The following is a 119,373-nucleotide window of genomic DNA, read 5'->3' on the forward strand; positions in this document are numbered from 1 at the left end:
TCAGCTTTGACAAAGAAATAAAAATGATCAACTGGAGTAAACCTCCAACAGGCTGGAGTGGATGGGGCAGCTGCAGGGAATCCAGGGAAGGCAGGTGCAGGTGGACTACTGAGGGATGAGATGGCGTGGTGGGAGGGGGGATTCCTAGCAAATATAGGAACAGCAAGCAACATCATAGCAGAGCTGCGGGCACTTTTGAAGGGAGAGAGGCTATAGTAAGATTATAATCGAAATGGATTCACTTGCAGCTTTACATCTAGTGGAGCAAAATCCTACTGCAAGCCCCCATACAAATTTGATCTAGAGGATCAGGGAAATGAAGGCACGAAACTGGGAATGCAAGATGGTCCACACTTGGCGAGAGGGCAATGTTTGTGCAGACTATCTAGCGAAGGAAAGTTTAAAGACAAGTGCTGGAGTCACTTGGATCGAAAGTCCCTGGCAGAACTTGGCAACATTCCTGGCAGCAGACATCATGGGAGTCAGTACCTCCAGACTAGTTTCCATGTAATAGGCCACGGCCTTCCAAAGTACCAAAAAAAAAAAAAAGTGAAATAGCTTTTCAACCAGCTAATTAGAATGGCCATTCGGTTTTCTTCTGATTGATAGTCTATGATTTGCAGAAATTTACTCTGGGTCAACAGGGATTATGCACTAATAAACTGTACTACCAGTAATACCTACTACTTTGTTGCGTATTGTCTGGCTTTGATTTTGTTGAGATGTGCAGCATGCTTTGGAGCTGATACTCTTATCGCCAGTTGCAGTATGATGTAAGGAAAGAGTAGATAGCTCTTATGTAGAGATTCCCAAGATTCTACCCTCCGGAGTTGCAGGTGTTCTTGGATCCTTTCATATTACTAGACTTTTCCGGATTATTGTCAACACAATCGGCAGGTCGTGGACGCCAGATCCTGCATGCTTTTTATAGAGTTCGCTAGAGTCATATCAGCAGAATTTTTTCTTGTTCATATGAACAGATTTACTAGTGAAATTTTAGTAGCATTCGCTGAGAAATCAAGGAGGACTCCACCTCTCCTTTGCACCATTTATTAGAAGATCATTTTCTTATGGATTATTGGGAGAGACGTTTCCAGAACATGCAATCATTTCCGGTATTTTTATGAGCTTCTATAAGCTGTACTTGTGGATAAAACAAGAAATCGAGTATAATTGCTGTGCTTAATGTTTAAGAATTTACTTTTCTTTCATTGTTGATTATGAACTTCACCCTACAATAGGAGTTAGAAATCCAGGCCATGGTGCTTCATGATCATAATTCAATTTCAACAAATTGGACAAAATGAGGGCTCACGTAGGGCCGTAAACTAACTGAGCCCTTAACAAATAGTTCTAACCTGATTCATTAAGAGCGCTCGATTTTCATTGAACTCGAGCTCGAATTTGAATGGAAATTAGGATTCATTTATAGTATCGGTTCAGGTTCGAACTTGTAGATATTTGGTTGATTAAGGCTCAATTTGATTCAAAAAATTTTTAACATTTTTATTTAAAGTATTTGTTAGTATTTCATATAAACATATATACTTATTATTTTATTATATAGATATTATATATGCATTGGTGATGATTTAATATTAAAAATGAAGAGTTAAATAAATTTTCAAACTCGACTCATCAAATATTAAATCGAATCGAGCTCAAATTTTAAATTTTGAATTCGTATAGAATTCGAGTTCATACTTGAATTTGAGTCAAAAATTTCGAATCAAGCTCGAATCGTAAAAAGTTAGATTCAATTCGTTCACGCCATAGTTCCCTGCTGCCATTCTGGGTTAGCAAGCCATATTCTGCGTCATGGCAGTAGTAGTTGAAATTTACGATAATTTGACATTTCTCCTCGTCATTATCATCTTTAAGTTGCCAATAGCTCCTTAGAATTGATCTAGTGACAAACAAATTTGACTAGGTTCTTTTTCCTGCATCTTTTTTGTTCAAAATTGAGTCAGTCACTTGAAATCATCTTTCTAATGATTTTCTTGCTTCATTCTGCAATGGTGATTCCCGGTGCTTGGATCTTTCCGTGTTGCTTTTGTTGGCTCCTACATTTTGTGAGATTGCTGACTCCTTGTTGTTTATGTTTGTTGCTATAGTAAGAAGCCTGTGCTTCTGACATTGTTCCGTGATTTTTGAGACTGAAGTGGGATGGGCCAAAGTAGATGCTATGGGGTCTATTGAGTCCAATCCAGTTATTTTTGGTATTAGACTCAGAGTGAATCCCTGATAATTGCCAGATCTGTTTCTATGTATGTTCATGGTTCCTTAGTTAATTTGTGTTAGGCTATTGTATTAGTGGTCACTATGCTATCATTTTTTTCTTGGTACTTTTCCCTTCTGGACTTTAATTCACGGGATTGTTTGCTAAGTCATGGCAAACTAGAATGTTATATTGATCTTCTGAAAGGTGACATTTTTTTTTAGGCATTCTGATGGAAGGTGAACCTCATTCCTTTTTTCAACTGATATCTTTGAATTTTTTTCCCTCGTCCCGGGAAATTTTTTTTTTTTTTTTTTGGGTAGAAGAAGGTGCCAACATGTTCTTGCTTAATATTGCATTAAGTGGTGCGATCCATGTTTGAGTTTGCGTGTGCAAAATTGTGAATTCAATGGTTTGTTGATAAGCACTAATTCATTGATCTCCAAGGAAAAAAAGGTCAATGATATGGATAGAATTTGAAACTTTTATTCGGACAATGCTTAAGAATGCGCAGTCTAAAAATATAGACATGGCCTAGGATTGGTTCGACCGTGAGCTTCCCCACTATGTTTTTGTTTTCTTTCTTTATTTGCTAATCAATTTTATAAAGCCAAATTCACCAATTAAACAATTTCAGAAAAGGTTCAACTAGCTACCCTAATAATCAAAAGAATTATTTTCTCTAGGAAAAAATAGAAATGACCTTAAAATTAGCTAAGCAGCAAAGGCTGCATGTATTTTCTCACAAAGAAATTAAAAAAAAAAAAAATTGAAGGAGAACAATCTCTTCCAATTAAAAAGATTGTTTAGTCTCGAGTCAACTGAGACAACAAATTACCTTTTCATAGAGCTAACTAATTCAATCTAAGTAATTTTATCAACCAAAAAAAAAAAAAAAATCTCAAATTCAATCACCCAGCTTTTAAAGAAGAAGCCCCACTACACTAAAAACGTTTCAATAAAGGAGCGTACCTTCAACGACAATCGAACTTGAATCAAACTTTAATGACCTCAATTCCAACATAGAATTAAACCATTATCGCGTTGGATATCTTGTGCAAGGTGCGATTGTTTCATCAATTGAAGAGCAACATCCAAAAAGGAAAAAGAAAAAAGGAAAACCAACATCCACACCAAAAAGAAATGATTTCGCAAAGAAACTGAGATAGGTTAATAAAAGAGCCAGGCTGCGTTAAGTCCAAAACAAATTTTTTATAAGCCAGAATGAATCAATATGAACAATAATGGTACAAGTTTCAAACACAAGCATCACCAATTTATCCAGCAAATGAAACTCTGATATGATTAGACTTATTCATGTACAGACACACAGTTAAACATGTCATTAGATTCATTCCCTCAAGGATCAGCTTTGCCAGCTACTTCCTCATCATCACTGGAGGGATATTCATCTTCACTCAGCTCCTCATCACTAGATTTTTCTGCAGGTGCAGCACCAGCATCCTCTGGCTTGGCATATTTTTCACAGTACTCTAAAAGAATACGGTATGTCAACACCAGTTTTATAATATGAAAATTGGTGACAAAAAGTTATTGCAAAAGATATTGCTCATACACATATAAGCATTATTACCATTATTAGCATGTAAATAACCTCTCGCTTGCCAACGACGAGTATTTTAGTTCCATGGATATCAATTCCATCAGCAACTTATCAGAAGGCTTAGCTACCAACACATAATCGTCCATTAAAAATTTGCAGATTCTCAAATTCTTAAAGTCAAGCAAGACACAAGCGAAGGTCATGTAAGACCAGAGCAATTGATGACACAAGTCCACACAACAACAAAATGGCCCACTCCCGTGACATACGGAAAAAAAGAAAGAAGCAGAGGAGGAGTGAGAAGGCCTTCAAAACTTTAAAGCAGGCCTTTAAAGTGGTAAGACTTTGTTTGTTCACTAATAAAGATGCTCAGGTAAAAGTCAGTCACTGTTAATGCTCATAATGACATACCAATAGAACATAAATGGCCTTTGTCCCCTTCACATAAATGGCCTTTAAAGCGCCTCATTAGCGCCAATAATCTTCTGAAGTCTATAGCTTCTGAAATATAAGAAAGGCAAAAATGCACAAGAACAACAGAGATTCACAAGGATTTAAGTGAAGGGGCAATGGGGGCTATATCCAGTTCGTCCGATGGTTCATGTCCTTGACTAGTATAATGATGCTTCTCAATTATTCCACACACTAGATTTTCCAGAACATATCAGTTTCAGTCTATATTAATACCTGTCCCAACTCTTTTATTGTTTAGAAGATGCTTTCAGCCACAGTAACTTTCATTGACAAATAGCTCAATGATCAAGAATTCCCCGCACATTGTGGCAAAAGAAGTTTTGAGTATCATGTCTTTCATTAACTAAGCCTTTTCTTCCACCAACCAAGCATCTTCTTACTCTTAAGCCTGTCCTTATGAGGATATATTTTCTGCAACTAAGTACACATTAATCAATTTTTAATTGATAAGATTACACATGATCACAGCTGAAGGCGACACCTTAAGGAAGACTAAGATGGTGCATTTCATAATTTTCATAGGTTTTAGATGAATAATTAATACCTTTAACTCTTTGTTCGTAAGTATTTCGATCACGCATCATAAGAGCAGCAGCCTCTCCATTCAACGGGTCAGACGGGTTGGGATACAAAAGAAGTTGAGGAAGAAACACTTCAAAGACATTTACCAGATCTGCAAAGCAGGGGAAAATGTACTCGAAGTTGAAGAAATCCAAAACTTATTGTTCCACTTAGATACAGAAATAGAAATGTCTGACAGTTGCTGAAACAATGGAATGGTAAATGCAACAAAAAGACGCAACAAGTGCACTTACCGAACATGGGGCTCCATGTCTGATTGATAACATCTAAACAAACAGAGCCTGACCTGCATACAGAAGAGTAATGCAATGCAAGAAAGCACTTAAACCCATGCCTTTAAAAGCAAAGCAAAATCAAATTTATTGTAATGATGCCATGTAAGCATGTAAATTATGAGACAGTAACATCCTCAAGCTCACATTTCATCGACATTGGGATGGTAAATCTTGTTGACAAAACCGATTGAGGGGGATTTATATGGATAAGCATCAGGCAACTCCACCCTTATCCTCCACACACCTCCATGATAAGGACCTGCCACAAGAACCCACCAAGCCGCAGGAAGTAAAAGTGACATTAACCCCAAAAAAGAAAAAGAACATAGTACCATTTATTTAAGTCCACCCATAAGCAATCAACTAAAGAACCTTGTCCTCATTAAGAAAAATCAGTGAACAACTGTGCTGCATAGTCCCTCAAATTACGAGAGAGTTTAGGACAACAACAGCAACAAATAGTAATCTAAAACTACATTAAACATGAAAACAATCTTAATTAAGCTAAACGACTAACATTGAGCTAGACAACAAGAGGCCCATTAATTCAAATATACAGATTTTACTGAAATCAGGACATCTCAGCTAACATAAATTCCAAGATTGAGCCAATATATGAATGAATAGAAAGAACCAAGATAAAACAACAAAAAACCCAGAAAAATAATTGCAAACCCAGCTCAAATTTACAGTCCGATGCACTAAATAAGTGGGAAAAAATCAGTAAACAAGAAAAAGAAAAGGAAGGATTTTTACTGTCTTTAGGTCCATGGAATTCCACATAAAATTCTTGCATGCCATCATTGATCATCTCCACCTTGTAGTCACTCATCATCCTAGGAAACAAACAAAACCCATTAAAATCAATACAAGGCCGAAAAAGGAAAACCCCAGAAAAGTATGAAAAAGAAAATAAGTAAAAAGAAGAAAAAAACTTTTGATTGAATTACAGCTTCATTAAATCCATCTCCCTGCGCTTGCTTGGGGAAGACATGGTCGATTCTTTTTTCTTTTTTTCCTTTCTCCGCCGAAAGTTTGTTGTATTCTTTTTTTCTTAGGTTGGAGGTTTTGGGAATTGAAGCAGTGAGGGACTTGCGTGTGCTGTATATATAGGTAGGCCTGTGAAGTGTATATAAATGCGATAGCGAAGAAAAGAAAGAGAGAACGAATTAATAAATATTTTATTCTCAGGGGGCGGTTCAGACATCGAACAGGTAGCGAGTGAGCTACTCCAGCATTGTGCAGAGCCCATTTCACTTTTTTTTTTTTTCTTTTTTTACTGTTTTGCAGTTTCTTTCTCTCTTTTTTTTGGTATATAACGAATAATAATAGGGGATAGAGAAAACTTAGCCACAAAATTTTACACAGCCTAATAGATTAGTTTCTGATTTATTTTTTCACGCTAACACTGTACGACTTTGTTGATGCAAAAGGGCAGTAGAATTATGACTCGTAATCTCACTTATATTTAGAATACTTTTTTAAAAAAAAAATTTTTTTTATAGTATGTCTTCAGACGTTCTTGAGCAAATGAATCTTTGAACCATGCCTGTCGATTTTTTTTTTTTTTGTAAAAAACCCTTAATTATTTAGTTTTCAGGGTATCTTTTTCTATCGAAAAACTGATTAAAAGAAAACAGAGGAAAGGACTGGCTTTGTAAGTATAAGATGGTGTTAAAAGGTTCCTTTTTTTTTTTTTTCCATTTGAATTTATAAAGTTTTCTTTAATCATATTTGGACCTATTTAATTCTTGCAAACACTGAACCTCTGTCTTGAAGCCTATTTTGGGAACACCCGAAGTCAGTCTAATTGTTGTTTTGTTTACATTTCTTGGATGGTTGAGAGAAAAATAGCTTTTGATGATTGATAGAAATGATAAATGCTGAACAATGAATGGATCGTCTGAAGTGAATCTCCAAAAATCCATCCTTGGCAAAAATCGTTTTACTCTCTCTGAGGCTTAACATGCAACTTCCTTCACTCAATTGTGATCATCATCATTGGCACATTTTTATTGCCTGAACAAAATCTTTCTTTTGTATTTTTATCAGATAATAATGGGCTTGTTTGGAAGTGAAGTTTTTGGCCAAGTTTTTTAGCTACTAGTTTTTTAACAACTTTTGCTACAGGAACCCAAAAAACTTTGATAAGTTTTTCACTTACACACTTCAAAATAATACACAAAAAACTTTTCCTTCAACTTTTCTTCTTTTTCCTCCCCCACCCAACCGGCCACCACCTCCACCACCGCTTCCGGTGCCGGTAACTATTCCGGCCAACTTTTGCCGGCCTTCCTCTTTTTTTTTTTTTTTTTTTCTCTCCCTCCCTTCCTCCTTTGACCGATATGTTGGTTTCCAAAATTTCTTTTTTCTCTTTTTTTCTTTCTCCCTCCCCCCTCCCCTCTTTCCCTCTGCCTTTCCCCGCCACCTTGCCCGTCCCGCAGCTTGGGGAGAAGGAAAATTGCAAAAAAAAAAAAAAAATTACACTCGGCTGTTGCTGCTTATTCTGCCGGCAAGATAAGGAGAGGAGAGGGAGATAGAACATTGGAAAAAAAAAATCATTTCTGTTGCTGCAAAACTCATGTGCAAAACTCAGGTGGCGGCAGAGACAGAGGGAGAGGGAGGGGTGACGGGGAAGCTTTTGCAGGGGTAGGGGAGGGGGCGACGGGGTAGAGGGGGAAGGGGCAAAGGGGGTGGCGGGAGATGGCATTGGTGGAGTTACTGCTGGGGGTGGCGGAGGTAATGGGGAAGGGGAAGGGGGAAGGAAGAAGAAGAAGAGAGGAAAGAAAAGAAAAAGGAAAGAAAGAAAAAGAAAAAGAAAGAGAAAGAGAAAGAGAAAGACAGAGAAAAAAAAAAGGAAAAAAAAAAGTTTTTCACTCTACAAAAACTTCTACAAAACTTTTTACCTTACAAAAATTTCTATAAAATTTTTTCAAAAACTTCTACAGTGCACTACAGTAAAGTTTTAGACAAACTCCCAAAAAACCCAGGTTCCAAACAGGCCCAATAATTCCTTTTTAACACAAAAATACTTGGTGAATGCCAATTTAAAAACGTGCAAAAAAGTGTAATGGTAATAAGAATAATAGTAAGTCTTTGCAGCTAAAATTTTCTTGGTTGGCTTTTTCTTCTGGTGACAAAACATGTTTTGGGCTGCTTGTATACTTTTCCCATGCTGTGGTAGGCTGCCTTCCAAGGCTATGTCTTCAAATGTGTTTTGGTTACTTGAAGCAGCTAAAAATATTGACAAAGTTGGATTCTCATCAGGGTTAACCTTCTCACGAATATGAAGGTCCAATGTTGCATCATGTCAACATAAAAAACTTTCATTCTCCTTTTCCTTGTTGATTTTTCATCAGTGGAAGACTCCTATTACCACCACTAGCCATAATTACGTTTTGAACTCTTATAAGTTAACAGTTGTTCTCAATTTTTACTACCCTTTAACTTAACTTTAGGCGCATTGCACCGATTTCAAGAGTTATCTCAAATCACAACCAATTATTGTAGAGTAAAATGAAAATACAAATCCTAAGGATTGATGATGATGGCGTGCATATAGGCAGGCTCATGGATGTATATGTTTTTGGATACTCAGGGCTTGTTTGGATAGTCATTTTCTATCGAAAAATGGTCTTATTTTCCGTGAACACATTTCTCTATTACTTTTTTATCTCACATACATCAAATCGTTACAGTAATTTTCCAACAAAAAATCCATGGAAAATGCAATTCAAACACACTCTTAGTGTTCGAGATTTAAAATGAATTGATTGTTACCGATTGTTGGAAAGAAAAAAATGAATAGGTAACTTTATCTTAATTAAAATTTGCTTACAGAAAGTTGCTGTTCAATAATTTTCTCGTGACTTGCAATGCATTAAAGGTTTACTTACCTTTTTTTTTTAAAAAATTATTATCTGCTATATATTTTGTTTTTGCCTTTGTACTTCATCTAGAAGAGTGGACGATGAAGTGTTGGGCACTAGAGCAATGCATCATTGGTGCCAAATACATAGACATTGGTCTGCGTTTGCTAGCCACTATCATCGCCCCGTTTGCTAGGAAATGGTGTTCGAGCTATCTTTTTTTTTTTTTTTTTCAACAAACGTCAATATTGATTAGGTAAATCCAATTTACGTTTACCAAAAGTTATTGTTTGAAAATTTGCAACTACTTGAATGGCTTTTTATACCTTTGAGAAATCCATCGTTTCGCGTAATTTTACTGCATGTAGTGCAACTTCGATATATGATATGCAATAAATCGAGACGAGAAGTGTTTGTCTAGTGATCAAGATTGAAATTATAATTTCTAAATTCAAGTTTCACTTTATATGAATTATAGTGCTGTTGAGTTATAGTAATTTCTATCATTTGTGAGTTAATTGTTTAATCACCCCATATCTAAAGATGGAATGCTCAATTAGCCAAATTTACCGTGTGTGTTATTCTAAGTACAACAAGGGCCAATCATACACTGAAACATAAAGCGTCTCTAGAGCTGTTAATCGAGCCGATTCGAGCTCGAGTACATGATAATCGAGCTCGACTCAAACCTCTAATCGAGCTAGCTCGAGTTGACTTGATTAGTAATTCGAGCTTCATAAGTTAGTTCGAGATCGACTCAGTGTATTCGATCGAAAACTCAAGCTTCATAAGGAGGGAAGTCTAAAGAAACTGTGTATAAGAGATTAGTAAATATAAAAACATGACTAACTTAATTTTCAAAACTTGATGGAGAGGAGTTCATGATACAAAATTTTCAAACTTGTAGCCGCTAGACGGGAATCTCAATAAAAATTGACCCGCTAATAGAGCACAATTTAGTCTTCCAACAAAAATGGCAGGCAGGCAGGCAGCGGAGGAGAATCAAAATTCCTGTCATTTAAAAGTGTGGAAGGACGTGGAAGTGATTGGAAACCCCGAATTCCAAGCGCATTAAGCGAATAGTTATGTAGAAATTCTTCATCGCGTAATGGGATCGCTGAAAAAGATGCACCATTATCAGTCCACGTAATGCTATTGGTTTAACACCTACTCTACTTTTTAAATTCATTCTTGCTCTTTCCTGCCTACCAAAATGATAGCATCAGCAGCAAGATTAACTGGTTCAAATGTGGCCAAAAAAAAATGGAACAACACTCTAGGAATGGCTAGAGCTCAGATGCTTGAATGGCATTTTGCTTCTTTGATAGCCAACATTCATCACCGAAATGCATTATACAAATCAAAGTATGCCACAAAAAGATCCTCTGCCATAACCCCCTATATTGAGTAAATACTCCATTAAAATGTACGTCAGTGCCCGCCGGTTATCTACCCTCTCTTTAAGCCTCCTCCTCGAGAAAAACCCTTCAATGTCAAAGAAAAAGGGAATACAAGAACCAGCATTTTACATTTTCTTACTGCTTTTTTTTTTTGGCCTATTTGTGTTCAAGAATAGACCCTTTATCGTTATCTTACTGGACTCAGGAATGAGTCTCCTATGTCACCCTAAGATGCACTAATTCTCTGCTGTGTTTTGGAATTAACCATTTTCTCCATCAAATGCAGAAAGGGTACGCTGGTTGATTATGAAAACATATGCTTTAGACATTTGTTCATCATAATCACGTGCAAATTTTTATACCAACATACAGGGCCAGAGGTATGGTTGAAAATGATAGGAAATGGGAAGAGTTCAAAATGCAGGTGACACCGAATTTCCGTCCTAAAATGAAGCAAATATGCCACAGCTATAATTGTGACAATGTATCCAAACCGCCACCCCCCCAGCCCCCACAACACACACACACACACACACAGAAACCTGCTGAGACAGAAAGTCCACTACAAATGCATGTCTGAAGTTCGAAATTTCGGGTCTGAAAAAACTGACATTGTATTTACAAGCTAACCACTTGAATGGTGCAATTCTGAAAACAAGAAAACAGATATATCCTCTTCAAAACTTTGCTCGGAGCAAAGCCTCAGCATTCGGGGTCATCCTACTGATGATCTCCAGCTACTTCCTTCAAATTCCTTCTCATGTTTGCTTTCAGCAGTTGAAAATTGGGAAAAGCAATAAGTTGCCGACACCTATAACTACAGACAGGGAACTGAGTTGTATAAGCTGCACTAGAGAAAATTCTCAGTACATTAGTCTAATTCCGCACACTGCTTATTCTCAAAGCAGATTGGTAGTCTGGACTCTGGAACATAAATCGCTTTATAACCAAAACTATCTCCTATCAACCCACATTCTCTTTCGTCATCATCACTGTCGACATCCTTTGGAGTCACCCGATTTTGGTAACTCCTGCGCCTGACAAGGAAAACATTGAAGTAATAGCTAACCAACTTATCCCTTGTCGTTGAAGGAAAAATTCTGAAAGCATTGCTCCAAAACTTGTTTGTGGATGCACTATTCAACCTTATCATGTCCTTGAATTTCTTTTCATGTTCTGCTGTCCAAGAAAGTGAAACCTCCTCACCCATGTGATCAAATCTCCATTTATAGAACAACAACCCAAGTTCGCGCTTCAGTTTCAGCCTCTTTTCTGCTATGTGGAACCTAATGCACTCAACATTACCTGGAAATGGACAATCACATGCATTTGGTCTTCCCTTACCAATACGATCCAATCCAAAAACAGGTTCATCTTTAACATCTTCAGGAGGCCACATCTGTTTGCCTACCCACTTGGGATCACTTTCAACAATCACACCAGTCCACTCAGGGACTTCAGCTTGAAACTCAGGACCCACACAGACTTCTCTTTCAGGTGGGTCATCCATGGAGATATGATCTATTTTATTTCTGTCTGAATCTTCAACATTCAGAAGAAGTGATTCCTTGGCACTATATCCCTGTTCTGCCTTTTGAGGCACAGCAACTTTACAGTGAGGGGGTAAATTGCAACAGGAACACGACTGACACTTGGCTACAGGAAGCCTTTGACTGCATCTTGATTTCTCGACAGATTGGTGATTAAGGACATCTTCTTCATACATTGAAGGGTGCATCCTCAACTTTTTCTGTCAATTCATTCCGCAAATCATCCAATAAAAATACTGCCATATGTTTTTGAAATTGAATGATAAACAATGACCAAGCACAAATCACAGTACAAGTGTTACAGAGTTCAAACTGTACATGGACAAAACTTGCAAAACGTATCCAAACACTGATCATTGTTCATTTAACCAAGAAAAGCACTTTCAACTACTTGATGCTAGCCATTCACTCAGTTTAGTGCAGGCAACAACGGAAAGACAAAGTTTAATTGATCTCGCAGATTTCATGACCAGACATTCTGGAGAAGGACATGTATTCAAACGTCATACATGACTTTATTTTCTCTAGATATATTACTATTGAAACCTTAGTTTCCAATTTGTTCTAATTCAGTTCCTTCTAACTTATATCCTATGCTATTTCATGCATTCACAAACAACTTCCTTGAAAAGCCACACAACCGATCCAAAATTCACTTATTAAGCCACAAAAAGTCTGGACTCAATAGGACAGCTAATTCAGAAATTTGTAAACAGAATTCATAAACATAGAATTAGAAAGAACTAAAAGGCACCAAAAACTTTTATGCTTATATTTGGAGCCAGATGATAAGAGTAACTATCAACTTTAGGTTCCAACTTCTTTCTTGCATGTTCAATAGTCAGAGGTAGGATCCAATCATCCAACAGAAACAAGCTATCAGTTAAGCAGCAAATTCAATATTTTACCCCCAAAACAACCCCAACCAGCACAATTAACTTTGCTGAGCATTGTGATATAATCCACATGGTATCAAAACAAGCAGTATACATGCTAGGCCAATAAAACAAAAAGTCTAGCTCCCTTCTAAGTGTCATGGTAAATTATATCAAAACTCAAAGGATTATACAAATGAATTAATTATGTACACATGAATTCCATGTATAGACTGACATTGAAAGATTTCTAGCACACATCCTTTTTTAGGAGGTCCAAACCATGTCGAGTAAAATGAGCATTCACTGTTTCTCCGTGCTTCTTGAAGTTAACCTTATATTATAAATAGTCCAGTTTCAAAATTTTCACAAACAGTAGGAATGAAGTGTAAAATTGACTCTTATAGTGCAAGTGTTTCTGCATTACATTCTATTACATTATATCAAAAATACATAAAAGGATTACACAGCATTAACATCATTTTACCGGGATCCATAGTGCATCAATAGCCAATAATGGTTCAGATTGCACAAGTAAATATCAAAAACGTAAATCAGAGCATATGGCAACTTTACAATGCATGCAGTAGGGAGAAAATTTTGCATCAACCACATTACTGCCAATTTTCGATTACATAATTTACTAGGCATGTAAATTAGACTAAATCTGAAAGTTATCAAAAGCAATTACTCTGGTTCAAGCCTCTAATGACAGTGAAGAACAAAACCCAGCATCCGATTTGATTGTGTAAACCAAAGAACTGTTAAAACAGCTCACATATAATGTATCGGTTATGCTTTGTACATGAAATTAGCAATCAAATAGGCTGTAAATAAGACAAAAGCCTGGGGGCCAAGTGACATGTAACAAGTGTCTGAACCAAGCGATTAATTCAGATAAAATAAGTGACAAATACAATTACACGGGTTTCGTACCTGCTGGAAAGATGATTCTACTTTTAAATTGGCATCCCTTTTTATTAGTCGTGCTTCACGAGCCAACAGAGCCAGAAACCATGGCTCCCGGTTTCCATGGCGTTTCCACTTGGAGCACTCAGGCAATCTCCCAATACTAAGATCATCGGGATGTTTAGCTGTATTTTTCACCCAGCTAAGCATTGCTGACAATGATGAAGATTCTCGCTTCCTCTTCCGAGAATCTACAACTTTGTCAACAGCATTTCTGGTTGATAACATGACATTACCACTACGTTGCACATCAAAACCCTGCTCAGGAGTGTCCACTTTAGTGTCATGTAAATTAATGATGGCTTTCTCAATGACCTTCTCACCTGACAGACTGACATCATTCTCATTTTGGGAACAGGTTTTATTGTCGTCATCACAAGTTTTTTCTTTTGAAAATCCATTTACTTCTTTTATAACTTTTTGAATAACTTGCTTGGCTGATGATACCAAATCATTGTCACTGTCAAGGTAAAATTTTTCACCGCCGTCAACACATCCTTCACTGGAATCATGCACTTCATTAATGTTTGCACCGGATGAATAGTGTACTGATCTCTTACTACGATCAGTTGCATTTCGAGACTTATCAAACTTAGATTTAACACGCTTTACATCTTCCTTTTCAACTTTTCGCTGTACCTCCATCAAATCTGCACTACCTTTCCTCAACTCGTCTACCAACTCGTCCAAATTTTTAGCAAATCTATCCTCAATACTATCTGAATATCCCTGCCACAACCAGTGATCAAGCTCATTCAAATACTTAACATAAATCAATTTTACGGATGCAACCGCCCCAAAACCCAGCCCACATTCCTCAGCTACAAAACCCCACAAATTTTTCCTCGAAGTGGAATCATATCCACCTAATTTTCTGACAACCCAAAAAAGCTTAAACAAATCAACAAGCTCATCATTGGCGCACAACACAGGTAAAGGCCTAATACATTTATTAACACTTCTTTCCCTGAGAAAATTCACAAGAACGTCATTGAACAATCCCCTAAGCCTATTCTTGCATTCATCAAAACCACATTCCACTAAACTAAAATCATGATCAGAAGCAGACTCTTTTTTCCTTTCACAATCTTGAATAATTTTCACTTCACGTAAACCTGACTCATCCCTCAAATTTGACCATCCTTCCATTAACTTCAATCCTTTTTTTTTTGGGCTTAGTTTTCCAATGTTTGTTTCTGGGTTTTCTTTTGTTTTATCTCCAGAATCTATACCATATCAAGAAAAAATATACATATATATAAACAGAAAAACCAAATTAAAGGTGATAACTTTGATGTACCCAAAAAAAAAAAAAAAAAAAACCTCTGTTTTTTTTTTCTGAGTTGAGTTTTTACCTTGTAAGCGTTATTGAGAGAAGCCCACCTCAAGTTTTCCTTGACTAGAAATGGAGAAGACAAGAAGCGAGAAAATGAATGGGAATGGCGACAGGAACGAGAAATTAAATTAATCTAATGAAAATTAGAACGCTGGTCGAGTGAGGAATAGGAAAGAAGGTTGTTTTTGACAGCTCAGAAATGTTTTTGACATGGCCTCCAAAAAATATTTTGGAGTGGGCAAAAGAAGATGAGATATTTTTTTGAAGTTTGGTTTTGGGACCTATTTTTTTGGACAGCAACGATTAGGTTAATGGTTTCCTTTTTTTTTTTTTTGAAACAGCAATGGCTTTAATTCAGTTTATATGAGGGGAAAGTCCATCAGTTTATACAAAGAATTATAGGGTTATAAGGAAACCCTATTGTTTTTTTTTTAAGTCAACACAGGAAATATCTCTTTCAGACTAATCTCTCTGTGCTTGTGCATCCGCCCTCAAGATATACAAGATGATAGAAGGAATCGAACCCTGACTATGAGGATTCGAAAATTCCTTTAGAATTTTCTCCCATTTTTGAAAAATTAATTTATATTTCCTTTTATATTTATTTACTTTGACTATTTAACTATTTATTAATCATAAATTTCATGGTGATTTCATTAGTTGAGTCAAGAATTTTATTTTTACTTTTAAAGTTAGAGTAAGTTAGGGTTTTGGTACATTTTGGTAGTGTGATCGATTGGTGAGGTGTGTGCATTAAATTTGGTGGATAAGAGCAAGTATTGGGTAAGAAGAAGTGTGTGATTAAAAGTGCTAATAATAAGTTAGTGAATCAAAAGTTAAAACAAAAGTACAAGGGAATTAAGGGAAATAGACTTGAATCGACATGCGCCGTTTGTTACCGATTGAGTACATCGTTTAACCAATACTTTCTTACCCTAATCTCCTTATTTTTATTTCATTTAATTTTTCCAAAATTAATCCTTAAATCAGCCACTATTATTGACTAAGGAAAAGGAAAAGAAAGACAAAATAGTTGGGTGACACTTGTCAACCATCAAGCCAATTTTTGACCAAAACTTTCCTTTAGTCTTTATCTTGCAATTTCACAACACAAGCTTTTCATTTTCTCTTGTGAAGGAGAAAAAGAAGAGAGAAAAACTTTCAAATTTTCATCTTGATTTTCTTGCTTGATTTATGAAAAATCCAAAGACCAACCTTAATCCATACCAATTAATCTTGAGTTAAGTTTAGAAGGAAGCTTTTGGTGGAGTTACTTGAGGAAAAAGCTCTTGAGTTGCTTGTTATTTTGGGGTTTTGAGGTAAAATTTCTAGAAAATATCTCTTTTTATTTGTTTCTTGAGATTTATGCAAGATATGTTATGATTGAAGTTGAAGGAAGCAAGTTTATGGTAATTTCATGATTTTGTTAGGGTTTGATTAATTTTCAATTTAGACATATGTTGGTTATAGTTAGTTTTGTAATTAAAATAAGTACTCTATATATCCTATATTGTGAACTTGATTGAGGCTATCTTGTGGTGAAAGTGTAGCTTTGAAATAGTTGGAAGAAATTGGTAAATACAAAGGAAATGTTGCTGAAATTTTTCCCAAGGAGACTCTGAGCAGTTTTGAAAAATCTATCATATCTTGGTGTAAAAAAATTCAAATTAAACTCTGCTTATTGCATTTGAAACCAGATTTAGAGTACTTTCTACTGTAAAAATTTCAGAATTTTTCTCAATTCTTATGAATATCTGTGATTTTTTAAAATTGACTGAATTTTCATTCCTGTTCTGTCTTTCTACTGGATAAAGCAGCCATTTGAGATTGGATTTTGACTGACTTGTGGATAGAATCTTGTGAAGGTGTCTTCTGAGAAATGTTACTCTTTGAATTTGTTTTCCAACAGTACAAAGTTTAAAAATTTTGAATTTAAAAAAATTGAGATATGATTTTTCAAATAACATCGCGCAAAACTGAAAAAAACAGCCCTTAGTTTCTTAAAACTGTCCTTACTTTCATTTCCTACTTTAAGTTGGAGTTGTTAAACCATTTTGGGTTTGTTTATGATTGAAATGAGGAAATTCTTGGTTACTCATGTCCCTTAGAGCTAAATGTTTTCTTTTCACTCCAAAACCATATTTGCACCTTTGTACTAGTAGTTACTCGAATTTTTTTTGGTTCACCTAAATTTTGAATGGTTGAACCATAATTTTTCTCTTGATTATTCTTAGATTTGTCGGTGATCAAGGGCATAATCCGGAAAGAAAATTTTGATGTTATTTTAGTTAAACTGGTGAGTGTTCTTTGCATGTTGTGCTTCCAACAACTATGTGAAATGTTGTGAATGTTTGCTTAAATGTTAAATATTTTTCAATGATTGTTAAATAAATTTTCAATAGGCAAGTGTGTACTTTATCGCACTCGACTTAAGTGAATTTGAAAATTTCAATGATTAAATGATTGAATGTTACTTGTGCAAGAATATAAGTCTTTTGGCTGAAATTGACCCTTACCCTTCGTTGCCAGTTGACTTAAGCCAGAAGCGGATTCGATCGGGCGACTGGTGATCGTGGGACAATGTTTGGTATACTCGAGTATTACCACGAAATTTGGTAAAGAACTGACCAATGAATTCAATGCAATGATATTAATGAATGAATGACAAGATCAATGAAGGAGTTTTCACTTGCAAACGTTTTTTAATGTCGAAAGGATAAGGAAAATGGTTGGCGAATGAATGAATGAATGGTTCCAAGTGAGCATGTATCCTTCTAATAATTAAGTGTTTATTTCTTGAATGACTAAATATTACTGTGCAAAGTATGCAAATTGTTAAATGTAATGTTTCCATGATTTTCCTACCTGATTGTTTGTTTAGGAACCTCACTGGATTTTTAACTCATTCTTTTAGTTTTTATTTTCTTTACAGGAATGAAAGGTCGAAGCAATTGAATGTGAACTAGAGTGTATAACCCTCTTATACTTATACTTTTGGTTGATAGGATATATTTTGACATTTGACGTTATATTATACATTTGATTTTTGGGTTGTAAATAAGTTTGTATTTTGGTTGAATGGTAGAACTTAAATGTTATTTTGGAGGCTTGAATGATTAATCTTGAGAGTTGATTGAGTGAGTAAGTGAATTCTAATGAGAGTTAGGCGGACAGTCCGCCAAATCCTTGAATATGCCCTAAAAGAAGGTGGGATTGTCACATTAACCACATGGTACCAGGACGTAAAGAGGCTACCCTAGCACCAGCCAAGCCGACCCTAAGGGGCATAAGGGAACCCTATTGTATCATAGGTTTATATGATGGAAATCCAACCTGTTCATATAGAGAAGTGGACGGCAAAGATCTCTAGTTTATATAACACTAAACATCCTCTGAATTAGGTTGTTAGTTACCAGGCAAGAAAATTTTCAGGTCAACACTATACTTTTTCTTAAGTTCTTATTCACAGTCAATAAATAAAGCATCTTACCAACCAATTAAATTATAATATTAGTAAGCTAATTACGAACACTAATCAAATTTGAATCTAATTTAAAGAATACTAAATAGTCTAAAAAGTATTCATTATGTCTCATGAAAATGTGATAAATACATTTGAATAACTTTATAGATTGTCAACATGAATTCTTTAGATCGTACCCTTTCTATCACTTATTCATCCAAATAGATTAAAAGAAAAGAAAATTCATTTGAAATTTAGAGAAAATTATGAAAATTTGATGTATCAGCTACATCAACAATCTCAACTTTCGATTGCACAAAAGACTCGTAATCCTTTAAAAATTTTGATTCATTGCCACAAACGCATTGAAAGAGCAATTACTTTCTAGTAAGTTAATCATGGAGTTATCTAAAGGACCAAGTTACGTAATTTGTTTTGATTTTTCTTTTGGTTGTGCCTTGTGAAAAATGGATGTACGTACATTAATATTTAATAGTAGGGGGAAGAGCTTCAATTTAGAGAGTTAAACTACTTTAAGTAGGGAAGTGAGGTTGTGTGTGTGTGTGTCTATATATATATATATATATATATATATATATATATATATATATATATATATATATATATATATATATTCTCTTTGGGAATGCAAATCTTGAATTAGACTTTTACTTGATATTTCTTTTAGTTCTTAGTGATCAACCCTTCTCATTCTTTCCAAATGTCTCAAGGAGAAAACAGAAACAGAGAGAAAGAAGAAGATGATACTATGAACTTACTAAATTGAAAAAAACACTCTGATAGGAAATGTGGAAAGAGGCTTGGATTTTGGAGATGTAGAGTCCACTGCCTAACTATCTCTGAAATCTTTCTTGCACTCTTCACACTCTTCTAATTTCATAGATGAGTTTTTATCTTCATGAGTTAAAACAATTCAGTTCAGGTACTAGTAGTCACTATCGCCATTATAGTCCACTTTTACACATGAATTAAAATGTATCATCTTACATTCTACCTTTTATTGCATCGAGTGTGTAATGGTACACCATAGATAATACCAGATTTTTTTTCCCTTTTCAATAAATGATAAAAAAAAAATTCACGTAACTATTTAAAATCACCAATTTTATTTTTATTTCTTTTAGCCAAAAGGGTCACTAAACCGGTAATAGAAATACATCACACAAGCAGTACGTTGATAGGTATTAAAAAAAAAAATTAAGGATCTTTTGAGTTTCTAAACTTTACTAATCCTATCCAAATATCGACCAAAGCTCATAAACACCATTAAAAATTGCAATCTTAATTTGGAGAGAATTGGCAAAGTTTGAAAATTGAGAAAAACCTTAATCTTTTGCTAATGCTCGTCAAATATCATAAGACATTTTTACCGTTGAAGATCTAAGTGTAATGCTCGTATCGTCACATGTTGGGCTATCTTAATACTGGAATTTGATGAAATGACCAAATAAAGATACATCTTTGTGAGTTGAGAGATCTTTTCAGCACAAAAACAAAAAAAAACTTGCAATATTTAACAGCTTCACATCGTTGTAGGTTGAAGAGTTAGCCCACGGCGAGCATAAATACATGTAATGATTGACAAATTGCGAAATTTGATGATATTCAACTTTGATCATGCTACTAGTGCTGGTGATTTCTTGATCAAAAGTAAACAACAAAACTTGACAAGAATTGTAATTTCTTACTGAAAATTGCCGCGGTCCTTTGGATGATGATTATTATAGCTTTATCCGTTGGTTGCTAATTATTCACACTTTACTTCTTTGCTTGCTAACCTCGTACTAATATTCATATTGGAACATAATTACAAGTGAGCCAACAAAGGTTCTGTCTCCAAAGGAGTGCAGCCAAGAGAGGTTAGCAACTTTTTTATTTCAAACTTGAGTAATGTACTCTAGAAACCTCTAAAACGTCCCAGAAAATGCTTGGGCATCGTCATTCTAAACATTTTATCTCGTGCTCTATTTTCTAGTTTAGTTTCCTTTCCGTTTTACCATTTACCTTGAACATGATCGCCAGCTTTTACGAGAGGAGAAGAGCTTATATAAAATATCCTAAAACTCACCGCATATTGCTAAATCTGAGCAACAAACAAAACTACAGGTGAAGAAAAAGCATACTAAGATTGTGCATGGCTCATGAATGCTTCTCTATATACACATGAATCAATCTAAAATATTCACCCGGTCCTTCAAAATTCTTTTGCTTTCCTTACAATGATGCGATCCCCACTACCAACCAGAAACCTCAACGTAAGTACCGCCTACGAAATTTACAGATCCAGCTTGATGCAAATCCCTAAAATCCAAGCTGGTTGAAGAGAGGGCAAGTGGGGGAGGAAGAAACCACAGCAGCAGACTGAGAAAACTAACAGGACAAAACAAGGATTTCATGCCCCCTTATCCCAGTGCCAGACTCCTGGTTAATAACTCGAGAGACCTCCTGGACAATGTTGGATACACTGAGAATGTAAAGGAATCGACTGTAGCATAGAAAACCATCCACTTTCTGTTTCAGCTTTTCTTCCTGCTCATTTCTTCTCTTTTTTTTTTTTTTTTTTCCTTCTTTGATTCTCCTCGATCAAAATAAAAGAATCGGGCGACATATTGACAAAACAAAGAGAAATTTTAGGCAAAGCTATGACTACCATTCAACACCAAAAAAAAAAAAAAAAGAGGTGTACTATAAATGCTCAACCCTCACGCATCCCTGACTTAATACCCTTCTGCCTTAGAGCTTAAGCATCATCACCAGTGCTGAAAACCATCACCTGCACCCAAAGACAAGAAGCAACACATTCATAATGCCAGCATAAACAAAACAATCATTTGACTCGGAACAGGAAAATCTCCTTTCACCCCTCATGGATTAAATTGAAATGCAAGTCACCTGATCACAGACAGGACAAGTATTACTCCTTTCCATCCATTCAAGAATGCATCCCAAGTGAAAATGATGCTCGCATTTTGTAATAATTTTTGGATTCTCTGAATCATATTCTGCATAAAAAAGAACAAAGCAATGGTGTCAAAATCCAAGTCCAAGCACCAATATCAAAGCCACCAAGCAAAAGTATGTCATGTACGATACCTTCAAGACAGGTTGGACAAACATCCTCCTCCTCCTCCAGCAGGGATTTTACTATGAGTTCACCAGGCTTCTTAAGCTCGCCAGATTGTTCAAGATCATTTTCCACATCTTTTGTGGCAGTAAGCTCAACAGTTGCATTTCCATCCAACTTCACAACTTTGACTGTAGTTTCTTGAGTGATTCCAGAATTTGTTTCTTCAACAGCCTTCTGTGCGAGTTGCACTGTTTCATTCTTGTCACCATGACTGGGTGGATCAGCAAGAGATGATCGAGAGTGTCCAACATATGTTTCATAAGGCACTGGCGCTGGAGGTGCTCTATAAGTTTCCGGTATTGAAGTGTCTAGGTTGGTGTCAACTAATAGCCCAGTCGAAAGTGAAGATACTGTGCCATTTGAAGGTGGTAGGGTCTGATGTTCTTGTCCAGCCCTTGGATACTGCAAAAAAGAGTCAAAATTCCAGAGAAAAGGGACAGCATTAACCAGCAAAATTCAGCTAGAATGTATGGCAGCAAATTCATCATTGATCATCCTGCAAATCACTCATTCCAGTTGAAGAGAGAATGAAGATTGGTAAGAAAACAACTACTAAGTGACAGCTTAGGAGTGGAACACGAGCACTAAACAGTCCAATTGCCAAGAAAGATGAGTAGGCCATTTCTCTTTCCCTGCCTGACCTAAGTTATTAGGTTCTTCAAATTTTGCAGTAATCCTACATGCTGCAACATCTTTTGAAGGCTAAACTACAAGTTTACCCATTTTCAACAGCATTCTCCCTTTCCCACCAGATTGTGCTCAGACCAATATCCTGTGGGTCTTAATAAGCTGAAACTTCCACCAGTCTATTATTAGAAAACCGGCACTGGAACGAAAAGAAGCAAATCGCTTGGTGCTCCTAGCTTTTAAACAGAGAGCATGAAGTTCAGCAGTCAATTACAATAGCGCTCCCAGAAAATTATGCAGGTAGTGCAGTACAAAATCACAATGGTCAATTATGGACTTGCAAGCTAGTCAACTCAGGCTTTGATTGGATATCATGGCATCAAAATGCGTCGAGCAGAGGTTCTAGCCAGAATACACAATGTATGACTGGTCCAGAACTTCTCTTGACAAATACATAATGAACCTAGAGCTCTAAGTACATAAGTTAATGAATACAGCCCAAATAGGAAAAGAACCTGAACAATAGCCTAATAATCAACTTTTTTGTACGCTATCAGTAGACACCAGATTCATGCTGCTTATGAAGTTTGAGATATTACTCACATGGTAGAAAGTGGGAGCATTATTTAGGTCCTCTGCTTTTGAAGCACAGCAACAACAGCAGCCCCCCATTTCTACTGAGTTATCTTTGCTATGAACCAGATGCTACAAGGTACTTTGCTCATCGTTTCTCTTGCCTACACAAGAAAATTTCATAATGTAAGCCAAAAAAAATTAAAATAGAACTGAAAAGAAAGTTTTATGACTTTTTAATGTAAGCCAAGATAACTGTCTCTTAAGAACAAATTCCTGAAACCAAAATTTACTTCATACATTAGAAGAAGCAAGAGACATGTATACAGTCAACAAGGTCGACAGACAGGTTCACAAAGAGATTTATGGATTTAACACATTTCACAAAAAATGGAAGTACATCCTCCATTAGATGCAACAAAGAATCTACAGAAAGATGGTTTGCACATGCCAATGTTATTCCTCAACAGGTAATGATATTATAGTGCAAGAGCACAAAATCCCAATTACGCAGCACAAAAATCTCTATTTAACAGTAAAGTTTAATACACCTTAACTGAAGGAAATTTCCTTCTCTCAAGGTTCAATTAGAATATCCAAACTGCAAGCCCCAGTTGTATAAAAGAAGACATTCCCCGCGGTGATCGGAGCCTTGACGATATTTAGAATTCAGAAGGCTAGTGAAATTCAAATGCAGGGCTATTTTCTCGAGACCAATAACTAATTACACCAATTACATGATTTCAGAAATAACATAAGATAAAAGCTTGTAAGAAAAGTTTTCCAAGAGGTAACTAAAATCTTGAGCCTGATTTAGCAGCTTTCAAGTAGGCAATGGATATACAGTTAGTCCGTCTCAAATATGCATCCAATACAACCAGTTGGGTGTCCTGCAGCTTAACCATATACTTTAAAAATAAAAAATTGTCAATTCAAGGCTCTGAAAATTCACATTCTGCAAATCCCAGTCTGCCAATAGGTTTCGGTAGTTGATTAATTAAATGCTGATGCATATGGCAGAGATCCTGGGTAATGCATGAAGTGAGACAAAAGATAAAAAAGCACAAGGAAGAAAAACTTATCAAAATTCCATCATCATTAAAGCATTCTTCCAGAAAAATCGAAAGCATCAGAAAAACACAATCTTCCATCTTCCAATCTAATTAAGCTGTCTGCTGTCAATCTTCCAATGCATAGACATTAAACCCCAGTTCTGGCAAACAGAAAATCATGCTAATTTATGCCTTTGAAACCAAACACTGATTAAAACTCATAGTAATTCAGTAATTCTCTGATACAACTCACTGCTATTGCTTCCCCGGGATATAAATAGTAAACTCAGTTTCAAGGAGTCGACATGATATCATACACCAATAAATGCATAGATTTCACATTAATTTAAAATTTAGCAATCCCACCAGCAAGAAAACATTCTGGTGAAAAAATAAATAAAATCAAGAGCAAAACAAAAGTAATAGCCAAAAAACAGTTCAAAGTTCAATTCCCCAAAAACTAAATTTAAATAAATCATCATCCCATCTTTAACAAATTTCACCTTAGATAGCTCTATTCTATAGGCCAAAAATACATCATCACTAAAATTTCAAGAATAAATAAATGAAAAGTACCGATATGAACTAAAAGAACTCCCAACATCCATACCAAAATCAACAAGTAACAAAACTCATCATCTTCAGAACTGTAATCAGCTATCAAGCTTCAATTTAACCAACCCTAAGCTATTAATCAAATACTACAGGGACAAAAAAAAAAAAGTTAAAACACGTAATCACGCACTTCAGATGCAGAAAAAAACATCATCCAAAATCAAGCTCCATGAACAAACTCCTACTTACTTATCTTAGGTACAACATATTAGCACAAACTTGAAAAATACCACACGTATACATACAAGTATGTATCTGCGTTTTGTCTACATACAAATACCTTCACATAATTTAATAATCGGAGGAGTCTCAGCTGAGTTGTTCACTCATTTCAGTAAGGAATAGAGAGGAAAGAGAAAGGAGGAGAAGGACAAGTAAAGGCTCTACTGTAGTACTACCTATTATTTATGTGTGTGCGTGTGTGTGTTTTTCTTTTTTTTCTTTCCTTTTTTTTCTTTTTCCTCCTTGTCGTGACGGTTCAGAAAGAAAGAGAGAGAAGAGAATTTTGTTAACGGAGAAGGAAGGAGGAAAGGTGCGGTTTTTCGTGTGACAACGACTTTCAGTGGAAAAACGAGGACAATCAAAAAATTTATTCCCACGAATTAAATTACTATAATTATCAAATCAGTAGTAATATTAACTACTCCCTCCGTCCCACTTTGATAGTCCTGTTTTCCTTTTTTGTCTGTCCCAAATTGCAGTCCACTTTCCAATTGAAGAATGTAGTTGTATTTTCATTTTCCTAAAATACCCTTATTCAATATAAGTTGTTGTTGCTATAAACCTACCCCATTTAATGAGAGTTGATTCTTTTTTTACCATCAATTCAAGTTCCCATAAAGTTGTGCTCTATTTAATATGAGGGTATTTTAGGAAAATAGCAATCTAAATTTACTTTTCCAACAAAGTTAACTACTTTTTCTTAAACTGTGTGAAAAAAGAAACAGAACTATCAAAGTGGGACGGAGGGAGTAGTAGTATTAAACACTATGATTTACTCATATTATATTATAGTTGTATCATTTAATTGCAGTTTTGGAAAAGTATATATTTATATTCATATCCCCAAAGTTTGGTAAAAAAAGTGTTTAGCACACGAAATTCATAATAATGAAAAACGTCAATCAATCAGAGTCGTTTGAATTTTTTTTTTTTTTTTAGAATTTTGGTAGAAAAATATAGTGCAGCAATTTGATGTATGTGAACTAAAGCAATTTGATGTATGTGAAGTAAAAAAACGATCAAAACACGAGTTCACGAAAAAATTGCAGAAAATAGTACCCACGTTTCAAAATCAAATATTGAACATTTTACGTTGTAAAAAAAAAAGAGAAAAGAGTGCGTTTCTAACTTTCATAAGTAACACGTACCAATTATTTAATCTTCATTTTTGAAGAATAAGGCTTTGTTTGGATTTTATTTTTTCTGGACTTTTTATAGAAAAATTACTGTAACGATTTGATATATGTGAAGTAAAAAAATTATAGGTAACAATTCTTCTTTATAAAATTGCAATCCAAAGTGTTTAAGTAACGTGTATTTGTTGCATAATTTTGACGAAGCCAAAGTATGGAAAATTGAGGCTCAAAAGTGGTGGGTTCGAGATGGTTGAGGTGTCAAGATAGGAATATGACAAGTCGTGAGCTATTTGCTTTAAAGATTGAGATACGTTTCTGAGGAAAACCCTTTACCGCTTCCGTTCTTTCACTTGCTGTTTTTGGGGGATGGCCAGAAGCACGAGACTGCGAAGTCGCGAGATGGTGAGGTATGAATATGATGGAAAATGGCCGGCTAGTTCAGGGTAGGTTGGGGAACGGTGGCCGGCTAGTTCTCTAACAGGTAAGCGCTTCTATTTTGGAACTTATTCCGGGACCCGCTAGTGGGGAGCGAAAGTGACGAGCTCTTTTCTAGTATATCTTATGACATTTAAGGTCCGTTTGTTTTGGGTAAAAATATTTTTCAGGAAAATATTTTCCTAATTTTTCGTGTTTGGTTGCACAAAAATTACTGAAAATATTTTCTTATGTAAAATATTTTCACTCATCTTATGAAAAACAACTTCCCTTCCAAACTTACTGAAGTTATGTTCCGAAATGCATACATCCCGCCTGTAGTATATTCCAAACTTACTGAAAACATCTTGTAGTATGTTCTTTTTTTTTTTTAGTGTAAACAGGAGGACTCGGAAGACCTCTTCCTTACACTCCCTCCCCCGTACCACCCAATCCAACCCTCCCCCTAGTATATTCAAAATAAAAAAAAAAAATCTCATCCTACTCATCCTATGCTAGTAATTAATTATGTATAATGGAGACATTATTTTCTAGAGAAACTTTCAGTAATGAGAATGCAAAATATATGTCACAATAAACATTGCATGTGATTGATATTTGACACTAAATGGCCAGCAATTTGTTTATTACTTAAGGAGATATTTTTTATTCAGATATACATTTCTCCAAGATTTTTTAAAGTTAAACAATGAGATAAATTTTCTTATTTTGCATGGGAAGAAGTATGTAGTTATAATGTGTAGAAAGTAAAGATAGAAATAAAAGTGAAATATTTCAAAAGTTAAACAAACACCAGAAAAATGAAGTAAGAAAATATTTTCAATAAGTTAACCAAACATCTGAAAATGATGAAAGGGAATTGATTTTCATGGAAAATTACTTCCACAGAAAATATTTTCCCAAGAAAAATATTTTACTTTCAACCAAACAGACCCTTATTATATTTAAAATTGTAATACTGGGAAGGGAAGTCAAGTACAAAGTACAAACTACAAAGGCGTGAGTGAGGAACTGCTGAGCCAGAGAAGAGAGGTTGTTATTGGTTGGTTGGGGGGAATTTTGGATTTTTATGCGGATCAGATCATGGTGGGTGGGAATAACACATTCTTCCAAATTATTGAGAGGTGGGCTAATGGATTGGTCTAAGTCAAGTCACGGCTCCATTACCAGTCCACCACCACCTCCCAAAAAAAAAAAAAAAAAGGTAATGATTCTACTACTACATTAAAAAAGATGTTTACCATGCTAGTATTTTTCTTCTGCAGCAAATCAGTCCTAGTTTTTTTTTTTAAGCCCCCCAAAAAAAGAAGAGGGGGGGGGGGGGGAATAGGTAGTGGTCAAACCTTTCCATTTTGGTTGCCGGAGGGATCATCCGTCCCAATAAGTGATGACCATAAATAGTTATGGCACGAACCATTTGCTTGTTGTCTGTCTGCCTACCAGACACATTTGGATTGTTTTCTGAAGAATCACACGCCGCATACGCAGTTGCCCGTTCACAGGCTTACAAAGCCCAGAATTCATAGTCATTGGGCCTAAACCAATGAAATGGTCCTCATTTGAATAATAAATGACCTCAAATATAGGTAGCTGGACCATTGGCACTGGTTCCGGGTTTCTAGTAGTTCGAATTTCAGACACGATTGGGCTTAGCATTCCAAAGCAGGGCTGGTACTGCTATTACATTGCGTGATAGATGTGCAAGTCTCGTATCAACTCATTCGATCGATGATGTTCGAATCGAGTTCGATCGATCGTTCGAGTTTGGTTGGCCCAACCAAACGACTCTTTAAGTTAAGTTTGAACAGGTATCTGTTATGTATTTGCACGTACAAAAGATTTGTTCTGGGCTTGAAATTATTTTAGATTCTTGATCATATTGCATGGAATGCATCATCTACGAGGACACCAGGAGAGCAGTCCAACAATAGTGCTCTTTTTCATCCGGATCAGGATATATTCTGTCCTCAACTAGCTAGCTGCATAAAAGCAAGATCACTAGATTAGATATTCCTTGATTTAAGAAAGAAACATGCTGTTTGTACTGTTCTAGATTACATGCTGGTTTTTTTCCCGCAAGAACAGCCAAATTACATTACATGTCCAATTGCGTGCGGGGGGGCAAGGTCCATTTAAAACCAAACAATGAGCCAAAATCTTAGCGGCCAGTCAACTTAGCCCTTCTGCACAAAATCTTGTGTTGGGGGCCAATATGTTGGTGCAAATTCAACGCCAAGGACAGGAAAGGCTGAATGGACGCCTAAGATCAATTGATAAAACCGGAGAGGATCGTAATGGTTGGTGGAAGATTTATTAGGATTCTCTCTTCTCTTTGTCCTCTCCCCTCCAGCAATTAGAATTAGTCCGTTCCATTTCCCCCGGACCCCATCAACATCCTCCGCGCTTTCGTTTTGGTAGCAACAATAAAGTCCCGTGACACCTCACGACAGCCTGGCTTATGCATCCACAAAATATCTCCTCCTTTTTTATTCGTGTTGTTGGTGACAAACAATCCTGAACCCACACACACACACACACACAGATTTCTCTCTTTTTTTGGTAACTTTTGATTCGAGACTTCTTTTTTAAACCCAAAAAAAAAAATATTTTTTCAAGAGGGCCTCTAAACGTTGAAGGAAGAGAGCGTGAGCGTGGGGAAACAAAATTAAAAGATAACAATTACATATAAATTCATACGGCATAAGGCAAGTCGAAACATTCTAGAAACGGTTCCCACTCCCTGGGAACGTGGAAGTACTAGGATTATCCTTGACCATTCGAACATTCACAATAAGGAGCGCATTCTTTGGGGGTGCAAGAAAACAAATAAGGGAAATATCAGATCAGATCAGATCATCGGAGGGCTACTGCCCCAACAGCACATTCCATCAGACAGATGTTAACAGAGGTACTTGGGATTTTTTACCTACAGCCTACCACACAATCCCAGATGTCTACATCAGGCATTAGCAATCCAACATTAGAGCTGGACTAAGTTAGGGTTCATACTAACTACTATATACTTATACTACAAGCAACCAGTTTTTCTACAATCGGTCTCGATGTGCATCGATCGCTCTTAACCTCTTTGCTGCACGGACGAATTCTACGACCACTTGTACCTCGTCCACTTGCTGTCGTGAAAATCAGAATGACACATAAGAAAATTTTCAATTGTGATGTCAGGGCATGTTGGTCATAATGCAGAGACAGAGAGAGAGAACCAACCTGAGAAGAAAAGTGCTGCTGGACAATGTTAGAAAGTTGTTCCTTTGTAAGGTTAGAATTAATGCTGGCCTGAAGAAGTCAGAATTGTAAATCAGCAACTTAAGCAGAAATATAAAGTTACTTTTGAACAATTCATAGGAAAAAGAAATCCAGAATTTGGAAAAGCTAGCAAGACGTACTAGCTTGAATCTCTGGCAGTATCTCCACAATGAGCCAGTTCCCAATTTTGCCATGTTCGACCCATGGTGCTGAAGAAACAAAGGTGGCAAAGAGACAGGTTAGTCCACAAGGCAAACATCTTAAGAGGCAGCAAAAGAGATATGCACGAGTATTGACCCCAATGACAATGATGGTTGTAACTTCCAAAATTGTTTTAATTGGTAAAACATGATCATGACAAAAGTTGAGCACTTTCCACTTTTTGACAAACTAAAGGATAGTGAATTGAGTTTACCAAAAAAAAAAAAAAAAACTATTCATTTAGCAGCTGAAATCCTTTCACTTGTCCTAAGAAAATTGACGACAAAATAAATGCACTCTGATGTTGGAAAGAAATGTCAGGAGGAAACTACCGCTAAATCAGATCTTGATGTATTTGGAATGAAGGGCTCTGAGTTCAAGCCAGGAGCAATAACTAGCTCTTGCAATACAGAAGACAAATTTCTAGAATGCTGAACACATTCCGTGACAAGGACAAAACCTCCATTTATTGTGCTCACCTGTTGAGGGGCATGGCTATTAGATTTAAGTTCGCTCCCACTGTTGCGACTAATTGACTTTGTGGATGCAGATGGAACCAATGGCCTTGCATATCGGACTCTCGCCTTGCTGAGTTTGCTGAACTCGATACCAGCAGCTACTGGAAAGAAACAAAGAAATTTAGAGCAATGAATCACCAATATGAGGCATAGTCAAGGTTTTAGCGTACCATTTCCTCTTAAAGGTTTAGCAAGCCATTTCTTGCAAAATTATGGTTTCACAAAAATGTTGGAGGATTAGAAAAATCATTTGCCCCAAATAGATTTCTACGTCCACCCTTATTATCTATTAGTAAAGGGATACTTACAAAAACGATGACTCTCCTTTTCACCAACTTCACAGCCACTGCTAGAGTCATCAAAATCATAATCATCATCTTCTTCATTCCCAGTGGGAGGTTCCAACACACTCAAAGCATTCCTTTGCAATTTAACTTCATCCCCATTTTTCAAAACCTTCATGATTGGATCATACAAGTATCTTCAGCCAAGTACTCCATAACAACAGGAAAAAGAAGGCGGTAAAAAAGAAAAATACACAGAAAACACTGAGACTCCACGAGTTCAACATATCCCTTTGTCTTTACATATGAATGAATGTGCTCTTTGTATCTTGTATATTCTTGCATAAAATTAATGAGATCTATACACTTCACAATTTTTTTTTATTCAGAAAGAATAAAAGTTTCTGCAAGGACAATAAAAAAGCAAAAAAAGAATAGCAAAGTTCCCTGAAACTAAAGAGAGAAAATTAGATTAAAAAGCAATAAAGCTATAGTTGTCAGACCTCTTTATGGATTGATTGATTGCAAAGTTCCTAGATTGATTGATTGCGGATACTTATGGAAAAACAAACTTTCCAGGAAAATAAATAAAGGAAAGTGAGTGTTTTTGTGTGTGTGTGTGTTGGATTTGTCCGTCTTTCAATCAACCTAGGATTGTAAAAGCGTAATCTTGTAGGAGTAAATTTTGTTTGAAGTAGATATGTTCTGTCGTGGTGGTATTACTGAGCTGATATACTCTCTGGTTCCTCATCTTCAATAATTGATTGCCTAAAAAAAGACTTCTGCGAAAATTTACAAATTCGTGAATAATTCCCAATTTTGTATTGTTTTGGGTCATACTTATGGGCTCAATATAGGAAAACAGTCAATTTGAAATCAGGAGAACTTAAAAAAAAAAAAAAAAAAAAAAGAGGAAAGACAAACATAAATTATACTAAAATAGCAGAATCTGGAAAAAAGGGCACTTATCACAATTGAAACGCAAGAAATCAATAATACTAAAACAGAAATAAGACGCAATATAATTCGAGAATATACCAGCCAATGCCAACCACCAAGCCCAACAGCCTTCTTGACAACACCTTGAAGACCCACCAAAACACTCTTGGTCCTGTTGTTTCCAGTCACAATGACTTTAGTATGCCTAGGAAGAACAGACAATTCTTCATCGCCACTCTCCTCGCGAAAGGGTGATAGAACCCGCGAAGAACATAGCTCAGTCTCCAGCATTTCCTCGGCCTAAATTGCTAACTTGTAAAATCAAGAGCTCCAATTGAAGAAAAAAACCTTACTCAAATCATCAACTTTTACCCTCTGCATCTACTCTGTTTCCATTCTCTTCTCTGATACCTTATCTCATGCAGGAGGCTGAATTGAACCAAAAAGAGAAACAGAATTTAGAGTTGTCCCTTTTACTTAGAAGTCAAAGACCTTTCTTCCGCAGATAACTCCAATTCAATTGCTTGCAGGGTAAGAACTGATCATGGAATTTCCTGAAAAGACCAATCTTCAACTGGGATTCCTGGAAAAAGAAAATTTTCAGATACGTTGCAGAAAAATTTGACAGACGTAATATTAATTCATGTTAGAAAAGATCTGACACAAGCTCTTGAAAGGAATGCATAATAAATCAAATGAACCATCAAAGCATTGAATCTCCTTGGAGTTCACGGACTTGGATTGGTCCTGTTTATTAGTACTACTGTATCATTGATTACCAATCTTACACACGCTAGTGTGCGTGCACAGTGCACACAAAGAGACTCACACACAAAAACAAATAAACAAAATTAATTCATACACCAATTTCAATTCGTCGTAATTTCTCATTTCCATCAAGGAAAAATCCCATATATTTTAAATTAACCGCTCTTATACGGATTCATTCAACGGGAGAACAAAGATCGTCACTTTAATATAATCTAAATTGAGAAGAAGTCTTGGAAAAGAGGAAGCAATAAAGACGGAGGATCAGTAGAAGAATCACTCATTATTAACCATTCAAAATTGTATAATCCAAAAACTTTCCTGATTTCATACTTCCACATTGAGTAAAACACAATTGATTTCATGAACTAGCCCATTTAAACAAACAAAAAGCAGCAGCCCAAAGAAATTGAAATGCATGAAACAGTAAGAAGAAGAACCTGAAATTGACAATCTTGATTACAGGAAGGCACAAAAAGGAAGGGGAAGAAAGAAAGGAACAAAAGAAGAAGAAAAGACACCAGAAATGGTAAGAAAATTACTCCAAGGGATTGAAATTCGAAACCTCGTATTCAGAAACAAATGCATCAATCTCAAAATGGTGCGTTTTACTCGACACTACAACAATATGGTCCTACTTCCAGCGCTGGGAAAAGCATTTTCATGGGCTAGAAAGAAAAAAAAAAAGAAATGCGAAATTTGAAGCGGAAATTGGGAGAAATGCCAAGAATCTGATGGGAGAAGTATCAGAGACGAACAACAAGAATAGCAACCGAAAAAGCAAAAAAAAAATGCACGAATTTTCAGACACAGAGAGACAGAGAGGGGCAGAAGAAAAATACATACACACAAAATAAATGCTTACCAACTACTTCTTCTACCAGTAAATAATACTAATCCCATGAGAGAATACAAATTAAAAAGCCACCTTCTTCTTCTGCTTCTATTTCTGCTACCACCAGACTCCCTCACTGCTTCCTCAATTCTCTCTGCCGCTGCTGAAAAATGCTTTGCTTTAATTTACTACTACAACCAAAATCATAAGAGTGAGAAATAGGCCCACTTCTTGTACGGTCTGCCCATACATCATCTCTCCCTCATTATTATTACTTTAGTAGCATTACTCGGTATTTTTTCAAAAAAAAAATTTATTTTTGAATTGACCGGTTGTAAAGGTAGCGGCTCCATATTAGTCGAGGATGAAGAAAGAGGAGGGTAGTTGGCGGCTTTGGCTCCATTGTGGTGGGTGCTGGCCGAGTGGCTTAGCCTTTTGTCGTTTGTAACGGACTAGTTGTCCACTTGTCCTTAAATCCTTATCCTTGTTTTCACATGGGTTGATTAATTGCTTTAAAGCCCCTCTTCTTTTTAGCATAAAGTCCATGTTGCTGCCTAGTGGTTTCTTTCTAATCCTTGTTAGAATGGATGTAAATTTTTAAACTTGTTTTTTTTTTCCAAGTTTTTTTCTCTGTTCTTTGAGGTTTGGTCTATGTGTGTTTAGTAAGGTCAAGTAGAAAAAGAGTTTTTTATGAGAGTGCACACATTTGAACAATGTTGAGGACTTTATATTACGTGTACAACATTTGAGAAAGATGTTCGAGGAATCAAGATATTAAATCTTTATGAATTAAGTGATGTATTGTCTTTTTTTTTTTTAAGCAAATCGGCAATTTTAACTTGAAAAATGATATGACTTTTAGGGATGCTACTGTATCATTTTAAATAAGATCTTATATACACTAATGGTGTATATATTATCACGGTTGAATATACGACACATATGTAAAATTTGAGTTTCAAATTCAAATTCGAATTATATGTCATACATCTAATGGCGAAAATGTATGCACTGTCAATCTTATCATTTTTGTTAAAATACTAGTCCTTTGTCCATTTAGACAATCTAAAAGACCGCATATGTTCATAATGTCATGGCTAGTATTTCTTCTTAATAAAGTATGAGTAGTACATATAACGAATGAGTACCTGCTACAAATTTTAAAGAGTCAATAGGATGATAAAATTATCTTACAACTTTGTAGTGCAAAATTTTTTTTTAATAATGTAAGCACCGTGCGTAGCACGGGTATTCACACTAGTACATCTAATGGCGAAAATGTATGCACTGTCAATCTTATCATTTTTGTTAAAATACTAGTCCTTTGTCCATTTAGACAATCTAAAAGACCGCATATGTTCATAATGTCATGGCTAGTATTTCTTCTTAATAAAGTATGAGGAGTACATATAACGAATGAGTACCTGCTACAAATTTTAAAGAGTCAATAGGATGATAAAATTATCTTACAACTTTGTAGTGCAAAATATTTACGATAATTTCAAATAAAAAAGACTGTCTCTACGATAAGGAAGACAAAAGAAACTTTGATTTAAAAAAGTGTGGTTAATACTTACAGATTATGCTATTTTTCAATTTGATAATAATGCTAGATTCAGCATTTAGATACCAAATTATCACATGTACTATAAACAATTGTACTCACTTTTTCGAAAGGAAAAAAAAAAAAGGTTAAAAGAGTGTTGGATTGAATAATGAAGGACACATTTCTGCGTGGCACTTCACAAGAATATCATAGTGCGTAGCGCTACACTTCCCCAAAGTTTAGAAGAAACGGTATACTTACAAAGCGTCGTGATTGTCCGGTAGTAGTATCTCGTAGATCACTAGTTTGAATCCTAATGTGGTATCACACTTGCATTCTTGAGCAAGGCTTTACAAGTCAGGAGGTAGATTAATCTGGTTAAGTTGAAATGCCACATTTTGTTGGAAAAAAAAAAAATAGAAGTATATCACGGCTTAAGTTTTATTTTTTGGAATATTATCATGGCTTAAATTCATCACTTTCCCAAGAAATTTCAATGCGTCATGTCATGAATGTTGAGCACTTGGCAATCAGCCTGCTTATACGCAGAACACAACTATTTTGTTATCGTAAAAATCTAGCTTTCAAGTTAACTAATCGTGTTTTGTCGGCTTTCTTAACCCAGTCACGGATAATGGGTTGCTTAGATGCTAATCAACCAAAACATGCATATTATTATGCATTACATTTAAAGTCCAATTCTTATCCATAGCATGCCTCTAAAGCCCCTGCCCGGCTTCCGGTGCCCCTGCGGAGCTAATAACGAGCTGTCATATAGTTTTTCTATGGTCAAAATTTAGCAAATAATCAAATACTAAAATGTCAACGCACCATCAACTTATTATTTATTGTAATTTCACAATTAAAATCCATAAAAACAATCAAACAAGAGTTATTTGAATACAATCCAACATCATTAAATAAATATAACTAAAGTAGTCAAGTTTGTAGTTTTGACACAAATATAATTATTAAGTCATTATGATATTTTTTATGGAAAAATATTTTATTGTGTTAAGTGTAATCAAGAATTTAGTATAATTGTATTAGTTAATTTAGTATAGCTAATTAATAATTTTCTATTAATAAACGTGTATAAATATTAGTATAACCGATAATATTAATTATATTACATATACTAATGTCCATTATATAATACATATAACTAATAATATCATTATTATAAGTTTGTAACTAATTAAATTAAATATATAATTATATACATACATATATATGTTTGTTATTTGTTTTACGGGTGGTTGGGCGGGGGTATACTCCCCCGTCCCATTAGCCTCCCGCAGGACGGGTGCTTGTAAACACCCGTCCCAATTATCATCCCTATCCAAAATAGTTATTATTTTTTTTATCGATACCATAATTCTTATTTTATACCTATTTCTACATTGTAGTAAAGGAAAAGGGTTGAATCAAAGAGATCAATGGTGAACCAAATAAGGACTGAAAAGAGATCAATAGAAAATTCAAAGATAATTAAAGCGCCACTAGATTAGGCGAGTGCACAATCGTCTGTTGGTAAGATTTTTAGAGAATATTGGAGAATAATACAAATCGAGAGATGCGATCATTTGATCTACATCCATCCGAAAAAAGTTTTCAAGTCTCTCCTTAATGGGCAATGCAGCCTAATTGGTTACTTGCAAAATAGTTTCTCTCTGTTAGGTTGAGCTGGTTATTTGCAAAATAGTTAGTTCCACTAATTATTTCTTGTTGCTAATATGAGAGATGTGTAATCTCTTGAGATTATCTAAATAACTTATAGTACCAGATCATACTTTTATCTGTGCTAGTGATTATAATCCGAACAATCCAAACTTTTATTTATTTAAAAAAAAAACTTAGAGTGTGTTTGGATTGCATTTTCCATGAATTTTTCATTGAAAAATTACTGTAACGATTTGATGTATGTAAAGTAAAAAAATAATAGCGAAATATGTTCACGAAAAATAAGGCCATTTTTTCGATGAAAAATGACTATCCAAACAAGCCCAAGATCCTTTCAAGTGAGTGCGTGTGTGTGTTTTATTTTTTAAAATTATGGGTAGAAGTTAGAAGGCAGGTAAATGCCACCCCGAGAGAGCTGTGAAATCGTAAGAGACAACACGGCAAATTACTACATTTGAGATCCCAACAAAATACTAAAAAGTAAAAACCCACCAAAACACCCTGAGAATTCTGCGCAGTGCAGACATGCAGGGCAATCTGCCGCCAACAGCATAATCCAGCCCTCGCGTGATTCTCATCCGGTGGACCCCGGATTATCAAACCAACCTGTCAGGCCCAATTCCGGCAACTTGATCGACGGCCCTGATCCCATCCCACTCTGCATCGCTTATCCACATCGCATTTCCACTTTTTACCCCCGACAATCGCCCTGTGTTTCGAGGATGTAACCGTCATTTCACTATGACGATCAACTCCAGCCTTAACTCAGCCGAGCCGATTCAAATCTTTTAACGGATTACAGCCGGTCACCATGAAGACGTGTCGGGATGTCGGATCTTATCCTGACAGGGCCCAAAAGTAATTGTTTGGGGCGACGGGTTGTACTCCGTAGCTATATTAGGTGTACGTACGTATGGAATGGGAAATATTTTCTGCGTGAAATTTGAAATTCGATTTGGAGTCCGCTCGTTCTTCGAGGCAGCTGGAGCGCACAAAAAAAAAAATTAAGAGAGAGAAGGGAGAAAGGGAGGGAAGACGAGAGAAAAAGAGAAGGAAAGAAAAGGCCCGCCATCGGTTTGCCTTTGAAAGATTTTAGGATTCAAAGGAGAGCAGAGGGTGGGGCTTTGGCAGGCCCACTCCCCACATGCTTTGCATTTATTACTTTCCCTCAATCTATATATATATATATATTTCCTACTTTTACTTTGATTAATTTCGAGTTAGCCCCCTAATGTAATGTATGTAGAGATGTGTACAATTGATTGTTTGCAAAAACATCTACCTTTTGTTTTGTGAGGTCGAGACTCATTTTCACACCAAAGGACCGCTAGCGCATTTAATGCCAAGTGAATGATACTTGCTACTAGTCATTACTACTACTACTTTCCAAAGATGATATTAGAGCTTTGATATGTTTCTATATATGTATATATATACTCCCTTCGTCCCACTTTGATAGTTCTGTTTCTTTTTTCACACAGTTTAAGAAAAAGTAAATTTATATTGCTATTTTTCTAAAATACCCTCACATTAAATATGTTACAACTTTATGGAAACTTGAATTGATGGTAAAAAAAGAATCAACTCTCATTAAATGGGATAGGGTTATAGTAACAACTACTTACATTGAATAAGGGTATTTTAGAAAAATTAAAATATAACTACATACTTCAATTGAAAAGTGTATTACAATTTGGGACAGATGAAAAAAAGAATACAGGACTATCAAAGTGAAACGAATGGAGTATATATTTGTGTGTGTATATATATAGAGAGTGATGTGACATGAATTCGTTCCCGTTAATCATAATAGTACATATGAGGGTGCATGTTTTCTGCTTATTTCCTTTCCTTTATAACTTTAGAGCATGAAAAAAGGTACTGTCAATTTTTACATTTGTTTGGTAGCCTTTGGAATGTTTATTGGCCATGTTTGGATTGCTTGTTTTCGTCGGAAAATATTGTCGTTTTCCGTGATCACATTTTCTTATCACCTTTTTCCCTCACATATATCAAATCGCTACAGTAATTTTTCCATGAAAAATGACGAAAAATGCAATCCAAACACAACCAATTATATAGGGCTGTCAAGCCTCAATATAACGAGGAGCTCTTTTATACTCATTAGCCCAACGAGCTAAGCTGGAGTATGGCGATACAAATCATACAATACTTGTCTTGTCGAGCAACTCAAATATATGTGTGTGTGTGTGTGTGTGAAATTGCTAAAATGTATATGTCTTTTGGATAATGTACACATTTTATTTATAAGTAAATGAGTTTGAGCTCGTCTTTTTTTTTTTTTTTTTTAGCTGGGTTTCAATTCCCTAAATATTTATCGAGTGGATCTCCCACATTAGATAAGTATTCGATGGAGTTGAAATACAAATAGATTGTTCAAGTTTGAGCTCGAGAAAAATAATAATTATTTGTGCTTTACTCAGCCTGTATATACCCTTATGTTTATTTCTATATTAGCCACTTAAATTCGAAATCCTAATAACATCCTCTTATCAACAGTTCTAAAGACAGATAATATGAGAAGAAGGGCGAGAAATGTAGATTAGTTTTTAAAAAAACGTAGATCAGAGGTTTATCTGCAAACAAGTTAAGACCTAATAATGACCTAATAGCACGTGGTTTCAAATGACAAGCACTGGTAAAAAATCTGTACGTATGCCTGCGTTGTTTTATGTGGTACGCTGCTTTTAATCTTAGGTACAGATAGTCATCGCCATCAAGTATCAACCCATCGCTGTCGCATCGCCAACAATTGTGATGAAATAAATGTCAATAGATAATTGTCTCTACTCTCTAATCACAACAACAGAGAATTCGGATGATGATTTTGATCACCTGGAGAATAATTCTGTTGTCTTTGAAGGGTACTTTCTTTAACCCTACTGACTACGATGCAAGTTCAAACTACAATAGATATAAACCATTTTAGGGGTATGGGCTTGTGGCACCGTTGCGATTGCGAGACACCCTGAAAACATATTACGGTGTAGACTTGCAGTAAATTCACTCCAGTTCCTTCTTACCACCCGGTAGAAAAGCTTTCAAACTACTCCAAATTCGACAGGCATTTTGAACAGAACAATCACTTGAAAAACCCAAAACAAGAAAACAAAACAAAATACTCCCGACTAAATATTGCATTTCACCAGTTGTAAAATGAATAATCCGTAGGGACTACAGCGTCCCGGAAATTTTTTTTTTTTTTTTTATCCCACAAGCATTGACAGCTGCAAACTTCCACGCAGAAACATGCATTTAAAGCTAAAACATGGAACACCCGGTGCAAAAATCCAACAGAACATCCCTGGTGATGGCCAGGGCAATTGAAATGTATTATTGATTTCCTTCGCATTAACGGAGCTAGTATTAAAATAGGCCATTACTAAGACAATATGGAAAATACCCACTTGAGATATTATTATTAATCGCACTCTACTTTTTGTTAATAGCATTCCCCCTATTTATTTTATCGTATGATCTACTAATAAATGAAAATCATATGATAAAAATGATAGCAAAAGTGCCATTAACAAAAAAATATAGTGCCATTAATAATTCTCCGTTCAATATTAGAAGATGAAGTTCGAAATCATTAAAAAAAAAAAAAAAAAAGAGTCTATACGGAGTAGGAGAAGCAACCGTTTCATCATTCACAGAAGAATCAACGTCCAGTTTAATGAAAGGACACTCCCAAAGACAAAAGCAGGAAAAGAAAATGAACACAATAAAATCAATAAGCTCGGGAATAGCCCCTACCCCCGGGAGACACAGAACGATCCCTGTATCTTCCATAGGAGTCATAATCGTCACCCCTCTTACCATAGGGGGAGCGCGATCTTCCCCGATGATCCCTATGATATGGATCTCGATCATGGCGTCGACGAGGTGAGTAACTACGAGACCGTCTTGGTCCATATCCTACATAAACCAACAGAAAGTAACTAGTCAAAGCCAACCAAAAATTTCAACCAAGTAAAGCTTGCATGGTTCGTTCCGTAAATGCAATCAAGCACACAGGAAGACAAAATGTAAATTACCTCGTCTTCCTCTCAGACCTTGATACCTTCCAGGGGTTGGAGTCCGACCACGTTTACGCTTAGCCTGCATAAATGGACAGAATGCACAGTATTCGTTCAAGTTCTGCTAGAAAAAGGATCTCTAACATGCTTTAGGCATGAATAGTATTTAAAGGAGAAAAAAAATATCAAACGTGTTGTGTGGATGAGTCCCACAATCTTCTAGCAATTTTAATAGACTATTTTCTTTAACGCTTCCTAAGATACAGTTTTATCCTAGTTTAACCCATCTTAGACAACTAATGCAACTTAAAACAGTACCAAAAAAAGAAAAAGGATTTAGTCTAGCAGTTTGCAGACCCCTCAAACTGAGTCCTTTATTATTTAGCTCGGGAGCAAGACACAAACCTTCAATATTAAATGCAGACGTGAAAGAAAACCAGAAAAACTGAAGCAGCCAGAATTGTTTACTATACAGATTCTGTTACTGATGAGGTAAAGGAATTAAGGGGCCTACAACCCTCTGGAAAATATTCGAGTTGATTCGATGAGTTTCAAACGTCGATGAAGAGCGCATGTCGTGAGGGATATGTTCAACGATTTAGACTTTAGAGCTTAGAATTTGACTTCGATGAAGCCACACAGACCAGACCTGCTGCCACAATCTACCAGGCAACATTTCTGAAGATAAGAATAGCTGGTAATGAAGTACTTCAGTCACATTTTACTACAATGAACACGCTCTTTTGACAGATAGACAGTACCTTCTCCACAGTAATTAATCGACCTTCCATCACCGAACGATTCAGATATTTAATACAACGGTCTGCATCCTCATTTGTTTCCATAGTAACAAAAGCAAATCCACGAGATTCTTTAGTGCGGGGGTCTGTCACTAGATGGCATTCAGTAACCTTAAACCAGAAAGAACAATGAAACAAATCAACCCAAATAGATAAAAGATACTGTTCTTCGTATATATCTACACCACCATTTAGCCATGCACTAGATTTTCCAGTTTTAGGTATGCGCAAAAAATCAACAGATGCTCAGTTCTGATACTAAGACAACATTTTCTTGTGTTAAACCCGCATCACCAGAACCTGTTATAGCAATATAGGAACATAAAAGGTTCAAAAATCAAAGACGCAAGGAGAACAACATATATGGATTTTATACAAGTAGAATGGCTGACAATCTCAACCTATCCTTCTTTATACATATCCCTAAAATGTTATGCATTTTTCCCCCAACTCGATTACGGAAATTGGAATTTAAAGATTGCAGACTAACAGAATCTACAATATTAGTTTTGCATTAAAATTTTCAATAAATTTTAGATAAAACGCATTCGAGGTATCTAAATTCGCTCAAATTCATGTCTCAAAAATTAACCATCATTTGCCCAGCAAAAAAAGTAAGAAAGAAAATGAAAAACAATGTCTACACGTTGAGAAACACAAATAACAACGTATATTTTGATGAATACACTAATAAAAAAACCATACCTTCCCTTCTCTGTTAAAAAACTTCTCAAGATCACTGCTGGTAACCCTTGTGGACAGGCCTGTTACATAGAGATTATTCCCAGGATTAACAGCGCCAGCAGAATCACGGCTCCTGGGGAAATATGACTTACATGTCATGTAAAATAATATAAAAATTTTCAAGATAACATGATTGATGTATTTACCTCACAGAAATGTATTAAAAAAATTTAGGTATAGAATTGTGAAATTCTTGAGAACCTTGTTAAGGCTAGTATAAAGTAATTCTAGTGGATGAAACTTGATGCAGGAGAGATTTATTTTCAAATGGCCAAAAAAATATAGTGGGAACAAACTCCTAGAAGATAAATAACCATTTTAACAGAAGCCCTTCCAAAGAATATACTTGATGTAGGCAGTCCAGAAGGACAAACCAAGAAATCATTATATAGTGATGCAATGCATATAACGAGAAACATGCAATTCTGCATACAAGTACTCAAATTAGGTTGCAATATAAGTATCAATAACTTTTGGGTCTTACAGTTCACATCTATGATTTACAAATACTCTGTGGTTCATTGTTATTCACGACATTTTGGAATCCTTATAGGATAACTTACCATTGACTCAGAATATATACCTGGAGCGTCTCCTTGGAGACTTTGATAACGATCTTGACCGACGAACCCTAGGTGGTGGAGACAAAGAGCTGCGGGGTGAAGCAGACCTAGCAATACTTATAGTAAAGACAACTTCATAACAGGAGAACCAAATTTCAATGAACAGAAGCTCACGATTTCAATACTATCTTGCAAGAATGGACTCACCTTCCGTCTCTAGCATATGACATCTGCTTTAAACAAAGGAAACAAAGGCCCTAATCAAAACCTTAAAAACTAAGCATGATAAAACTGCCCTACATGCATCCAAAAGTAAACAAAAAGGACGTAATAAAAACTAAAATGATATATACAACAATTGATTTACGTTCATGAGCTAATTTTAAAGTAAAATTCTCAAGGTATTTACAACAGAAGAAGGGGTGTAGAAACGAGCCTACTCAAACAGAAGACTATTATTTTCCAATCTTGGTTTGATATCCTTAATGAGCTCCAAATTGGGTTTGAGCTCAATTTGATTATTATTCAAGCTAAGCTCAAATGCGCATCCACCCAAGTAGTACTTCCTAAATGATAGAGAAAGAACGACTTCAAAGTGGAAACCGATTAAACGACTTCAAAGTTGAGACTGATTATAGTTTATGAGAGAAGAGATAAAGAAAAAAAGGATCATCAAACAAACATGAAGAATGTAAAAGAGAAATTAACTCAATAATGCAACTATTTTAGACCCCCGAAGGGAAAAAGGCGTGATTTTGACAAGGAAAAAAAAGATGAAATCAGCCTCAAACGATCTTAAAGAGGAACAAAAATATTTTCTTTTTCACTAAAAGAGCTGATAATATTCATAGGCTTCACAAATTAGCATTCTTTACTTATCAGAAGCTGAAAAGAACATTTAATCGGGGGGGAAAAATAGAAAAGAAAAACAGAGACAAATTTCCTCTAACAGATATCAAATTTCTGTTTCGAAGCAAAAACAAAAAATTCATATGCAGATTTTGTTTAACAAAAAAGTCCAAAAATGGGACGAGATGAAGTCAAGCTGACCTTGATTTCGATTTTAATTTTGATTGAGAAGAACCGGAGAGAGTGAAGACGAAGCCCTAGCGCATGAGTAGGGTCGTTTTGTGGGTGAAATACCGAGCCAAAGGAATCATCCCATATGGTGAATTCCGTTTTTGGCCCTCGTGTTGCCAAGGTTGAGCGACTTTAATTATCTGTAGATTAATTTCTGCCCAAAAGCTAAAGGCGGGGCAACTTTAGGTACCCCAACCTTAAAAAACCGCCAACGCGTGTCGATTAGGGCTACCTTTTCCTAAAGAATTTGCATGTTTATGTTTTGAAACTCAGACGGACCGCAATCATGCTCAAGTTTAGGGGTCAGTGGTCAATAAATTCGATTCAATCGAACCTATTCAAGAATTGGATGACATCCTCGTGATGTCATAAATATATTTAATTTTAAAAATAAATATATTATGTAAAAATTCTAAAAATATATTGATACTAAGAAATATAGGTTCAATGTATGTTTGATGTTTCTAAAATACTTTACAAGAAAATACAAATAAAGTAGTATAATTAAGTAGCAATTTATGCAATTTATAATTTAATGCATATTTAACAAGCTTAGAACCTTCTGTTACCGTTTGGAAAAAAAACAAGTTTAGAACCAAATTGGAGGGCTTATTTGAAAAGTAATACAAAAGTTTAGGGCTATAGTTATAAGTTCTAAAATGTTTCTAGGTGTAATAATAGTTTTCTAATACTCTAGGGGTCAAATCATAAAATCTATAAAATATTTCTAGGTGAATTTTTTACTTTTTTTTAATGTTTTATCCCTTTTTTTAACTTATATCTTCCATTGGAGTTGTTTGAGAGAGATTTATGATAAAATATGTGAAAAGATTTAAGAGTAGTTAAAAGAAAGAATAAAAAAAAGGAAGATAGAAAAGGTAAAAAAGGAAAGATGGAAAAAAAACTTGGTTCGAAGGTTCTTTCGGTTTCGGTCAAACCCAATTTTTGACTGATTTGACTAAGTTTTTGTTTCACGGTTTTTTTAAGATAACTTAGATCGGATGCCTACCCGATTTTTGGTTCAATCGATTGAATTGGCTAGTCCCGTCTGAGTTTCAAAACACAGGTTTGAATCTCCCTATGGATTTGAGCGAGTAATAATTAGATAATAAGTATAATTGGATCAACCCATTACTCATCAATTGAATGAGTGTAATTGGGTACCATTTAGACCATTCAAAATTAATATGTAGGTTATTGGTGAGTAGATTTAGACGAGTCAATATAATTAAGTTGTGACCTCGATGTTGAGTTGTGTTAGTAAGTAATCTCTACTTAGCATGCATGTGACTATGCCCTGTTTGGAAAACTGGTTTTTTACCTAGTTTTTCTCTTACAAGTTTTTTAATAATTTTAACTATAGTAACCTAGAAAAATTGTTCAAAATTTTTAAAATACATATTTCAAAATATCAAAAAACACAGAAAAATTTCAACTCTTTTCTTTATTCTTCTTCCTCCCCTACCTCAACCAGCCACTACTTTTACCGTTGGTTGACATTCTTTCCGGAGCCGGCAAAAGTAGTTTCTCTATTTTTTTTCCTTTCTCTCCTCCCTCTCCCTCTCCTCCTTCCTCTTCCTCTCCCCTCTCCCCAACCACATCTCTCTCCCGTTTCCCTCCCTCTTGGGCAACCAGGAGAGGGAAGGGAGGAGAGAGAGAGGGAGAAGAGGGGGGAGAGGAAAAAAAAACGGTTGCTACTATTGCCGTTGTCAGCGGCCGGTGAGTTGTGAGGTGAGGGAGAAGAAGAGGAGAGAAAAGAAAAGGAAAAATAAAGAAAAAAAAGAAAAGGAAAAGAAAATAAAAGGAATTTTACATTTAAATTTTTTTTTACAATAAATTACAATAAAGTTTTAAACAAATACTCAAAAAACTCATTTGTCAAAGGGGGCATATGACTCTAAAAGCATGCTTTGACTGTAACAGTGACTAAAGTCAAAACCATCCCAACTTTTTGTTATTAAGGAAAAAGAAAAATTCAGACAAATAGTTCATCATAAGTTGACATTGTATATTTTATGTCACTTACATATAAAATGACACTTTTTCATCATTTTACATATTGGTTTCGTATCTTTTATGTCTCTCACTATGAAATAATGAATTTTCATCTCTCATAAATTGAAAAAAAAAACATATTTTTAGTCCCTTGGTTTATTTTTACTAATATTCTTGTCGGGAAAAAAAATCATGTGTTGCTCATATTTGACAAATTTTGAGATAAAACCAGAAGAGAAAAAACTATAAATTCCTCATAGTTTTTTCTTTCTTATCCTATTTTTCTAGTCAATAATGGCAATGGCCACGGTTACCTTCCATCACCGTGCTAATGCTGTTGCTGTCGGTCGGCAACTTTTTTATCAAGTGAGTTTTTTTAGTGTTTGTCTGAAATTTTATTGTAGATCACTGTAGAAGTTGTAGAAAAACTTTTGTAAAATGAAATTTTTTTTCCTTTTCATTTTCTTTTCTCTTTTTTTTCTTTTTTTTTTTTTTTCTTTCCTTTCCTCCCTTCTCGCTTCTTTTCCCATCCCTTTCCCTCCCATGTTCCCTTTCCCGAAACTGTCGATGAAGCAGTAAAAGAAAACTTTTTTTTTTTTGCTTTTTTACTCTCCCCTTCTCCTACCGCCACCCTTCCCTCTCCCTCCCCCAGCACTCCTCTTCTCTCTCTTCCTCTTCACTTCCCTTTTCCGTTTCCCTCGCCCGCTAACTCTCCGTCCCCCCTGGCAGATGAAGCAGCAACAGATTTTTATTTTTATTTTTTTTGCAATTTTCCCTCTCCCCTTCTCCACTTTTCCCCCGCCACCCTCACCCTCTCCCGGTGCAATCTGGTCTCGCGACCAGATCGGCCAAACAGGGAAGGGAAGGGTTGTGAGAGAGAGGGAGAGGGAGAAAAAAAGGGGAGGATCAAATCGAGCAAAGAGGAAGGATGGCGGGGAGAGGGAGAAAAAAAAAAAAAAAGAAGACCGGTACCGGAAGAGGTGATCGGCGTTGAAACTGGTGGCGGAGGTGGTGGTTGGCGACGGAGGTGGTGGTGGATTGGGGTGGGAGAGGAAGAAGAAGAAAAGGGGAAGGGAATTTTTTTTTATGTGTTTTGGGTATTTTGAAGTGTATAGGTAAAAAACTTTGAGAAGTTTTTTCAAGTTACTGTAACTAAAGTTAGTAAAAAAATTAGTATAAGACAAACTCAAACAGACCCAAAATTTCACAAAAATTTAACTCCCCACTCAAGTTTTAGTATAGAATTTGATTTTTGATATTTGTTTTAACAAAAAATAAACAAATGTAGGTAGAAAAAATAGAAGAAACATTGTACATTGAATTTGATTTTGGTGTTAATATCGTATTTTTTATAAAATCTTACTGCTAATAGAAAAAAAATGGCGTATTTTTTCGATATTAACTATGCCAAAATTTACCTATCACAATTTTTTTTTAATTTTTCACCTATTTTTGTTCTTTTTTTTTTTGCAAAAACTAATGTCAAAATTAGATTCTTCCTGAAAAACTGAGTGAAAAAGTTAAATTTTGTAATGGATAGTGGTGGCAATCAAGGGCAACATTGTCAGTGCAGTAGTCGGAGCAGTCATGACTACTACCACATTCATCGCTAGAAAAATACGATAAAGGAGAACGAAATGTGGCAGACATTTTTCCCTTTTTCCCTGAAATCTTCTAATTTTGTTCATAAAGTTTGCAAAGTATGAGGTGTATTTTCCCACCAAGAACACGAGTAGATATCCTTGGAGGGACAAAAAGTATGCATTTTTCATTTGTGAGGGATAAAAAAAAAGTACAAAAACCAATGTATGAATGATCATTTGTATGGTTTCTCCTAAAAAAGTACACATATCATACAAAGGGAATAGTAATTTGAAAAAAAAAATGTGTCATTTAAAAAGGGTGACATGAAATTTTGGTGTTAGGTGGTTCAAGAATTCTCACACTGCTAGAGACTCTGTTGCTAAATTTCTAGCGAATTTGAGTTTTCAAATAGTAACTAAAATTTCACAATTTGTAGAATTTCAAAATACATGCAATTGAAGTTCTGATTCTGACATGCTAATCTTAATGTTTTGATCTTTTGTGTAATCTATTCCAAAGAGAATAAGATAAATTTGAATTGTAAACATTGCATATTTTGTAGAGATACTTTTCTTTCGGACTTGAAGTATACACTTATCATCCCTATCCTCCGAAAGTTTGAAAAAAAATATAAAAAGATGAAAAAAAAGAAAATACTTCCATTCCTACATTTTTTTTAACATTCAAGATAGTACAAAGATTGATCAAATTCAAGAATTTGGAGCACTAATAATTGTGGTAGTATAATTTTATATCCACTCTACCCAGCTAGTAAGTGAAAATTCGGTCACACTTTAGATTCATTACTTTTTTTTTTTTTACAAGTACTAGTAGCGTGCACAAAAAAGATCTTCGACGGCTAGCCTACTGAACTGTTAGAGATCTTGCATCATCTTCCACTGCTTCACTGCCACCACCGTCCAGAACAGTTGATCTTGAGCAAAGGAAGAAGAAGGCAGATGTATATATGCTCACATGCCAAGCACTGCAAAACCAATGCTCAACTAGTCAGTAATATAATAGTGTTTGGTTTTGTGTAATTAGATGGAGTACAGCAGTAATGAGAGACTGATTAAAATACCTGTGCCAAATCCAGGATGTCTCGAGGCTTTCCATATCCCAGCTCACTGCAGCTATCGACATTGCAATGAAGCCGGCCAACACAAATCGCCATTTGAAACGCTTATTGAGCGCCTTTTTAAGATCAGGCAACCATGACCTGAGCCTGAGCAATCTAGACAAGTTTAAAAGTTTTTCAATAAAAAGGATGCAGGAAACTGAAACAGAAACAAGTTGTGGAATCACAAGGATTTTTGGTGTGCAATGAATGGAATCCGACATACCTATGCTGAAAATTCCAATTGGATCTCAGTGAATTAGACTTGAATGCACTGAAAAGTTTCATTAACCATGCAAACAGTAGACCCAAAGCTCCAATTGCCAGTACAAGAGGAATATTTCTTGACCTGCACAGTTCAGAGGGAATAATTTTGCTTGGAGAAGGAAGGAATATATTGGAAATCTGATCTTGATAGGGTAGATGGTATTTAATAGGACATATTTGGTTGGACCATTTATGGCTATCAATGCTGTAACAACTGAGGAGATGGTGTGTGTTGTTCTTCTTAAACCTTCATTGATGAAGGTTAGATAAATGAAGGTGCTTACCACAGCCATAAAAGAGAGCCAGGAGTCCATGAACTACATACAGAAGCAGCAGCCAGTTCTTCATCAGTATCTTAGAATTTACAATTATGAAGCAAAAAGGCTTTTTAAATTTAGCATCTGGATGTGACTAAAGTGAAGTGAGAAATGGTCAGCTGAGATTGATAACAAAATAATTCTATAGGTGTGGTTGAAGTAGTAAAGATCCCATTGAGAAAAAAAACAAGGTGGGTGATTGATTCACATCCTCATCATTGAAGTCTAGGAACCGAGAGATTCCTATTTCTCGGACCACTGAAGACCGAAAATCGACAAAGTTTGGTGCTCAGTTTGCACAAGGAAGTGCAAGTGATGGAATTTCTTTGCTAAAAATGTAGTGTGCGTTACCCGTAGGGGCTTGGTCCCTCTGTCTTCTTGTTGGATTTACATGTCCCATGATCAGAGCAATGATTCGGGCAACTTTCAACTGAAACAGACAATACAGTTCTGGAAAGAGCATTACTTAGCATTGGATGCCTCAACCCAAAACTCCAGATTCCTTATCTGGGGTATAGTAGGTAAGCGCTTACTGTCCTTGCACTTGCACCGTACAATTGGAACATGGATGAGCCAATACCACTATTGTTCGTCTGGTTTATGTAAAAGTAGTCCCAATCTCTCATTGATGGTAGGGTAGCCCACCAAATCGCACATACAGTTCATAGTTTATATTTGTATAGGCACCGATATTAATATGCAATGTTTTGTCCAGAAATACCTTGTTGAACATCGAAAACAAAATAAGTCCAAGCAAAATCTGATTCATTGTGAGCTGAAGTATTACTTAAAAGAGGCTCCAAAGGAAGATTATGCAACTCCACGGGAATCTTCACATGATTGGGCTTATAAACAAAAAATGCATCCGTATTGTCTCCTGGAACCACCTACACAAGAAGAAAACTAATCATTCGTAAGGCCCAAGCTTTTCGGAGATAGCGAAGCTATCAATTGTATAGAAATCTTTTTTTTTTTGTCAGCAAAAATATATTTGTATAACCTACTCTATCCTAATCTAAGGGAGGGAGAGCCTAAGGAGGCTGTGGTAGGGGACTAGTGGATATGCAGACCCAACTAGACCAAGGGAGTGTTATTGTACTCAACCCTTAGATTTTTAGGAACTTAAGTCCCTCTCTGGTGGCCACGAGCTGTTGACACAGTGATTCAATTGTATAGAAGTCAAGTCCTGCTTTGTCTGCGCATCATCACTCGAACAGCATATAACAAGCAAACAAGAAAGCAAAAGGTATGGTTTGAGATTCATGGATAAGCCCTGATAGATAGATACAAAATAGAGATGGAGAGGCAGGAAAACATGAATGGGACCCGACGTTCACAACTCTTCATTTGTGTGCGAAGAAGATTCAGAAATAGAAGCAAAATGAAGCAGGGTCATAAGCATGGTTCAAAGTCGCGGTCATGGTTGCAGTCGCGGCCGGACCATTCCACATCGGTCTCGACATATCAATTACGATATTAGCGAGATGCAAATTTTGGAAATATTTAATATTTTAAAAATTGTAAACAATATGATAAACAAAAATAATTAAAAAATTAGCAAAAATAATAAAAATTCAAATTGACTCGGGATGACTTTGGCCGTTTCTATTCATCTCGGAGACGTCTCGGTTGAATTTTCGGCGATTCATTATTTTGGAATTATCTCGTTTCGGTATCAGATTGGAAAGTCCTGTTCTGATGACGACTCGACCGAATCGTTTTGGTCTCGGCTAGGTCTTTAAACCATGGTCATAAGGAAAGCAAAAAGAATATTCAAAAATAGAAGCAAAGTAATTAGGGTGCATTTATGATGCTAGATAATCAGACTCTGTTAATATGGAACTTTTCAGAAGCAGCAGAAGTTTAATTTAAAAAAAAAAGATTTTTTTTTTAAACTTTGAAAAATTCGTTAATTAAACTTTACCAAGTTTGAATACAACGGATAACGCGAACCTCTCTGAGGGTGGGACTGGTGTGAAAGAATACATCGCATTGTAAGTAGTGGTTAGACAATAATAGGATATGATGCAAATAGATATCAACCCTTGATTGGCACAGTTAAAGCTGTGTCTCCATTCGTTGCTCCTGTCCTGCACTTAATGTTGAATCTCCATGCATGTTTTAATACTTTGCAGAGAAGAAGTAGAACCCAAACTGAATGAATAGTGAATCTACCAAGTGAAGTATTCATTCTATTTACTCCTCATGGCTAAAGCCTTGGGTAAAATGCTTGGAAACCACATTTTGTTTTAGCCCCTCGTAAGTAAGGCGAGGGAATAGAACTATAGAAGTGAACCCTGAAGCATTTTCACCTGCTCGTGAAATTCTTAAAATTTACGCTCCGAGCTGCAACTTTCGTACCCAAAAGGGGAAAAAAAAAATCCCGCTCGTCATCTGATCTTTTGTAGTAACGTAACTGTCATTATAATAATTTCCTAGCAGATCATCCTTTTTTCTTCCAGAAAGAGAGTAGCTTATTTCGTTCCTAAAGCTAAATGATTGTTACATTTCTATTCAAGTGGTAAAATTCACAAGCTCCAATCAGGTTGTGATAACAATAATAATATAAAATAAAATCATCACGACAAATAGAAACACCCGTCGAATTACCTCGTCAACCGCTACATGCCCTGGCTGCACCTTTTAAAATTGGGATAGACATCTAGAAAGAATAAAAATCAGCAAATTTCCTTTTGTGGATACATGGGAATAATTTTACATTTCATCAAAATTCTGTGCAATAAGAAGACTATAGAATTCAGCCAGCTGTGGTCGAACTAATGGACTCTAGAAAGCTAAGAAGTAGAGGTTGAAGTAAAACAACCAAGCGGGAATCTCAGTAGCCTACAGATTTTACACAGGAGAAAAGAGAAAGGAAGACACGCTCATCGAATAGTAAAACCAAAACTGAATCAGTAGACGAGAGGAAAATCATCAGGAAGAATATATATTAGCTCTTGAGAAGGTTCTCGAGGGCTTCAAAGAAAAGTGGAGCCAATTCAGGACTAGGCGTTTTGATTGCACACTTCAGACCAGGTATTCCAATAACAGCTGTGATTTCAATTAAGAAAGGAACTCCACTCGGAATTTTTGCAGAAAGATATAGCACTTCCTGGTTTGCGTGCTTGCGCTTGGCAATGAAAAACATATTAGAAGCAGCCAACCGATCCAGGGTTACTTCCACACTATTCATCACAATCCCTGGAAAGTCCTTTGATACCTCATTTGAATCAGGTAATGACTTCCATGTCTGCAACATGGATCAACACAACAATCAGTTTCAAGATATTTGTCTTTCTAACCAAACAATCATGAGTACACCTATAGCATTGTAACTCACACTGGATAAACAAATGACCATGTGGAAAATATAGACGAAATACATGCTTCACAGTACAAGGAAATGTATACGAGGACAATGTTAACAAACATGCTATGAAATGCAAATTTCAATCTGCAGCTCTTAGTTTACATTGAATATCTGTTTGCAACGTAAAGTTGATTTTCAGAAACTCAAAGGACATCTTTTGAGCTTTCACCAAAACTGCCAGTAATCCCAACAAAGAACAAAGAACATATGCAATAGCATATAAATAATTGCAGGTAATACTAATGGCTGGAATTGTTCACAGAAGCATGGTAGTGGCTAATGCTTCAGTTACCAAACAGTCAAACCCCAATGACAGACATGATATAAGAAACCTTCTCTGTTTACCTCAAGAAAAGTGCTGCGTTCCATTTTCCCATCCTCGGCAAAAAATACCAGGAATGATACTGCATCACTGAAGTACCATACAGGCTGTTGATTATTTTTCACAGCAACTTGCAGAAGTGTACTCGGAGGACCAGGGGATATATTCTGGTGCAGAACCATAGGCAAAAGGGTACTTGCAGAAGTCCCAGGCTGCAATTGGGGAACCTGATAGACAAGAAGATGTTAATAATACAGAGAAAAGTGGTACATAAAGGTAAAGTGAGAACTAGTTCACTATTCCAATTTGAAAGATATGTAAGATGGATCTATCTAAGAACATCCAGAAATGAAATAAGACTTTGAGTAACAACCTGCAGTGGTCCACCAGCAGCAAGGCCAAATGTATTCTTGTTAAATTGGATCATGAAACCATCAAGTGGAATCTGGGAGTTGTTCTCAAACAACATGCTGTAAAATATTTGTCCATCTCTTCGTACAAGCTGCGCGCTGATTTGTAAACCCTGACCAGTAGCAGCTGGTAATAGAACAGGCAAAGGAGGGCTGCATTTAAAGACTGCTTGTTAGAGTTCTTGCCATAACCAGTCTACAAGAATTTAAAATAAAATAACACAAAAGTAAGTCTTCTGAAATATCCAGTTTAACATTTATATAGGCCCTATGTCTGCTTCATCTAACACAATCTTACACTTAATCGCAATATCACATGAGGGCAGGGTACGTACCCAGCAGGAGTTGCAGGCTGATCAACAGACACAATAGCACTGCTATTATCCAAGCCCAAGTCAAGCAAATCAGGCACAAGTGCAGGAGCTGCAGATGCAGCTGGAGCAGCCACTGCCTGCCTTCCTGCATACTGGGCAGAACTTGAAGAAGCTGGTGGTGAAGTACTGCTGTCAGGTGCATAGGCAGGTGATTCAGAATTTCCTGTTTCACTTCCATCAGCAAAGTCATCTTCCTCAGTTCTCTGAGAGGTCTTAACACGAGTTACAAATGCTTCAGGGGGCTTGTGATAGACAGAGGATAAAGTAGCTATGTTTGCTAGAAGCTCATCAAGTAGAGATGGGTCAAGTTGATTTGAGTCATCACTAATCACAGGCTTTTCAGCTAGCACGACGTCCTTCGCTGCCTGAGAGACATAAAGAGTAGGTCCTTACACTGTTAAGTGAGTTTTGCACTCTATGCTACACGTGTTCTGAAATAACTTTCTACTACCGCAACATAGTAAAATGCAATTTCCAGCAGCATAGATCAGTTGATTTAACATATTTTTCTCTCATTAAAGATTTGATGGATACAAGGGTAGACAAATAAAGTGAGGCAAAGTTGCACACCTCTGGATCAGTTGAGAGAAGACGCCAATATATGTAGGCACGATCTCGCAAATCAGGATTGTCAGTCTCCACTGTTGCATTATTCAACACAACCTACGTGTAAAAGACATAGAGAAGATGCATATGAAAAACAGTATATAGAGGGCAGGACTTGAGAAGTGAAATGAAACCATGCTTCTAATTAAGAACTGCACCCTTGCAATGAAGCAAAAAAGAAATCTTCCAATGATTAAAAGCAAAAAAGAAGAAGAAGAAGAAGAGGAGGAGGAGAGTCTTTTTCACATTCTCCTTGTAAAATTACAGACTGTTTTCCAAACACTACTGATAATTATCAAATGCAGACAGAAACCACATTAAGTTGCATCAAACATTATATCATAACCTGAGAGTGTATTCATTAAATTCTCCTTATTTCCAGATCATGGAAGAGGATACAAAAGCAAATGAAACAGGACAACTTTCACAGAAAAAACCCTGCCTTTTTTTTGTTTTTTGTTTTTTTTGGCATTGGGGGGGCAAATCCATGGAGGTCAAATTCACCATGGAATAGTCATGCCTAAGTATATCTACCTTTTAGGGCATTGGTATAAAGTTGATAAACTCATAATCCAAAAGATTAGAGCAGCTATTCCAATATCCACATATGAATATCCCTGCCAAGCAACGAGAAGGGACAAAATACCTGAATCATCTGTTGTGGGCCTTCAGTTGGTTTTTTAAGGAAAAGTTTGACCGTTGCTGTGAGCAACTGCAATTGGACTTGTGCAGGTTCCTCAGGGAAACTCTCTAAAAAGCTTTCAAGAAGCTCATCAGCGTTGTCAATTCGTTCAGCATATTCACCAATTATCCATATCATTGATGCCTTCCAACAAAGAAATAAAAAAAATTAGATACTACTACAAGCAAGACTTCTTCAATGATACTCATGCATGATAATTCATAACAGCAAACAGATTTTCCAATTACAATGTAGTACCTTTGCCTCTGGCTCGTCCAAAGTGTCCAAGCTCTCACAAAGTGTAGCAATGATGGATTCATAGCTAAAATGAAAAAAAAAACTAGGTAAATACCAGTTATAAGGACACAGGAAAAAAAAACCCAAAATAGAAACTTAAATGTGCTCACGTGTTAGGATATCTCCTAAAGATATCTTTGATGACTATTATAGCTTCTTGAACAACATAGTTCACTTTAATCTTGATCAACTCAAGCAAGACACTAATGCATCGCTCAGCAGCTCTCTCAAGCTTGATGGCACAGCGTCCAATAGCACGGACAGCTTTTCTGACAAAATCCACATCCACTTCTGTAGCATATTCTTTGAACTCCAACAGGACCTATATAAGTGTACATAAAAACATTAATCACCTAAAACAACAAGAGAAAAGCTTTGATAACTCCAACTCTTCTACCTACCTGGTCTATGTTCCGGTCTGAAGCAAGCTTTATCATGATTTCCAGTTTTTCCATCTTCACATAAATTGGATCATTATACTTGCAGAAAAACACCTACAAAAAAAAAAGCATTCTATTAGCAGTTCACCTTGATTCTGATCATCAATTTCTAGGTGCAAACCAGTAGCAGAGGAAGGTCCAATAACAGAGAAAATTCCATGTCCAAACCTTTATTTCATGGGCAAGGATTGTTGGCCGTTTCTGTACAATCAAGTTTATGTTCCTTAATGCAACATACTGAATCTCAGGTTCTGCAGAAAGCAAAGTAACAAGGGGAGGAGCCATTTTCTTGCAGAGATTTCGAACTACGTCAGTACTGGTTATCAGTTCCATTTGCTGAAGGATCATCTGCAACATCATTATCAAAAAGTCAAATAACTAATCCAGATGAGAAAGATAAGAGCACTCAATAACAGTTCATCCGAGGCCACAAAATTAATGCAAAAATGTAGAGCAATCTGCATATTAACGGAAAAAGGGAAAAACTGTAGTGTTGTAGTACTCCTGAAATACTCTATTCAAGGTGATGGAAAGGGAAAGCACGTCTACCTTGACTGCTGAAAGAACAACCGCACAATTCGCATGCTGCAATCTTGGAGTAACTCGCTCAACTATATTTTCAGCTTCACGAGCATCAGCCGCTCTATACTTGGAAAGAGCATCCAATATAAAAACTTGACCCCACCTGCACTCATATGTCATTACCACATTTATTGAGGAAGAACTGTCTTCCAACATTATAGCAAAAGAAAATGCAATAGACATCAGTAGTTACAGAATATATGACAGGACAACTGTTGGAGCTCGATGCAACTTTGCACAAGGTGCACCCATTAGACCAACTAGTGCTCCAGTGTACCAAAAATCTTTAAAACTTTCAGTATGCCCAAATACATGGTTCAGTCCAATCGGAAATAGTGATTGGCACTGTACAGGAATGGAATTATCAAACTAATCTCCAAAGTGAAAAATCATGAACCGAATTATCCTGACTGGCTTTAGTAGATCCATAAACTACATCCACAGAAGCATGTTAAAATTCTTATCTCCAGGTTTTTTTTTGAAACATAAAGGACACCTCTTGGACATGCAAGAAGTTTGGGAATTCAATAACCTGAGAAAAATTCAGCTAAAACAAGTTTAGGAGGTGAAAAGCAGAATTCTGGTATGGCTTTTGGGGAGTATGATGATCAGATAACCATAGGGAAGTGATTCCAACTCCTTTTCCAATATCAGGATATAAGTTAAAGTAATTTTGACTATATTTTAAGCCAAGTGAAAGCCATCGGGAAATGATTCCAACTCCTTTTCTGATATCAGGATAGAAGTTTAAGTAATTTTGAATATATTTTAAGCTAAGTGAAAGTTTAGGAGGCTGGAAGGAGTGATCTATTTAGACTGCTCTCACGCTTGCATGGAAGACAAGATTCCACCAATGCCATCCATGTAGCATGAGATTTGCACATCTATAATAAACATCTTTTGCGTGACAGTGAGTTTAAGTGCATGTGCCAAAAGTCCAAATAATGTCACATTCAGTTTCCTTTTGGGTTGATTAGATATTCCAAAGAAGCACCATATAAGCCGAACAACATGTGACTACAGTCTTACAAAATGGCAGGTAAATTAAAAGTACAAAGGACTTTTACTACATGAAAATCAGTAGCTTTACAAACTCACTCAGTGCATTCATTAAGAGCAGTCAGAAGCTTTGACAATGTGTGACTGGTGATCTCAAAAATTGGTTTACTGCTATGTTCTTGAATCTCTGCAAGAGCTGCAACAGCATTTGCTACAACCATTGGATTGTTGTCAGATATCAAATCCTTAAGAGCTTCCAGAAAACCCCTATCCTCGACCAGCTCAGCATTGATGTCATAAAGTTTAGCAACACAAATAGCAGCTGTCTTGCGAACATATGGATCTTCATCCTGAGAAAAGAATATAGGAAAAAGTAGTGGTTTTAGTTAGGATAATGCTATGGTCCCACTGTTGTGTTACAATAAAAGTAAATCCAATATAACAAGAACAAATAAAACACACAGGAAGATGCAGAAAAAGTTGGTGAAATAACCTTGAGACAGCGTTGGAGTGGGTCACAAAGATATTCTGTGATTTTATCAACACGAATGCAACCCATAGTACGCACAGCCAGTGCACGAATCAAAGGATTTGGGTCTTGTGAGTCCTTTACAAATGTATTTACAGCAAGAATAGCAAGATCTGGCTGGCTTTTAGCATAATTTATGAGATACAAGTAAACAAGCTTCTTGAGCTCCAAATTCTCAGTTTGCATGCAGTTCACAACATCAGTGAAGAGCGATGATACATCTTTCCCAACAGTCATAGCAGCGATGACTTTTTTAACTGCATCTTTTCTCTTATCCTGAGTGTGAGAGTTGACACAATAAATGATCAGATTTCTAAAAAATAAAGGGCAAAAATGAAAAATATCTCCAGTTCTCAGACAAATAAACACAGTACAATGTGGATTATCTATTACTAATAACCCATTAGTTACACTAGAATCCAAAATCCCCAGTCTGAAAGAATATAACAAGCCAAAATGTCGATTAATGTCTACAGAAAATTATCGTAGTGACGCAATGTAGTCCTATATTTCCATCAAACAGGCAACTGCTTCTTCAGTATAAAGCACTAGAGACTTGAGAAATACCAATAGCACATTTAAATGTTTAAATGTAATTGAACTAGCTTGTCAAACTACTTCATATAAAGCTTACTTGATCCAGTAAACAAACAATCATTTCACAATTAACATGCCAATTCTGGGGTAAACATTAACACTGAGGATCCAGCCACTCAAATTATGCAAATCCACATACCCAAAGTTGAAGTGCAAACGTTCATCAATTAGGATCGAGCTGCTTAAATTATCAAATCAACCACTATAATGAATTCTTAAATCTCAAAATCTGACAATTCTTCACCAGTAAAAAATTGCTACATAACTGGAATATTCTGTCGAATCTAATTTCTTTCATTTGCATTAGCAGAAGAAACACGATTCACTGAACTGAAATTGAAGCTTGGTTGCTGCAAATCAAGACGGAATTAGAGTTGCAACGCAGATCGACTGATAAAATGACACCGTAGAACAGCTTTACAAATAAACTAAACGAAAAATGCATTAGATCTGATGACGAGTCTAATTAATAGGTGGAGAAATCACTACACAAACTGCCTAATTCAAGCAGATCAAAATCACAGCTTAAAAATGCTCACAATTAGCTCAATATAAATAAATAAAACGAAGGAAACGAAGGAAACGAAGTTAAAATATACACACGATAAATATAGGGAAAAAAACACCTTGTACTGGGAATTGAGTTCTTCTTTGAGTTCAGGGATTTCACCCTTCTTTGTGGTGGAAAAATACTTCGAGTCGTGTCCGCTCATTTTCGATTAATTTGTTTAAACCTGGATTCCGGCGATCGGAATGGCAACGGATAACGGCGACGGCTTCCTCAGAGTGGTCTGGGGAGGAGGAAAATTGCGAGAAGCCACCGTTGAGAGGAGGGGACGACGAGGAGAAACCTTGAAATGCTTTTTCAGTTTTGACGACTGCAGGGAAAAACGATGTAGTCTTGGTGCAGAACCGGTTATGAGCTAATGCACCAAGCCGGGTGTCAAGTGTCAACTGTGAAGCAACGGTTCACCCGGATTGGATCGGGCAGAGGGTGAAAAAAGCCACGTTTCGAGCACGGCTTGGTGCTTTTCCACCTATGTTTTGTTTTGAGGCTGAGCACCGGCTTGTTCTGTAAAAGCTGATTTTGTATAAATTAGATTCTTGAAAATCAGATTTTTAAAATTAACTTACATGTTTTCATTTGTTGTTACAAAAGGCTATTCTACTGAATGTATAGGTGTTCTCCCAAAAAGTTGAAAAAGCTTATTTGACAAATTGACAAATTAATGACTAAATGGTCTAATTGATTCTTGAAATGCTATGCTGGAAATCAAAATTTTGTGCTAATTAAATAATTTTTCAAATAATTAATTTCTTTACTTATAGATATAAATCATGACTATTGACTAAATTACAAGTAATCCAATTAAACGAAATAGGCAGGTGAGAGAAGTACAGCAGAATAGGTTATCTGACTTAATAATTAATCCATTATAGCACGATATTCGTGGCTATGTGCTAAGAACTTGAGTATACATATATAGCAATTCTAGTGAAAAACATTATTGACTAATTAGTAAGCAACAAAAATCTTGTCAAAAAATGAAAAACAAACATATAGTATCAAATTTAGTAGCCTAATTTTAGGAATTTTTTTTTTTTGCTTTTAACACAGTATGTAGTCTTTTTTTTTATTTTTCTTTTAGATATAAAATAATTGAAACGTGATAATTGATCAGTTCAATTAAATTTTGATAAAGATCATGCATGACAAAAGGTTAATAGTACATCATAAATAAAGAATTAGTTCATTTTTAGCCTAAAATATGTATCTGCAAACTAAGAACTCGATCTTTTGCATCCAAAATGCATCATATTTTAGCAATTCTAGTGAAAAATATCGATTAATTAAAGTACTAGAAATACTATAATAAAATAAATTAAAGGGCAAAAACCATGTCGTCACTGAGTCGGTCACGTCACGAGTCCTTCATATATATATCCTGCCTCCCCCACCGAATAGCTGCGAGCTAGAAACAACTCTACTTGAAGTTTTACAGAATCCATAAATCTAAAACAATGGGAAACGGTACTCTTTACTGCCCAAAAAATGCTGAATTTTGTTGCAGATAAAAAAATTAAAGCAGCTTATTGAATTGAATTGAAATTATTGTTCTATATCAACGGTACGAGTAATTCGATCAACAAATTAATGAAAAAAATCTTTGCAATCTCAGGTGATAAAGTTCGACCCAGCAAAAAGATCAAGTTCTCCAACAAGGTCCTTTATTTCCACCACTTGTTTGTTCTTCATTTTTTATGACTCGTAAATTCCTTGCTTTTTTTTTCGATTAAGTTAGCTGTTATTCTGTATGTAGGAGCATAGAAGCACAGCTGTTGAAGATTATGATCCTTCTTATGCAGAAGATATCGATGATGATTATCGAGATGGTACTGGCTTACACTTTGAATCCTGCCGCGTTTTGAGATTGGCTCATTCGTTTTATGCAAGAATGATTTTTTATTTTGAACAATTTGTTAATTGTCTTGTGGTTTTGATGTTATTAAGGTGAAGGAAAGAAGTGGGATTTTACAGAATTGGAACTTAAACCTGATCATGCCAATCGGCCATTATGGGCTTGTGCTGATGGTCGGATTTTCCTTGAAACTTTCTCCCCACTTTACAAACAAGCCTATGATTTCCTCATTGCCATCGCCGAACCGGTCTGCAGGTACCCTGCTCCATTTTGTACAGGATAATCGCTATTATAATAGATATACCTATATACTTGACTGGTTTAATTTGTTGCTGTATATGAAAGGGAAAGCGTTCGCGTAATCATCGTAGTCATTTCGTAAATATGTGGATTTATGGGTGTTTCAATTTTAGATGATTTTACTTGTGTTGTGATAGAGTTTTGATATGTTTGTGTACATGTGTATTTTGGGTTATAGGCCAGAATCGATGCATGAGTATAACTTGACGCCGCATTCATTGTATGCGGCTGTGTCAGTGGGACTTGAAACTGAAACTATCGTATCCGTCTTGAGTAAATTGTCGAAGACCAAGCTGCCAAAGGAGATGATAAAATTCATTCATGATTCAACTGCTAACTATGGCAAAGTAAAACTTGTCCTCAAGAAGAACCGGTATTTTGTTGAGTCCCCATTTCCAGAGGCAAGTTGGTTTAATCTCCAAAAAGTCCATTTGGTGTTTTTGTTGAATGCAGAAATTCGGATTGCGAGGTCTTATGATGTTGTGATGTGCAGGTGTTGAAAAGATTGCTTAAGGATGAAGTTATAGGTCGAGCTAGAATCTCAACCGAGGTCTGTGGTTAGCGTGAATATTCTTTTCAGTAGTAATTCAATTGGACACCATCAAGTACAATAGGTTGCCTATGTAAAACTATGTTTATTTGTTCATTTTCAATGTCAGGATTTAATTCTTATTACATAATTACTTGCTACTATAGGGATTGCCTGGAAGTGATGGATTTACTGTGAGCAAATCCATGGGTGAAATTGAAGGGAGACATGATGAGTTGCTAAATGAAGCAGAGTTGGCAGCTGCAGCTGAGGAAAAAGAGACGCACTCATTTGAAATTGACCCTGCTCAGGTAACTTGATTTCAGAGCTTCATCCTGAGATTACAAACATGTTCACTTTCTTTTCTAGTTATCTTTGTTCTATTTTTTGGGATAGGGAGGGGACTTGGAGCTTCAGTACTTCAGATGAACTCTATGCCAATTTTCTTCACTACATGTGGTTTCCATTTGTAACATGTAGAGCCTTTGTTTGAATCCAGTACCTGTTACTTAACCTGTAGTTGGTAAGTAGAATATTCTTTGTTTCTAACTTTAGCTGATGTTTCACTTGCATTGGCTTTTCGTCTCTTTTGGAATCCCCAGTGATAATTTTTGGTTCCATCACTGGGCCTGGCTCCTTTAAATGGTTTAGTTGAGTGTATGATGTTGGTGGAATATTGAAACATTATTAAGCGTCACTCTACATGTTTTTGACAGGAGTAGTTGGCTTGGTTCTGTATTTATTTTGTGCATGTGTCGTAGGGGTATTCTTTTTCTATTTTTTGTATGGTAGGTTTTCCCAGGCAGTACACTTAAATGTGCTTATGAGTGAATACTGAAGTTGAAATTCATATGCCTATTAACTACAAAATCATGTGTACAAGTTTTAATGATCACAGGTTGAAAATGTAAAGCAGCGGTGCCTGCCAAATGCTTTAAATTATCCCATGTTGGAGGAGTACGATTTCAGGAATGATACTGTGAGTTTCATTACTTCTTGATACAGTTAAGTTACTCACATATTTGTTTTGTATGCTATTCTTCTTAATGGCCATTCAACACTACAGGTCAATCCTGATCTTGACATGGAGTTGAAGCCTCAAGCTCAGCCAAGACCTTACCAAGAAAAAAGTCTTAGTAAAATGTTTGGGAATGGTAAGGGTGCTGGTGCTTTATTACTTTGATTATATGTAGATTTTGAGTCCTTTTAGATGTGTTCGTTCATTAATTTACTGCTTAACAACATTGTGTATGAAACTTTAGCAATTATGGATGATGTTTTTTAAAACATCAATTTACACTGGAAATGAAAAATCTGACTTCCAGTATAACTTGAGAAGAGCTTAAACTCCAAATGAGTATATGAAGTATTATTTCAAAGTTTAAGCATTTGAAATATTAAGTTTTAAGCATTTGAAATATTAAGTTTTAACTCTCTTTGAGATGCTGTGCTTATATTGCTATTTTAGGGGCTACTATTGGTAATAGGGCTTTGGTTCTGTTGTGGTCTTGTGTACATTGGGAATTTAAATCTCCTATTGCTAGGTCTAAGCTGGTTAGTACCTTTAGTGAGATTGTAGCATTCTTCTCACTTCTGCCTTGTGGTTGAATCACTTAGCAGTTTTCTCACTTCTGAGTTTGTTTGCAGTCTGTTTTTCCTATGTGGCGAAAAAACACAACTCTAGGGATGATTATGGAGTGGGACTACTCTATTCTGCAGTTTTCTATGAGCCATGATTACCCTTGTGAACTGAGTGTTTATTATCTGTAATGAAGCATGAGAAGGAATATAGTGAACCTAGTTTGAGTTGTCTGTAATTCAATTCATTCTTATGAGAAAAATGGGCAGGGACTGATGTTCAGATTTGTTTCCTGGAAAGAAATAGCCTATGATGCAACTTGAGTTGTATTCTTTTCATCTCAGGTAGGGCAAGATTTAATGAGACATAGAGAGGATACTTTGCATCTAGTTTGAGTTGTCTATATTGACTCATGCTTTTGAGGAAAATGGGCAGGGACTAGTGTTCAAATTTGTAGTTTCTGGAAAGCATTAGCCGATGACGTAACTTGAGTTGTAATCTTTTTATCTCAGGCAGGGCAAGATCTGGTATTATTGTGCTACCCTGTGGTGCTGGGAAATCATTGGTGGGTGTTTCTGCTGCCTCTAGAATTAAAAAAAGCTGTCTTTGCTTGGCAACAAATGCTGTTTCTGTGGATCAATGGGCTTTTCAATTCAAGTTGTGGTCTACAATTCGAGATGAGCAAATCTGTCGTTTCACATCTGATAGCAAAGAAAGATTCCGTGGTAATGCTGGGGTGGTTGTGACTACATATAACATGGTTGCTTTTGGTGGGAAGCGTTCTGAAGAATCTGAAAAGATCATTGAAGAAATAAGAAATAGAGAATGGGGATTGCTTCTAATGGATGAGGTAAATATATAACTAAAGATGCTTGACATTTTCTCACTTTCATTTGCAGATGGCTTTGTTAAGAGAATATAAGTATTATTGTAGATAATAAATTAGTAAGGGTATTTTTGTAAATAGTTGTTAGGGTTGTATTCCTATAAATATTAGTTGGTCACTCATAATATAGTGACTAGATGTTTTCCTTCCAAGATACCTGTTAACATGGTATCAGAGCAAAAGTCCTAGGGTTAGGGTTAAACATCTAGCAAAATCACTGTTCACGCCGCACTGTTCATCGCGGCACTGTACACGCGTACTGTTCAAGCGTTACTGTTCATGCCGTTACTGTTCACGGCTCAAGTTTTGACCCGTTCTTTCGTTTGACGTGCTATTCGCTATGGTTGAAAGGTTTGTTAATACGGCTATCACTGACCAAGTTGAATCAAGTTTTTCAGCACATGGGTCCCAGAAAACTGTTACTATATCTGAGGAAGATTATGTTAAATTCCTACAGTACCAAGCTACAAATCACGCATCTCTTCCCTCTGCTTCTTTAGCACAAAAAGGTAATGACTCATGGATTATTGATTCCGGAGCTACTGATCATATGTCAGGTACCTCTAAAATTTTTTCTAATTTTCAAGAGTCTACTTCCTTTCCTCATGTTACTTTAGCTGATGGATCTACCACTAAAGTTAAAGGCCTAGGCACTGTAGAAATTAATCCATCACTTCCGCTGTCTTCTGTTCTTTACGTACCCAATTTGCCCTTTAATTTAATGTCTGTTAGTAAGCTCACTAAATTTCTACAGTGCACAGTTACTTTTTCTCCTGATTCTGTTGTCATTCAGGATTTGAAGACAAAGAGGACGATTGGTGGAGGGCATGAGCATAATGGTCTTTACTTTCTCCACTTCAATGGTCCGATAGCATGTCCTGCTACTGTTTCTCCTCTTGAAATTCACTGTCGTTTAGGTCATCCGTCTTTACAAAATTTGAAAAAGTTGGTTCCTACTTTGAGTCAATTATCTTCGTTAGAATGTGAGTCTTGTCAGCTAGGAAAGCATCATCGTGTTTCTTTTGCTCCTAGAGTCAATAAACGGGTTTCTGAACCATTTTTGTTAGTTCATTCTGATGTTTGGGGTCCTAGTCGAGTCACTTCAAAGTTAGGTTTTAAATATTTTGTAGTTTTTGTTGATGATTTTTCCAGAGTTACATGGCTTTATTTAATGAAAGATCGTTCAGAATTATATTCCATTTTTTGTGCATTTGTTACAGAAATAAAGAATCAATTTGGTGTGCCTGTACGTATACTTCGCAGTGATAATGCGAAAGAATATTTTTCCACTCCTTTTAATACCTTTATGACTAAGTCTGGTATTATTCATCAGTCCTCTTGTCCTCACACTCCACAACAGAATGGAGTTGCTGAAAGAAAAATTGGACATTTAATCGAAATTGCTCGAACATTGTTGTTGCACACGAATGTGCCCAAACAATTTTGGAGTGATGCAGTTCTAACTGCATGTTATTTAATTAATCGCATGCCATCTAATATTCTTGGAGGTCAATTACCTCACTCCATTCTTTTTCCTCATGAACCTGTGTTTAAATTGCCTCCTCGTATTTTTGGATGTGTGTGCTTTGTTCATCAGCTTGCTCCCGGGGTGGATAAATTAGATTCTCGTGCTATTAAGTGTATTTTCTTAGGATACGCACGAGCGCAAAAAGGGTATAGATGTTACAGTCCAGTTTTAAATCGATTTTTTACTTGTGCTGATGTTACTTTCTTTGAATCCACTCCATATTTTATCAAACAAAGTATGTCTTGTGAGTTAGACCAGTGTCACTCTTTTTCCTCTCCTGTTTTACCAGTCCCTTCCCCTTTATTACCTGAGTTATCTAGTCCACCAGATTCCATAGCTCGATTATCTCGTCCTCATCTTCAAGTTTACTCTCGTCGTTCCATGGTTGAGAAAGTTCCTGATATGCCACGCACTTCACCAATTAACTCTCACTCTTCAAATCCAGGTATGACGCCCTCCTCTGAGTTAGATCTTCCTATTGCTTTACGCAAAGGTAAGAGACATTGTACTTCCCATCCTATTTCTAATTTTGTTTCTTATTCTCATCTCTCTATGTCATATTCTTCTTTTGTTGCTTCCCTTGATTCTATTTCCATTCCTAAGTCTATTACCTATGCTCTTAATCATCCTGGTTGGAGATTAGCCATGCAAGAAGAGATGTCTGCTTTGGAACAAAATGGTACTTGGGATCTTGTCTCTCGTCCTTCAGGTAAGCCTGTTGTTGGTTGTAAATGGGTGTACACTATAAAAGTGCAGCCTAATGGTTCTATTGATAGATTAAAGGCTCGTCTGGTAGCTAGAGGATTTACTCAGGTGTATGGAGTGGACTACTTAGAAACATTTTCTCCTGTTGCAAAGATTACCTCTGTTCGTCTTCTTATCTCTTTGGCAGCCACTTATAATTGGCCATTGCATCAGTTGGATGTGAAAAATGCATTTCTGCATGGAGATTTGGAAGAAGAGGTATATATGGAACAAACTCCTGGATTTGTTGTTCAGGGGGAGAATCCGCGGTTGGTTTGTCGTTTGAAAAAATCCTTATATGGATTGAAACAGTCTCCGAGAGCTTGGTTTGGCCGGTTTAGTAGTGTTGTCATGGAGTTCGGTCTGACAAGATGTGGAGTAGATCATTCTGTATTTTATCGGCATTCTAATGCTGGTAAAATTTTATTAGTTGTTTATGTGGATGACATTGTGATTACAGGTGATGATGTTGTGGGGATCCAGAAGCTTAAATCCAATCTGCAGGCAAACTTTCAGACAAAGGATTTAGGTCATCTACAGTATTTTCTGGGTATTGAGGTAGCTCGGTTTAAATATGGGATTTATTTATGTCAAAGGAAATATGTACTCGATATGTTGAGTGAAGTTGGGATGTTAGGTTGCCGACCTGTGGATACTCCTATGGATCCCAATGTGAAATTAGCAAGAGATCAAGGTGCATTACTTGATGATCCTAAGCAATATCGAAGACTTGTGGGTAAATTAAATTATCTCACTGTAACGAGACCTGACATTTCGTTTCCAGTGAGTGTTGTGAGTCAATTTCTTGATACCCCTCGTACTAGTCATTGGGATGCTGTTATACGGATTCTCAGGTATCTTAAGAGTGCTCCTGGAAAAGGGTTGCTGTATCAAAATCATGGACACGCTGATATTGAAGGATATAGTGATGCAGATTGGGCTGGTTCTGCCTCAGATCGAAGATCGACTACAGGATATTGTGTGTTCGTTGGTGGTAATTTAGTGTCGTGGAAGAGTAAGAAGCAAACAGTTGTATCCAGATCAAGTGCAGAATCTGAATACCGCGCTATGGCTCACACTGTGTGTGAGTTGGTTTGGTTGAAAAGCATGTTACTTGAACTTGGGTTTGAGCATAAACAGCCTATGAATTTAGTGTGTGATAATCAGGCGGCTGTTCATATTGCGTCTAATCCAGTGTTTCATGAAAGGACAAAACATATTGAAGTTGATTGTCATTTTATTCGAGAGAAATTGCTTGACGGGGTCATCAAGACATCTCATGTACCGTCTGTAGATCAATTGGCTGATGTGTTTACCAAGAGCTTAGGGGGCTCTAGGGTGAAATACCTTTGTAACAAGTTGGGTGCTTATGATATATATGCTCCAACTTGAGGGGGAGTGTTAAGAGAATATAAGTATTATTGTAGATAATAAATTAGTAAGGGTATTTTTGTAAATAGTTGTTAGGGTTGTATTCCTATAAATATTAGTTGGTCACTCATAATATAGTGACTAGATGTTTTCCTTCCAAGATACCTGTTAACAGGCTTGATTATGAATTTGTTATGCCTTTGTTATATGTTGTTTCCTTTCTCTAATTTGATGCTCTTTCAGGTGCACGTGGTACCTGCTCACATGTTTCGGAAGGTCATCAGCCTCACTAAGTCTCACTGCAAATTGGGACTGACTGGTAAGAATTTAGCTAATGAGTTATTCTGCCTTTGTAATGTCTGAATCAACACATGAAGTGGGAAGTGATGCAAGTCATCTATTGTTGAATTGTAGCTACACTTGTGAGAGAGGACGAAAGGATCACAGATTTGAACTTCCTTATTGGCCCCAAGTTATACGAGGCAAATTGGTTGGATTTAGTGAAAGGCGGATTCATTGCAAATGTACAATGTGCTGAGGTCTGGTGTCCGATGACAAAGGAGTTTTTTGCGGAATATTTGAAGAAAGAAAACTCCAAGAAGAAGCAGGTTTTTTGTGTGCAAGATATGCTTTTCTTTTTCTACTCAAGAAGTTGGCTAACATAACTTGAGATAAATGGTGTGAAACGATATTTATTTCAAGTGTGTCATTAAGGAGAAAAGGAGATATGGAACTTACTCAACCAACATTCTTGAGAAAAGATGAATCATATTGTCAACAATTTGCTGGTTGTCATGAGTGATAATCAGCCAGGGAATAATGAAATCTTTCTTGTGTGAAAAGAAAGCATTTTACTGGCCAGATATATAAATTTTTGACGTATGGTGGTTCTTTTCTTCACTCTTCCATATAAATTTACTTTAAGAGGTTTGATCTCTGCTACATGTGGATAATCAATAAGGTTTTCTATTTAAGTTATTGAGCTTGAGTGAATATGGTACCTTAACATGATGCAAACTTTTGGAAGGTGTTGAATTCTGTCAGTTCAGTTTCTTTATTTCTTTCTTTTGAAACTTTAGATCCATATTGTTTTTGTACCTTATTAAAGAGGAACAAAGTCACAAACTCATACTACATACTTCAGTATTTAGTAGTTTCTGATTTATTCTGGAAGTAGATTTTGTTCTGTATTAGTGAACTGGACGTTTTGTTTTTGGCTATTGACTTGGTAATATTATATGTTGCTTTATTTGTTTGCCTGAAATATTCATTTCCAATTTTTTCTAGGCACTTTATGTCATGAACCCAAATAAGTTTCGGGCTTGTGAGTTTCTGATCCGGTTCCACGAGCAGCAGCGTGGCGATAAGATAATTGTTTTTGCCGACAATCTTTTTGCTCTTACGGAGTATGCAATGAAGCTTAGGAAACCTATGATCTATGGTGCTACCAGGTTTGCGTTGTTTTGCTGATTACATGCTTTTATTTTGCTTCAACTTTTAGTGACAGTGAATATATGTTGAATGCAGCCACGTTGAAAGGACGAAGATTCTTGAGGCATTCAAAACTAGTCGCGATGTGAACACTATCTTCCTTTCTAAGGTATGCTACCAAATAATGAAATTCATCATTGCAGTTTGTGTAGTCATGGAGATTATTTTCTGTATTTGTCTGTGATTATCCTTGAGCAGATGTAAACTTTTACTATAGGGAAAATTTGCATGTTGGATACCACATTTTGAAGTGAACATAGGTTCAAAAGTTAGTTGAATTGCCAAAAATAAAAAATATTAAAGAGTTAATTGAATCAATTGTATGTGACTCTGAATTTTGATACTAATCAATGGAGATCATACCTCTATTGACAGGTAGGAGATAACTCAATTGATATACCAGAGGCGAATGTGATAATTCAAATCTCATCACATGCTGGTTCGAGACGTCAAGAAGCTCAACGACTTGGACGTATTCTCAGGGCCAAGGTGCTGTCTGTAGTTGAAAGATATGGATTCTATTCTAGTTCTATTATGCTTGTGGCTTTTGTCACTTTACCATTTGCATCCCTTCCGTACGTTTAATTTTATTAACAGTTACATGTAAACTTATGGCATCCCTTAAGATACGCCAATTTTCTTCCTGCTCCTTAGATGTTAGTCAGGATTTCAGATTTTATTTACAGTTAAATATAAGCTGATGGCATCCCTTAAGATACCTTAACCTTCTTCCCGCTTTATGTATTGTGGAGGAATTTCTTCTATGACAAAATAAAAAAGAATTATTTTTGAAACACCGTACATAATTAAAGTCATTTTATCACTATTGTGAGTTTGTTGAGCATGAGCTTTGGAAATTGGAATCTGCTATGTGAGTGCACAGACCTGATTAACTACTTGGTGACATATGTCCATTTATACATCTTCTGCTCCATTGTTAGCAAGTTTGAACCTATTAACTAATGGGTAATGATTTTGCTAAGTTTGCTTTTGGTTTGACAGGGACGGCTTCAAGATAGGATGGCAGGGGGTAAAGAGGAGTATAATGCATTTTTCTACTCTCTTGTTTCTACAGATACACAAGTGAGTTAAATCTTCTGCTAATCAACACGTCCTAACACTCTGCTGAACCTTACTGGTTGTAAGCATATATGGGGGTTACTGGTTGTTCACTTGCTGTTGCATTCCTCAGTCTATGGGATTTTTTTGTGATTTTTGTTTGCCTTATCTTAATTCAGGAGATGTATTACTCAACAAAGAGGCAACAGTTCTTGATTGATCAAGGTTACAGTTTTAAGGTAAAGCTTTCTGGCTTACCGATGTAACTTTTATGTTTCTGGCATCTCTATATTTGTGGATTTGAATATCCTTATTACATGACTCTGTGATTTTGTAAGTTTTTTTTTATTCTAATCTGCTTGAAGTACAATTGCTTTTGAATTGCGACTTCAGCTTTGTTCATGAGTAATTAGTTTCTTTGCAGGTCATCACCAGCTTGCCCCCTCCTGATTCAGGGCCTGAGTTGAGCTATCATCGTCTTGATGAGCAACTTGCACTTCTTGGAAAGGTTTTTCTCCTTACTCTCTCTATGAGACATTGTTTCCTCGCAAACAACATTGTAGGCATTGATGTTCTTTCTGTCTCAAAAAGGTTTTGAGTGCGGGTGATGATGCTGTTGGTTTGGAACAACTAGAAGAAGATGCAGATGGCATGGCCCTCCAAAAAGCCCGTCGATATGCTGGATCTATGAGTGCCATGTCAGGAGCAAGTGGGATGGTTTATATGGAGTACAAGTATGGTCACTTTCAATGCATAACTTTTGCTTGTTGTACGGCATAAGTTTCATGAATATTATCTAATACATGATGCACTTACTTGGCAAAGTCCTGGGGAGAAGAATAAAGAGATTCTAGTTTGACAAGATAATATTCTTCTAAAATGCAATTTAGGTTTTGAGACGGAGTGAACAAGTATTCATTGCAACACAAATAAATGTGAAATCTGGGACTTGATGATATTATAGAACCATATTAGCTTAGTTTCATGACACTAAGTTGCTCTATGAGCTAACAACAATGCAATTGACCCGAGATATAATGTGGTCAAACATATTTCCGGTTGCTAGTAAGTATAGGTACTCATATTTGTCCGCTTTTGATACATTTGGAACGTGTCATATGATCAAGCAACGGGTGTCCGTTTCTCAATTTGTTGAATTCCTCAGTTTCTCAATTTGTTGAATTCCTCTCGCGTCTTGAACTTTCTGATCTTATTCGTCTCCATGGTAGCCTGCTATGTGTTGCAAATGAAAACCCTTGACGATCTCTTCACTCTTTCTGCTACAGTACTGGACAGAAAAGACCTGGGCATGGTATGAAGAGCAAGCCAAAGGATCCAGCCAAGAGACATCATTTGTTCAAGAAGCGCTTTGGCTAAGCAGACGACTAAACCTTCTGAATGTCTTCTGCAACCATCATGTACCCTTGGTGGTGGTTATTTGCTTTGATATCCGTATTTGAGAAGGTGACAGAAGCAGGCATGCAGAGAGAGGCATTTATGCCCCTTTTGTGTATTCATGACGACAATTTTGTGACTACCTAGTGAAAAGAACTAATAACAAGAAGGTCGTGTACGTAGATATATCAAGCTTTGTAACAGGGAAGAGATCACATATGATTTTAAGATTTCGTAAAATGTGGCATGAAGTTCTGTCCATTGTGCTGGGTCAACAGGAAGCATTCAGTCACTAATGTACCATGCGAGAAAGTTTTACTGTTAAAAAGGCATTTCTTTCGCTCTCGTTGACTGATTTTGCTGCACATCAGTTTGATGTAGACACACGGTGGGTGATGGGTGATTTTTCTGAACTTTGGTCAATTTGTCCCCTGCAGGGCCCCACTGGAACAGCAGTTTGGTGTTGGCGTGATTGTTGTGTTTCCTCAGGTGCAGAGTACTAAACCTTAAAATTCCCCTTCCCCTTCAATGGACGGAGAAGGAAAAAAAAAAAAAAAGGATCCCGCAACCTTGGAGTGCCACAACATCAGAGGTAGTGGGTTGGTTTTGAACTTTTGTGTCTTGAGTGGGACTGAAAAATCTGCATCTGGTTGAAAAAAGTCGTACCATTTGAACTGCGAGCAAAGCACGTAAGCTGGGAAGTCAATAATAATGGCACATGGGATATCTGGAGGCTGTTAGTATTATTACTCTTGGTCATTGCGCATGGACGAAGTTTTTGGGTAATCAAATTCTACTTGCTTTTGCAGGTCCCCCCTATAGGTACATTTGTCCCACATCGGGGTTGGGGTTGGGTTTGGGTTGGGATATAAGTCCCTGGGATTGCCTCAAGAGTTGCCGGCTTTTGAGGTTAATTCTGGGATTAGGTTTATAAAACAACAAAAGTCTGATTCAGGCTGTTGAAAAAAAATTCTACTTGCTTTTTTCTTCATGGGCAATAATTCATTGCACGAAATCTGATTGCTTCCTTCCGATTTACGCCAAGGCTAACTAGTTTGAAAACGTCCAAGAATGCAAAGTCAAACCCCGCTGCTAGGTTTTCATGTGAAAATGTGTTGTTTCTGATATTTCAACTTTACATTCATTGTAAAATTAATGGCCAGACCAAGAGAGGAAAAATGCACTTGCTAAAGATTTACAGCGAATATGGTTATTGCAGCATTGCGCTATGTTTGGATTGCTGAGTTTTCATGGAGAAAATGTTGAAATATTTACCTAACATGTTTCTCAATAATCTTGTATGAGAAATAATGAGTTGACCTTGACCTTGTATGATTTTCAATCATGTCACAGATCCCATTTCTTCTTCTGCGTCATTCAATTTTCACAGTTAACCTGCGGCTCTTAATCTTCCCGAAGTGTGAAGCTTTTTACCAAGGTGGTAAGTTAAAGATAATGAGTTGACTTCACAAGGCAAGACAATTTGTCGAAGGCCTTGTTTCTGCCATAAATAAAATCAAGAGCGAAACATACCTTCTAACTGATGTCCGTCATCACTAGAAATCTAGAATGGTTAATGTCTTGCTGACCTAAACATCCATTACACCTCTAAGATACGGCTGCAAATTTTCCTTCCACGAACTCAGCAAGGAATGCAAAATATTCAAGTAAACATGAATATACTGCGCAACATTACGACTAACTATTGGTTTGCTGCTTCCAAACAAGCAGTTGGGATCCTCTGTGCCATTACTCGGTACCAAATTCAGTGTCAATCCCATTAATTACGTGATGATAGAAAAAATTTAAATAAATAACATATGACAAATTAAATAAATAGGACACTTGGCATAAATATAAAAGTGACATTGAAAAAGTGGCACTGAGGATCCCGTGTGCCAAACAAGTCGCTATAAGTTGAGTTCAATCTCCATTTTTTCCAAAAAAAAAAAAAAAAAAAAACAAAGCCGCCAGCAACAGATTAGGCAGCTGTGTCTGAAGTTGGTCATAAAAAGACGACAAAACTGGCACAGAAAATTCCTAGCAAGCAAAATAGGTCTTCCCCGTGTCGTGTTAGAAAGAGTTGTCCCTCTCTCTTTCTTTATCCTTTCCTTCCGAAAGATGACCTTTCTTGTACTATGCTATCAGATGAATGATGGTTCGAAGTTTTACCAGATCGTTGCGTTCACTCTTGCGCTTTTCATCCTTCCCTTTTTCCCTTGAGAAACATGAACTTACTTGCTCACATTGGTTTCGCATTTTACTGCACCCTTCATTCATTCTTACCCTCTTTGATGTTTTCCCTTTTAAGAAACAACTTTCCTTATTATCAAAAAAGAAACAACTTTCCTTTGAAAAACTGAAAGCGAACCCAAATGATGTTTGTCTTTTACGGATTCTCGAGACGATGGGAGTTGCATTGCAGAGACCTAGGGACTTTTTAGCGTTTGACTGCTTTTGGGACATTCCTTGCGCTTCAGGCTCAAGCATATTGCATGCCCTATGGATGAATTAGTACTAGTGTAGTGTACTACCCTCTCCAGCCCCCCTCACAGAGAGGTACTAATTATTCTGCCTATCTGTTACTGGAAAAGAAAAAGGTGGATGTTTTACCAAGCAAGGCAAAGATTCACTTGCATAATAGTAGTATAATGAAATAGACCAAATTCAGGACTCCTTGTGTAATCTTCTGGTTTTTTAAACGTAAAACACCAGAAAGAAAGAAGAGAGAGTTTGAGACACCATAAAGCATAATAATTGCCCTTTTTTTTTTTTTCAACATAGATTCAATTCCAGTCCCCTTCATAGTGGAGACAAGAAGAATAGAGAATTATTTGCAGTAAAGTAGGACTAAGTGTGTGTGGGGCAAATTATAGAAAGTTTTCGACAGAATAACTGTACGTTTTGCTCTGATGTACCCATCTTTAGGTTTAGTCAACCGGAAGCCATCTCTATTCACCATTCTGCAAATTTTACAGGCTTATGCTGAGTAGGACACAGAAATGGCAAATAAGACAAAGAGAAAGCCAAATTTGGAGCTGTTGGATGAATCCGGATTAGTTTTCTCACCAGTATCCGACAGCAGTTCCTTCTTATCTTGAGTTCCGTCATAATTCATTTCAGAATCTTGGAGAACTTGTTGAAATGCCATATTGTCAATCTGATGTAACCAACTGCGGTGAGCTCCTACAAGTCAAAGGAAGCAGGACTACTGTGTCGTTGACTGAGAAATCCACAGCCTCATCCTTGCTTGGAATTGGATGCTTCTTTTTTAATTATGTGTGAAAAGAGCAATCTTGATGATCACATTGTCTCTACTGTTTAAAATATTTTCAAGTGAAGGACTGAAATGCTTGTGCTAATATTTTTTGAACGTATTACCTCGAAACAAAACCCTTTCCTGCAAACTTAAGTTTAGGCTACATTATTGCTTCTTTCTCAAAGATTCTCTGTTTTGCTTAATTTTTCATCATCATGATTCATGAGTTGAGGATTACTTTAGACACTCGAAAATAAAGGTCCAAGCAAAAATAATGTACTACCACTCGTGCGCGTGTACAAACAAGAAGGTATGATTGTCCCTCTAATAATTGTTAGGAAAAACACTAAAAAAAAAAAAGTGTTGAAGAAACTGTGAATTCTTCCATGGAATCAGAATAACACTACTTTTATTGGACTGAATAAAAGGACATGCCAGATGAGAACTTTATCAATCCCTCATTTCGTTGCGGCATCTTCCCCTGCCCCAGAGAGCAAAAACTTGCACATATAGTTCTCGCCTATCTTTTTTCTATTAATTTTATCAGCCAATCATCAACTAATATGTAGGAGAGCAATGACAGGACATTGAAGTACTTGTATAATATACAATATGAATATGAATTTCTGTCTATACTGTCCTGGTCAAATGAGTAGCTTTGGAATCAATATTGTTATTTGTTAGTTGGGAGGCTGATGATCAAATAAAAAAGAATTCTTTTCCATTTTGCTCTCCCCATTAACTGAGACGGATCTGTCCCTTTCTGATCAGATACACTTGCAATTTTATGATGATATCAAGAGAAGGAAGTCATAACACAAAAACTGTTCTACATGATTAATTCAAGACCAAATTAAAGCATATCAATAGCTGTGAATGGATGGGATTCGTTTATTTCTATTCCCTTTTCAGACTTTTGGGGATTCCTCTTTCGGCTTCACCGCCAGTGTTCTATCATAGGTGTCAGTTGGAGCAAGAAATATTTGCTTAAATGGTCATAGCTTTTGGCACTCATTTTACTGATTGACGACGCCAAAATACTTTTTATAAAGGGAAGGGTCATCCTATTATTAATGGGTAAAACTGTGTCTCAAAGTTGATATCCATTATTATTCTTAGCTTGTTAAGGGTGATTCCAATATATTTTTGTGGCAAGGTTTCAGCTTTCAAGACAAAGAATCTCTTTTCTTGCTAAAGGCATCGCATTTTAAACCATGCAAAAAAAAGCCTTCCAAAAAAGCAAATAAAAGTAGTGTTGAATTCGACAGAACCCTGTATAATGCAGGGTTAAATGCCAAACGTTCAGGATTCCAGCAGCAGTGTGATTTGATCATTTTAGGGAATGAGCAAAACACGACCATCAAAGTAAAGTTGGAACCCCGGCTTAGATTGCAAACTCACGGAGCTGGCATTCAATTGCCCGACTATGATGCCAGCCGGTGACATCGTTTTTTATAGGTTCGTTAGAAACGAATGAAGGAAAAATTCTCCTGCTTTTTTTTCTTCTTCCAAAATTGCTAGAACATCGCAGAAAGCTACGCAGCACACGCTCCACCAGGACCTCAGGCTAATTGCAAACAATCATGATTATGACCACAATGATTTGACAGCAACAAAAAGGGCTGAAACAAGTATAGTCGTTATATTATATAGGAAGTACTCAGGAAACTGTCTCCTAGCTAGATCATAGGCTTTGAAATTCCTTGACTAAGTTCTGATTGGGCTGATGAAGGTCCCATGTCCTGCATATGCCTTCCATAAAGTGTTTGAAAGCATATTGTTATTGTTTATCTTGCATTAAGAGTCCTCTAGTTTTTATTTTTTTGGCCAGATTTGGTTATGAGGCTGTATAATCATGTGGAAAAACTATAAACATCAAAGACTGCATTACTGTTCGTTAAATGAAGAGAAAACCAATGATGAAGTTAAAGAAACTGATTAGTGCAGCACAACATCACAAATTGGTTGCAGTAGTCAACATGAGGAACCAAATTGGTGGCTGCACTGACTGTGAGATGAACAAGTGGACATTTTTCTTTTTTGCTCCTTTCATAATTAGTGTACATGTACGCTTAACCGCAGTCACTCACTCACTTCTAATATCCAATAGAAGAAGCAGAAAGCGATAGATGGAATATTGTCCGACTCTGGAGTTCACTCTTTTCTTTGTAGTTTACCAGAGAAGTTGTGAAACTCAGACCACCAGATTTTTTAGATCATAAAACATGATGGTACTCCATAAAAAGCTCCATTAATCTCAGCCAATTAGTACAACCCATTGGGCATCAAGAACTCTCCACTTCACTAGAAAATTTTGTTGCCTCATTTATGCGTAGAATAAATTCAATTTTATTCTTAATTTACGCAATGCATACCGTGATGAAGTCGGGAAAGCGAAAGATGATTGGGTGTCAATTGTCAAAGAAAGAGAAGTGTTGTAGGAGTAATGTGGAATTCGGTAGTTGATCAAGAAATATCTTTGGGTAACATCTGCATCAAATTAATATTACACATAAACGGTGACCAAAGAAGACAGCTTTTTCATCTTGAGCCAAATTGCCCAACAAATTGAGTTTGAAGGAATATTATTGAAACACAAAAAAAAAACAACCACAGTGTTGTGATATCTTCATGCAAGTGGCAGAGTATAGTTGGTAGTGTTTCAGGAATCGCCTCTGCAACTTCTGTGCTATTGGACGCAGCAAACCTCTTCATCATTCAAGATTGCGGATACTTGCCAGTCCTGCAACTTGATTCAGGTCGCTGCTCTTCATCCAAGGCAGCATTAATTTATACAATCCGCTGGACAGCTTTATCACTTGAGTCGATAGCCTAATAATTAACAACTTTCGTAGCAAGAAACAAGCTTTCCAAGGCAGAATAATGGCATGGAGTACAAATTATTTTGCCTTCTTTGAATCCAACTGAGTTTAAAATAGAGAGGAGGACAAAGGGAGAAAAAAAAAGGACCAAAGGCAATAGAGCTACTTTGTACTGAAGAACTGTTCGAAGTAGTTTCACATGTTTTTCTTTCCTGCAATTTTGATTTTCCGAAGATTTGAACTTTGGCCTTAATTACGTAATCCCAGAAAATATCAAGACGAAGTGAAAAAGAAAAGCGGGGGAAAAAAAAACAGAGGCTATATTAAATTAAAAACCTTGATCTTTTGTTAGTGAAATGAATTCAAAGATTGTTATGCCCTGGCTGATGGTTGATAGGTATATTTTAAACGATTTAGTAAGCAAAGTAAATGGTATGCGTAGAGGAGGATCTAGGCATTCTATACAGCAAGATTCCGCTACAATCTGTGCTCCCAAGAACACAAAAAGATCTTAAGCACCATATGATTAGTTTAATGACTCGCTGAAGTAGAGGGCGAACCCCTTTCGACTGTTCATCATCATATGTAGCAATAAGAAAATGTAGTCAATCGAAACAATATATTCCCCTTTTTTAGTCTGTAGAACATCGATTCTGATTCTGCAATCGCCATTGCAGGGCAAATGAATTCGATGATGATATTAATCATATTAATTATCAACGAACGAAAATCCTAAAAGCAAGATTGAAGCTGGGGAGTCCCGGTCGTACTGCTGCATGTGTCTTTTAATTTTTGCTTTGGGAGACTGTTGGAACAAAGTGAAGAATAATCGAAAATTTGCTCCAATTAGAGATCTCTTTAAGATAATCTGGTAGTGGCTCAATAATCCCAACTTTCATACATGTAAAAATGGTAGTAGAATCAACCATCAAGCTAACTTTTCAAACCACTAATTGGCTGTGAAATACTTCCAGGCTAGGGTGGTTCTGATTGAAACTAAGGGCTGGGGGGGCGTCTTCTTGCCCAAGCTCAAATGTGATTTCTTGCATGCATGGCCTCGATCTCGATATAAAGTAATTTTGCGTGGAATATTCACATAATATTGAAGTGAAACTATGAAAGCATATTACAGACCAACGGAAAAGAGACAGTTGACGAACTGTTCTACAACATTATTCGGGGAAATGGAGCAATCATTCATCACCCTATTTACAGATTGAGATATGATGATTGAAGAGCCAAAAAAAAAAAAAGCAACGAGATGCGCATGGCACTATTAACTACATTAAAATTCCTGCAGAAAATTACATAACTAATTATATATAACTTAAATGTCATAGCCTTGCTGAATGGTGAAGACTCCTCAGTGCTGCCTAATTAATCTTTTAAACCCCATATTAACTTCAGCAGTCAGCATTACACCTAACCTTTTCTTGTTTATTGAGTAAACGCCTTCTGACTCTCTTTTGCTCCTACAAGCTTTTCCTGGTCGTGTGAAATCAACTTAACCCTCCCTACTAATTAATAAAAGCTTTAGCAGCAACATATGACCAAAGCCGTCATCATCAGTCCATCAGTAGCTGTAATATTGGCACTGTGCGGCTGCTGCTGATCCCAAGTTGTTGTAAAATATTTTTGTTGATCTCCCTACTGCTGACCCTTCATCATCTTCTTCCTGAAATCCCTCAGTCTGTATTAAGTCAATCAATCGTCGATGAAACTATTGTTAAATTAGAAAATATATATATACACAATGGAATTTTAAATTCAAGATTAAATTGTCACTCATTCGCACAAAGTTACTATCGGTAAATAAAATATGGATTGAAAGTGGGCAAGTCCAACTTGGGATAATACTTTAGTTGTATTATTAACTATGCATTAAAGATCATGCGGAAGAGAATAATATTACCCAAAGATCATCTTCGTCTTCATATCTAGTACTTGTAAACATGGATGCTTTGGGAATCTCTACAGCTTCATCATTACGTGCAAACCTGCCACGTATCCTCGGTCGATTGTCGGCCAGTGTCTTCCGGCATGCATACTGCAATATTCGAGAGCATCACAAGAAGAGCAAGACACCAAATTAAGTTTACCATCCACATTTTCACCGTACCTAATTATTATTAATTAGCATGATGATCAGTGTAACTTTTTAAATGATGCTAACTGTTATGATCTCACTGTTCGAAGCTTTGCGAACTGATAAACCAAGAAAAAGGCACTCTTACCTTAATTGTCTTGTTGAAATTTCTCTGGTTTCTTTTCGCTCTGTACCTGTGAATCCTTTCTTTCCTCTCTTCTGCACTATAGCGTCCCACTTTGAAGTTTGCTTCCTCCAGGAATGACCCGTCTGTAGAAAGTGGGCTCGAAGACAGAGTATTCTTAGATGGGGTATTGTGCACCTTCACAACAAAAGAGGAATTAGTCGTTTATTCTCAAATATAGTATACTAAGTATGATTTTTTTTACACCAGGAAAAAAGAAATTGAAAAAACAGAGCAAATTTTGTTTGCTGCATTCAGTACAAAAAGGTGCAAATAGCACGTTCGAATAATTGTAAGATTACCTGTAAATCTCCGGTGCTGCAAACCCTTCTCATTTGACCAGTAGATAAGTTGTTTTCAGGAGGATTCATGACTTGGGACTGCATATTTGGAGACTCCATTAGGCTATCAAACCTCTGGTGGAAAAAAAAGTTGGGCTTGCCATCAAAGGAGTTACTACTGTAACTCCTCTGCATCAGCTTAACCACATTATCAGCAGTATTGTTCTGAGGCACGAACGGATTGTTAAAGGCAGCAATGGTTTCTAAGGGGACTTGATATTCCTCTGTTTTAATCACCTCCAGGAGAAAGTAATCTGAATCATTTGCATTTGGGAAATTTTGGGCCGATTGACAAATTGAGAGATTTTCAAGCTGATGACTAGGTGGTGAGGATGAGGAAAGAGCAGATGCAATTTGGTCAAGAGAATAGGTTGTTTCATCGGCAGAGTTGTTTTCTTGAATTCTATTACTATTAGTATCGTTATTATTACGGTTATTAAGGCTGTCTTCAAAGGTTTGGAAGAAATCATGCTGAGGATCGACAGATGAGTCGGAGAAAGGAGAAAAGGGGTCAGAGAAAAAGCTGTTATCAAAGACGAAGAGATCAGAAGCCATTGTTGAGTCGTTGACGCTATGAAAAATCACTCTGGGGAAAGCTCTCTATTTAAAGAGAAGAGGTTTGCAGCCTAAAGGAGGATGGCCCCTTGTGGAAAAGGGAGTCAATACAAGTTGTTCGAAGCGAAGACAAAAGATGGCCAATTAAGGACACTGCGGAGGCTCTGCCTTTCTTTTTCTTTAATCAGAGCTGTTGTCCACAACTGAGGAAGATGACAAGAATCCCATTTCTCTCTCTCTCCTTTCTCTTATAGCTTTCTCTATCACACGCTAACGAAAGAGAGTTGTGAGTGAGTTTCTGAAGTACCACTAGAAAAGCAACTCAATCCCTTCTCTCTTTCTGTGAGGAAGAGGCCAAATGAAAATAGGACTCCCCACCCAGGCCTGGCCTCAAAATGTTCAGAAACAGAACAGCTGAAGAAGACCAGAGCACCGGAGTTTATACAAGGCATTATTAAGAGGAAATCTCCAATTAAATCCCTCAACTTCGTCTTATTTTTGGAATTGAAAAACCAGTTACTTTAATGTCATGCACCCTTTAGGTTCTGTTTGGTTTCTTCATATGCAAAAACTAGTGTTGGTATGACCGTATGGCAGGTTTTCTCTATTACTGTACAATTGTAACGTCAAACAAACTTGTTTTAGCTGTGATATGCGAAATCAGCTTCAACAAGTCATTCCATTGTCCATCTTTCTCGAGTAATAGCAGTATCCTCAGCACTTTCCGTGCTAAAAATATGTACCGTTGGAGCTTGAGGAGTTAAATTTGCTGTGTCTTGAGAGAAATTTGAAGCTTTATTCTTGTTCTGTCCAAATTTGAATTAGAAATATGTAGTAATACAGATAAATGTTTAGGTATTGTAGTAATCAGATACATTATGCAGGAGGGGAAAATTTTATGCAAATTTCATTGAATGGAGGAAGAAGTTTATATTCCTCACTCAGAATGCCAATGCTTCCACAGTCATTCAGTTTGTAATGCAATCGAAGTGTTGCTTTAAGCCTTTTAACTACACAATCTTGTTCTACTTGTGGATTGATCATATGATCACGAATTTTGAAAAGCATAATAACTACAAATATGCTCAATTTTATAGCAAAATTGGAAAGGAAAAAGAAAAATATTACTCAAAGAGAAAATAATAAGTATTCTACAATGTAATGAACAATAATGGTCGTAGATGCAACGCGACAAATTTTGCTCATAGTAATTAACCAATCGTTTTGGAAGTATTAAAAAAAAGGACACTTCATAAAAATACTACAACAGCAATTAAAGTGGCGGAGAGCTCAGCTGATAATAGTAGGTGATGACGAGTTTATTCAAAGTAATTTAACACGTTGAAAAAATAACAAAGATGACAATGGTTAAAGTTATGAAATACTTACAAGTGACGGAAGTTTTACAACACAATAAAACACGTGATTTTGAAATACGAAAACCAGGAGTATTAAAGTTGTGACAGAAGTGCTATAATATAACGTATTGATAATCATGAATATTTAAAAATGCCTAGACAAAGTATAGATAGAATTATTTCATCTGTTAAATAAATACAAGTGTCAAAACATGACAAAGATTTAGCCTTGTTATCTCACTATCATTTCAAATTCATCATTTTTCCTTTAAATGGAAAACTAAAAGAAATTAGTTTTGATACTTCATAAGACGCTGAATTTATTAAAAGATTAGAAAAAAAATATTAGAGAGGCTAAACATGTTTTTCAACTATCTTTTGATGTTTATGATTAAATACTACTGCAATTTTTTTTTTTAAATGCTCTAAAACAACCATCAAAAAGGAGTTATGTCTTGATACTAGGTGTTATTGGATTCTCTCATCTCAAAGCTCAATTTAAGTGGTAAGACTTTCTCTGGTACTTCCTAACACCTTTCCCCTTCGCATTGAATTGTACTGAATTCGTTTGGATTGACTTTTTTTGGAAATTTTTGTTAAAATATATATACGTGAAGTAAAAAAATGATTAGAAAATATATTCATGAAATGAGAAAAATTTTGTTTGGAAAACGTATGAGTGTTAAAGGGTTTTCCTAAACTGGATCACATCATCGACCTTTCATTGGATAGAGTTGTTGTAATTGAAATTAAATATTTGTTTGGATTGTAAATTATTTGAGATATTTTTACTGTAGCACTTTTTGTGATGTGATGTATGTGAAATAAAAAAGTAATTGGGAAGATAAAAAGATGTATTGAAAATTGTAATGGTGATGTAAGCAAATATATTTGAAGAAATAACTAACTATCCAAACAATTGAGCGTTATTGGACTCTCCCATCCTATAGCCCAGCACAGCTGATGGAACGAGGTTTTCCTTCACATTCATAATTTAACACTTTGCTGCTTCCATGATCAGATTGTATTTAGCCTTCATTAGTGAAATTAACTCTAAAGTATTTAGGCTTAATGTATGGAAAACCAAACGTGGCCTTAGTTAAATTACCTCTAAAGTGTTTAGCCTTAATGTATGCCATGGAAAACCAAAGGTGGCCTTAGTTGGTAGTTTTCCGAGAAATTGCTAAATTCCAAGACGGTGAAATTATTTCTTTATACATCTCAATGTAAAGTATTTAGCCTTAATGTATGGAAAACCAAACGTGGCCTTAGTTGGTAGTTTCCCGAGAAATTGCCGAGTTATGGGTTACGACTTCAAAAAATCTTGGTACCGTTGTCACTAAGAAACTCCACGGAAGCTTGACTTGCTTCGATTTGGCAACTATAAGGAGTAACTCCATTTTGTATCCCTAAATTTGTATCACTCTTTCATTTTATACTTTAAATTTTAATTTTAAATACTTTACATTTTAAACTCTTAATTTTGAATATTTTACATCCTAAACTCTCAAGTTTGCCCCATTTAAATCCAATTAAGGATTATATTGGCAAAAATTAATTAAATAAAAGGCAATAAAAATTAAGGAATAATTGCAGAAACCTGCCCTGAGATTTCTGACATTTGCACTGACCTCCCCTCTAGGTTTAGAAATTGCATTCACCTCTCATGAACAGTAACAATTTGTTGCAGAAACCTCCCCGACAGCTTTTGTAGAAGTGAGATAAGAAATTTCTTCCAATTTTGCCCTATTCTTGCTTGACAATTATTATTTGCTTGACAATTGCTTAACTAATTATCTAATTAGTTAATAGTTAAACTAATTAACTATTAACTAATTAACTAATTTCTATTTATCTAATTGACTAATTAACTAAAGCTATTGTCTGTCCGAAACTAACAAACTATTTGCATGTTAAACTAATTAACTGCTTAACTAATTAACTAATTAATTAACTAACTAATTAACAAACTATTTGCATGTTAAACTATATACAGTACGCATTACATATTTAAAGCATCGGCTCTTTATGGGTATTTTACTTTCAAATATTTAATTTATGATAAAAACATCAATGTTTGTAAGTAAAATTCAAAAAGTGTTACAGTAATATTCTTACAAAAAGGGAGGGGCATAGGGCCATAAATTAAATGTTTAAAATTAAGAATATTGATATTTTTTGTAACACTTTTTGAATTTTACTTACAAACATTGATACTTTTATCATAAATTAAACGTTTGAAAGTAAAATACCTATAAAGAGCCGATACTTTAAATAGGCAATGCGTACTGCATATAGTTTAATATGCAAATAGTTTGTTAATTAGTTAATTAGTTAAGCAGTTAATTAGTTAATTAGTTTAACATGCAAATAGTTCATTAGTTTCGGACAGACAATAGCTTTAGTTAATTAGATAAATAGAAATTAGTTAATTAGTTAAATAATTAATTAGATAATTAGTTAAGCAGTTAATTAGTTAATTAGTTTAACATGCAAATAGTTTGTTAGTTTCAGATAGATAACAACTTTAGTTAATTAGTTAATTAGATAAACAGAAATTAGTTAATTAGTTAATTAATTAGATAATTAGTTAGTTAATTAGTTAAGTAGTTAATTAGTTAATTAGTTTAACATGCAAATAGTTTGTTAGTTTCGAGCAAACAACAGCTTTAGTTAATTAGTTAATTAATTAAGCAGTTAATTAGTTAATTAGTTAATTAATTAAGCAGTTAATTAGTTAATTAGTTAATTAATTAAGCAGTTAATTAGTTAATTAGTTAATTAATTAAGCAGTTAATTAGTTAATTAGTTTAACATGCAAATAGTTTGTTAATTTCGGATAGACAACAACTTTAGTTAATTAGTTAATTAGATAATTAGATAAACAAAAATTAGTTAATTAATTAATTGAATAATTAGTTAGTTAATTAGTTTAACATGTAAATAGTTTGTTAGTTTAGGATAGACAATAGCTTTAGTTAATTAGTTAAGTAATTAATTAGTTAATTAGTTTAACATGCAAATAGTTTGTTAGTTTCAGATAGACAACAACTTTAGTTAATTAGATAAACAAAAATTAGTTAATTAATTAATTAGATAATTAGGTAGTTAATTAGTTAAGCAACTAATTAGTTAATTAGTTTAACATGCAAATAGTTTATTAGTTTTGGATAGACAACAGTTTTTGTTAATTTGTTAATTAGATAAATAGAGATTAGTTAATTAGATAAACAGAAATTAGTTAATTAGTTAATTAATTAATTAGATAATTAGTTAATAGTTAATTAGTTTAATTATGCAGAAATAGTTTGATTAGTTAATAATTATTAACAATTAGATAATTAGATAATTAGTTAATAGTTAATTAGATAATTAGTTATTAATTAATTAGATTATTAGTTATTTAGTTAATTAATTAATTAGTTAAACTATACAGAAATAGTTAATTTAGTGTAATTTTTATTAACAAATGTTTTGTTGGGTTTGATGAAAGTACTCATCACATTCATTTGGTAAAATTAAATCATGTCAGGGGTACTTTGGTAAATTGACCCACTTTTGCCTATTAAATTGCCTCCAACTTTTGATAGGGGAGGTCAGTGCTATTTCAAAATTGATAGGAGAGATCAATGCTATTACTATAAAAGTCAGGGGAAATTTTTGCAATTATCCCAAAAATTAATGATAATGTACTATTTTGTTTCAACTATGATCTTTTAGCTTTTTTGACCATTTTGAGCACATTATTATTTATTTACTTAGTCTCAATTACTAATATTGCTAGTAAAATTAATTTGATAAATGATTGTGTAAATTAATGATAATGTATTGTTTTATTTTTGTTATAACAGTTTGATACCTTATGATTACTTTCAGTATATTTTCATTAATTTGTTGGGTCTTTCATGTAATTTTACAAAAGCTGTCATTGACAGGACCTAAATAGAATACATTTAAGAGTTTAAGGTATAAGGTATTCAAAATTAAAAGTTTAGAAGGCTAAGTGTTTAAATTTAAAGTTTAGGATAATGCGAGAGAATACAGCAAGTTTGGGAGTGAAAGGGAAAGTTGTCCAACTATAAATGAGGTGAGGAAGCGTCCTCCTTTTTGACTTCCACTTGCAGAAACGCGTCTCGGTCAATGAAAAATCCTCTTCATCTACATCTAAGCCAGTAGAAGGGAAGTAAAATCCTAGGGTTTCATTGATTGCTGAGCGTGAGAAGAGAACAGTTCGAAAATGGCATCGCAGCAGTATATGGATAAGATGCAGCTCCGCCAGAACTATCGCAACCTCTGGCACACTGATCTGATGAGGGCAATTCAAGCTGATCCTCCTTGTTCGTAAATTTTTTTCGGTTTCCTCTGTTTTATCTCAATTGATTTATTTATGCATGCGAAATGTATAAATTTAAGCATTAATATTTGATTTTTTTCACGTTTACCTTGCAGATTGCTGCTTCTCTCTTTGGTGGTACGCATACTGATTGGTCTAATTTAACTGTGCTGTTCAATGTTGAGAAGGATCGCGTCAAAATTGTGCCTCGCATTAAATTTTATTTTCTTTTATTATTAATATTTTTTCCTGTGGATGAGCTTATGGTTTTGTTGTGATTTTGGGGACTCGATGCTATTGCGTTGACTTTGCTTGACTAAGTTAGTCCATGAAAAATCTAACTGTGCTTTAGGTTGTGTTTGGATTGCATTTTCCGTGATTTTTCATAGAAAATTTACTGTAGCGATTTGATGTATGCGAGGGAAAAAGGTAATAGGGAAATGTGATCACGGAAAACGACGTAATTTTTCGACGGAAACTGGCAATCCAAACAAGGCCTTAGTTTGTGGTGAGAAGCTGGTGTGATTTGTTATAATGACATCTGAAAACTGCATTTGCTTAATTATTTAAATGAGAGTATGCGAGATTTATTCTGTTATTGTCTGAGATCTTTTCAATAGATTTGCAAAGTTCTAAGTGATCTTGCGGACTTGTACACAATATCAATTGTTGAAAACAAAAGGATTTCAATTAAGATATTGTAGTTCAGAGAGGGGTTGGGGGCAGCCAGGGAAGGAAGGATGGGGAAGGATGAGATGATTGGAAGCTAATGATTCAAACTCTGTTTAATAATATGCCACACAAAAGTTAAGGCTCTGGTCTAAACTAGTATCCACAGAGTTAATGCCCTCTGTTTGGTTCAAACTCAGATAAGTCAGAGTTTGTTCCAAGTTTATCTGGAACTAGTAATGTGTGTGTTTCATTGCGGGTGCACTTCAGGTCTATTTGATTCATAACATTAGCAAAGGTGATAATTCATATTATAACCTGGAACGAACTTATTGTATTGTATCGTGAACTTAACTTCTCAGACTTGTTTTAGGTTCATCTTGAGTTTTTCCTTTTTGTCTAGATTGAAATACTTTTTCCCATTGTCCATCATGTTCCCATTTTCTTATATATACTATTTTTAATTAATTTTTTAATTATATGCCTCAAGTTTGACTTTTGCCGTGAACATGACATGTCAATTTAAGATAACTAATTGTGCTACCATTCTGAGGCCTCATACTTAATTGGCTTGCATTTATACTGCCTGTTTTTTGAATGCTCATGTGAGTGCTTCCCCTTGTTGTAGTTTTAAATCAAAGACTTGTTTAGTATCTTCTGGTCAAAGCTTCATTTGGAATGACCTGGCTAAGTAGATCTAAGTATTGTGGAATTGCAAATGCTATGGTATTGCAAATGCTCAAAGGTCTGGTAAAGAGTTTAATTTTGGTGGAAGCTGTTGGAATCTATAATTTAGGATGACTTAGTCAATGTTGCAATAGGTTACGCATCTTTGTGAGAGGTCAATAGTTTGCCTCATGATGCCTGTCCCCAGCTGCATCAAAGCTTAATAAAACATTTAATGTATCACCTGATTGATGTACAACTGTCATGTCAAGGCCTGAAATCTATTGCTATAGCCTGAGTCCTACTTGCTAAGGCTGGCTAGGTGAGGTAAAATTTCCTTCAAGGGAATTCTGAAACAATCTCTCTCTGTAGGACTTTTTAAGAATAACCCAATGTTTCAAGGGTGTATGATGTACTGTTCTTCAGTCAAGTATCTTTGCATGCTTGGAAGAAATCTTGAATATGATAAATTTGCTACTGGAATAAAAATGATTTTGATTGTGCATTTCATGTGTAGTATAGATGCAAGCTAGAGTTGGTTAAAAGTATAGATGCATTTCATTTTTTATTACCATTTGGTTTTGGTTCTTCGCATCAAATAGAATTTGTTTTGGTTATCTACTCATTTTATTGTCTACAATCCAGCGAATTAGTATTTCTTTTTGTTGCTGTAAAATTAATCATTTTTTAAAAATTTTGAAATTGCAGTGCGCCGTGTGTATCATATTTGCTGCGTAAACGAGCTCTCTACAATGATATGTCAAGGTAATTGAAGATCTGTTTGCTGTAGAACTCCCAAAATGACTTTAGTTTTAATTTTAGTGTTGGCTCTCTCTCTCTCTCTCTCACACACAATTTTTTATTTAATATACAGGTATGTGTGCTGTGCGGGTTATATGCCTTGCAGTGGTCGGTGTGGAGAAAGCAAATGCCCTGAATTGTGCCTTGCCACTGAGGTACTTGAACGACTGGTTTTAGTTTAGTATTAGTCTTTTAATGTGACATTTGATGGGAATCTTATATTCCTTTCATTTGCGAACCTTAGAACTTGGTAAATATGGATTTTAGATGTGCCCCAGGGGGGATTTCAACAGGAATTTCTGATGGCTTCTTATGGAATTAGCCAGAGATGGGAGGTTATTGTCATCTTTTATGAAGCAATTTTAGGGGACAAACCCTTACGATGTAGACAATGCTAGTAGCCATTCTGCAATATATTTGATAATGTTTCCTAACTTCTATACATTCCTTTGCTCTTCAAACTGAAAAGGCATAGTGGGTTTTTGCCTGCAGGTCTTTGACTATTGGTTTTGCCCTCTTTTACACTAAAAAGGCTCTGCCTGTAAAATTATTTGTTTCATGGATCTGATCAAACGTCGGCTGCATTTGGATTGGTCACTTTTTGAAAAACAAGATTTTCATATACAATGGTACAGTAATACACAAACAAAAACAACCACAAAAATACCAGAAAAAACTTCAAAAATTCCCAAAAAAAAAAACCAAAAATAGCCTCATCTACAGTTAAAAAGTTTTTCACTTACATTGCTACAGTAAAATATTTCAAAAATATCCTCAAAAATAGCTAATCCAAATGGAGCCGTCATTTTTTGTCAGAACTTTTTTTTGTTGGGAGGGGGGGGGAGGTGGTTATTGGAGGTAAATGAGAATGCTTGATTCCATCAGACATCTTTCTCTTTTGTTCATAACAAATAATGCCTAATTCGTCAATTTGCTCCTTAAGTTATTATCCTAAGTGCAACATACTCTGGATTCTGAGTTTGCTGCAGAAATTTTATTTAATTGGTGATTGGTCAAAGCATGTTTTTAGAGTCATTTAAACAATAACCTATTGAATGTGTCGTTCATTCAAGAAAGGAGAATCAGCTCTTGTTTAGTCTATCAATATCTATACTAAGTGTACATTCTTGAGCTGCATCTAGATGGCACTTTCACCAGTATTTACGCACTGTCATTTTATTTTTCTGCTTGGATTTGTTGGTTTTAATGTGCTTTTAACTACGTTATAATTCTTCTCTGTCAACTTTCCAGGTTTTCCTGTGCTTTGCAAATTCAGTTGCTTCTACTCGGTTTTTGTTGCAAGATGAGTTCAATATACAAACTACACAATGTGATAATTGCATTATCGTAATCTCTCTCTCTCTCTCTCTCTCTCTCTCTTACACACACCCTCTCTGTATGTGTGCACACGCATGCTCACGCGTTTATCTCTGTGTCTGCATGTGAGTGAGTGATGCCTTTCATTTGTGTTTCTTATTGTGATTTTGAGTTGATGACATAGCTATCTGGTTTTTATCATTTATGTTTCTGTGGCCTAGGGGTTCATGTTCTGCCTTTCACAACTTGCTTGCATATTTTCGATTGTGGCAATGATTGTTGGAAGTGATGAAATCTCGGAGGCCTCGCAGTTGCTTTCCTGCTTATCAGATTTGGTCTACTGCACGTAAGATTTTTCAAGTCCTCTTCTAATCAAAGCTTTCGAAGTCAATTCTCAGGAATTGGTGTTGATCATCTTTGTTACTTTGGTTTTGCAGGGTCTGTGCGTGTATGCAGGTATGCAGACGATGGACGAATTGAACGTTTGATTAATTTAAAATGCTTTTCAATTTCCATGATTTGATTCCTTTGTTGATGGAGTTGAAAAGAACCTCTATTCTTTTGCTTCAAAAGATTTTGGAACTTCCAATGGTCGAACAGAATTATTTATCTGCTTGCTATTTCTTCCCTTTCTTATTTCTATCGCACACGATCCATGGCAGACACAACACAAGGTTGAAATGGACAAACGGGATGGTAAGTTTGGTCCTCAAGTTATGGCAGTGCCACCTGTTCAGCAAATGTCACGCCTTGATCAGGCTTATCCACCCACCGTTGGATATCCTCCTCCTGCATACGGGCAACCTGCTGGTTATCCACCTCCTCAAGCTCAAGGCTATCCTCCTCCTGGTTATCCGCCTGCTGGCTATCCGAAGTGACCTCCTTCCCAGTCTTGTCAACTCCTGCACTTCAAATTTGGTCATTGGGGGCGTGCATTTTTTCAGTCATAGGTTGTACTCTTATTCTGCCGTGTGCTGGTCTTTGCCATGTACATTGTGTTTAATTTTCTACTTTGCCATTGTTCTCCTTCCCGGACAACTAACTAGCATATTTTAGCTGCATGATACCTGCCAACTTGATCTGCTTTAAGATAAAAAGCAGTTATATTTGTCTTTTGTCACTTACAAAAGTTTGTTTTCAATGTATTCATGAATGTGTCTATATTAATTAAAGCCTTTTGCTGCACTTGTCACTTAAAATGTCATTGGTGTATTGTCTCATTCTTAACCACCAGCCGTTGGGCTGGTAGTCACCACCCAAGCATTAAAGCTTGGTGGCATTAAAAAATTTAGGCGGATGCGTAGTGCATCCGTCTGATCTGGTCTAATAGTGGTTCAGTTTTCTTTGGACTATCTTTGATCCTCTTCACGTTCTCTCCCTTCCCTTATTGTAGAATAGTATATCGTATTGATAAAAAAAGGGAAAAAAAAAGTATTGTCTCATTTTTGCCAGCTAGGATTTCAAAGGAGAGTATTTTCTTGGAATTTGGTCTTCTAGGCTAGACAAGATTTGAGAAAGTGCAATCCATTTGGACTCGTTCCAAGACCCGAAGCAAAGTATAGCCCAGTGGCAAGTGCGAGGCTGGCCCGTATGAATGGAGAGCACGGCCTAGGTTTCATTTTCTACTAGATCATAATCAACGACTCATCTGACCAGATGGTTTTGCTTTAGGTGTCTTCCAGATTTAAACAAATTTCTGAATAATGAGAAACCCATGGTCACTGGAGTCTGCATCATGCTCTTCGAATACAACGCATGGGAGGGGGGGGGGGTTCCGTTTACAAGTTACGGGAGGAGACCTTCAAAAACTGCTAGGCAGGCTAAAACTAATTTAAGTCCCCACGAGTAGAGTAAGCACCATAAATTCTACCAACCCTAGATGGCATGATACAACATGGACGCCCTTTGGTACATCATATGGAGCCAACAGCCACAAAAGAAAAACAATTTTCCGCCTGAGCCTTGATCATGGGTTGACTCAAAAAAAAAGAAAGAAAAAAATGCTTTGACTAGTTTGCGTCATCCTTCCATGTTTTTCTCAACGGGATCTCGCTCTCATGCTCTGGCATTTGTGGCATGCGATTGGATCGTTCATTAGACATATTTTATTATTTGTAATCAAGAGGCTATAAACACATTATTGATATCAAGCCAGAAGTTTGAGATCCCAAAATTACTCGTAAGAACGTGGACCGCTACCTGTTCCACGTAGGAGAAGACAGGAGAACCAACTCTAGATTACCTTCGTAGCAAAGAACCCACCATCCATCAGACAATAACCGACCTTTTTGAATTATATCAATTGCAAAAGCTTAGTGCACAACTAGATCATGTCATGGTTCAGCAATCTTAGAATTTAGTTATGCTGTTACAAAAATGTTAATTTACATGATTGCCGACCAAATACTATAAAAATGTTCAGCGGGAAATATGGAAAAAATTGATTGCCCCGGCTTCTCCCTTGATGATTGTAGGTACCTAGGATTCTGTCTAATTAGCTCTGCTTTAGGCTCCTATATTCAATAGCTGCCAAGCATAAAATATTCTAGTGGGGCACTTTGAGATTCCATCAATTTTGCAATAGCACTGCGACCTAGTAGTTTCTCATTGCTCTCTCTAATCTCTTCAGACTGGTTAATGAAGTTTTTAAAACACTTTTAACTCATTGCTCATCGTTTTAAGGAGTATCCTATTTTCAAACTAGTTAACAATCTTCACCACTCAACTCATAACCAATTGAGTTTAACTTTTAACTGAGTCGGATGCTTGAGTAATTTCTCTTAGCCAGGTGCATTATGAATCATCATGGTAGAATTAATCACTTGTTATTACTACTTTACACCCTTCCCTTCTCCTCTTATTCACCACTTTTCTTCTGAAAACTAGTTGTAAATGAATACTGCTAGTAAATAATCAAGAGAAGCTGTTAATTAGACCGTATTAGTTCCTAATTTGACTTGATCACCAGCTGGTTTGGCTGACGAAAAAATATGCTCAGTCTGGGTGCTTCTGCCACGTGGCACAGTCCGGAATAAATCTCAGTAGCATGAACGGCAGCGTCGTCAGGCAGTATTAGGTGAATGCTTAACTTAACAACCATTGACCCAAAGCTCAGTGGCCACCGAAAAGGGATCAAGTCCCTTTTTGGAAGTCGGGGGTTCAAACCCCAACTATAGTGAAAAAATTCAATCTGTATTTATGCCTGCTAATTCTTTACACAATCTTTTTAGACTCCTCTTTTTTAGAATAGGATATATTAGATTGTAGGGATGTTATTGTTGTCGGAAAAAAAATGTTTAACTTAACATGTTTTTTGGGGTTGAAAAAATGTGTGCATTAACAAAAGAGCTTTGTGTTTTTTTTTAGTAATTTGCAACCTTAAAAATTGTTTCAATCGATTCACACTGGCTGGCAGGCATTGAGTTTTCCACTACAAAACTAGTGTGGGATGATTAGTTAGTAAATGTCGTTTAAAAAAATTGTAGCAATTCGGTTCCTGCAAGTATTTTAAGGCTCAAACTTGTAGGCTTATATGCAGATTTCGTAGGTATGTCAATGAAAGGGGAGTAAAATAGTTGCAGTAGGTTCAAGAAATGAAGAATTATATATTGTTGTGATTTTAACAACTCATTAGAATATGTGCAGCTGGACCCGGTTTTCATTTATATTTTGAGACAAGATACCTGAATTCTGAATTGCAAGGGAACCGCGTGGAGACAGCAAACTAAGGTATAATAAAGGGGGTTGTAAGGAAAGCAAACGAGTGATCAATGCTCGTTATGTATGGGAATCCTCCAAAAACAAGGAAATGTAAGAAAAACATAAAATTAGGCTGGAAAAGAATGGATCCTGAGGTCAAATGGCATCTCTTTCACTTTGCTTTCATTTGCCAAAAAAGTCATCCGCCATAAAATTAGACTGGTAAAGAATGCGTCAAAGAAAAGGAAATGTAAAAGAAAAACATCCCTCCAATCTTTCAAGCACGGAAAAAGAATGCGTCAAAGACAAGGAAATGTAACAAAAACATTTCGTATTTTTTTATCGTCAACAAATTATTACTTAAATTGACAGTAAGGTTAATGGTAGCATTAATTCTAGTGCTATATATTGTCCACATCAGGATTAATTTTCTTGAACTAAGAATTCTTAATTACGAATACTTAACCCCAACCTACCCCCCCCCCACCTTCCCCCCAAGAGAATAAAAAAAAAGAGGACTTGTGTGAATTGATGTGATATTTTCTTCGTTTTTAAATAGTTTTACTTTCTTGATCGATGTTCTTGAATTGTCACAGACTTTGGAGATCAAACTCAAATTAACGAATTTTAATTTGCTTAATAGAATTCAGAAGTGTAGACGTTAACGCTAACTCAAGGACCACTGCGTTGTATGTTGAAAATATAAGGGACGATTGTCTTGGCGTGCAGGCATATGTGTATATTCCTCTCCACATTGATTAGTGCTAATGGATTGATGGAGACTAAACCACCAATGGATCAGTCGAATGCACTACGTACTCATCCAGCATTATTACTACGCACTCATCTAGATTTTTTAAAGAAACCACATATTGTGACACTTGCTTGATTGATGGTGGCCACCAGACTTTGGGCTGATCGTTTACTTCTTCTCCTCAATGAGTAGTAAGAAGATTACGGTCCTGCGGGGAAGAAATTTAGTAAGAGTTAGCAAAGAAAAGGAACGGAAATTAGCACAGGTGAAAGGAGAGAATCCAATCCGTTTTATTTTATAATGTCCTTATCAATCAATTTTGTTTTGTAATGTCCTTATCAATCAAATTTATTTTGTTCACTTCTAAATTCAAGTTTATTTGTAATAATTTTATTAAAGGATGATGCCGGGGGGTTTCATCGGTTTGTAAAAGACAGTTTAGCTTACGTTAATGCAATTATCTTTCCTCCAAAAAAAAGAAGAAGAGGGAGCTATCCTATCTATCTATCTATCTATGGTCCTACCAAAAAATGAAAGATAAATGAATGACCGGGCCGTGAGGTGAGACCGCACTGCAGATTGGAAACTGGGTTCGTGACAGATGTATGTATGTATATACATACACATTTGCCATTGTGAAGTTGGGAGGTCCTGCAGCTCGCCTGGCTTTGAAATGCAAAAGTCTTCACTGGCCGTCCGGGTTGAGTGAGCCCTCTTTAGAACTTAGTAGCAGCTCGCCTGTTTAGGCTAGTTATCCCACATCGATGAGTTGGAGGGGGGGGGGGGTTTGGGTAGTTGATAAGTTTCCTCAGGAACTTCAAGAGTTGCCAGCTTTTGAGGTTTTCTGTGAATTTAGGTTTGTCAAATGCAAAAGTCTTCACTGGCTTTGAAAAAAAAGACAACTAGCCGTCCGGGTTGAGTGAGCCCTCTTGAGGACTTAGTAGCAGCTCGCCTGCTTAGGCTAGTTATCCCACATCGATGAGTTGGGGGAGGTTTGGGTAGTTGATAAGTCTCCTAAGGAACCTCAAGAGTTGCCGACTTTTTTTAGGTTTCTCAAATGCAAAAGTTTCACTGGCTTTGAAAAAAAAAAAAGTTGGGAGGTCCTGCGGGCCTATTATTATGTATAGCTTGAATACTAGTAATCAATAGACAGGACAGGAGGATTGGGGGGAAGGAAAGAGGACTCTGCCCTGCAAGTCTGCAACTTCCCAAACTCCCACGGAAATCTTTGCTTGCTCTAAATAATGAATGGTGTATGAATCAACTCTGGCCCAAACTCTCATGTTTTGTTTTGATTGATTCCTCATAATTGCAGAAGTTTATTGAATTCTTTGAGAGCTGAATGAATTGCTCAGATATTTAGATAAAATAATTGTTGAAGAATTACTACTGTGAATGATTTGTGCTCGTCTTCTTAATTCTTCCCCATATAACATAACATGAATTTTCTGTCGTCCAATGTTTGATTTGATGCGATGAGATTGCCTACCCAACAAAAAAAAGAAGACCAGATCCGAGTTAGCCGCTAGCTAATGTGCCAACGTACACAAACAAAACATCACCAGCAATTGTAGTAGTAATTTGTGGCGTAGCAGGCCCAAATTCCAATACCTATTCTCATTTAGTATGAAATTACAACCTTAATACTGTAATTATTAAACCTAACCCTCCCATTCGCTGTAACTTACTATTTTTTATTCCCGCAAAGTAAAAAATAGAGATCATAACCATTTATTTACCTACAAATTAGTTAGTTAAAGAGAACAACGAGAATGCCTCTCGGAAAACATATATATTTATTATTGTCTCATTATCAAACTCTTTTTGGAGAGAAGACTATACAAAACATATTTATCAACGTATATCCTTTTTTCCCCCCTCGTAAATATATAAGTTTTTTTTTTTTTGTTTTGTTTTTCACTCCTGTACATTTGAGAACCTCTCCTACCAAACCCGCCAGGGTTAAAACCAGAAAGGCAGAAAAAGGATTTAAAAAAAAAAAAAAAAAAAAGGTTCGCTAAAGCACTATAAAGTAGTACTACTGCTAAAAACCTGAGTCCTATAAAGTCATCGGCGAGTACTCGCCGTAGAAATCGGAAATCCCGGAAGCCAACCAAAGCCTTTCGTTGAAAGCGTCCTGCATATCTTCCGGGATAAAAGCCGTCCGGCAGAGCGGACACGTCTTCTGATCGTGGTCCATCCAACGGTCCAGACAGCTCCTATGAAATATGTGCCGACAGTTCGTCAGCCGTCGGATCTCATCGTCATCTTCGAACTCGTACAAACAAACAGCGCAGCACTCCGGAGCAGCCAAGTCGCTTATCTCTGAGAACTTCACCACAGGTAATAACTCCCGGATTAAGGAAGCGGATATGGACCTCGGCTCGCCTCCGGATTCGGGCCAGGTCTGGAGCGGCATTTCGGGTTCCAGAAAATCTCCGAGACCCAGAATTGAAAGAAGGACGTAGATGAATTTTCGCATTAAGCCCAGAATCGTGAGAATGTGGATCAGAAGTTTGGGGAAGAATACGTCTGTGCAACCTACTGGGAAACCCATTGGTGCGGTATGGTGTGTTCAAGAGTTGCTGGTGTGCGTGGGTGTGTAGTGTGTGTTTTTTCTGAAGAGGAAGAGATGATGGGTATTTCTTTCGTATTGCTACTTCTTCATGGATGAAAGGAAAGATGAAGGCCGGGGGAAGGAGAAGGAAGTTGTTGGGTCGTTTTATAGGGGGGGGTGAAGAAAGGGGGAGCTGTTTTTTGTGGGGTGGGTGGTATGTGTGGGACTGTGGGGGAGATGGGTTTTGGTAGTGAAATGGCGGAATAGGGCATGGGTTTTGGTGGGAATAGCGGAAGAGGTATACAGGGTGAGAGACAGAGCGTGTCTGTATTCGGTGCATTAGCAGCAGTGGAATGTGTCGTACGGTCTGGGATGTATTAGGACATTTATTTTATTGGAAAATAATTTTTATTCCTCTCAATTAATACAGTTCCAATTTTGTTCTTTTTAATTATGGACTTTCTCTTCTTCTCATTTTTTTTTTTATAAGGATTACTCTTTACTACACTATCAAAATGTATACCCTGTACATTGACACTGACGGGGTTGAATGAATGACATATGATCTAATTTAAATTTAAACATCAAATTTAGCATATATGACATGCATTTAAACCCGATAGTATATACATTGTTAGTATATAAAAAGATTTACTCTTTTTTTTTTAATAGTGTTTAGATTTCTGTTCAGATTTGTTAAACTGAAAATTGAGTGTACTAACGCGTGTCCATGAAGCACCTGTTAGAACACTGTATTATTTAAGAAACGTATACAAGAATAAGAAAACAATTCAGAAGGAGATTTCTGAGTTAATTGGATGTAAACCTTTTTTCTCCGCGTAAAGCTAAGTTGTCTAATACAAATCCACAAAGTTAGAGAATGAGAAAGAATTATTGATTTTTGTTCCATAAATAAGAGGTAGTAATATGTTATTCTATAATATTCTTTTCCACGATTAAGCTATTAATCCATATGTTGGAGCACAACATGATTATAGATTATTACATAAATGCATGTGCAATACGTTAAATTTTCGCTTTTACTAGTTTCCATGCATTTAATCATGCGGTATACAAAGAGTAATCCTGTTCATCATCTAGCTTCTGTTTTATATATATGTATATTTCCTAGCTTCTGTTTTCAGGTAAATTAGTTTTTTTTTTAAAAAAAAAACAAAATAGTTTTAACTAATTAAAAGGTTCAGCGAAAAATCAAGCATAATTGTGTAGTTTAATCTCATGTACAAGAACTCGCTGGCTATCAATTGTTTGGATAGCAAATTTTTTTCTAAAAAATTTTCCGCTATGTTTCATAAACACATTTCTCAATTCACCATTTTGTATTTTCAACCATCTTTTTATCTCACACACATCACATCATAAAAAGTGCTACAGTAATTATTCCAAATAATTATTTGGAATAATGCTCTATCCAAACAAAAATGATCTTCTCTGGCTGTACTGTACATCTTGTGTAATAGTTTTGGCTGCCCTTCCATCTTAGATTGGCCAATAAAATTGCGCATTGTCCATCGTGAGGTGAGACCGGAAAATGTATATACGTATCATTTGAATTTCAAAATATTCCCTCATTAAATGTGCATTGAAATTTTCAAAAATTTTTTTTTCAAAAAACAAGATTGAAAAGTACGCATTAAATTTGAAATGAAAATTTTTATTTCAGAACGTTGATAAAGTGAAAACATGATATTGACAACGATACGGAAGGGATACGTAAAATCACACGACTGATATTTTGTCTCAATTTTGTAGGCAAAGGCAAGGGTTTTGGTAAACCATACATCTCTTTCAATTCTCATTTATGTGCCACTTGTGTTTGTTTCCGCATGGCTAGCCTTGGCCCGATTGAACGCAGCCAAAATTCTCAAATGGCTTGGGTAATTAAATCAAGACGTTGACGTCAAAAGCCATTAATTAGCGAAACAAATTACAGAGTTGCAACTTGCAAGTTGCTCAGCCGCGTGATCACTCCGTTTAGCTTTTACAGGCAGTAATTAGGGAGCGGAGGAGCTCGCACGTCAACGGTGAACCCGTTTGGCTTCTATCATCAGTCACCATCAAAGTTGCCGATGAGGCCCTGCAAATGTGATTCGTCCTTGTTGGAATTGATATACTTAACCAACCGCTGCCTCAGCAAGAGGGAAAAAGAAAATATGACATGTCTATTGTCCACCGTCTATCGTCTAGTCACGTGCTATCATTTATAGCTTCATGAGTTTTAAATGACTGTGCATAATTTGGGTCAATTCTAATCATATGCTTTGTGGGTTGCGGATGGTTACCGCCAAAATTTAATCATTAGCCCTTTTTTCTCGTATATAAGTAAATTATTGTCAAATTTTGGGGAAAGGAATTGTGAAAAGTAAAATTTTTACCCTTTTGATAAAATTATTACTAACTTTTTTCTAAGGTTGAATTTTCATGAATTTCAAGTTCTATATTCAAATCATTTTTTTTCCTCCCCGCTTCTTAAATATCATCTTTTCTCTGTTTAAAAAGAAAAGTAGAAAAAAAATTACTAACTTTTAATCAAATGCAAACTTGTAAATAATGGCCATAATCGCGGAAGATTTGGACACCATAAGAGGAAAACAAACTGAAAGGCCCCAATTTTGAAGAAAAGGTGACCTCCTGAAAAATGGAGAAAGAAAGAGAAGGAAAGTGTATAAAAGGGATCACTAGTCTGGGGGTCAATCATGAAGTATCGAGGACCAAAAGTAAAAAGTCACCGAAAATTGCAATGTCTCGCACACTGGCGGAGCAAAAAAAAAATTTAGTGGAAGTAAAAGTAATACTAAAATTTTGTACCTACCTTTTTTTTTTTAGATTTTTAAGGAAAAAAATATTCACAAATAAGTTAAAATGAAAAGGCTTTTTTTGAATTTACGTTAAATGGAATTTTGTAACTCATATATCATTTTAAAATATTAGTTTATGAACCAACTTAAAAGGTCACGTAATTCTTTCACTTCCTTCGTAAGAAAACTCCGGAAACACACTTGAAATTATATCAAAATTGTATGGATACTGTAAGAATTTAAGGGGGAGCAGTGGGGACCCGTACCCCCACCTTAAATCCGCCGCTGGTCCCGCTGCATCAAAATTCAAATGGGAACTAAGCCCCAATCGGTTGAAGCTTCTGAGAGGAAAAGAAAAGAAAAGAAAATAAGCATACAAAGGAAGAAATGAAATGTATGGAAGTTAAATTTGGGAAAAAGAGAAAGAAAAGAGCACAACATCCTCTAGAAATTCAAGAAAAACAAACCCAAGAGGCGCTAAGACACTAACAATTCACAAGAAAAAAATAAGTTAGGTACCAACACTGTACAATATGCACGATGTGGAGGCCAATTGTACCAGGAGTCATCCTTAAGACCCCTTATCCAAGAGACCAGGGATCGAATCTTGAGAAAACTCCCCTTCCTAACACTATCATGACCCTAACTTAAGACGGTGTTGAGACGGACAAATACATAATTGGCCTCCACACACATGTCTGATATTTGATGCAGTGGCCCATCGGGGACTGATTGTTTCACCTTCATCTTAACGGGGGTGTCACTTCTGTTTCATCTTAATGGAGGTGTCACTTCCGTATCCATCCTTTGGCCATACGGTCTTTATTAAGATTGAAAATTCAGGGCACCAAGTGTTTTTTTTTCTTTTGGGGCCCCCGGTGGGGGGGGGGGGATGGGGTTACTATAATGAGCACGCTTCTAGTCATTGACTCTATGAAAGTTTGGGGTATTAGTAGCATTTTCAAAATGATGACTTTAGTAGATGACATGAGAATCAATAAAGATGCTAAAGAATTCGTTAAATAACTAGCAAGTGATTGTCACCCTCCCAAACAAAAGGGCAGAAGAATTTTAGCCCAAGGTGCCTCAAATATGTACCAGCAAATCCACACACGAATTCTACGTTCGTCATGGTTTTCGTTTCATGCTAAATGGAGTGCGTAAGCCATGATAGAGGTAGCCGCCATGTACCTAAAACTAGACTACTCGCTGTCTTCTCACGTACGTTTAAGATTAGTCTACAGGGGAGGGTTTATCGTGTATGAATTTTCGATGCGTGCGTAAAACTTTGAGTAACGAAGAAAATGGCTTTAGGTAGACCTTCAGTTTTTGGGCTCTAGCTAGTTGTATCATTAATGTATTTTACTAATGACCATATGGCAAGGTTTCTTAGATACAAACTAAGGCTGGAAACGAAACAAGGAGAAAGAAGAAGAGGGAAAAGGGTGCGTAAGTCGGCCCGGCCAACCAGCCAAAGAGCAGGGGTGGCAATTTTCGACACGACCTGAAAACACGACACGAACCTAACACGAAATTAATGGGTTTGGGTTGAGGTTTTGGGAATTCGGGTCAGAATCGGGTTGGACCCGATGAACCCGAAAAGAAAACAGGTCGATTTCAGGTCAACCCGTGATGACCTGATATGACCCGATATGACCCGTTTACGAATTAAAAATAATTTAATAAATATAAAAATAATTTTATCTAACTAACCTAAGTTATTCTTTTTTTCAAAGGCATTAATTACTTAATTATAAATGAATTTATTTAATTTGTGTGAAGTTGAAATTATTATATTTGGACAAATAATATATTATATTATTTTTTACTTTTATACTGTTTTAATTTATTTTATATTTTGTTTGGGATAAAACACTTTTACGGTGTTTAATTTATTTTAGATTTGGTTTGGAATTACTTATTTAAATTTTTATTACTTGATTATGTAATTAGTTTTGTGAGAAATTGATTTTATTAGAAATTACAGTGATAAATTAATAAATTAAAATTAAGTTTCGGGTCATTTCAGGTCGACCCGCCAACCCGTCAACCTAAAATTTTCGGGTTCGGATCAGCATACCTAACCCTTCACGAGTTGGCGGGTCGGATTCGAGTCAACAGATTTTCTGACGAGTTGATCCGAACCCGACCCGCCAATCTGATTTGGACCCGAATTACCACCCCTACCAAAGAGGACGGCAAGGATGAGGCGTGGAAGTTTATGAGCCTAATTAAATAAGTCGCATGGTAGGGTTGGGGGGAGCTGGGTTCTGCCCCTGCTCCACCCTCTTCCACTTGCTTGACTCCAAGGTGATGTATGTCTTGAAACGCCAAGACACCAATGTCCCACCTTCTCCGCTGGAATAATACGCCATATCACACTCCTCATGAATTGGCCCCCCTCCCACGGATCAGTATGGAGCTAAGGAGGTTCCAGTCTCTTTTTTTTTTTTTTCTTTTTTAATTCATAAAAAAAATATTTCAAAAAATAGCTAATTAAAACGGAGCCACAATGCTGATTAAAAAGGTAACCTAACCTTACCAACTTGGGTTGACCAGGAAAAGCTCCCATCACAGGTTGGTCGTCTCTGCTCACTTTTTGCGCGCTTACTAGTTGTTTTTTCGATTGTCCTTGTTTGACGACACGTATTAGTACTCTATCTCGACTTTAACATTTTTTGTGATTTTTCAAACCCACAATTTTGCAGGGTCATTTTGGTATATATATATTTGATTTCTTGCTACACGCACATCAAAAAGGAAAATTGTCGTTTACACGTTAGTAACCGTTACCCGTTAATATGTATACTACTCCCTCCGTCCCGTCTTGTTTTCCTTTTTCGTCTGTCCCAAATTATAATTCACTTCCCCATTAAGAAATGTAGTAATCTTTCAAATTATCTAAAATATCCTTATTAAATATCTTATTATTAATACATTGTTATTAAATACTAACCCACTACATTGAATACATTTAGCTTTTCCAATACTAACCCATTAGCTGTAACTGATATTAATTGGCACTCTTCGTGATTAGCACAAGGGTATTTTAGAAAATTATTAATCTAAATTTATGTTTCCAACCAAATTAATTACACTTTTTTAATCTGTGTGAAAAAAAAAATCAAGACTAACAAAATGGAACGGAGGGAGTACTGTATAAGGGAAATACCTCTAGAAGACAATTAGGAATTAGCTAGCTAATCATGCCTCCTTCTATGACCTTTTGGATTTGATGCATCGGGGATTTGTAGTATCCGAATGTCAGTACGTTACTCCTCCGATTGTACCTTACTTAGAAGATTCAGCTTATGAAGTTGACACGGTCAATGGATCAGGATTTGGATAGAATCAGACGCAAATAAACATCATTTTTATTTAAAAAAAAATTAAATGACAGAAACAAGAGACGGGTTGCTGACAATTTATTCCACAGAGAGGACTCGTAAACAACATAAAACACAGCCGGATCAAAGGGACGAAAAATTGTCAATAACAGCCGCTCTGAACGATATAATATTTTTTAAATAAGACATAATTTTACATGAATTACTTGTAAAATTTAACAATAAACACACAATTATCATACATGAAATTCATCTAAATAGTAGCAAAATATTATATATCTGTTGTAAGGATATATAAGAAGTTTATATAAAATTATAAAATATTTAAAAAAATATTATATTGTTCGACCGTTTTTGCCCCGCTTCCAAAAAAAAGAGTGGGCTAATGAAGAGGCTAGGGGATATATGCTAAGAGTCTTCCCCGCTTTCAGGTTCAATTCAGAATTTGAATTTTGTACTATCTAACAGTTAGAAGTCGAAAGGATGTGACGAGGGATGGAGAGTTAAGAATAAAATTAAAAAAAAAATTAAAACTGTTGTTTGATGCCTAGGAATCTCAATTAGACAGCCCTTCATCGGGCAAACAATTGAGCACCATTCTCGAAGATATCTCTAGAAATTAGAGAATATATTGGATTCCATTCAAATTAGTCATTCACTTCTTCCGCAGACAGATTCACTAAAGAGAAAAATACATTTATATTGTGAGAAGCACAGTAAGCAAAGCAAAATCAAGCAAGCAAGATTGCATTGTCTCCTGATCTGAGTCATAGCTAGGTCAACTTTAACCAAAAGCAAAATTTAAGATGGTAACCTTGACTGAAATCAATTCTGGAGTCTTGCGAGATTTTCTTGGCAAGCACTGTATCCCTGGCCACACAGGTAATGATCACCATATCAGTTTAGTTAGCAACGCGGCCAGGGCCAGCTAATGAAACCAGAAGTTTCTCGTCAGTTTCTATTTGACCCCAAAACATCCCCACTTGCTCTTTGTATTAATATATATATATATATATATGATATGATATGACTAGTTTCTGATGTGATGTGCAGCCATTGACGTTCTGTTCTTTTGTATGTATATTAATTAGCAGTATTCTGTGTTACAAGCAAACAAGGATTATGTGCCCCTACACTGTTCAACTTTCACTCATTTCCACTTTATAGCTACGTTTATCAGAATCTGTCCAACTAAGTAAACAAAACCTGGTTAATGAATGGATAAGTATCGAACTAAGTCCAGCTTAGCCTGTCAGATGCTGTCTTAATTTGCTTAATGACTCTCGCAGCGAATCAATACTGGATTTTTTTTTTTTGTTAGAGGGTACTACGACCGACAAACCCGAATCAAATAGGTTACTTTCCCAGCTTCTCTCTTTTTCAAATAGTCGTTCCAGCCCCGTAAAACCCTTTTTTTTTCTTTTAAGACTCAATTCTGTCGCTCTAAGGACTCCTCAAATTTTTTTTTTTCAACTAATTTTCTATTAGCTCCTTAAGCACAACTAGCGATGGGAGAGAGAGACTCTCGTCTCAAATCCGTCCTGTTGCCATCATCGAGCACAACTTTTTAAGTTGCTACCTTATATAATATATAAAATAGTACTTAGATGAGATGAATTTCTCTGATACTATAGTGCTGTTCTTGATGTATACCAAATGAGGCGATAGAAAGTTCAAACTAGCTTGGTTCAAATTAACTTGAACCATTGATTCTAAATATTTGTTTAAAAATGTGTTATATATTTAATGATGGTGATGATATATGTATATAAGATTAATTCTTAATGTTTTGCTGCGTAAAATAATAAAAGGAAAATCAAGAAACGATGAATGCATCTCTATAAGTCATTTTTTGCACGATATGTTGTGATGGAATTACAACTGTACGATCTGCAGCAGTGCTGAGGCAAGTATGTTCCCCCCTTAATCAGCATCTTCTGCAAAGAAATTTTGGCCCATTCGCATACATCCCCAACTACTCATTCCTTCTGAAATTACACTACTGCTTGGCCACGTTTTTTCTTTGCTAAAAAAGTGAAGCAGAGCTAGGACAAATGACTTTTACAGTGGAATTTTTGGGGCTGGGAGACTAATGATTAAAAAATTATTATTGTGTCATCTTTCATGTCTTTTGCTTTTCTCTTGCTTCTCTATCTCTCTATGGTCCTCGCTGTAAGGAAAAAGCATCATGGTATCTAATAATATCTATCTGCTTTGATGTGGATTTGTAGCGCTCTCTTTTGACTGTTGTTTTTTTTTTTCGTTGTTCTGTTCTGGGCTGTCTACATCTGATCTTTGCACCTGTTTGTTGTAATCAACTTCTTGAGATTTCTTGATGTAACATGTTCTTGATGATTCTTTGCTTTCTTAATTTTCATGATGGCAGAATAAAGATACTATGTATATATTTGTAATATATGTAACTTTTGAGCTCTGATCGTGTTTAAAACCAAAAAAAAAAAACAATAAATAAAAAGAAGAAGAAGAAGTATATTCTTATTATTGTGTTTAATAAACAAATAGTGAATTTTATTTTTCACCAGCCAACTTCTCCCTAGAAAGAAAAGGGCTATGCCCCCAAATGAGAGGCCGTGGATGCGGCGGTGGTAGCTAGGCTTTTGGAGCATACTCCAGTTGGTGAACATTAACAAATAACAAGAAGGGCACCAGCTCAATTTAGTACTTTCTGAGATTAATTTTAGATTTTAATGTAGAGTACTAGGCCATAAGCTAGCAGTAAATAAGTGAAGTGAAGTGAAGTTCCTTTTTCTAAAATAAAAAATATCATTGGTGTATATATATATATATACACGGTGGTCTCAAAGTCTCAACAACAAAAGCGAAAAGGTGAAAGAGGGAGGACCCATGGACACAGAGATTTGCCAACTCCTCTTTTTTTTTTTTTTTTTTGGTCAGCAACGATATATTTGTATAAACTATTCTATTCTAATCTAGGAGGAGGGGGAGGGGGAGGGGGAGGGGGAACCTAAGGAAGCTGTTGTAGGGGCTAGTGGGTATACAGACTCAACTAGACCAAGGAAATACTATGACACAACTCTTAGATTTTTTTCGCTGCTAGTGAGGTTTGAACCCTCACCGTTGGCCACTGGCCAACTCCTCACTGTTGCAGTTAATAATAATCGAAATTGGAAAGATAACAATTTCAACAGAGACACCAACCGCTCAAGAAACCCGTGGCCGCGGGCCATGCAGATTCTCACCATCTCACGTTATGCTATTTGTATTTTGTACGAGTAACCAATTCTATCAAGAAATAATCATCGTCTGATCCTCAAACATTATTATTAACTACAAATCAGTAAAAACTAGCGTCCAACAATCCCCCCTGCCTTCCTCTCCGTTCAAAGGTGAACATGTATAAATGAGGTTTAAATTCAACAATTCTTTTGACCGGTGAACTAGCATATTATGATGGACGATGTTAATTTAAGAATTAAAAGAGTAGTGTGGCTTTAGTTTTGAGAGTTGAGCCTGTATCTCTTAACTTTCAAGATTGACATACATGATGTGTTTACTTTACCTTGTATTATCATTGGCCATTAAATCGCATTTTCCTCGAGAACTAACTCAATCGATAAAGGCATTAATTAGGTAATTGTGAAATTTATGCCATAAAATCCCCGCCCCCCCCCCCCCTAAAGCAAAATAGAAAATTTTGTAACATGCCATGAGTTTTTTTTTTGACATTGGGGGTATTCGGGTCTTTGGCCCGACTAATCTCCCTGTGGCTCGGGAGAGAGCGCCCCAACCCACTCCGAGCACGGTAATTATAGAATTCGAACACTGGTCAATGCTTTAAAAAAGGACTACATGACCGGCCGAGTTATCCTGCAGGAGCATGCCATGAGTTGAATATGGGACTTTGGGGAATGCTTTAGCAATTCATTTAAATATTGAGCTATTGAACTTTCTCATGTTTGGGACTCGTTTTCTAAGGGGAAAAAAGAAAAAGAAAAAGTGGAGAATTAATGAATTCTCTTTCCATTTCACTGTATCAATCAAGCAATTTTACATTGTTGTGGTAGCTCAAGAAATTAACAAAATTAGAAGTAATAGCTATCCTTACTATTTATAAAGTAAAGACATACTACTTTGCTTTTTGAAAAAAAAAAGGTTCAAAGACATAGTAGTATATTTTAGCATGATGCCTACCAACGGGTCCAACCCTTAATGGACCCAAGACCAACACAAGCTGTACAGCAAATACGAACCAAGTCATGGATCAAATCAACACAAGGCGCTTCACTCAGTTGGATTCGGGGTCATGGGTGTCGAACTTCAACCCAAATCATACGCATTTCTCGGCAAGAAGGCCCAATAAGTCTCAGTTGTGTCCTCGGACTTATTTGAAGTGTTTTGGCCCAACATCTACGTGCCGTTCAACAACCGTGTCCTGATCGGCAGGAATGGTGGACCATTTAGATGGACCTCTGGCACTTTATTGTATTTGGTCATATATGAAAGTTGGCTAAGGCCCATTGTTTTGTACAAAAGGCGATAATTGAGCATCACCTGCCTGCCAAATAAATGAGCCTTGCATGACATTGAAATACTTTAATACTATCCTTGAATTGAGTTGGTTTCTTCTCTCTTTAATTTAAAGGAACTCGCACTCTTCCTTTTCTAAATATGGTGCAAGAGCAATAGCTAATGTACAAATCTTGTGCAAGAAAAGTACACTTGGGAAAATTTGAAGAAAGTAAAAAATAAAAATAAGAATTAATCTTTTCTGCACTGCACTATCAGATAAAAAGTATACGGTATTAGTTTTGGCATTGCTGAAATAAATATATATGTAGTTGCTATCTGTTCTTTGTCACGAATAGGTGCCTCTTTATCATTTTTAGTGTGAAAAAATAGCAGCTTAGTTAAGGTTTGTTTGGATTGCTTCATATTTTCTCAATTTTATTTGCTTACATCATCTTTACAATTTCCAATACACCTTTTTATCTTCCCAATATCTTTTTATCTCACATACATCACATCACAAAAAATGCTACAGTAAAAATATCTCAAATAATCCCAAATAACTTACAATCCAAACAGACCTATGATGTCTAGTAAATGGTATAACAATAATAGCATTGCCATTGTTGCACCGTCAACAAGCATATACAGTAGTCATATATACCTTCCCACATCTAAAGTTGATTCCTCGCCCAGAATGGATGGAATATTTTGTTGGCCAAGCATAGAATAATTCCTGTTTAGTCACAAATGCAGAAATGGTAGGATGTAGATTTAGGCGGCCAGAAGAATGCATGTACAAGTACGACACATTAATCAAATGGAACAAGAAAGTGCACAACCCCTTCTTCTTCTTCCTCCTTTTTTCATGTATCCACATATTTCCTCTGTTTTGTTCACACATCATCACACGATACTCCAAAAAGTTTTACATAGAGTGGTAAATAAAGTGAGAGAATGGAATGAATCCTTGGAAGTAACCAATAATGTTTGTTTACGTTCAACTCAACGGTCTCGTCTGTCCTGCACCATGTCCTGGTTAATATATTATACACGTTACCCTACCGGATACGTAACCTTTTCCTGTCCGGCTATTTCAAGAACCAAATTCTACTATCTATAAGTCAAACAATCGCCACCATGATGGGCCAAAGCTGTGGGACTCAATATGACCAAAACAAGTACCAAACAATAACGCACCTTTGTCTAAGTTAACAGCTCAAATCAAATCTTGACAAATAGTTAGGTAAAAGTTGATTTGTTACCGATGTTTATTAGCACACCGAATTTATCAAGAAACGGAGGCCGACAATATATTGTTGCATGTCTCCGAGGGGACGGGACCGACAAATAGTCTTGCTGGCTTACTGTTGAGTGTTCCTCAGTTTTTCTGCTAAAAAAAAATTTATCAGTTGTCTATGTTGGTCTAGATCGAGCTTTTAGTTGATGCCCTCGACCATCAATTCCTGCCACCAAGGCACTGAAAGCAGCCCAGCCCAGCACTGCACTGCACCACTCCTAATGATCAATATCAATACTACAAATGATGGTGGACAATGGCCACTCCAATTTTTTTTTTTTGGTAAATAAAGATGCATTAAAGTGAAAGCCAAGTCTACAAAGTGGAAGTTAAAGTACTCCATTTATCTGTACTGCTGCTGTGCAGAAACATCATCATACATACATGTATATGGATTTCACCACTAACATTGCCCATTTCTTAATTCAAGATGTCTGTGTTTTTTTTTTTTTTTTTTTTGTGGGATTTCGTTTTGTCCAATCAATTTGTCCCCCTTGGACTATCAAGCATATAACAGCACAATCCTCCTCCTCATAATGATACAAACTGAGGATACTCGATCATATTACCGTGCCTGTGTGTGTCTGTCTAGTTTAAAACCAAGGCTCTACGGGAAGACACCACACAACTGGCTCAGGTTTGATATTATTATTGTAAGTTTGTAACGAGCAGGACAGCATCGGAAATCAATTCACCAAGCACGATGATCAAAAAAGAAACCGAAAAAACTTTGGGGCCTTAGTGGGGTTTAGTCCTTGGGTTGGGTGGGGACTTTTGTCCTTCCCCCAACACCACCCCACAAACAAACCCCACCATTCCATCCGTCTATTAGTAGGGTATTACTTCATCCACAATAGAAACGAAAACAAAAACCTCTCCAAACCAGCTTCCCAGTTCCGACCACCGCCACCACCAACGACAAATTCCCGCATCTCTTTCCCGTTTTCCCACTCGATGATGGTCCATTCCATTGGATCCAAGTAGCTTTCCTCTCCTCTCTTCTCATCTCTTCATTTTGGTTCTTTCTCTGCCAAAATTATAAAGCGTGGCCAGTAAAACCAAGTGCCTGCATATCTTTTCCCTTTCTCCATTAAATGCTCACTTCAGCCCTCTCTCTTCTGTCTTTCGTGTCCTTTACCTGAACTCACCTCAATTTTTCTGTCTCGTCTGCACCGCCACTCTTAACTCATTCTCTCCCTCTCCCTCTCTCTCTCACAGACACGGACAAAACACACACACACTAACATCTCTCTGCCTCTGTAGTCTGTAGTACTTTACTATAACCCACGGGTGTACGCTTCTATATGGCAGCTACCACTACCCAACTCAAATTCCAGACCCAACCCATTAAACCAAAACGACGCCGTTGCCGCGAGACAACTATTACCACCTCCACTTCCACTCCCGCCGCCGCCGCCACGTCGGACCACTCTTCCACTTCATATTTAGCCGACAATAACCACCAAAGCCGAAAACTTGACACCCCAACAGTTGTCTCGCCTGATAATTCCTGGTGCTGCCCTGCCGTCTCTAAACCCCCTGCGCCACCTTCACCTCCTCCAGCACTCCCCTCCGCCGCTAGCTCTTCACCATCCCATTCCCCATTACCACCCTTCTCACCTTCAAATCTCAAAGTTCCGTACTCACCCACTACAATCCCCCACCTGATGGACTCCTTCACCACCACTACCACCCTCCTCCACGGCGGTGGCGGCGCGGTGTCCCACGACACATTTCCGTCATCTTTCAGTAAATTTAACTCCGCTCTCACCGCCGGGCTTCTCAACCCAATGTCACCTCCCCCGCCCGGCGATAAAACCCGTTCAAGCCCGACCCTTTTCGAAATGATGGCCAGCGAACCCGATTGCCACCCCAGAACTGCCGCCGCCGGAACGACAACCCACCAGGTTTCAAACGGCGTAATTTCAACCCTAAATCAGAAGCCTTTGGACAGACAAGCGTTAATGCTGCAGCGCCTGAACGATCTCTTATCTTGCCGGAGTCCCGGAAACCAGTTCAATGACTCGGCTTCTGCCGACGTCAAGCTGACTTTGAGCTCCAAAGATGGGTTACATGTTTCAATGAGTGTTCATAGGCAGATCCTTGTGTCGAACAGCAGATTTTTCGCGGAGAAATTGTCAGAGAAATGGGTTAGGCAGCAGAGGAATGCGGGCCCCTGCATTGTGGAGATTGCTGACTGTGATGATATTGAGGTTTATATTGAGACTCTCAAGTTAATGTATTGCAAAGATTTGAGGAAAAAGCTTATGAAGGAGGATGTTTGCAGAGTTCTTGGAATCTTAAAGGTAATGTTATCACGGCTTATGAATTTTTGTATATCTGATTAATCGGTTGTTAATTAATTATATTTTGCTGGTCTCGGATTCTCGGAATGAAAGGTTTAAAGGTGACGTTTTAGCTTATGATTTGACAGATTATATCGCTCTCCGTACTGCTTTCTAAATTAGATTTATGCTTGAGAGTTGAATAGTGGAATAGGAGTTCTGTAGGCCAAGCTAGAGCATTGACGCACTATGCTAAGTTTGAAACTCGGAATGCAGAAATTGTAATAAAATCGCAGCAAGTGTCTAAAATTTAAGGGAGATGCATATTCAAATTTAAGTCATTTCCTGTTATTTAGGGATTAATTTCAATGCCAAGTCAGATTCTGAGTTTGAACTCAAAAAATCATTTTTGTTAGCATATACTAGTAACTTATAAACTGTGGTTGGCTAATCATTTTCCTGAAGCTACAGTCTATGTGTAGTTTGGATGAATGGACTGAATCAATAAGAAATTTATTGCTAAATCAAAGGGATTTATTGGAGATTGGGTGTTGGAATTTTGTTGATAGTTTGGTAATGTAGGTTTCAGCTGCCATTGGATTTGATGCGGGGGTTTTATCATCTTTGGAGTTCTTAGAGGCTGCTCCATGGGCTGAGGATGAGGAAGAGAAGGTGGCTACACTGTTATCAGAGCTGCGTCTTGAGGGGGTTGGAGCAGGGGATGTTTTGAAGAGGGTGTCTCTTGATGTTACAGCGGGCATGGAAGATGGGACTGATAATGAAGAAGTTCTTCTGAAGCTACTACATGTAGTTCTAGAAGGGAAGGATGAGAAAGCCAGGAGAGAGATGAAAGGCTTAGTGTCCAAAATGCTACATGAGAATACTGCTCAGAATGATCTGAGGAAGGAATCTCTGTACTCAGCTTGTGATGGATGTTTGCAATCGCTTCGCCACTATTTTCTAAAGGTATCAGAGGGAAACTTGGAGGACGTGTCTCAGATTGCACGGCAGGCTGATAACTTACACTGGGTTTTGGACATATTGATCGATAGACAGATTGCTGAAGATTTTTTGAAGACCTGGGCATGTCAATCTGAATTATCTGAAGCACATTCAAAAGTTCCAGCTATTCATCGCTACGAGGTTAGTAGAGTTACGGCTAGGCTGTTTGTTGGGATTGGGAAGGGGCAACTACTTGCCTCCAAGGATGCCAGGTGCCTGCTTTTGCAAACATGGTTAGTTCCATTTTATGAGGATTTTGGTTGGATGAGGAGGGCGTCGAAAGGCTTAGACCGGCACCTAATTGAAGATGGCCTTTGTAACACCATTTTAACTCTGCCTATGGCTTGGCAGCAGGAAATACTGATGTCTTGGTTTGATCGATTTTTGAATTCTGGAGATGATTGTCCAAATATCCAGAGAGGATTTGAAGTTTGGTGGAGGAGAGCATTTTGGAGGCGAAGTGGTGAACCAGAGCGGCCTCACCAGATGCGAATTACAAATGGAATAGTTGAAAACTCTTGAAAATTGGCATATTCTTTGAAGCTAGGGGTCTACGTCCCTCACTTCTTGTCTCCTGTTATCTTCTTATCACTATTTTGCTGCTATAACGATCCTCCTTCTTTCATTTTTGTTGCGAGTGCGGTGTTCAAATGGGCGATATATATTATATTTTTCTGTACAAAAGGTGATGCGTCTAATGTGATGGGGCTATTCTGGATGAGTCTGAGTTCGAGTTATAGTTCTGGTGACAACATCCACGTTGTATTTGATTGACAAGAATGATACACAATGGTGTTTAACAATCTACTCAATTTGGAGTCAGATTTTCCTTTTGCATCCAGATTGTTTCCTCTCCCGAGTTGTTCTAGATTACAAAACATTCCCGTCCTGAATTCTCTTAATGTAAATTGATGAGAGCTGTTGACTGATAATCACTATAAACTAGAACTCTTAAGGTCAATATTGGAAATATGCTGGCCTTTTGATACATTTGAGCTTCAAATATCTTTGCACCGTTTTCAGCGGTGGCAAGAACCAAGACAAGGCCAACGTGCCTTGGAACGGTGGGAATGTGGAGCCATGAAAGGACGTAGTCAGCGGCTGTACAACCTAGAACTAGAAGTAGATGCGGGATGTTCGCCAGGGCACTGAAATATTAACGATTCAGCATTTTCTCAATTGTCTAGGCCTCTAGGGATCATCCGGTATTCCTTAACTAGGAAATCTGACAAGGAGGCACCAAATATAGTTTAACCCAAATAGGGAAATAAATTAAGATTAATCTTTCATACAGTATATTTTCACTATTAGATGCATGACACATAATCTGAATTTGGATTTGAAACTCAAATATTGTATATGTATCATATATTCAACCGTGACAATGTATACACCGTCAGTATATATAAGATTTACTCAACAAATTAAGATGAAAAAAACAAACTTCAAGCGTAATAGCATGAGTCACTGGATAGGATCATTAGGGTGGCGGAAAGACAGCACAGTTGAATTAGTATGTTATTATGATATTTTTCTTCTTCTATGATACATTGGAGGGGCAATAACTAGGCCGATACATGCGTTGCAGAGGAGGGAATAGTCTAACGAAAGCCATGGTTATCCTGAGAAAGAGTTAAATTGCAGTTGATTCAACCCTTGCCCTGATCCATGACTGTTTTTCTCTGTCTTGGCTGAGTTACTTTCTACTGTCATCATCAAAGTGAGTGAAGTAAGATGGTCCGGTAATCAAACAATCATAATTCAGCTCACCAGGCTTGGCTATTGTTTGCCTTCATTGGAAAAAGCAATAATCAATTATCAGCCAACGGCAGGGATAACAAAATTTGTAAACTTCTGACAGAAAAGCATCGTATTGGCAATAGTACTGCTGCGTATTATTTACCATTCTTGGTCAATCAGCATTTCTTCTGTCAATCCAAACTTCTTTAGCTCTTCTTTGCTGTGATGCACTAACAAGCTGTACCTGCAGAGTTGGCGTGTTAAAAGCTTTGAGTTGCTAGCAGGTTCATCCTCTTGTGATTTGAAGACTTTTACCCTATTGGAAATGACTAACTAGCATTAAACAGGGCCGTGGATTATAGTTTGTGGCAGGAGTAGACATTTGCACCTCTATCGGTAAATAGTTTCATCAACCTGGGATTTTGAGATCAGGCTGTCTGATCAATGTACAACAGAAACTTTTCAAGGATTACCTTCCGCCATAACCTCTTTCCATGACAACCATTTTTCCATTGCCAAAGTTATGTAGTCCTTCAAATTGCTCCACAGTCCATTTGTACCACCTCATTAAGAACACCCGCAGCGTAAGGCCATGAGAAACCAATACCAAGTTCATGTTTGGGCTTTGTTTACCAGGTGGTTGAAAACGTCCGATGTCAATATCAGTTCTAAGTGTTTCCCTGAACCCTGCAGCGTAACAATTTCCATGTCTATTTACTTTTCTTGAAAAGCTAACATAGATTAGCTATTCGATTGGACTGGGAGCATCAAAGTGTCAAGTCCAAGTCTTTAGGGCCTAGATCACTTGAGGGCAGTGATCCTCTTCAATTTTCATTAGTACGTACGAGTTACTAGTTCTATTTCGTTTGTGTTCTTTACTTCTGCTATCCTGAAAAGGGAAAAAATTCATACATGTAAAGGATCCAGTACCTGTTATTCTATCATAAACATCTGCTGCTGATTCCCCATTGGGAAATCTATAGAAGAAACGACCATAGCGAGCTCTAATAGCTTTCTCAATCTTCATCTGTTCTTCGTTTTGAAAGTTTCCTAGCAAAAGAACGTAGAAAAAGAATTAAATTTAGATAAATCATCATACGCTGGTAACTTGTTGCCCTAGGTGTCAAACAATGGCAATATGCTAGAGGGGAAAAACAGGGATGGAGTGCTAATCGAAGTGTTAAACAGACGAGCATCATAATGTACAATTTGAGGAGTACCAAAATCTTGCTCTCTTAAACGGGGCTCTTCTCTGACACCAGCAATTCTGGAACGTTCAAATGCCTTGGCCAAATTACGCAGCGTTTCGAGTCCTCTCCTGTATGGTGATACATAGAAATAAACTTTCCAATCCTCTGCTCCATCTTCCTCAATCATTTTCCTTATTTTCCTCCCACGTTCTTCAGCCTCAGCAACTCCTTGTTCTGTTAGGCCAACTTTGGGGTCAGCAACTCTAGTATAAACGGCTTCATCCACATTTCCTTCACTTTGACCGTGTCTGACGAGAATGATTCTCCGTGGCCTTGGAGGCTTCTTGAATGCTGCCGGATTTAGGAGGAGGTTCTTTTCAGGAAAACTTGCTGAACCATTGTCTTCATGAGGTCTAATGTTCAATCTTGCAGTGTCATCACAACATCTGATGATGGAATTTGAAGTGGTGTAAACATTTTGGTGGAAAAGTTGGGATCGGAAAGAGAAACTGGGCGGGGCTATTGTTGAAGAAAGGCCGCTCATTGCTTTACTTTTGGATTTTGCAGAGACAAATGAATGTTAATGAAATGAATCATCTCCTGCCATATCCAGGATCCTGAAAGGTTCCTACTCATTTGCTGCGAAAATAGTAAAAGAAACAGGCATCTGGAAATTGACCACGCGAAGCTGTCTAATCTTGAAACAGTAATGAATTAGAATACGACCACGACTCCCACGGATGTAAATTTTACCAGGCCCCTTTCTTATCCTTTTGGGAATATTCCGCGCAGCCCTTCTGCAGCTCCCCGTGGTTGCGCGGACGTAAATTATCGGGGGTATCCCAACAGTAGATTATTGGGGATAATTTTTTGGAAAAAAAATATTATAAAATATTTTTAATTTTTTATGTGATGTGTATCAAATAAAAATGTGCTTTAAAAAATATATTGACGCTGTAAGTAAATAAATTTTTAAAAATAAACAATATCCAAATACAGTTCTCTTTTGTGTTGTTGTATGGTAGTCATATTTAAGATATATGGCCCTTATTTTGTTGGTCCTGTAGAGACTAGGGGTGCAAGTGAGCCGCAGCACTCCTAAGTAGCTTTAATTGTTAGAGTAGCAAATTGATATTCCAACTAAAGAAAAAAAAAACTTGGCTTTAATTATTAGAGCAGTAAATTGAGTCGACCTCGAATTTAAAATGGCATGCTGGAAGTACTCATGAGCCTAGTTAACTATCTTTTATTATTTAATTTTTGGTTTTTAAGTGTTTTGGCTTTTAGTAATGACTATTGGTTCACTAAAAAATTGTGGCTATATATTTTTTAATTAAATTTAATGCAGAAGGCTTGATTGAGGTCAAAATCGAGAGCGAGTACGCGAGCCAAACTCAATCTTTAAAACGATGTATTTGATAAATTTGAACTCAAGTTCAAATATATTTTTAAATTAAGTTGAGTCCAAATAAAATTGTATTCGAACTCGACTCGACTCGACTCGACTCAACTCGACTATATTGTAAGTGTGAAGACATAAGTAAAAATTACTTGGGGAACAAATTTAAAACTTAACGTCAATAAAATTCCAAATATTACAAACTATTGGTTTAAGAAGGGTAAACTAATCACCATAATTCCAATGCATTAGCATAACATTTCCTCCATAGTACTATGCAGCAGGGCCTTCTAGCATGTTTGAAACAGTTCCGGCCACTTTGAAACGTCACAAGACGGGCAAGTCCATTAGGATGTCACCTACCCAGGACCTTTTGATTTTGATTTTGATTTTTTTCAAGTTCCTGTGCCAGGCCCGACTGAATGACAGCCAAGATGAATAGCAAACTATATCTGCTGGATTACCAGATTACTTTAACAGTAATGGTTGGGCCGACAAGGACCATTCCTCTGTAAACTGAAGGAGCCCACATAAAAATTCGACTGAGTAAATGGACCATGGACAAGTGAATGAGTACACTTTACCAGATGGACCAATACGGGGCCATCCAAGTTTGCTTCCATCGCTGATGCGAAGATGACGAAAACTGTTGTTCCTCTTTTGTTTCCTGGCTGGACCAGCCTTTCCCATTTCAAATTTTTGTCGTTTCTCAATTTATTTTACATATTACACTTTGTACTTGTTATCTATTTCCATTTCTTTTTGAAGGATTAGAATTTCAACTGAATTTGTATGCGTTCCTTTCTTCTAAATTCTAATTTACCTTCAAACCGGTTAGGTGTACACTGGTCCTTCAAACACAAGCTTAGCTAAAACATTGTTTGATAATCCAATTCAATATTTAAACTTAATAAATTAATTGATTTAGATTTTAACATATTCAAACTCGTTTGTTAACCAAAAAAATAGAACATCTCAATTAATTAAGTGATACTAAATTTTCTAACCAAAACTTACTTCAAAAAAAGTAAGTGATAAACTATTCACTTATCACCTGATGCAAAATATGCTCAAATATTAAGATTTTAATACTTAACAATTCAATAATTTAATAGATTCAAATTTTATAATTCAATTTTATCAAACACAACCTCAGATTAGTTTTAAACTGTTTACAAGACTACAACTACTTTTTTTTTTTTTTTTTTTCCGGGGTGCGTTTAGCTCATTTATAGTTCTCCAACAATCATGATCCGCTTGATAAGACCTAGCATATAAGTAGGAACTCCAGTTCATTTCTCTAAATTTGAGCTTCCCATAAGATAATGATTATCTCTTCGCACTGTTAACCATTATTTTGGACAGTTCACAGATTTAAATGTTAAAAATATCTCGAAAGACACCCAACTACCATTCTCATTGTGAACGAAAATAGATACAAACAAATGTACAATTAATATTTCAATCATTAAGATGGAATGAATGCACAGAGCCTTGTTGCTCACATACATTTATCCTTAGTGTGGAGGAAGATGATAATTTGATTTAAATTAGTAGGATGTGAAGCATCTAAAATGACAAAATGCATAAAAATTTTGATCGTACTTGGTTACTTTTGGATCTTGAAGATTTCAACTTGCATAAAAATTGTCATACAACAATTAAACTACAACTTCTTCACCATTCCTAGGATTAACTTCAAACATGATGGTCACCCCCCTAACCCTCCTTTAAACGTCACATTACAGCCCCTAGTTATAGTAATTCAAAGACTGGTGTTCCTCGTACTTATTGATCTGCTGGAACCAATACAAACACATGAAGAGGTGAAAAGAAAGCACCGCAGAATTTTTCCGTCACCACCACAAAAACCAAGATTGCCGCAGCGGCCGCCGAACGCTGCGATATTTCATACGGTTCATACTTGATACGGCTGACTTGCCAAAAACTATACGAGACAAGCTAGCAGATGGTTCATGCAGTAGATCAATCTAATTCTGTCCTTGATTGGTGTATCTACATCTGTCTATGTTTGCATTTCCAAGTGAACTCTTTTCTTTATCTTGATTCTTGAAGAAAACTGCGGAAAGTTCGATCGGCATGGCTAATCATCATCGTCGAGCATAGGGTCGACTGTTTTTACTAGTCAATGCTTGATTATTAAGAAGCGTCACATTCGACTTCAATCACAGTAGAAATAGAGTGGAAAAATTAAGGAGGGGGGGGGGGCACAGAGAAAAAAGAGAACTATGGAGTACGTACTATGGACTGCATTATTCTTAGTATGTGGTAAGACATTGACTGCTAATCATTTGGCTCGGTCCCTGGCCTGGTAACTTTTTTTTTTTTGGCTGCCAAGATATCCACAATGTATAAAAGAACAAGAAAGTCTATACATTGGACTTGAAATCCAAGGAAAACTAAATTCCTTTGTCCTTTCTTTGTCTGCCTTTTTGGGTAGGCCGAGGATGCATTACAAATATATATTCTTTGCCAGTTGTTTTAGTATAAGCTGTAAGAAAATGCTTTTAAAAATGTTGTGAGCAAAAGCAGATTGATCTCGCTGTTTACAAATGACTGCCAAAACAGCATGGAAATTGTAGTTGCTATGTTTCTTTGCTGTTCCTATATATATCTCAATTCCGTAAAGCTTAAATGTATGGAGAATTTTACAACACAAGAAAAGGAGGAATTCTTTTAGTTATATATATATATAATGTTTGACTTGTTGATTGAGCTGCTAATTCTCAATTAGTTGCAGATTATTAAGGTATATGGTCTTGCAATTCTGAAGGCGGGATGAGCACTAAGAGCACGATAATAGACAATTTTAGGACAAAACAATCGTCAAAAAAGAAACAGCTGCAATTTAAACGACAAAATCATCTGACTCGGTCTGCTAACACTTGTCAATTTGTCATGATCTCAAACATACAACTTGGATGATTATTACTAACACAA

The 119,373-nt window shown here is 36.4% G+C and overlaps 12 protein-coding genes and 1 long non-coding RNA gene across 34 annotated transcripts; 3 read left to right on the plus strand and 10 right to left on the minus strand.

Moving 5' to 3' along the window:
• Positions 1-3,410: 3,410 nt before the first annotated feature.
• Positions 3,411-6,335, minus strand: LOC113706990 (ubiquitin-conjugating enzyme E2 5-like). 5 transcript variants are annotated; one of them, XM_072063094.1, is made up of 8 exons: positions 6,064-6,330; positions 5,870-5,949; positions 5,258-5,372; positions 5,072-5,124; positions 4,801-4,929; positions 4,194-4,283; positions 3,813-3,906; positions 3,632-3,711 (listed from the first exon to the last, which is right to left on the minus strand). In XM_072063094.1, exons 1-7 carry the CDS (start codon positions 6,105-6,107, stop codon positions 3,818-3,820), a joined length of 600 nt encoding a protein of 199 aa, XP_071919195.1. In that variant the 5' UTR covers positions 6,108-6,330; the 3' UTR covers positions 3,632-3,711; positions 3,813-3,817. The 5 variants fall into 5 exon arrangements, with proteins under 5 accessions (XP_071919196.1, XP_071919194.1, XP_071919197.1 ...); XM_072063095.1 differs by lacking the exon at positions 3,813-3,906 and having other exon boundaries at positions 3,411-3,711; positions 6,049-6,335; XM_072063093.1 differs by lacking the exon at positions 3,813-3,906 and having other exon boundaries at positions 3,411-3,711; positions 6,064-6,328.
• Positions 6,336-10,928: 4,593 nt separating this feature from the next.
• Positions 10,929-15,450, minus strand: LOC113706989 (AT-rich interactive domain-containing protein 2-like). 2 transcript variants are annotated; one of them, XM_072063092.1, is made up of 3 exons: positions 15,132-15,450; positions 13,744-15,002; positions 10,929-12,132 (listed from the first exon to the last, which is right to left on the minus strand). In XM_072063092.1, the coding sequence occupies exons 2-3, from the start codon at positions 14,923-14,925 to the stop codon at positions 11,254-11,256; spliced, it is 2,061 nt and encodes a 686-aa protein (XP_071919193.1). In that variant the 5' UTR covers positions 14,926-15,002; positions 15,132-15,450; the 3' UTR covers positions 10,929-11,253. The 2 variants fall into 2 exon arrangements, with proteins under 2 accessions (XP_071919193.1, XP_027084922.2); XM_027229121.2 differs by having other exon boundaries at positions 13,744-15,450.
• An 808-nt stretch (positions 15,451-16,258) lies between these two features.
• On the plus strand, positions 16,259-18,253 carry LOC140013203 (uncharacterized). Its single transcript, XR_011820268.1, has 3 exons — positions 16,259-16,431; positions 17,642-17,727; positions 18,045-18,253. It is a non-coding gene; the product is annotated as an uncharacterized lncRNA (long non-coding RNA).
• A 2,478-nt stretch (positions 18,254-20,731) lies between these two features.
• LOC113707241 (probable E3 ubiquitin-protein ligase RHB1A) lies at positions 20,732-25,146 on the minus strand. Of its 3 annotated transcripts, none has more exons than XM_072062999.1 (5): positions 24,871-25,146; positions 22,954-23,087; positions 21,690-22,125; positions 21,489-21,598; positions 20,732-21,369 (listed from the first exon to the last, which is right to left on the minus strand). In XM_072062999.1, exons 2-5 carry the CDS (start codon positions 23,020-23,022, stop codon positions 21,337-21,339), a joined length of 648 nt encoding a protein of 215 aa, XP_071919100.1. In that variant the 5' UTR covers positions 23,023-23,087; positions 24,871-25,146; the 3' UTR covers positions 20,732-21,336. The 3 variants fall into 3 exon arrangements, with proteins under 3 accessions (XP_071919100.1, XP_071919103.1, XP_071919101.1); XM_072063002.1 differs by having other exon boundaries at positions 24,836-25,144; XM_072063000.1 differs by lacking the exon at positions 24,871-25,146 and adding an exon at positions 24,780-24,849.
• A 4,064-nt stretch (positions 25,147-29,210) lies between these two features.
• LOC113707278 (uncharacterized) lies at positions 29,211-33,511 on the minus strand. Of its 7 annotated transcripts, none has more exons than XM_072063955.1 (7): positions 33,289-33,511; positions 31,692-32,175; positions 30,678-30,825; positions 30,331-30,467; positions 29,791-29,859; positions 29,612-29,680; positions 29,211-29,517 (listed from the first exon to the last, which is right to left on the minus strand). In XM_072063955.1, the coding sequence occupies exons 2-7, from the start codon at positions 31,881-31,883 to the stop codon at positions 29,431-29,433; spliced, it is 702 nt and encodes a 233-aa protein (XP_071920056.1). In that variant the 5' UTR covers positions 31,884-32,175; positions 33,289-33,511; the 3' UTR covers positions 29,211-29,430. The 7 variants fall into 7 exon arrangements, with proteins under 7 accessions (XP_071920056.1, XP_071920055.1, XP_071920052.1 ...); XM_072063954.1 differs by having other exon boundaries at positions 33,226-33,511; XM_072063951.1 differs by having other exon boundaries at positions 30,331-30,470; positions 33,289-33,510.
• Positions 33,512-40,071: 6,560 nt separating this feature from the next.
• LOC113705210 (serine/arginine-rich splicing factor SR45a) lies at positions 40,072-43,946 on the minus strand. 8 transcript variants are annotated; one of them, XM_072063691.1, is made up of 8 exons: positions 43,622-43,946; positions 43,008-43,137; positions 42,779-42,801; positions 42,592-42,678; positions 41,970-42,028; positions 41,226-41,375; positions 40,483-40,546; positions 40,072-40,363 (listed from the first exon to the last, which is right to left on the minus strand). In XM_072063691.1, exons 3-8 carry the CDS (start codon positions 42,792-42,794, stop codon positions 40,176-40,178), a joined length of 564 nt encoding a protein of 187 aa, XP_071919792.1. In that variant the 5' UTR covers positions 42,795-42,801; positions 43,008-43,137; positions 43,622-43,946; the 3' UTR covers positions 40,072-40,175. The 8 variants fall into 8 exon arrangements, with proteins under 8 accessions (XP_071919792.1, XP_071919794.1, XP_071919790.1 ...); XM_072063693.1 differs by having other exon boundaries at positions 42,592-42,660; positions 43,622-43,945; XM_072063689.1 differs by having other exon boundaries at positions 41,970-42,081; positions 42,592-42,660; positions 43,622-43,944.
• Positions 43,947-47,898: 3,952 nt separating this feature from the next.
• Positions 47,899-49,125, minus strand: LOC113705410 (uncharacterized). Its single transcript, XM_027227256.2, has 3 exons — positions 48,574-49,125; positions 48,312-48,464; positions 47,899-48,215 (listed from the first exon to the last, which is right to left on the minus strand). Exons 1-3 carry the CDS (start codon positions 48,633-48,635, stop codon positions 48,095-48,097), a joined length of 336 nt encoding a protein of 111 aa, XP_027083057.1. The 5' UTR covers positions 48,636-49,125; the 3' UTR covers positions 47,899-48,094.
• Positions 49,126-51,600: 2,475 nt separating this feature from the next.
• On the minus strand, positions 51,601-59,135 carry LOC113706785 (beta-adaptin-like protein C). The gene is made up of 14 exons (XM_027228789.2): positions 58,766-59,135; positions 57,507-57,818; positions 57,113-57,363; positions 55,982-56,117; positions 55,601-55,780; positions 55,394-55,486; positions 55,103-55,314; positions 54,954-55,017; positions 54,660-54,839; positions 53,978-54,070; positions 53,369-53,772; positions 52,997-53,186; positions 52,647-52,850; positions 51,601-52,181 (listed from the first exon to the last, which is right to left on the minus strand). Exons 1-14 carry the CDS (start codon positions 58,850-58,852, stop codon positions 51,882-51,884), a joined length of 2,706 nt encoding a protein of 901 aa, XP_027084590.2. The 5' UTR covers positions 58,853-59,135; the 3' UTR covers positions 51,601-51,881.
• A 19,464-nt stretch (positions 59,136-78,599) lies between these two features.
• On the minus strand, positions 78,600-81,113 carry LOC113707474 (uncharacterized). 2 transcript variants are annotated; one of them, XM_027229820.2, is made up of 4 exons: positions 80,095-81,113; positions 79,757-79,930; positions 79,435-79,569; positions 78,600-79,197 (listed from the first exon to the last, which is right to left on the minus strand). In XM_027229820.2, the coding sequence occupies exons 1-4, from the start codon at positions 80,686-80,688 to the stop codon at positions 79,096-79,098; spliced, it is 1,005 nt and encodes a 334-aa protein (XP_027085621.1). In that variant the 5' UTR covers positions 80,689-81,113; the 3' UTR covers positions 78,600-79,095. The 2 variants fall into 2 exon arrangements, with proteins under 2 accessions (XP_027085621.1, XP_027085620.1); XM_027229819.2 differs by having other exon boundaries at positions 78,600-79,212.
• A 5,003-nt stretch (positions 81,114-86,116) lies between these two features.
• On the plus strand, positions 86,117-91,017 carry LOC113707004 (uncharacterized). The gene is made up of 8 exons (XM_027229155.2): positions 86,117-86,383; positions 86,496-86,517; positions 88,423-88,479; positions 88,589-88,670; positions 89,767-89,862; positions 90,054-90,178; positions 90,270-90,288; positions 90,495-91,017. The coding sequence occupies exons 1-8, from the start codon at positions 86,284-86,286 to the stop codon at positions 90,708-90,710; spliced, it is 717 nt and encodes a 238-aa protein (XP_027084956.1). The 5' UTR covers positions 86,117-86,283; the 3' UTR covers positions 90,711-91,017.
• Positions 91,018-96,058: 5,041 nt separating this feature from the next.
• Positions 96,059-97,283, minus strand: LOC113705519 (brassinosteroid-responsive RING protein 1-like). The gene has a single exon (XM_027227394.2). The coding sequence runs from the start codon at positions 96,840-96,842 to the stop codon at positions 96,345-96,347; it is 498 nt and encodes a 165-aa protein (XP_027083195.1). The 5' UTR covers positions 96,843-97,283; the 3' UTR covers positions 96,059-96,344.
• Positions 97,284-109,653: 12,370 nt separating this feature from the next.
• LOC113705287 (BTB/POZ domain-containing protein At1g63850-like) lies at positions 109,654-112,708 on the plus strand. The gene is made up of 2 exons (XM_027227091.2): positions 109,654-111,102; positions 111,664-112,708. The coding sequence occupies exons 1-2, from the start codon at positions 110,101-110,103 to the stop codon at positions 112,603-112,605; spliced, it is 1,944 nt and encodes a 647-aa protein (XP_027082892.2). The 5' UTR covers positions 109,654-110,100; the 3' UTR covers positions 112,606-112,708.
• Positions 112,709-113,569: 861 nt separating this feature from the next.
• LOC113706530 (phosphoglycerate mutase-like protein AT74H) lies at positions 113,570-115,748 on the minus strand. The gene is made up of 5 exons (XM_027228451.2): positions 115,044-115,748; positions 114,754-114,873; positions 114,297-114,510; positions 113,987-114,067; positions 113,570-113,873 (listed from the first exon to the last, which is right to left on the minus strand). Exons 1-5 carry the CDS (start codon positions 115,555-115,557, stop codon positions 113,780-113,782), a joined length of 1,023 nt encoding a protein of 340 aa, XP_027084252.2. The 5' UTR covers positions 115,558-115,748; the 3' UTR covers positions 113,570-113,779.
• Between the last annotated feature and the right edge of the window lie 3,625 nt (positions 115,749-119,373).

This window comes from Coffea arabica, chromosome 8c (genome assembly GCF_036785885.1).
Source record: "Coffea arabica cultivar ET-39 chromosome 8c, Coffea Arabica ET-39 HiFi, whole genome shotgun sequence".
NCBI classification, from domain to species: domain Eukaryota; kingdom Viridiplantae; phylum Streptophyta; class Magnoliopsida; order Gentianales; family Rubiaceae; genus Coffea; species Coffea arabica.

Bases quoted from the DNA above. Each gene is read 5' to 3' on its own strand.
- LOC113706990 (XM_072063093.1), bottom strand. From the start codon at position 6,107: ATGTCTTCCCCAAGCAAGCGCAGGGAGATGGATTTAATGAAGCT. The intron at 5,373-5,869 runs GTAAAAATCCTT...TTCTTGTGGCAG, and splicing joins ATTCCATGGACCTAAAGACA to GTCCTTATCATGGAGGTGTG. The intron at 3,712-4,193 runs GTATGTCATTAT...GTATTCTTTTAG, and splicing joins AGGCCATTTATGTTCTATTG to AGTACTGTGAAAAATATGCC.
- LOC113706989 (XM_072063092.1), bottom strand. From the start codon at position 14,925: ATGGAAGGATGGTCAAATTTGAGGGATGAGTCAGGTTTACGTGAAGTG. The intron at 12,133-13,743 runs GTACGAAACCCG...ATGAATTGACAG, and splicing joins TAGAATCATCTTTCCAGCAG to AAAAAGTTGAGGATGCACCC.
- LOC113707241 (XM_072062999.1), bottom strand. From the start codon at position 23,022: ATGGGGGGCTGCTGTTGTTGCTGTGCTTCAAAAGCAGAGGACCTAAAT. The intron at 21,599-21,689 runs GTATCGTACATG...TTTTTTATGCAG, and splicing joins TTGTCCAACCTGTCTTGAAG to AATATGATTCAGAGAATCCA. The intron at 21,370-21,488 runs GTGACTTGCATT...CTTTGGGTGCAG, and splicing joins CTTGTCCTGTCTGTGATCAG to GTGATGGTTTTCAGCACTGG.
- LOC113707278 (XM_072063951.1), bottom strand. From the start codon at position 31,883: ATGCTGGAGACTGAGCTATGTTCTTCGCGGGTTCTATCACCCTTTCGC. The intron at 29,681-29,790 runs GTACGTCTTGCT...TGACTTCTTCAG, and splicing joins ACTGCCAGAGATTCAAGCTA to GCCAGCATTAATTCTAACCT. The intron at 29,518-29,611 runs GTTGGTTCTCTC...TTTTCACGACAG, and splicing joins AGCAGCACTTTTCTTCTCAG to CAAGTGGACGAGGTACAAGT.
- LOC113705210 (XM_072063687.1), bottom strand. From the start codon at position 42,801: ATGTCATATGCTAGAGACGGAAG. The intron at 41,376-41,969 runs GTATGGTTTTTT...TTCTGGTTTAAG, and splicing joins TTTTTAACAGAGAAGGGAAG to GTTACTGAATGCCATCTAGT. The intron at 40,547-41,225 runs GTACTGTCTATC...CCATTTATGCAG, and splicing joins GATTAATTACTGTGGAGAAG to GCTAAGCGTAAACGTGGTCG.
- LOC113705410 (XM_027227256.2), bottom strand. From the start codon at position 48,635: ATGAAACTTTTCAGTGCATTCAAGTCTAATTCACTGAGATCCAATTGG. The intron at 48,465-48,573 runs GTATGTCGGATT...AAACTTGTCTAG, and splicing joins AATTGGAATTTTCAGCATAG to ATTGCTCAGGCTCAGGTCAT. The intron at 48,216-48,311 runs GTATTTTAATCA...TTGGTTTTGCAG, and splicing joins ACATCCTGGATTTGGCACAG to TGCTTGGCATGTGAGCATAT.
- LOC113706785 (XM_027228789.2), bottom strand. From the start codon at position 58,852: ATGAGCGGACACGACTCGAAGTATTTTTCCACCACAAAGAAGGGTGAA. The intron at 56,118-57,112 runs GTGAGTTTGTAA...ATATGAGTGCAG, and splicing joins GCTCTTAATGAATGCACTGA to GTGGGGTCAAGTTTTTATAT. The intron at 55,315-55,393 runs GTAGGTAGAAGA...ACACTTATATAG, and splicing joins CAGACCGGAACATAGACCAG to GTCCTGTTGGAGTTCAAAGA.
- LOC113707474 (XM_027229819.2), bottom strand. From the start codon at position 80,688: ATGGCTTCTGATCTCTTCGTCTTTGATAACAGCTTTTTCTCTGACCCC. The intron at 79,931-80,094 runs GTAATCTTACAA...TTTGTTGTGAAG, and splicing joins GCAGCACCGGAGATTTACAG to GTGCACAATACCCCATCTAA. The intron at 79,570-79,756 runs GTAAGAGTGCCT...CGAATATTGCAG, and splicing joins ATTTCAACAAGACAATTAAG to TATGCATGCCGGAAGACACT.
- LOC113707004 (XM_027229155.2), top strand. From the start codon at position 86,284: ATGGCATCGCAGCAGTATATGGATAAGATGCAGCTCCGCCAGAACTAT. The intron at 86,518-88,422 runs GTACGCATACTG...TTGAAATTGCAG, and splicing joins TGCTGCTTCTCTCTTTGGTG to TGCGCCGTGTGTATCATATT. The intron at 89,863-90,053 runs GTAATCTCTCTC...TCTGTGGCCTAG, and splicing joins AATGTGATAATTGCATTATC to GGGTTCATGTTCTGCCTTTC.
- LOC113705519 (XM_027227394.2), bottom strand. From the start codon at position 96,842: ATGGGTTTCCCAGTAGGTTGCACAGACGTATTCTTCCCCAAACTTCTG.
- LOC113705287 (XM_027227091.2), top strand. From the start codon at position 110,101: ATGGCAGCTACCACTACCCAACTCAAATTCCAGACCCAACCCATTAAA. The intron at 111,103-111,663 runs GTAATGTTATCA...TTGGTAATGTAG, and splicing joins GAGTTCTTGGAATCTTAAAG to GTTTCAGCTGCCATTGGATT.
- LOC113706530 (XM_027228451.2), bottom strand. From the start codon at position 115,557: ATGAGCGGCCTTTCTTCAACAATAGCCCCGCCCAGTTTCTCTTTCCGA. The intron at 114,874-115,043 runs GTACTCCTCAAA...TTCTTTTGCTAG, and splicing joins TTTAAGAGAGCAAGATTTTG to GAAACTTTCAAAACGAAGAA. The intron at 114,068-114,296 runs GTAATCCTTGAA...CCAACTCTGCAG, and splicing joins GAAAGAGGTTATGGCGGAAG to GTACAGCTTGTTAGTGCATC.